Here is a 144,179-nt window from a genome sequence, read left to right on the forward strand (position 1 = left end):
GAAAAACAACCTGAGGGTTTTGAAGGGGTGGGGGGTGGGAGGTTGGGGGAAACAGGTGATGGGTATTAGGGAGGACAGGGATTGCATGGAGCACCTGGTGTGGTGCAAAAACAATGAATACTGTTATGCTGAAAATAAATTAAAAATTTAAAAAAAAGAAGAATAAAGTGTAACTTGTATAGGACAAGTCCATTCAATTTCAAGATAATACATAGCTACAGTCATCAAGAGTGGGTAGAATTGGTTGAGAAATAGGTACACTGAACCATGAACATATTTGAGAACTCAGAAATACACCCATACAAATTTGTCTGCCTGAATTTTGTCAATGAAATTCAATAGATCAATTTTTTTTAAATTATTTAATTTTTTATTTGACAGAGAGAGAAATCACAAGTAGGCAGAGAGGCAGGCAGATAGGAAGGGAGAAGCAGGCTCCCCGCCGAGCAGAGAGCCCGACGCGGGGCTCGATCCCAGGACCCCGGGATCATGACCTGAGCCGAAGGCAGAGGCCCAACCCACTGAGCCACCCAGGCGCCCCCAATAGATCAATTTTTATTTAAGAAGTGGTGCTGGAGGAATTAGACATAAGAAGAAAGAAAGAAACAAACAAACAAACCAACCCCACCACAGCTTAGGTATCACACTTATACAAATATTAATTCATAATAAAATGTAAAAAGTAAAAATATAATACTTGAGGACAAAATAAGAAAAACTTTAAGACCTAGGACTTGGCAAAAAGTTCTTAAATTGGAAACCAAAAGCACAGTTCATAAAAGAAAAGGAGAATAAACTAGACTTCTTCAATATTAAAAAAACAAACAACTTTGCACTATAAAAGTTCATGTTGAGAGATTACATAGACAAGTTAGGGACTTCCACTTTCAACTCAGACATGTAAAGACCTTGGAAGTCATCACTCCCCAGAAAAATGTTGAACAAACTGAAAACCAACAACTCTTCTTAGATCCAATGAAGGTCACAAAGTAAACTGTTATCCCCAAATCAGGAGAGATAGATTAATACAGAGAATTACAGCTTACCAGGGAACGGAAGCTTCTGTAGCCAATAACAGAGCAGAAATTACCTAAATAGGAATTTGAAAATTGTTGGAGTTTGAATGGTGCCTATCTTGAGAGTTAAAAACTCCTAGGGATCCAGTCTTACAGGTGATCCACATTTTCACAAATTTTACCTCTAGGAACCCCACCACATTCTCATGGTGAAGACTGGAGCAAAATACCCTCATGATTCCGCCAGGAGAATAAACTGTTCTAAAATCTGACCAGGGCATTCTGTTCTTGGTCACAATGACTCTCAATGGAAGCTACTTTACCAGAGATTTATCTGAAGTAGGATAAGGTCAATTATACAACTAGAGCTGCCTCTAGCTTTCCTATTTTACCTAAGGGGAGAAAGAAAAAACAACAACTAAGAAACTCTTCTCAAGGTCACAGTCCAGAAACCCAGTCCTACTAAGAAAACTTTGCGATTTAATCTTATGATTTATAGAGAAATTCCCCTCTATAACCTCACCACTTCATCACCAGGTCTCCATTATACTAACAGTTGATTAAAACCAAGAGAGCAAAAGACACAGACTTAAAGAAGTAGTTTTCAGGGAAATCCAAAGAAAATGACAGACAAAAAAGATACTAGAGGAAGCTGAAGACACTGACACCAAAGCTAGGGTAAACATTAAGCAGAGCCTAACTTTTAGCTAAATAAATATAAAACCTCACACTAAAGACTTATTTATTTCAGTTCTCATTACTCCGTACATTGTGATGGGATTTCAACAAGAAAATTTCAAGACATGTTAAGATGCAAGAAAAACTATAATCTGAAGAAATAAAGTAAGGGACAGAAACGAAGGTAGATATAACAGAGATTTTTTAATGATCAAACTAGGAATTTAAAAAAACAATTAATATGCTAAGAACTCTAATGGAAAAAGTAGACAACATGAAAGAAAAGATAAGTAATATAAGCAAAGAGAAATTCTACAAAAGACCCTAAAAGAAATGTGGAAATCAAAAACATTATAATCGAAACAAAGAATGCCTTTGGTGCACTCATCAGTAGAATAGACTTGGCTGAAGAAAGCACAGTGAAACTGAAGATATGTGAATAGAAACTTTACAAACTGAAAAGCAAAAAGAAAACAAATGCAAAAGAAAAGAACAGAATATCCAAGCACTGTGAGGCAATTCTAAAAGATGCAACATTTGTATAATTAGAATATTAAAAGGAGGAGAGATAGTAGCAAAAGAAATATTTGAAGTGATAATGGCTGAATTTCTTTTTTTCAAAGAGTTAATGACAGACACAATACCATAAATCGAGGTAGTTCACATCCAGGAACACCAAACAGGGTAAGTATCAAACAAACTAACCTTAAGCATATAATACTGAAACTGAAGAATATCAGAAACAGAGAGAAAATCTTGATAGAAGTTGGGGTGGTGGGGAGTGTTTGTAGGGGGGCTGGGGGAAGATGTCATACCTGTAGAGAAACAAGGCTAAGAATTATACAGGGCTTCTTTTCAAACATGCAATCAAATAGAGAGTGGCATGAAACACTTCATGTGTTGAAAGAAAAAAAAATGCCAACCTAAAATTCTGTATCTAGTGAAATTATCCATCAGAAATAAGAAGAAACAGGGGCGCCTGGGTGGCTCAGTGGGTTAAAGCCTCTGCCTTCGGCTCAGGTCATGATCCCGGGGTCCTGGGATCGAGCCCCGCATCGGGCTCTCCGCTCCGTGGAGAGCCTGCTTTCTCCTCTCTCTCTGCCTGCCTCTCTGCCTACTTATGATCTCTGTCTGTCAAATAAATAAATAAAATCTTTAAAAAAAATAAAAAAAAAAAAAGAAATAAGAAGAAACAAAGATCTCTCACAGAAACAAAAAGTGAAGGAATTTGTCACCAGTTGACCAGGCTTACAAGAAATGTTTAAGTTTTTCAGTGAGAAAGAAAATGATGTAGGTCGGAAACTCAGACCTACATAAAGAAAGTAGAACATTAGAGAATAAATAAATAAAAATAAAATATAATACTTTATTTTTCTTATTGTTAGTTGATCTAATAGATAATTGTTCAAAATACTGACAGCAACAATGTATTGAGTGATTATAGCTTATGAATAAGTGAAATTAATGACAGCAATATTTTAAAGGACATGAGGGGGGAACTGGGAATATTCTGTACCTGTATTTCTCATGAAGAGATACAGTGTTATCTGAATGTGGATTTAGATTATTTGCAAGTGTATATTGCAAACTCTAAAAATAACTTTTTAAAGTACAATTGATAGACTAATAGAGAACAGAACCATACAAAATGCTCAGTTAAAGCCAGAGAAGACAGAAAAATGAGGGGGGAGGGAAGGAAATAAAGAACAAGTACAACAAACAGAAAACAGTTACAAATACAATAGATAATAATCCAATATTATCAATAACCACTTTCAATGTGAATAGTCTAAATATATAATATTTAAAAAGAGAGACTAACAGTGGATTGAAAAGTAAGATCTATAAATAAGAACTATATGCTGTCTACAAGCAATACATTTTAACTTAATGACACAGATCAATTAGAAATAAAGGGATGGAGAAAGACATACTATGCTAACACGAATCAAAAGAAAGCTGGAATACTTCTATTAACTCCAGACAAAGCAAACTTCAGTACAAAGAATATTATCAGGGAAAAAGAGGAATATTACATAATAATAACATTATCAATTCTCCCAAAAGAGGACAATCTTTAATGTGCATGTGTCTAACAACAAAGCATTAAAATATACAGGGCAAAGCCTAATAGAAGTGCAAGGAAAAATAGACAAATCCAGTATTTTCCAGAAAATATTTTATTTATTTATTTGACAGAGAGAGAGAGAGAGATCACAAGTAGGCAGAGAGGCCGGCGGGGGGAGGGGGACCAGGCTCCCTGTTGAGCAGAGAGCCAGATGCGTGGCTTGATCCCAGGACCCTGAGATCATGACCTGAGCCGAAGGCAGAGGCTTAACCCACTGAGCCACCCAGGTGCCCTCAAATCCAGTATTTTATCTGGAGACTTTAGTGTCCCTCTATCAGTAAGCCACAGACCCAGCCAGCATAAAATCAGTAAGGATATGGTGGAACAGAACAGTACTATCAATCAACAGTGTCTAATTGACATTTATAGACTACTTCATCCAATAACAGCACAACACACATTTTCCTCAAATTCACATGGGACATTCACCCAGATATACCACATTCAAGGCCAAAAAACACAACTTGACAAATTTAAAAGAATAAAAACCATATAAGAATATGTTCTCAGATTAAAGTGTAATTAAATGTTCACCATAGGAAATTGGAGAAATAAGAGCAATGTAGACCAATAGCAAACGAAAGAAAAGAAATAACAATTAGAGCAAAAACTCAATGAAACTGAAAACAGGAAAACAGTAGAGAAAACAAACCAAAACGAAAGATGATTCTTTGAAAAGATAATGGCATTGATAAATCCCCAGCCAGGGTTACCAAGTAAAAAAGAGAGAAGATACAAACTGTTTTTGGGACTTGATCCCAGGATCCTGAGATCATGACCTGAGCCCAAGGCAGCCAATTAACCATCTGAGCCATCCAGGCACCACAACACAAATTCCTAATACCAGAACTGAAATAAGCATCATCACCACTGATACCATGGATATTAAAAAGAATAATGAAAAAATACTATAAATAAATCTATGCCCACAAATTTGATAACTTAGGTGAAATGGACCAATTCCTTGAAAGACATAATCTAACAAAACTCACAAAAGGAGAAATAATCTGAATAAAACTTTATCTATTAAATACATCAAATTAATAACTAATCACCTTCCAAAAAAGGAAAGCACCAGGGCTAGATGGTTTTACTGGTGAACTCTACCAAACATTTAAGCCAGAAATGATGCCAATTCTATACAATCTCTTCCAGAAAACAGAAGCAGAAGGAACCTAATACATTACGGTTACACCAGAGATAAAATGTTATAAGAAAGAGGGGCACCTGGGTGCCTCAGTTGGTTAAGTGCCTGACTTTTGATTTTGGCTTAGGTCATGATCTCAGGGTCATGAGATCAAGCCCCAAGTTGGGCTCTGCACTCAGCAGGGAGTCTGCTTGAGGTTTCTCTGCCTCTTCCTCTGCGCCTTTCCCCTGCATGTGCTCCCTCTCTGTAAAACAAAGAAATCTTTAAAAAAAAAAAAAAACGTTGTAAGAAAGACAACTACAAACCAGTATCTTTCAGGAACACAAAAACAGAAATCCTGAAAAACATTAGCACATCAAACCCAGCAATGTTTAAGAATTATTCAACATGATCAACTGGGGTTTTTTTTCCAGGTATGCAATCATACTTTAACATTCAAATATCAATTAATAAAATTCATCACACTAACAGGCTAAAGAAGAAAATTCTCAAGATCATATCAATAGTTTCAGAAAAAGAATTTGAGAAAATTCAATATCCATTCTTGATTTAAATCTCTCAATAAGACAGGATGAAGGGAATATCCTCAACTTGAGAAAGAACATCTACAAAAATCCTACAACTAACAGCATACTTCACGGTGGGAAACAATGCACTTTCTCCTGAAGATCAGACACAAGGCAAATATGTCACCCCTCATGATTCTTATTCAATATTGTACTGCAAGTCTTAGCTAATGAATAAGATAAGAAAAGGAAATTAAATGTATACAGATTGGGAAGGAAGCAATAAAACTGTTTTTGTTTGCAGATGACATGATTGTTTATATAAGAAAATCCGAAATGGTCAGAAAATAAAAAACCTCCTGGGACAATAAATAATTAAAATAAGGCTGTAAGATACCAAGTTAATAGATATAAATCAGTTGCTTTCTTAGATATCAGAAGTGAAAAATTGAAATTTTATATTACAAAGTCAACACCATTTATATCAGCATCAAAAATAAATACTTAGCTACAATAAAATATGTATAATTCCTATATAAAGAAATTCATAAGCTATAAAAAAAATTTGAAGCTCTAAATAGAGACATAGTCTGTGTTAAAGGACAGGAAGACTTAATACTGTGAATTCAGCTTTTCCCAACCTGATCCGTAGATCCAATATAATCTCACTCAAAATCCCAGCAAGTAATTTTACAGATACTAGGAAACTAATTCTAACGTTTGTTATCAAAGACGAAAGACTCAGAATAGTCAACTCAAAGGGTGCCTGGGTGGCTCAGTCAGTGAAGCGTCTGCCTTCGGCTCAGGTCATGATCCCGGGGTCCTGCGATCTCTTGCTCTTGCATTGGGCTCCTTGTTCCCCGGGGGGACTGCTTCTCCCTCTACCTACCACTCCTTCTTCTTGTGCTCCCTCTCTCTCTCTCTCTCTGTCAAATAAATAAAATCTTTTTAAAAAAATAGCCAACTCATTACTGAGGAAGAATATCAATATACTGCCACTACCCAAATTCAAGACTTTTTACAAAGCCTAGTAATTAAGACAATATGGTATTAGCCAAAAACACACACATAGATAAATGGGGGGAAAAAAGAGAGCCCCAAAACAGACCACAAGCATAGTCCGCAGATCTTTGACAAAAAAGTAAAGGTGATTCAATGGAGAAAGGGCAAACTTTTCAACAAATGGTAGTAGAATAACTGGACATCCATATCCAAAAGAATTAATGAATCTAAATACAGATTTTATATCTTTCACAAAATAACTCAAAATGGATCATAAACCTAAATATAAAATATGTAACTATAAAATTTCTAAAAAAAAAAAAAAAACAGAAAAAATCTAGGTGACCTTGTGTTTGGTGATGACTTCTTAGATGCAACACCAAAAGCATCATCCCTGGAATAAAAAATTGGTAACTTAGATTACATTAAAATTTTCTAAAAGTCTGTTCTACAAAAGACACTGTTAGGAGAATGAAAATACAATTTGTTAACTAGGAGAAAATATTTGCAAAACACATATCTGATAAAGGACTTGTATCCAAAAATATACAAAGCACTCTTAAAACTCCAAAATCAGTGGAAGAACAAACCAATTTTAGAAATTTAATTAAGGACACCTGGGTGGCTCCTTCGGTTGGGTGTCCTGATTGTTGGTCTCAGCTCAGGCGTTGACCTCCAGGTCATAACTTTGGGCCCTGCATTGGGCTCCACGCTGGGCATAGGGCCTACTTTAAAATTTTTTTGAAGTTTAATTAAACTTTGTATAATTGCCAAATTCTAAATGTAAGGAGTCTGGTTGAACAGCAGGTTAGACACAGCTGAATTACTGATCTGGAAATAGAGCTGAAGAAATTATAGAGAATGAGCCATAAAAGAGAAGTAGATGAAAAAACAATGAAGAATAGGTAATAGATAAAACAATCACAAAGACTAACATATGTCTATACATACTGGGAAAACAATGGACACAAACGAAGACACATGGAATGAAATCCACAGACTTTGAAACATTGTAGTCAAACTTCAGAAACTGAAAGGTAAGGAGAGGGCTTTAAAAGCAGCTGAGAGTAAAACGAGGAAGGCCATGGGACTGAACATGGAAGGAGCACATGGGTTGTTGCAAAAATATTGCTAATGATCCAGTAATGAGTTGGACAGTGATTTCATGGCTACGCTTAACAATTTTTACATGTTATCAGTACTCTCTGTACTACCAAAAACCACATAGTAAAAATCATTTGAAACTCTTTCCCATACATCATTTTGTTTGTTTATTATAGCCCTCTGAGGCAAGTTTTCCCCACTTTCAGTAGGGAAATTGAGATACATTGGCTTTTCCAATATCATGTATCAGGTAAATAGAGAAGTGAATCTAGAATCAACTATTCAGACTTCTTATACAGTGCCTTTTCAATTAAACTGCATAGCCTCCCAGAGACATATCATGTGAGAGTAATTCTTTGTCATCTACATCTATATTCAAATCTCTAATAAACACACATTCATAAAATTGACTAAAAGGAAAAATAGTCATTCTGGCTAAACACTGACACTCAAATTCTCCATCCAGAAGCTCTATTACAGCCAAGTAGAAAACCCTATTAAAGTAAATTATGTTAAATGTGCTGACACAGCCATAACTGTAACAACTATCTCTCTGCTTTGAACATTACTCTACTTTGACTAAGAACTAATGGGTTGTGGAGAATCAATTACAACCTAATAAGTGTACCATTGGAAAATCTGAAGAAAAAAATGTAGAATCATTGTTATAAACAACAACCAAAAGAATTCAATTTACAAGGAACTTAATATCCATGTGTATACATTTTTTCATTCTTCATTCACTGCAGTGTTTACTTACACATCTTTCTCCCATTTGTAATCACACATCTAGTGAATGACAGTTAGCTTCAAGGTAACATTGTGGAATCTTGGCAGTCTGACTCCTACTTAGGTAACTTTCTTTTGTGCTTCTCTACTAAGAAAAAATATGTTTTGTTTTACTAGCACTGGTGTTTAGTAGTGATTTTTCATCATAATTAGCTTTGAACACAATACTCCCACTCCCTACCTGATAAAAGTAAAGGCATTTTGAGAAGCTTTGCCCTTTTTACATTTGTGAAAATTCTTAATTCTCCTCCAAAATCCTGGTTTTAAAAGAAGCTGCAATTATATCTATGAACACCAAACAAGTCTGAGTTTAAAAATAAAGCAATTCAAATTATAATTCTAAAAACAATTCATTGAACTGCATTAATCAATTGATAGCCATTTGTTCAAGAAGCCCATATTTTACTTAAAACTAATTAGTGAGTATAGACACAGATAAGTAAATCTGACATTATTAATTATCCCTTGTACTTTATCTCATAAGAGAAAATATCGTGAACACTGAGGTACTCAACAAGCTGAATGGTTCCATGCAACACACACACACACGCACATGCACACACACACACACACACACACGCACACACACACACAGTTATGAGATAGGAGATTGTATCTTTTAAAAATAGTCTAATATGATAAGGAAAAATAGGCTTAGATTTTCAAAAGATTAAAATCACAATTAAATTCATGTTCAGACTTAAAAATTTCAAACTTATCATTTAAGGGATAATTACTTGATTCAAGTTAGAAAAAAGTTTAGTCCATTAGGCAGCTGTGTTCTATTCTCAGGCTTTAAAAACAAGCCACTGTAGAGTTTTGTAAATTAAAGGATGACCCTGGGACAACGTCAATCCAGAAACCGTGCTGCCTCATAAACAATTTTACCTTATAGAAATTGCTAAATAAAAAGCAAAGTATTTACCTATAAGTTAATTTTGTATTCCATGGAGTTACATATTTGCTGTTCAATATATACAGTAAGTTGATATTTTGAGCTGTGCCTTATTTAAGGTGTTGTATTAGAATTTCAAAAAGGGTTTTTGGAGGTATTGTTAATATGGCATTATGTATGGCATCTGTAGTCAGTCGATTGAACAACTTTATTAACATAATATCATGAATAGATAGTAGACATTTACTGCTAACATTTTTTAACCAATATATCTATTGCACTTTACATTTGATTTAATACAGCTGGATAAAGTTGAGACATGGCAATAGCAAGTTTGAGGGCCTATATTCAGATTCTAGATGTGTTTCTTACTTGCTCTTCAGGGCTTGTGAAAGTCTTGTAAAATCTGTACCTCAATTGCCCCATCAGTACAATTGGAATAATACCTACTCTTGTCATCACCAAAGTTTACATACAAAGTCATGAATGTGAAGATGCTTTGATAAAAGAAAAATTCTATTCAAATATAAGATATCATAATTAACTTCAGTATCCAATTGTCCTACCTTTACTTTACTTTGGGGGGATGTATTCATGGGATTTGGAAAAAAACATGAAGAATCTCAAATGCTGGGGCACTTGGGTGGCTCAGTGTGTTTAGTGTCTGACTCTCGATTTCAGGTCAGGTCATGATCTCAGGGTTGTGAGACTGAGCCCCACATTGGGCTCTATACTGGGTGTGGAGCCTGCTTAAGATTCTCTCTCTATTCCTCTCCCCGTATGCCCCTCTCCTTTACCACTCTCTCTCTGAGAGAGAGAGAGAGAGAGAGAATGAATCTCAAATGCCATGGATTTGGGGAAAAAATGACCACTATCACCACTTACCTATAACCACATCCCTTCAATGTGACTTTCCAGATCTTCTAATCAAGGGATGAAATCTAATTCATCCATTTTTCCATTTCTTGAATCTAGGCTGGCCTTGAAACCTGCTTAGGCTAACGGATAGTGGTATGTTGATAAATGGTCAATAATCCACTCTCTTAGGGAAAAGAAGTCTTAATTTGTAGCATATGCTGATTTCTGAAGTATAAAAATATTCCCCTATGACCAATTTGAAGGTATCCACATATCCTTAATGCTCCTGCATCAACATGACCATATGACTTTTTTCTTTAGCTCATTAATATAGTAGATTAAATATCCACTCTCTGTTATGTGTTCATATATATTGGCTCCAGTATACATTGGCTCCAGTACGCCAGTGCAAATAGAACATGGTAGAGATGATAGTGTTCCACTCTGATCCCAAGCCTAAAGAGGTATTATTGCCTATCACTGCTCAATTTTTTTGGATCCCTGCCCCATCGTCATGTGAATAAGCCTGGGGGAAACCTACAGGAAGAAAGACAGCTGACTCAATTATTCCCACTGCCCCAGCCAAGAGCTCACCAGTGTCCAGAGCAGAGACACCTAGCTGGTCTACAGTTGACTACAGATTTATGAGGGAGCTCACATAAGAATAGAAGAACCACTGAGCTGAGAGAATCCCCAAATACCATGAATCCACAGAAACCTATTCCGAATAAATGTATGTTTTCTTAAGCCACTAAATTTTGGTGTGGTTCATTACACATCAGTACACCCACACTATCCTTGAATATTATTGCTTAACAATGAGGATCAGCTTCTTGTGCTCTTTGATTATAGAGATAATCTAAAATATATGTGTATACAGTTTGAGCTCATGGCACATTGAATAGTGATATATATACGTAAACCAGAAGCCAATCTTTCAGCTAGAACACATGGATACTAGAATATTTGCCATTGCTTATTTTTGTTCACTGTTTTTCTGTAAAATATAAATGATTACAAAATAAATCAAATAAAATATGGTAGCCAAGGGTGTCACTTAAAAAGTAGCTCTCCTAATTTTCTGCATCCTCTTTCCAATTCTGAGAGTTGACAACTAAAGAACTGCTCTGCTCAAAGTTATTAATGATTGTATGAAATTTATTAAAAGAATGAATAAATGAAAATGAACTCTATAATCAAAGCATATGTTTCCATTAAGTTTTCCAATAGCAAATGCTTAAAAAAATATTCACTTCTTCTCTGGAAATTATGTCAAAAATTGGGTAAAAGTCTACTTTTGTATTTACTCCTAAGCATACAGAATTTACAAAAATTCTTAGAAAAATTTTGAATTGGGTTGGAAGCCAGTTTTGGAAATTCAGTTTGGTGGATCTTTGTTCCAAAGGAGGAAAACATTATCTGGTATGCAACTTTAATTTCTATTGATATGTTTTTCATCTTTAAGATGAAAACACCTTTTGAGTGAACACTCAGAAAATTACCAGGATACTTTCTTCCCCATATACTAGAAATGTTAAGAGGAAAAGTCACTATTAAGTAAAATGGTAGCAAGTGTGGTTTTTATCAAGTTCATGAAGTTCCCTCTATTCCTATTTTTGTGAAAGTTTTTGTGATGAATGAGTGTTGAATTTTGTCAAATGTTTCTGAACTGGTTGATATGATCATATGATATTTTTTCTTTACCTTGTTAATATGGTGGATTACACTGAATGACTTTCAAATGTTGAACCAGCCTTGCATCCCCAGAGGAAAATTCAGCTGGGTCATAGAGTATAATTCTTTTAATGTATTGCTCAAACCTATTTGCTAATATTTTGTTAAGAATGTTTACATCTAATTCATGAGATATTCACCCTAGTTAGTTTGCCTGTTTTGTACTGTGTTTGGTTTTGGTATCATTGTAATGTAAGTTTCATAAAATGAATTGGGAAATGTTTTCTCTTTTCTCTTTTCTAGAAGAGACTGTAGAAACAGTGTTAATTCTTCAAATAACTGGTAGAATTCTCCACAGAAACCATCTGGGTCTGGAGATTTCTCTTTTTTTAATTAAAAATTCAATTTTCAAATATGTATAAGGATATGTAAATTATGTATTTCATATTGGGTGAGTTGTGGTAGCATGTGTATTCTGGGGAATTCATTCATTCACCGAAGAAGATATACAGATGGCAAATAAGCACGTGAAAAGATGTTCAACGTCACTAGCCATTAGTAAAATACAAATTAAAACCACAATGATGTATCACTTAACACTTATTAAAATGGCTAAAATTTTAAAAACTAATGACAAAACCAAATGCTGGTAAGGATGCAGAGAAACTAATACCTTGCTGGTAGGAATGTAAAGCAGCACTGCCACTCTGGAAAACAATTTCTCAGATTCTTAAAAAACTAAACAATCAACTTTCATATAACAGAGAAATTATATTCCTTGGCATTTATTTCAGGTATGGACACACAAAAACCCAAACACAAATATTTACAGCAGCTTTATTCATAATAGTCTAAAACTGGGAACAGCCCAGTTATGATTCCATGAGTAACTGGTTAAACAATCCATATCATAGAATACTTCTCATCAATATAAAGGAATTAACCATTGATACATGCAACAACTTGGATGAATCTCTAGAGAATTATGATGAATGAAAAAAGCCAACCCCAAAAGGTTAGACACTGTATAATTCCATTTATATAACATTCTTAAAATGACAAAATTATAGAACACATATTAGGGTTTTCAGAGCTTAAGGAATGGGTGAGGACAGGAGGGAATCTGGTGTAGACATGAAAGGGCAACATGAGATTCCTTGTGATGATAAAAATGTTTCATGTCTTGATTGTATCAATGTCAAAATGCTAACTGTGATATATAATTTTGCAAGATTACCACTGGGTAAGGCTGTATTATTTCTTACAACTGTACATAAATCTATAACCACATTAAAATAAGAAATTTCTTTTTTGGGGGGCACCTGGGTGGCTCAGTGGGTTAAGCCGCTGCCTTCGGCTCAGGTCATGATCTCAGGGTCCTGGGATCAAGTCCCGCATCAGGCTCTCTGCTCAGCAGGGAGCTTGCTTCCCTCTCTCTCTCTCTCTCTCTCTCTGTGCACTTGTGATCTCTCTGTCAAATAAATAAATAAAATCTTTAAAAAAAAATAAAAAATAAAAATAAAAAAAAAGAAATTTCTTTTTTTAAGAGAGAGTGGTGGACAGGGGCATAGGCAGAAGGAGAGAGAAACTCTTAAGAAGGCTCCACGTTCAGCACAGAGCCCGACATGGGGCTCGATCTTATGACCCTGAGATCATGACCTGAGCTGAAAACAAGAGTCAGATGCTTAAAAAGCTGAGCTACCCAGGCACTCCAAAATAAGAAATGTTTTTTAAAACAGTAAAACTGGTTCAAACAAAATACATTTTTTATATACATCCAACACATTGTTGGCTACTCTTATGGAAACATGTGAAATGGACAGTTCAACAGAGGCAAGATCTTTGCATTGAATAAACTATTTAGAGTTAAACTGTTTATTATCACCTAATCATTCATCCGTAAAAACTTATATTGACTGAGTGACAAGTGAGTATGCACTGTAAGAAATTCATTGTAATAAAATATGCAATGATTTTATGACTTGGATTAGTGATATTAGATATTGCTAATCATTTGTAGGACCAGATTAAGTTCATCCGACATTAAAGGAACTTAGGATATGCAAGTATTACTTTACTGGATTCCTGGATGAATGAAATGCTTCCTCCAACACATTTCAATATGACTTCTCATATGCTGGGGAAGCTCAAATACTAGGTAGCAAGGGCTCCCAGAGGATGGTTTTAATGAGCTATGGTGAAGATAAATGGGAGAATCAATCGAAATGTCTACAACCAGCTAGAGCAATTTTCAAATGTATTCTGAGTTAACATTTTTGAGTACCTATTGTATGTCCGGCATTGTACAAAATGTCTTCATTTTCAATTCAATTTCATGGCAGTGTGTTGTGTTACAGGTGAGAGAACTGAGTTCAAAGAGTCAGGTGTCCTCTAGCTTAACAGAACACGCATGGATACCTGGATGTGGCCCAATTTCTTGTAGCCTTTTTTCCCCCACTTAGCAACTTTTGGAGGATCCTAATGAAAATAAATATATACATATGCTAGTAATTTTCAGCTTAGAAAACACTACATGCTTAGAAAATAATACAGAAAATCTTTCCTCTATAGAAATCCAGGACTCCCGGGCAATTATTTATATATCTAAAATGCATATACCCCCATTCCATTTTCTCACCATTAGGAAACCACTGAAGCAGAGGAAAATTTTGATTGACATTGATAGCTGCCTGCGGAACAGGTTTTTGTGAAAAATTACAATGTCTTTTTCTTTTTGAAGAAAGCATCTGGGAATTATGAAAGATTGATAGCCTTGATGGCTAAAATTTTTAGCATGTTCACCAAAAATGCAAAAGGGGTTATATATTTCTTAGAGCTCTCCTTAAAAGCAGTTTATTTTGTTCTTCTGTCATCATGTTTCATTAAGAGGTTGACTGATGATTCAATAAGCATGGCATTAATACCACCAATTGTTCCTTAGGCTAGATCTATGTGTTCAAAACAACCAAAAGAATACACTGAAGGCATGCAAAAGGCTCCTCTCATCTGAGGGATCAGTGGGCATCACTGCTGGGCTAATATGTCAATAGATATGGACACTAATTATGAGAACAGCTGCAAAGGCTTCATAGATCTTGTTCTTCCAGTCCATGAGCATGGAATGTTTTTCAATTTCTCCGTGTCTTCCTCAATTTCTTTCATGAGTATTCTATAGTTTTCTGAGTACAGATTCTTTGCCTCTTTGGTTACATTTATTCCTAGGTATCTTATGGTTTTGGGTGCAATTGTAAATGGGATCAACTCCTTAATTTCTCTTTCCTCTGTCTTGCTGTTGGTGTATAGAAATGCAATTGATTTCTGTGTATCGATTTTATATCCTGATATTTTACTGAATTTCTGCATGAGTTCTAGCAGTTTTGGGGTAGACTCTTTTGGTTTTTCCACATAAAGTATCATATCATCTGCAAAGAGTGATAGTTTGACTTCTTTGCCGATTTGAATGCCTTTTATTTCTTTTTGTTGTCTGATTGCTGAGGCTAGGACTTCTGGTACTATGCTGAATAGCAGTGGTGATAGTGGACATCCCTGCCACGTTCCTGACCATAAGAGAAAAACTTTCAGTTTTTCCCCATTCAGAATGATATTTGCTGTGGGTTTTCCATAGATGGCTTTGATGATGTTGAGGTATGTACCCTCTATGCCTATACTGTAAAGAGTTTTGATCAAGAAAGGATGCTGTACTTTGTCAATTGCTTTTTCAGCATCTACTGAGAGTATCATATAGTTCTTGTCCTTTCTTTTATTAATGTATTGTATCACATTGATAGATTTGTGGATGTTGAACCAACCTTGCAGCCCTGGAATAAATTCCACTTGGTCGTGGTGAATAACCCTTTTAATGTACTGTTGGATCCTACTGGCTAGTATTTTGGCGAGAATTTTCACATCCATGTTCATCAAGGATATTGGTCTGTAATTCTCTTTTTTCTTGGGGTCTTTGTCTGGTTTTGGGATCAAGGTAATGCTGGCCTCATCAAATGAGTTTGGAAGCTTTCCTTCCATTTCTATTTTTTGGAACAGTTTCAGGAGAATAGGTATTAATTGTTCTTAAAATGTTTGGTAGAATTCCCCTAGGAAGCCGTCTGGCCCTGGGCTCTTGTTTGTTGGGAGATTTTTTTAAAAATTTTATTTATTTATTTGACAGACAGAGATCATATGTAGGCAGAGAGGCAGGCGGGGGGGGGGGGAAGCAGACTCCCTGCCGAGTGCAAAAAGCCCGATGTGGGGCTCGATCCCAGGACCCCGGGATCATGACCTGAGCTGAAGGCAGAGGCTTTAACCCACTCAGCCACCCAGGTGCCCTGTTGGGAGATTTTTGATGACTGCTTCAATTTCCTTACTGGTTATGGGTCTGTTCAGCTTTTCTATTTCTTCCTGGTTCAGTTTTGTTATTTTGTTAGTTTATAGGTCTCTAGGAATGCATCCATTTCTTCCAGATTGTCAAATTTGCTGGCATATAGTTGCTCATAATATGTTCTTATAATTGTATTTCTTTGGTGTTGGTTGTGATCTCTCCTCTTTCATCCATGATTTTATTAATTTGGGTCCTTTCTCTTTTCTTTTGATGACTCTGGCCAGGAGTTTATCAATCTTATTAATTCTTTCAAAGAGCAAGCTCCTAGTTTCATTGATTTGTTCTACCGTTCTTTGGTTTCTATTTCATTGATTTCTGCTCTGATCTTTATGATTTCTCTTCTCCTGCTGGGTTTAGGCTTTCTTTGCTGTTCTTTCACCAGCTCCTTCAAGTATCGGGTTAGGTTGTGTACTTGAGACCTTTGTTGTTTCTCGAGAAAGGCTTGTATCGCTACATACTTTCCTCTCAGGACCGCCTTTGCTGTGTCCCAAAGATTTTGAACAGTTGTATTTTCATTTTTATTTGTTTCCATGAATTTTTTCAATTCTTCTTTAATTTCCTGGTTGACCCATTCGTTCTTTAGTAGGATGCTCTTTAGCCTCCATGTAGTTGAGCTCTTTCCAACTTTTCTCTTGTGGTTGAGTTCTAGTTTCAAAGCATTGTGGTCTGAATATATGTAGGGAATGATCCCAGTCTTTTGGTACCAGTTGAGACCTGATTTGTGACCCAGGATGTGATCTATTCTGAAGAATGCTCCATGTGCACTAGAGAAGAATGTATATTCAGTTGCTTTGGGATGGACTGTTCTGAATCTATCTGTGATGTCCATCTGGTCCAGTGTGTCATTTAAGGCCTTTATTTCCTCGTTGATCTTTTGCTTTGATGATCTGTCCATTTCAGTGAGGCGGTATTAAAGTCCCCTACTATTATTGTGTTACTGTCTATGTGTTTCTTTGACTTTGTTATTTATTGGTTTATATAGTTGGCTGCTCCCATGTTAGGGGCATAGATATTTAAAATTGGTAGATCTTCATACTCTTTAAGTATGATACAATGTCCTTCCTCACCTCTTATGATAGTCTTTGGTTTAAGATCTAATTTGTCTGATATAGAGATTACCACCCCAGCTTTCTTTTGATGTCCATTAGCATGGTAAATGGTTTTCCACCCCCTCACTTTAAATCTGGAGGTGTCTTTGGGTCTAAAATGAGTTTCTCGTAGATAGCATATCAATGGGTTTTGTTTTTTAATCCAATCTGATACCCTGAGGACAATAGAATTTGAAGATTCTGTCAGAAATAGAAGTCAGCAAGGCAGCCCATTCCTCTGATGTTTTGTTTTTCATTATGTTTTGTTTTGTAAGTGATCTGATACACATAAGAACAGCTTCACTGATTCTGAATAGATCTCAGTGTATTATTGCTGACTTGATCTGACGAAAGAATAGCTGGGTCCCCTTCAGTCAGTGTAGTCAGGAACCTACATATGTCTACTTGAAACACTCAGGTGATTCTCTTCTTAAGAGTAGAATAAATGACACCAGCTATTTTATTATTTATTATTTATTTATTTATTTTAAAGATTTTATTTATTCTATTTGACAGACAGAGATCACAAGGAGGCAGAGACAGGCACACAGAGAGGAAGGGAAGCAGGCTCCCTGCCAAGCAGAGAGTCCTATGTGGGGCTCGATCCCAGGACTCTGGGATCATGACCCGAGCCGAAAGAAAAGGCTTTAACCCACTGAGCCACCCAGGCGCCCTGACACCAACTATTTTATTGGTTATTCTCACAAAAGAAATATCTGACTTTCTGGGGCACCTGGGTGGCTCAGTTGTTCAAATGTCTGCCTTTGGCTCAGGATCTTCGGCAGCAGCTTGCTTCTCCCTCTCCTCCCTGCTCATGCTCTCTTTTATGATCTCTGTCTGTCTCTCAAATAAATAAATAAAATCTTAAAAAGATAAATATCTGACTTTCCATTGCTCTTATAGTAAAATCCAAACTTAAAAAAAATTTATTAATCTCTACATCCAATACAAGGCTCAAAATCATGACCCCAAGATCAAGAGTCAGTGCTCTTCCAATTGAGGTAGCCAGGAGCCTCATAAAATTAAAACTCCTTACCATGACTTATGGCCCTATATTGTCTAGCCTCTGCCCACCTCTTCTGATTCATTTTCTTTCATTCTTCTTGTCCCTCCATCCACTCACATCCATAGAGAGGCCCTTCTTAGAGTCCCCAGAATCCTGACTCATAATGAAATTCACTTACATGATTTTAATCTTCCCCTTTGGTAATATTACTGCATTTGTTTAATGTCTGCCTCCTCCACCAGACTGTAAGTTCCTTAAGGACATAAATGATACCTTAATTATCACTGTGTCTTTAGCAGCTAGCACAGAAACAGGCACATACTAGCCCCTGGGTAAATACTGAAGTCACAAATGGATGAATCCATGAGGAAGTGAGTGAATAAAATTGAGTTCCGTTTTATTTTCAGAGCAAACAGGAATGTAGAGTGACAAACTATCCTGGTTTGCCTGAAATTCAGGGGGATCCGAGAACATTGATCTTTCAGTTTTAAAACTGGGACCGTTCCAGGTATTCTGGGATGAGCTGGTCATCCTACATATGATCCTTGATTTGTGAGGGCAGAAATGTGGAACAAACACTCAGATTTCTGTATATACATTCTTCATGGACATTCCTATTTGCCCACATAAAAACTAAGTGAACCAACCAGACAACCAAAAAAGAAAAATCTAGTTTTTTTTCCTTAACAGCGGATATTTTGAGGCGTTCGTTTTCCACGTAATTACAAATAGAGTAATCACTCATTCTTAACTTCACCTGGGTAACAATAAAAATTTATGAGTATCTACTTCATCCTTCGTTCATCTCTATGCTCTGATTCTGTAGAAATCTGGGGTTGGAGACCCATTCTTATTTGTCTCCAAACTGACCTCCCTTCTATAACACTGGAAATGACAAAAGTCTCCTTCTGTCAATTGGACTAAAAAGTGACTAGGCTTTTTGATCTTAGAAAAAAATAAGCTATATGGATCAATTAATACAAAATCACTTCTTTAAGCCCTCTTTTTTGCAAAAAGAAGGCAAATAACTGGGAATTTTGATTTCAAGGACTATTTCTAACTCTATCAGTTGTCATAGAACAACACTAGTACCCTAAGATATATTTTCTGAAATTAACTAAAGTATTCTTGACCCATAGCATTAATTTATTTTATAACACTCTTACTTAAGGGCACTTGGGTGGTTCAGTCAGTTAAGCATCTGCTTTTGGCTCAGGTCATGATCCCAGTGTCCTTGCTCAGCAGGGAGTCTGCTTCTCCCTCTCCTTCTACCTCTTCCCCAAGCTTATGCTCTTGCTCACTCTCTCTGTCTCTCTCAAATAAATAAATAAAATCTTAAAAAAATAAAGTAAATAAAACACCCTTATTTTAGTAGGAAAATTGTTATTTGGAACTATTGTATAGATTTTAAATTTCCTCCAGTAAATCATGTATGATAGGTTTCAGTAACCAGTTTGGTTTAAGATGAAGTATTAGACTAGTTACATTACTTAAAGTAAGGTAAGTAATTCTGGAACATTTAAAAAATCTGTCATGTGGAGAAGCAAGAGGTACATTTATATAGTGAAAAGACATGAAAGACCTCATTCTTAGCCATCAGTTAAGCCATCAAGGGTAAATTACAATATGCTTCATTCTACATAGTAATTTTAAATAATCATAATTTATAGTTTTTTATGGTACACCTTAGAAAGAAACACAAACAGCTTCTAATTATCCAGCAGTTAATCCCAATACTTGGTACGAAGCAGAATTATGTAAAGAACATGCTGAAAATACATATGCCTAGTTTCACCCTAGAACCCCTGAATTAAAATCCGTGGAGCTACTGCTTATGTGCACCCCTGGTTAAGCAACATTGCTCAATACCACAAAGCCTTGACCTCTGTGGGGAAGGGAAAAAAAAAACCGCAACACCGAAAAGACAAAAGAAAATAAACAAATTTTTGAAAAGTGGGTTAGTAATGCATTTAAACAACCAAGTTACTAGCCCATTCTTCTCTGCTCGGTGGTCTTTGTTGAGCATCCTAAGCAAAGAAGTCTAGGATGATAAGAACAGAGAAACCTTTGTTACATATATAATTAAGAAGCCTTTCGCGACCTTGAAGGAAGCAGCTTTAGAAATTGATGAGGGTTGACTTCCAATTGCAGAGGATAAGGGATTTAATGGGAAGGGAGGAAATAGGCGCAGTGAGAATAAACCTCTGAGAAAAGACAGAAAACAAAGAGAGAAGCTCACACATGTTTCAGGGCAAAGGGAGTTGCTTTTTTAGAAGGATGGCAACCAAACTCAAATATATTTGTCACGAAAAGGAAGGAAAAGAAAGGCAGGCAGGAAAGCAGGCAGGAAAAAGATTTTGAGATTTCGAAATGCACTCTGGAGTGAGGCACTATCACCCACTAGCATTAGCTCTATGATTTTCAATAAATTAACCTGAGCCTCAATTTCCTCACCTAGAATATAAGAATTAAGGCAATACATTTCACATTACGTTGACATGAGAATGAAATAGGGTCACTAACGTAAACTGCATAGTCCAGTGCCTGGCACATAGTAATCACTCCAAAAATGTTTGCCTTTCTTATAATTATTATTCATGTTGTTCTTGTTCTAGTCTCGGTAATTATAAGGACAGATACTTAACTATCTTTGAACAAATATGAGTCGAATCAATAAATGGGAAGAACCAGCCCCATAGAAGTGACTTCCTCCCCTTTTGTAACAAAAGGAGGTAAGAGCCTTTTAACTCAAAGGAATGTGGTGAGACGGAGTAAGAAGATATCTGTAAAGCCTTCGACACAGTTCAGAGATGTAAGTGTTCACTAAATATTATACTATTACTACTATAAATCCATTCTTTCCAATGTTACTATCATAAAGACTGTTTAAAAAGCTGCTCAGAAACCTATTAGTAGCTATATTTGGTCTGCTCTTTTCCTCAGTAATACTAATATATTCAATGATACTAACATATTGATAATACTAAAAGTTATAAGAATAATATGTTGAGTATTCACACATGTATATCCATACACGTAGTACTCCACATAGAAGTAAATAAATGCTATGCATGTATTTCTGAAGGTTGATGGTTCTCAAACACAGACAGGAATGATCTGAAGAATTTATGAAAGTATAGAAAGTCAGGAATGCAGTTTGAAGAACAATGCTTTCAAATCCAAAGAATATTGTGAAAAGCAATATTTAGTTGATTCAGTCTTAAAATACTTATCCCCTCAGTTTACTCAAATTCCTTTCTTTTGTTTTGTTTCCTGAAGGAAAGTGATGTTTACCATGCTGTTTGTCCAAGATATTACTATTATTACATGAGTCCATTGCAAGGATTGCAAATAACCTAGAAAATATTTGAAAACACTGCAGACCACTCTCTGCTGAATGTGTTAGCAGAGGCTCTAAAAACAAAACTGGGCTATCCAGACATTGAAGATTCTGTACGGCCCTTGCTTTGTTTACTGAGGTGCTCTTCTGTGACAGTTAATTCATAATTTGAATGTTAATGAATTTTGGCATAAATTCTTAAACTTGGAGAATAGATGTCAGGTTTCCTTATTTCTATATTCACATGAAAATGCATTCTTGCTTCTTCTGCTCAAATCGTCATGGGAAATGTGCCTTGAAGCACTCAGAAATACATCAGAACTGAGCTCAATTGACAGCTGAATCATAATATAATAAGAAACTCAATGTATCACAAAATGGTCTTATTGGCGGATATTGTTTATCCCTACAAAATGTATTTCAGTGCATCTGTTTAGCTACATTGGTTGCCCCCAAAGACTTCTCAAAATACCTTGTTTAGACCAATTTCCCTTTTTGCAATGTACCTCCTCAAAAATAAGTGAAACAGAAAAATGATTTTGAAATGTTAACTCTTTTTAAAATCTTGTATCCTTCAGTACTTCCTGTTGCCCTCTGATGTGTCTCCCTATACCCATGACCCATAAATTTGGGCAACTTGAATTAAGAAGAGTGCTTACTTCAGGACACAAGGAACAAAGAAGTCAGTTCTTGGGGCGCCTGGGTGGCTCAGTGGTTAAAGCCGCTGCCTTCGGCTCAGGTCATGATCCCAGCGTCCTGGGATCGAGCCCCGCATCGGGCTCTCTGCTCGGCAGGGAGCCTGCTTCCTCCCTTCTCTCTCTGCCTGCCTCTCTGCCTACTTGTGATCTGTCTGTCAAATAAATAAATAAAATCTTAAAAAAAAAAAAAAAAAAAAAAAAAAAAAAAGAAGTCAGTTCTTAGTTTCTATATTCTGAAAGCAAGGTAATGACCTAAACAAGATTTGGGAAGATATGCTTTGGTATGTCCATCCACCTGCCCACCTAGGGAGTGAGTCAAATGGTCAAGTACAAAGAAAGCCGAACTAGAAACCAGGAGGTAGACAGGAAAGTCTCAAGGCCTAGAGAAGTAGCAGGACTCAAGAGGCCATGAAATCAAAATAAAGGAGGATAGAAGCAGGATTGAGGATGTGTCGGTACATGCCACTGTTTAGAGTTCAACAATGAGGAGCAAATGCATACCTCACCCTCCATCTCTCAGCACCACATTAACTCTTCAAAACTCAGATGAAGGAAATGGGGCAAACCCCAATTTAAGCACATTTTTCTGACTTGGCAGAATAGGGGCTCACAATAGAGAGTTCAAGGAAATTAGAGAGAACTCACCTTATTTTGTAGAATTGAGACAAATCATTTGTTAAAATCAAGAGAGGGAAATCTTTTTTAAGTTCTTAGAACGAAAAAGCACGTGAGCATGGTGCCCAAGCATTTCTGAGTCCTCTGTGATGACAGATTTTAAGAATGTTTCAAGTAAGTGTATTTTTTTAAGTTGTACATTTTAAAAAGAAGATTAAAAAAAAGGCCAGTGTCTGTCATATTTCATGTCCCTTTTTAATTTGAATTAATGACTTAGCCATTTGTAAATAATGTGGCAGTCTGGTGGTTGTAAAGAACAAATGCTTATACTTAACTCGAAAGTAGCTTGAGTCAACCACAGAATTAACTCAGGTTTTAAAATCTGTTCTGCAAATCTGTGTAACAGAAGCTTAGACTTCTAGAGGATAAGATGCTTCTGATTCTAAAATCCTTTATTCCCAGTCATTCTGCTTCCCAGTAATATGCATTACGTGCATTGTTTTTTATTACATGCCAGGGGATGGTTTGTGAGTAACAAATTATTCTCCAGTAAATATCACATTTAAATGATAGTTAACAATAAACCTGGGTCAGATGCAAATAATTAAATCCTATTCCTTGTAGTCATCAGTTCCGTAAGTCACCTTCCCTGTCCACTGCCTTAATAGGGCTCAGTGGATCCCCTGGGGCTGTACAGAACACATCTTAAAAAAAATAGTGCTCTAAATTGCACTTTTAAAAAAGAGGACCTTATTTTCAGGGCCATACCATAACTCAAATTAGGCAAACAAAGTGTTGCTCTGTATGGGTCCCTTGGTGAAATTGTAAGATTTTATGTAATATATTCTTTAGGCGGATGACTTTATGTAAAGAGTTACTTTGAGAGTGGCCAAGGATACTGGAAATAGTCTAGTCATTTCAACAACTTAAACGCTGCCCCTCTTCCCTAATTTCTAAGCTAATCTATTCTTCTTAAAGCCAATCCAAACATTTTCCAAAAGTATTGTGTGATTTTATAATCAAAGAGGCAGTGTTCTGCTTTTGTAGCTAGAGGAGGACTTGTATGTAGAACTAGGTTGCATTATTAACTGTACTTAATTCAGCTTAAATGGTCACTCTTTCAAGGGCTTTCAATTAATAGCTAACTCTAAGGTTAGTATATTTATAGTCTAATGATTAGATTCTATTTAGAACTCACTCATATTTTCATGGGTAAAAATAACAGAAACAATGATATGGCTGGTTCTTCTTCAGGCAGAAGGGTGACAGAAATTCCCCTAGAGGCTGGCCACTCTAATGCAAAAGTAGCCCAGGTATGGTCAACTAGAATTACTTGATGAAAAAACCAAGTTAACTAGTGGTTGCTAGTGGCTGGGGGGTTGAGGAAAAAGGACATTGTTGTTCAATACGTATACAAATTCACTTATGCTGAAGGAGTAAGTTCTAGAGATCTGCTGTACAACATAGCACCATAGGGAGCAGTATGGGATTAAGCACTTCAAATTGGAAAGGATATAACTCATGGATTTCTTTTTTTGCCCACAATTTATTTTTTCCAGGTTTATTAAGATGTAACTGACATGTAACACTGTGTGAGTTAAGGTGTACAACATTGTGAAATGATTCCCACACTAGGTGAGTACTCCATCACCTCACATACTTACCATTTTCTTTTTCTTTCTGTGTGTGTGTGTGTGTGTGTGTGTGTGTGTGTGGCATGAGAACATCTAAGATCTGCTGTCTTAACAACTTGCATGTAGATAATACAGTATTGTTAACGGTAGTAACCCATAACTTTATTCAATTTGTAACTGGAAGTTTGTATCCTTTGACCAACAATGCCCCATTTCTCCCATCCACCCTGCATCCCTGGCAACCACCAATTTACTCTTTGTTTCTAAGAGTTCATTTTTTTTTTAAATTTCACAGTGTCATCATATAGTATTTGCCTTTCTCTGGGTGACTCATTTCACTTAGCCCGATGCCTTCAAGTTTCATCCATGTTGGCACAAATGACGGGATTTCCTTCTTTTTTAAGGCTAAATAAAAATCCATTGCATGTATACATTTTCTTTATCCATTCATCTGTCAACTGACAGATTGTTTCTGTGTCTTAGCTATTGTGAATAATGCTATAGAGAAGGGGGGTGACGTGGGAGCAGATATATCTTCGGGATAGTGTTTTAATTTCTTTCAGACAAATACCCAGAAGTGGACTTGCAAAATCATATAGTAGTTCTTTTTTTGATGTAATGAGGGACTTCCATACTGTTTCCCATACTGGCTATCCCAATATACATTCCCACCAGCAGCATAGAAGGGCTCTCCTTTCTTCATATCCTGGCCAGCACTTGTTATCTTTTGTATTTTCAACAACAGCAATTCTATCAAGTATGAGGTGATATCTCCATCTGGTTTTGATTTGTATTTTCCTGATGATTAATGATGCTGAGCACCTTTACGTTTACCTATTGGCCATCTCTAGGTGTTCTTTTGAAAAATGTTTATTGACATCCTTTGCCCATTTTTAAATCAGGTGTGGTTTTTTTGCAATTGAGTGGTATGAGTTCCTTATACGTTTTGAGAGTGTGTCCTACTCTTCAATTTTTTGGAAGAGTTTGAGAAGGATCAGTGTTCATTCTTTAGTTCTTTGGCAGCATTCACCAGTGAAACCATCTGGTCCTAGGAGTTTTTTTAATTACTGATTTGATCTCCTTACTCATTATTGGTCTGTTCATGTTTTCTATTTCTCATGATTCAGTCTTGGTAAGTGGTGTGTTTCTAGTAATGTATCCTTTTCTTCTGGGTTATCTAATTTGTTGGCATACAGTTATTCACAGTAGTGTCTTATGATCCTTTGTATTTCTGTTTTATCAGTTATAATGTCTCCTCTTTCATTCATAACTTTCTTTGAGTTCTCTCTCTTTTTTGCTTGGTTAATCTATAGTCTGTCATTTTTATCTTAAAAAAAGACAACTATTTGTCTTACTGATCTTTTCTATTTTTTTCCCTATTCTCTATTTCATTTCTTTCCACTGTAATCCTAATTTCTTTTCTTCTGCTAACCTCAGGCTTAGTGTGTTCTCCTTTCCTAATTCTTTCATGTGTAAATTTGGATTGCTTATTTGACATCTTTCTTTTTTTTTTTCTTCATGTAGATGTTTACAGCTTTAAATTTCCCTGTTTTTGCTGCATCCCATAAGCTTTGGTATGTTGTATTTCCATTTTCATTTGTCTCAGGATACTTTTTTTGTTTCTCTTTTATTTCTTCTTTGACCCACTGGTTGTTCAGGAATGTGTTGTTTAATTCTATGTGTATGTGAATTTTCCAGTTTTGCTCTTATTATTCATTTCCTGGCATACACCATTGTGGTTGGGAATGACTGTTTATATCATTTGAACCTGTTTTAGTTTGTTAAGACGTGTTTTGTGGCCTAATATACAATCTATCATAAAGAATGTTTCATGTGCACTTGAGAAGGATGTGCATTCTGCTGCTGCTAGATGGAATATTCTGTATTTATCAGTATGGTCCATTTGGTCTATAGTGTTTTCAAATATGCTGTTGTTCAAATCGCATGTTGAGTGTTATTACAACAAAGCAAAAATAAAAACAAGGAGACATAAGAAAATTTTAGGAGGTGTTGCATATGTCTCTTGATTGTGGAGATGGTATTACTGGTGTTTGCCTATGTCTGAACTCATCAAATTGTCCACATTAAATATGTTCTGTTTCCTATATATCAATTATACTTATCTATATAAAGCTGTTAAAAAACAGTAACTATTCCTGATCCCTAGTGAACTGCCAACACAATGAAATATGTCATCCGCTCTGATTCAAAACTGAGAAAATTTCCCCTCTGTACTTGTATGTAATACAAGCTGAGGCCCAATGTTACGATGGCCACAATTTCCTTACCTTTCCTGTTTCTTACTTTGTCCTTCCTAGCACTACCATTTCCTTATATTCTGCCCTCAGAAAAGACCACTTGATTCATGGCCACCCATAGTTCCTCCACAGCAACATGGGCATTTTAAAAAACATGCGCATTTTTATTGTTGCTTTTATTTAAACCAATCTGTCTGCTTCTGTTAAAGTTCACTAGCAATTTATAACTTGATTCGTAGTCACAGCCACATTACTCCTCTCAGGGACTTTGCCCTTTTTCCTCTTCTGAACTTTCAAAGCATAATTTGACTATAGAAAACAAAACACATCCCTTTTGAAACAGATAAAAAGGACAGTGGTTTCTCAAGTTCTCAAATTAGGACAAATCCCAAATCAATGGACGGCAGACTAGGAGGGTATAAAGTTTGCTTGGGAAAACAACAAGGGCACTAGACCAGCCCAGAGCCAGCCACGGAAGCCCAATGGCCGGCAGCACTGGCTGGATTTATCCTAAAGCAGGAAAATGAGTTCAAGAGAACCTGTGAGGTCTTTTATCCATTTCGATTTTATCTTTGTGTACGGTGTAGGAGAATGGTAGAGCTTCATTCTTCTACATATAGCTGTCCAGTTTTCCCAGCACCATTTATTGAAGAGACTGTCTTTTTCACGGGATATTTTTTCCTGCTTTGTCGAAGATTATTTGACCATAGAGTTGAGGGTCCATATCTGGGCTCTCTACTCTGTTCCACTGGTCTATGTATCTGGTTTTATGCCAGTACCATGCTGTCTTGGTGATCACAGCTTTGTAGTAAAGCTTGAAATCACGTAACGTGATGCCGCCAGTTTTATTTTTGTTTTTCAACATTTCCTTAGCAATTCGGGGTCTCTTCTGATTCCATACAAATTTTAGGATTATTTGCTCCAGCTCTTTGAAAAATACCGGTGGAATTTTGATCGGAATGGCATTAAAAGTATAGATTGCTCTAGGCAGTACAGACATTTTCACAATGTTTATTCTTCCGATCCAAGAGCATGCAATGGTCTTCTGTCTTTTTGTGTCTTCTTCAATTTCTTTCATGAGTGTTCTGTAGTTCCTCGAGTACAGATCCTTTACCTCTTTGGTTAGATTTATTCCCAGGTATCTTATGGTTCTTGGTGCTATAGTAAATGGAATCGATTCTCTAATTTCCCTTTCTGTATTTTCATTGTTAGTGTATAAGAAAGCCACTGATTTCTGTACATCGACTTTGTATCCTGCCACGTTACTGAATAGCTGTATGAGTTCTAGTAGTTTGGGGGTGGAGTCTTTTGGATTTTCCATATAAAGAATCATGTCATCTGCGAAGACAGAGAGTTTGACTTCTTCCTCGCCAATTTGGATACGTTTTATTTCTCTTTGTTGTCTGATTGCTATTGCTAGGACTTCTAATACTATGTTGAACAAGAGTGGTGAGAGTGGGCATCCTTGTCGTGTTCCTGATCTCAACAGGAAGGCTGGGAGCTTTTTCCCATTGAGGATGATATTTGCTGTGGGTCTTTCGTAGATAGATTTTATGAAGTTCAGGAATGTTCCCTCTATCCCTATACTTTGAAGTGTTTTAATCAGGATGCTGGATTTTGTCAAATGCTTTTTCTGCATCAATTGAGAGGACCATGTGGTTCTTCTCTCTTCTCTTATTGATTTGTTCTAAAAGACCTCAACGTGAGACAGGAATCCATCAGAATCCTAGAGGAGAACATAGGCAGTAACCTCTTTGATATCACCCACAGCAACTTCTTTCAAGATATGTCTCCAAAGGCAAAGGAAACAAAAGCGAAAATGAACTTTTGGGACTTCGTCAAGATCAAAAGCTTCTGCACAGCCAAGGAAACAGTCAACAAAACAAAGAGGCAACCCACGGAATGGGAGAAGATATTTGCAAATGAGAGTACCAACAAAAGATTGATATCCAGGATCTATAAAGAACTTCTCAAACTCAACACACACAAAACAGAAAATCATACCAAAAAATGGGCAGAAGATATGAACAGACACTTCTCCAATGAAGACATACAAATGACTATCAGACACATGAAAAAATGTTCATCACCACTAGCCATCAGGGAGATTCAAATCAAAACCACATTGAGATACCATCTTACACCAGTTAGAAAGGCCAAAATTAGCAAGACAGGAAACAACGTGTGTTGGAGAGGATGTGGAGAAAGGGGAACCCTCTTACACTGTTGGTGGGAATGCAAGTTGGTGCAGCCACTTTGGAGAACAGTGTAGAGATTCCTCAAGAAATTAAAAATAGAGCTTCCCTATGACCCTGCAATTGCACTACTGGGTATTTACCCCAAAGATACAGATGGAGTGAAAAGAAGGGCCATCTGTACCCCAATGTTTGTAGCAGCAATGGCCACGGTCGCCAAACTGTGGAAAGAACCAAGATGCCCTTCAACGGACGAATGGATAAGGAAGATGTGGTCCATATATACTATGGAGTATTATGCCTCCATCAGAGAGGATGAATACCCAACTTTTGTAGCAACATGGACGGGACTGGAAGAGATTATGCTGAGCGAAATAAGTCAAGCAGAGAGAGTCAAGTATCATATGGTTTCGCTTATTTGTGGAGCATAACAAATAACATGGAGGACATAGGGAGATGGAGAGGAGAAGGGAGTTGAGGGAAATTGGAAGGGGAGGTGAACCATGAGAGACTATGGATTCTGTAAAACAATCTGAGGGTTTTGAAGGGTGGGGGGTCGGAGGTTGGGGGAGCCAGGTGGAGGGTATTAAGGAGGGCACATATTGCATGGAGCAATGGGTGTGGTGCAAAAACAATGAATTCTGTTATGCTGAAAAGAAATTTAAAAAAAAAGAGAGAGAGAAAGAGAACCTGTGAGAAGAAATGTTGCCTCTCCAGAAAGCTTGAAAGGCAGAGGGAGCTTAACTCCTGATTAATGCAGAACAGTCAGAGTTGCAATTTGTAGAACCTGAATGCAAGTGTTCTTCAGTTGTCTCCCATTTGTTTTTCCAAAAACAAACCCCTTCCAGTCTCTGCCAAACCATTTCTTTGAATTCAAGGCAATGTCATAGCTATAGAGTGATAACTGCCAAGTGTCATCTTTGCTAGCAAGTACAATTTCACACATACCACTTAATCCGACTTCTTTGTGGTTCATTAATTCTTTAGTGATTATAGAAAACACACACTTCTGATATTAAAAGAAATTAGTTTTCTCGTATTGGTTCATCATTGATTGCCAATATTTCAGTCTTGGAGCCTCAGTTATTCTAAACCATGTGGTTTTCTAGATAACTAAAGGCTTATTACTTTAAGCTCAAATACTTGGTTTTAATCATTTACTATATAAATATTCTAAAACAGAGTGGACTCTTAGGGCCTTTGTAAAATAAGAAATCTAAATGGAAGTTAACCATTTCCCACTGCCTTAGGGTACTGACTATGAATACCAGTTATACTTCAATGCCATATAATTTGGGCTCCTGCAGGCCATCGATACGTATATAGGGTTATTTGCCCTAGATAGCTTAGAGGTATGTTTTAACAGTTTTCCTACATTGTATTCGCTAACAACTATCACTACTTACTTCAGTCAACAACCCAACCTTTAGAAACTCTTCTCACTTATAATTTTGTGCCTCTAATGTCGGCTGGATTCAGAAATGAGATAACCCACATTTATTACTATTGTAGTTGAAATAAGATAAAGAGGTACTGAATACAGACAAAAGAAATTGTACTATTACTGAGACTCATTAACTTTATCAGACATCACAACCTCTCTTTGGCCACTTTCAAGTCCTTTTGATTTAATGATGGGTTTCTGACTGTATTCTCCATAAGTGAAATTTCTAGTTCTGTGAAGTGTTACTGTATTTTCATTCATCTTGGTATATTTCAAAGATTAGATTCTTTATTATTTTGTTTTTGTCATTCCAGGTAATCCTCTGATCTATTAATGAAAAAATACCAAGAAATTTGATTTTTGTCTATATTGGCATAATTGCTTCTATTTTAAAGCAAAATAATTCTTAACAGATATTATATAGAAAATGACTTATGCAAAGGCCTTTTTCCTTCAATTTCACTTGATCTAATCAAGAGCCATTGATCTGAATTAAGAAAGTACATTTTGGGAAGGGTCAGGCTGACAACACCTGAACCTATTGATCAATCATTAAAAGTATGTCAGGTAAAAAAAAAAAAAAAAGTACATTTCATGCTAGAGAAATAAGTCATACTGAGAAAGAAAAATACCATAGAGTTTCACTCATATGTGGAATCTAAAAAACACATGAGTACACAAACAAAAAGCAGACTCAGACCTATAAATACAGAGAACAAACTGATGGTTGCCAGAAGGAAGGATGATGGGGGGATGGGCAAAATAGGTAAAGGAGAGTAGGAGATCTGGGCTTCCAGTTATGGAATGAATGTCATGGGAATAAAATGCACGGCATAAGGGAATACAGTCAATGGTATTGTAATAGCACTGTATGGTGACAGATGGCAGCTACAGTTGTAAGCACAGCATAATGTATAATGTATATAGAGATGTTGAATTACTACGTTGTACACCTGAAACTAATGTAACATTGTGTGTCAACTATACTGAAATCATTTTTTTTAAAGAAAAGAAAGTGCATTTTGCTGGCAACTGCTTTTGCTATTTCTGAATTATATACATATATATATATCCTTCATTCATTTTATTCTCATTGGAAAATATTGCACAAATCTAGTATTTTATTTTCCCTTTCTTATCCACAATATTATCTTACAGAACTTGTTATATCAATATTTTCACATGATTTTTCTTAAACCACAAGACTGTGCACCTAAATGATATAAAACAGAATTAACATTTCATAACTTTTTCTTTCTTTAAATAACCTTTAAATGGAAAGATACTAAAATGAAAATGTAATGAATTTTTTTCTATACTTACTTGCTCAACTAGAATAATGATGATACTGGGTTTTATTTCATGAAAGCAGATTATAAACTTTTCCTTTTTAAAATAATGGCCACTACTCTTCTATCCATAAATGTGTGTGGGTATGGGTATGTGTTGTGTGGGAGGTATGTGTGAGGTTAGGGTCTGGATAGGATTTTTGCTAACACCAGTTACTATATAGCTGTATTTAGAGGTAGAGTATTATGGGAAAGGGTGGGAAAGAGTAGGTTTTGGGGACAGACAAATCTAGATTCACATATCCACTATCAATATATTAGGTGTGTGACTTTGGACAGGTTCCATGATCTAAGCTTCACTTTTGGATCATCTATGAAAGGCAGAAAATAATACATGCCTTGAAAGATTTGGCAGAAGATTAGAATTGATATGTCACACAGAAAGCACTAAGTACATAGTAATTATTATGGTCCTCATCATTATTGTATCTGACTGGGAAATCAGCTAAAACTCAACTCAAACCTCAGCTGTTCTACTTACTAGCTGTGTGATCTGGGTCATGTTAAATTGAACATTTATGAGCCTAAGTTTTATCACATGTAAAAAGATTATACTTACTTCTTAGTGTCATTATGGAGATTAAATGAGATAATGTATAGAAAGCACCCCTTATGGTGCATGGCTCTGGTTCAGCTATCTCAAAGGATTATTTTCGTTTCTACTCTCTTGTGACTATCAGATGAAGGAGGGATTAAGACTGGATCTAACTAAGGCTTTATTATCATTGCATGTTTTGCAGTGAACATTCGTGGAGTCTTTGTTTTCCGTCATTTTAGGAAAATGAAGACATACGGAGAGAGAGAATGAGGATGGAAAAACACAGATTTAGGGGCTTATTAACTCCAATGCCCCAAAAACATTTGATGACATCTACCATGTACAAAGCCTTTTTCATGTTTTTGAGCTGCAACGTTCAATTCAAAAATTGTTATTTCAACTTATGGTGGATTTTAAGAATGTATGCAGATCATGTTTCTGCCATTATATCCTTAGCCCCAGGTGCCTCTTTATTTGATACACAAAAGAATTTGGTCACAAACCAGAAGACAGAACAGTACCCAGCATGGGTTTAAGTTTTTTCAATCCCAATAGTCCTATCTTTCAGCCACCAAGGTATTTTATATGGCAAAAAGTTTAAATTTATCTTATTAAGTGGTGGAGTATGAACAGGACATCCATTTAATGGTTATCAATCCAATGGGTAGAAAAACATACTAAAAACTCCTCCTCTCAGCCCACTGCTCCCTAGCAAACACTATTAAATTCTCCTATGTAGCCTTGGAGGGAACTTTGAAAAGCTGATCTTCACTCCTCCTGTTTCTCTCTTTTCTCTATTATTTCCTGAAATAAGTAAGCACGTGATGAGCAGTCAGAAAGACGTGTGCATCTTGCCCAAGGTGAAGAGTCAGAGAGATGGTAGATGCTATTTCATCAATGTATTTACCATTATTACATTTATATCAAATGATAAAATCAACTAAGTACCTTTTTAGTGTTACAGTTCTTGAACGCATCAGAGATTCCCCAGTGAAAAGCCTAAAGAAATTAAAATGAACGCTGTAGCTGTGTTATGTGGTGTTCTAGGACAGCTCAAAAGAAACAAGTCACAGTAGCAAATACGCCTCAGAAAACAGACATTCTCCCAGAGAAGACATTCATCCCGACCTCTCACTCTTGGGTTCATTAGTTTAAAGATAGTTCACTTTTGTCTTCTAAAATTCATTTGAAGGTACTTGGTTAATGGCTATTTGCCCTCAATTTTGGTATTACTCATACTTTTAAAAAAAATTAGACATTATCCAAGAGAATTGTAGGAAATGATCTCCTGCAATCATTTTTCCTTTCTGATGCTATTTCATTGCTATAAGCTGTGTACCGTAATTAAGGTTTTAGTGGCTTAAGGAGTTGAAGATGACACGCTTTGGAGCCAGATAAAACTGAACTCATTTTTGGGCTCCTTCATTAGTGTGCTGAACCCCAGTAAGTCTCAGTATTCTGTGTGTAAAACTGAGATAATGATACTTGTACGCAGTGCAGTGGTGAGGATTTCAAGGAGCCGTGTAACAGCAGAGGGCACTTCAGAAATAAATAATACCAGCAAGCACCCAAACGAGAATATTATTATTGTGGTAGTGGTGGTGTTATTATTGTATGAAGCAAATGAGCCCGAGGCAAACAAGCACTTGCTTTGAGCACATTTCAGGAATCAGAATTGAGGACGTGCTGCATTTATGACAAGGCACTGTGATGATTCCAAACTCGGAACCAACTAACTGGTGATAGTCAGCTACAAATTAAGCCACCTAAAGGCTGAAGAGGAGTTTTGATGTGGAATGAGCAGTAGTGGGATATGCAAAAACGCGCATTATCCCACTGGGTTGGCAAGGGTCTGGGCAAAGGTAATACCGAGTAAGGCGGAAGGAATACTAGACTTTAAGAGAAACCTTTTTGTTTTAGTGCCCGGCCATATCACTTCATGTATGACTTCGGCAATCATGCTCCAATGAGATTGCCAACACCATCATGATAAGCTCCAAGAACCCCTCTCTATTCCTGCTGTTTTATGAGTTTCTGGCAGCAGAGCTTTTCAGAAACGGGTAGGGCAGCTGGTCAGCCCCACAACACCACCATGCAAGTGAGCGTACAACATGCAGAGCAGGGAGAGCCTGTTCTCCTACAAGCTCAACCTACTGCCCGCAGGCCACATTCTCCCTTGCTAGCCCAGAGATCTGCAGTACACCACCTATGAAAAGGTCAGATGCAAGCTTCAAAATGTGTATTCTCTTCATTAGCAAAATGTGTGAAGCAGAGTCAAAGTCCAAGGCGAGCATTTTTGTTCCATGTGACATGAGAAGTCGCTTAGCATACTCTCGTTTCGCGTCACCTCAAGTGAAGCAGGACCCGATCACAATGGCTTCATTTTCCCGCTGACCTTTTCCCATTTTGAAAAGGCAACATAACAACAGTATGTTACTTAGTCTGTGAAGTAGCTTTTCCACAGATAGCACTTTAAAAAGAACTGTTCCTCTTTATTTTGCTCCTTTGAAAGATCTTGAACTGTGAATTGCATAATATAATAGGTTCCTTTTGCCTTTAAATGTAACAGCTATAGTTAAATTGCAATATTTTACATTGACCGTAGAAGTCATCTTTGCTGATCACATATATATTGTGTGATGTTTCTGTTTCCTGAAAAACAGGGGGGCTTAAATACATATGCAGTGGCATGCTGAAGCCAGCTCTTATGGTTTCGTGAGACTCGGCTGTTACTATTTCCGCCACGTCTACGTTCAATGTCATATTGGTAGCTTGAAATTGGTTATGTTGACGATATTTACACCATGAAAATCAGCAAATGCTACACATTTCCCAGCACATCATCCGTCATTTCCTTTACAAATCTGTGATAAAATGGCATATTGAAATCTACTGGACAATGATTATTTACCAATTTTTTTTAAGATTTTATTTATTTATTTGACAGATCTACATGGGAGATCTACATGGGGAAGGAAGTTAATCTCCAGTCTTCTATAGCACTCAAACTGCTATTTTTGTCTACAATGTAATATACTCTGATATCGCTCTTGTGAAAATATTTGGCTGATGTAGATGTGATCTGAGTGGTAACATTCTTTATTTGGTATTGCCCAGAGCAAAGCATATCACGATAATGAGTGACATGCAAGTTTCCACATTATTTATGCTCAAATTCCATAACTGTGTATAGCAAAGCTGCAACCAACAGTCTCTGAGCAGGAGGAAAAAGTACAAAAAGAACACAGAAGACTTGTGAATGAATGAATGAACCAATCTTTCCTAAACTGTTAATTGGTTGTCTGAGATAGGAAGGCAGGGTAGGAACTTAGGCAGGGCATGGGAAATATATCAAACAACCCTTTAGCCTTTAGAAAAATCTGAACTCGTGAGTCATTGAAATATTAAAGGAATTTACTAAAGAAGACAGTGATGATTTAAATGGTTTCAACAGGGAATAATTTCCAAAGCTCCTAGTCAATTATTGTTTGGCATAGATGATTAAGGCCCATGAAGTGATTTTCAACAAGGCAAAGATTAAAAGGTTGATCAAATCTGAGGATAAAAACACAGGAAAGAAGAAAAAACAATAAAGAAAATTTGCACAGAGTATGAGAGTTCTTAAGTCCTGTGAGTACTAACAACTGCATCTGAAGTCATTTTCTCCCAGAAAATCAAAACCAAAAAAAATTGCATCTGTATTTTGAGAGTTTGTTAAAACAGACTGTTAGGGAGGTAAATCATCAGTAATTCAACAAGATGATACCATTCCTCAACTTTACTTAAGAGCATAGAAAAGTCACTTACAACAATAAAATATATTAGAAGCAAGAGATAGTGGAAAAATTCAATCCATTACATGGTCAGATTGAATAAAATAGTCACATTTTAAAAACTGAGCTTTAAAAAATTGAAATGATGTTAAAGTGATTTGTGAACATGCATATATGATGTCAGTGACTTACATTTACTGTATGGGGACAGTACTATCTTTTCTCAAGTTGGATGCCAAGCACTATGTACTTAGCACACATTCATTATCTCATGTGCTCTTCATAATATATATAGCACAGGAAGCATTATCTGCATTTTACAGATAGGGAAATTGAGGCCCAGAGACATTAAGGAACTTATTCAAGATCACACAGCTGGCAAAGATATAAAAGCTTAGTTTTGTCTGACTGTTAATTATAGCTTTTTCAAGTTTACCAACTCCTGAGCACTTTTAAATGTATCCCACTTTTTGTTAAGACATTCACATAAACAGAAGAAAAATCACAAATTAAGATAGCTCCTTTTAGAGCTAAAAAAACTGCATAGTAAAATCAAAATATGACTTGTTTCTGTAAGAATAGAGTCACAGTTTTATGTAAGACTGAATAGGATTGATTACTACTATCAACCTGTGTGTAGTGAATATTAGATCTTTTTTTTAATCTATCTAGCCCCTTACCCCACCCCACCCCCCCTTTTTTTTTTAAATCCTCCATTTTTTTTAAAGATTTTATTCATTTATTTGACAGACAGAGGTCACAAGTAGGCAGAGAGGCAGGCACGGGGTGGGGGTGGGGGGAGGCAGGCTCCCCGCTGAGCAGAGAGCCTGATGCGGGGCTCGATCCCAGGACCCGGAGATCATGACCTGAGCCGAAGGCAGAGGCTTAACCCACTGAGCCACCCAGGCGCCCCCACCCCTTTTTTTTTAAGTAGACTCCATGCCCAGCATGGAGCCCAAGGTAAGGCTTGAACTCACAACTCAGAGATCAAGACCTGAGCTGAGATCGAGAGTCGGATTCTTAACTGACTGAGCCGCCCCAGTGTCCCTAGGTCCCTTTCATTTAGGGGTAAATCCCCCTGATACATGTAATCTTATGTGATTCTGTGTTTTCCCTGCCCTCTAAATTAAGAATCAAAGTGGGGCAGTTTTGCTCTTTTAGTTTTCTGGCAGTAGCTTTGGGTACACAGTATGGGAGGGCTAATAGGACATTTCCATCTAAAACTCTGAATCTGGAAAAAGTGACACAAAGATGAAAGTTCAGTTCAGATCCTTTCCTGATGAATGTTGTGGTATCCCATTGGGAATAGCAATAATGACCAAGAGTAGGAGAGATTTACATAACATGGGATTGGGGGGGGGGCGGCGACAGGAGATGTGCTTTCCTCTCACTGGCTTTTCCATAAAAGCCTTCCTGCCTACCATTTCCCAAGTTTGGTCCTCTTACATTTTTTTTTATTATTATTTATTCTATGAGCCCCTGAGATCCTCTCAATGACTGACTTTCTCTCTCTCTCTCTCTCTTTATTTAGAACACATTCTTATAGCTGATGTTTGTACCTCGTTTCCCCCTCTCTATTTATATTCCATATATAAGCGATACTGTGTAGTATGTGTGTCTCTCTGTTTTATTTCACTTAGTGTAATGCCCTCAAGTTTCATGCATGTTGCCACAAATGGCAGGATTTCCTTCTTTTTCTGGCTGAGTAAAATATGATCAGATAGATAGCTAGCTAGATAGATAGATATCTCACATTTTCTTTATCCATTCATCTGTCAAAGACCTTTAGGTTGTTCTCCTATCTTGGCTATTGTGAATAAAGCTGCAGTGAATATGAGTATGCAGATATCTCTTCGAGAGAGTGATTTCCATTCCTTCAGATATATACCTAGGAGTAGGATTGTTGAATTACAAGGTAGACTGGGTATCAAACTATTTCCTCCACAAAGGTTTCTGTTTTTCGACTCATATAGCGTTAATTTGTGGGTTTTGTCAGCACTGATGGCTTTGGGCTACAGTCTCAGAAAAAGAGTCATTTATACTTTGCAAACTTGGGAGCCTCGTTTATGGACAATATTTTATTAATTTTAATTTTTTTTAAGATCTGTTTGTTTTAGAGAGAGAGAGAGAGAGCAAGCAGAGGGAGGGGCAAAGGGGGAGAGAGAAAAAGACTCCCAAGCCGACCCCACGCTGACTGCAGACCTCAATGCTGACTCTTGCTAAATAAATAATTGTCAATTATTCCTCAATAAAGTTTTAAAAAGTCATAGAATTTGTTTTTAAGTAGGCCCCATGCCCAGTGTGGAGCCCAATGCAAGGCTTGAACTCAGGACCCTGAGATCAAGACCTGAGCTGAGATCAAGGGTTGGATGCTTAACTGACTGAGCCACCTAGGTGCCCCCAAATTTAGAGAATTTTAAAAAATATGTAATTTGTGATTAATAGTAAGAGAACTCATATTATCTGGGGATTGTATGCTTTAATTTTTTTTTTAAACAAAAATCTATTAACCAGTAGGGAAAAAGGAAGGAAGGAAGGAAAAAGAAGAGGGAGGAAGAGGGAAACACACCTAAGGAAAATAAAGTATTCTCAATATGCTCTATATTTGAGCCACTAAATTATCTAACTTCATAATCAGGAAACTTTGAATCTTGGTACAATAACAAGGAAGTTCCATTCAAGTGTTCAATGTCATTCATATAATAACTATAAGTAAAAACAGGGCATAGTTTATAAAATGACAGTACTTACTGAATGCAAAAGCCCGTGGCTGACAGCCAACAGATGGTCTGTCAGAGTGAAAGTGATGAAAATGTCCCCAACTATATTACTTGAAAACAACTTTGCCTGAGAAATCAGTTTCTTAATAGCAGAAGGCACATTTCCTAATTGGTCTAACTCTGGATCGTATTTCACAATCTTTGTTTAAAAAAAGAAATTAATTTATAATTTTCCTGATTCATTTTTGTTTAGGAAAGATCACTCCATTCAAAGGTTAATGGTTTATCAGATGCACAAAAAACAGGTACATGGCAGGCAGCTTCCAAGATTAAGACAAATGTGTCAGGCAAAGTCAGAAAAAGTTCAAGTTTCACCCATTCCAAATAGGGAACTATGTCTGAGTCTCTTCCTACTCTTCTTTCTGGATCTTACCACCAGACTAAGGGAGGCAGCCTGGAAAAGCAAAGCTTGGGAAATCAAGGACCCTCTTCTTAAAGGCCTACAGTAGAGTTGGTATATGCCACTAGTCAAGGGCTCCTGGCTCTAGGCCCCCCACCCTGGTCCTACTAGACTGTTCCAGGTTGGCGGATATAAGATATTAGTATTAGGAGGGCCCAGAGACATGCATACCGACATGAATAGATAATCAAACAGTGCTAAGCAATATAGACAAAATAAAGGATTCCAACAAAAGAAGAAAACAAATTGAAGCTAAGCTACCAGATACTACAGGAATTAAGAGTACAAACTCATGAATCAGTAGATGTAGATTTCCATAATTTTCTCATCTGCAAAACAGAGATACTAGCATCTATCTCATAGAGCTGTTGTTAAGATTGAATAATAGACGTAAGTCACTTAGAACAGTGCTTGGCACATACTACAAACTCAATAAGTATATTCTGTTTAAGCCTCCATTTCCCCATCTCTAAAGCAGTATGAACTAACAGCGGCTACTTCTTAGGGCTGTTATTGAGTTTTAATTGAGATAATGTGGGTAAAGCACTGAGCACTCTGCCTAGCCAATAGTACATATTCAGTAAGTACTTACTGTTGGTATTGTTGTTTATAATCCCTTTCCTTCTCCCACTAGATGTCCTACTGCCAAGCACACTGCCTGCTCTTCCCAAACCTGATTTAGAACTCCTCTCCCCATCACTGGCCCACCCTTGGTAGAGGTTTGAGGCTAAGAAAATCTTGAGGTTTCCTTGGAGGCTAGGGTGCTGGCCAACTCTGGCTAACACGTTGTCTTCATATCCTGTTTCTCAAATGCCATTATAAGAACTGGACTTCCTCATATAGACAGAGAGAACAAAGCAGGGAACAAACCAGAAGGGCTGTCAATACGGGATTATGCTTGTTCCTAATGCAACTATGCATCCATACCCTTAAAAGCTACAATAGTCTCACAACTGAGACTTCCCCATGTTCTAACAAATAAACCCCTTCAATCTGAAAATCATTCACAAGCCAAGGTAGCAGAGTTGTCAGCACTGCATAAAGGAGAAAATGTTCTATAGACTAGTGGGTAAATTAAGAACTATACAGTGGTGACTGAAACGTTTCATGCTTTTGATGTCTGGCAAGCAAGCAAAGATTGGGTTCTGAAGCTGTCCCTGTAAAATGTATATTATTGATATTTGATCCTAAAGGTAAAATTAATCGGTTCCACTATCTTTTAAGAGTAGCTTCATCATTTTTTCCCTAAAATTTCCCTTCCAAGTAGGAAAAGAATAAGGGGCCAGGAAACACAGGGCATATTCATACGAAGGAAATCAATCCTAGTTGGCGGGAGGAAACAGTACAGATAGGACCGAGCAAAAAATATGGCAGGAAAGGAAGGCTGGAGTTAGACTGTGAGGGCCTTGAACACCATGCTAACTTTGTAAACATGTCTAAAGAGAAAGAAAAGGAGATACAGGACACTGTCTAGATTTATTGTATAGGTTGGTGGTCATTATAAAGGACTGTAAAGCTCTATTTTTCTCCAATAAGTCAAGCATTCCATTCCACTTTATATCTTAAAACTGGCAGATATTTGATCTGAGAAAGGCGCCACATATGTACATTCCTAACTGATTCACCCATTTTACCCAAAAGCGTCTCACATTATCCCCTCAGGCAGGTTGTTAATTCTGCCTCTTAGAGTTCTATATTCTAGATCTGTTTTTGTGTATTGTTTTCAGGCTATTATTTCAAAGCCAAGTGCATTGTCAGAGTATTCCTTAGAATTCCCTTGGAAACAATTTGAAAATCTAAAGTTGCATATTTAGAACAAAAGCTAGAAATGCTTAAGTTTAAATAAATCACTTAATATGTGCACTTTTGCTAAACTTAAAAATCAGGTCTTAATGTTTAGAATTCTTAACCATAAAACATAAAACAACATAAGCACCCATATCTAATAGCCCAGGAGACTAATTAGTCTAGAAAACAAATGTTCTCAAGTCCCTCTCTCCATTCCCCACCCCAACCCAGGGTCATTTTTATTTACCACGTTTTAAACTGAAGAGAATATATAAGGCTAAATTGGAAAAGCTTTAAAGTAGCCTTTTAAAATATGGACAGACTCTTAATTATGGCAACAGTATAAATAGAAAAGTGCCCTTAGGCTATGCATTACTTTTACAAATGCTTATAATGAACTCCTTTATAGAACCATGCCAGTGTAGAGCTAATTTAACTCAGTTTTCAATTAAAACTGAAGAGAACTGTAATCTATTGCCTACAATCCCTTTCTCAAATACAATGCAACCAACTTTCATTTTAATTATCCAGGAGTTCATTCAGAAGAATAGCACTAACTTTAGGAAAGAATTAAATAATCTGCAACTTCATGTTATGAACAATCTCATGTAAGATTCAGGTTATAATAGCTATTAACAAAAGGTATCACAGTAATAGTTCACTTCCATTAAAAACAGTGTGGTGTGTGTTTGCGTGTGTGTGCGTGTACACATGTGTGTGGTATGTAAATGTACACCCTATCAGATCATGGTATAAAGCAAAATTGGACAAGCTCTAGTTCTTTGGCCTAATCCAGATCGCCACCTGTATTTATAAGGAAAGACTTATTGGAACACAACCATGCGCATTCATGTATGTACTGTCCATGACCACTTTTGTAATACAACAGTGAAGTTGAGGAGTTGCTACAGACACTGCATTGCCCCAAAACCCTCAAATATTTACTGTTTGGCCTTTGACTGAACGTGTCTCCAAAGCCCTTGTTTAAAGGGTCAGACTTAGATACCACTTAGTAAAAAACTGTACTTGGTATCAAAAATACACAAAGACAAGCAAAATGAAGATATTAGGCAAGTAATCCCTCTGGCAACAGATTACAGTTAACATAATCCCCAACAATTACAAAGATTTGCAGGCACATGAGTGAGAGACAACATACAAAGACTCCATGGAGCACCTTCTGTGTCTCTGTTAGATACTGAGATATAGGAGAATTCATGAGTCACTTTTGTCATTTTGCATAAGTGTTCTCTGGATCTATACACACAAGGGCTGAATCTGCACCATCTAGATATATGTTCTAAAGGAAAATTCAGTCCACTGGTTATTTTTCATATAAGCTAGGTAAACCTAGTTTTTATTGCACTTCTAGAATAGTTCGGCACGTTTTGACAGACTACAATGTGCCCTTGAACAAAAGGTCAGTAGTCAGTTGATTCAAGCTTTATATACAGTTTGCATGACTCAGAATCAGCTTTATGTAGTAGATAAAACACACAGATTTACTCAGAGACCAAACCTCAACTCCTGATTATACTCCTTAGCAGTTGTGTAACCTTGAGCAAGTGGTTTGTCTTCTTTTTTTTTTCATCTGCTGATACGTACTTCAGAAGGTTGATGTAAGTATTAGATGAGACACCATATACATAATACATTCTACAGGACCGGGCACTTAGTCAAAAATCATTAAAACAGAACATCCTTTCCTTTACAAATAATGTCTATTTCTTCAAACGTTATTCAGCTACATAAAGAATTACACTGAAATTAAAATTTTAAAACTTACATTAGTGTCAAATCACTATGTTGTATACCTTAAACTAATGTAATATTGTGTATCAACTATACTTCCATAAAAAACAAAATTGTATTAATCAGTTAAAAAATGAACTATTGAAACCTAAGTGAGGGCATTTTAACAACTACGATGACTCAAAAAGATAGACAAGATTGGTGGAGTCAATCTGAAATAAATCTAAGTCCAGGGAAGGGAGGGCAAGGAACAAACACTGCTGTTGGAAAGGGCTGTTCAAATAGAATCTGAATTAGAATTCAAATAGAATTTTCACAGTATCAACTGCTTGTCTTATCAATGATACCTAATGGGTGGCTCTTCCTCCTCTTTTTTGTTTTTTGCTTGAAATAGGCTATAAGTCCATACATGTCATTGAAACAACCATCTTGCTCAAAGCTGGAGATATCACAATCCCAGATTTCAAGATATACTGCAAAGCTTATAGTAATCAAAACACTATGGTACTGGCACAAAAACAGACATATAGACCAATGAAACAAAATAGAAAGTCTGGAAATAAGCTCACACTTTTATGGTCAATTAACCTATGACAAAGGAGGCAAGAACATGAAATGGGAAAAAGTCTCTTCAACAAATGATATTGGGGAAACTGGACAGCTACATGCAAAAGATTGAAATTAGACCTCTTTCTTACATCATATACAAGAATAAACTCAAAATGGCTTGAAGACCCAACTGTGATATAGCTCAATAGAACACAATAGAGAGCCCAGAAATGGACCCTCACTCTGTGGTCAACTAATCTTGAACAAAGCAGGAAAGAATGTCCTATGGAAAAAAGACAGTCTCTTCAATAAATGGTCCTGGGAAAATTGGACAGCCACATGCAGAAGAATGGAACTTGGCCATTCTCTCATACCATACACAAAGATAAACTCTAAATGGATAGAAGGCCTCAATGTGAGACAGGAATCCATCAAAATCCTAGAGGAGAACACAGGCAATAACCTCTTCGACCTTGGCAACAGAAACTTCTTTTAAGACACGTCTCTAAAGGCAAGGGAAACAAAACCAAAAATGAACTATTGGGACTTCATCAAAATAAAAAGCTTCTGCACAGCAAAGGAAACAGTCAACAAAAGTAAAAGGCAACCTATGGAATGGGAAAAGATATTTGCAAATGACATAACAGATAAAGGGCTGATATCCAAGATCTATAAAGAACTTCTCAAACTCAACACCCAAGAAACAAATAATCCAGTGAAGAAATGGGCAGAAGACACGAACAGATACTTCTCCAAAGAAGACATCCAAATGGCTAACAGACACATGAAAAAATGTTCCATATCACTTGCCATCAGGGAAGTACAAATCAAAGCCACAATGAGATACCACCTGACACCAGTTAGAATGGCCAAAATTAACAAGACAGGAAACAACAAGTGTTGGCAAGGATGTGGAGAGAGGGGAACGTTTTGACACTGTTGGTGGGAATGCAAGTTGGTGCAGCCACTCTAGAAAACAGTGTGGACATTCCTTAAGAAATTAAAAACAGAGCTTCCCTATGACCCTGCAATTGCACTACTGGGTATTTACCCCAAAGATAGAGATGTAGTGAAAAGAAGGGCCATCTGTACCCCAACATTCATAGCAGCAATGGCCACGGTCACCAAACTGTGGAAAGAACCAAGATGCCCTTTAACAGATGAATGGATAAAGAAGATGTGGTCCATATATACAATGGAATATTACTCAGCCATCAGAAAGGATGAATACCTACTATTTGCACTGACATAGATGGAACTGGAGGCGATTATGCTAAGTGAAATAAGTCAACAGGAGAAAGACTATTATCATATGGTTTCACTCATACTTGGAACATAAGGAATAGTCCAGAGGACCATAGCGGAAGGGAGGGAAAACTGAATGGGAAGAAATCAGAGAAGGAGACAAACCATGAGAAATTCTGGAATCCAGGAAACAAACTGAGCATTGCAGAAGGGAGGGGAGAGATGGGGTCACTGGGTAATGGACATTAAGGAGGGCACGTGTGGTGATGAGCACTGGGTGTTATATACAACTAATGAATCACTGAACACTATATCCAAAACTAATGATGTACTATATACTGGTTAATTGCACTTAATAAAAAAAAAAGACCTAAGTGTAAGACCTGAAACCCTAAAATTCCTAGAAGAAAATATAGGCAGTAATTTCTTAACCACAGAAATGACGATAGAAACATTTTTCTAGGTATGTCTCCTATGGCAAGGGAAACAAAAATAAAATTAAAGAACTGGGACTACACCAATAAGAAAAGCTTTTGCACAGTGAAGGAAACCATCAACAAAACAAAAAGACGGCCTACTGATTGGGAGAAGATGTTTGCAAATGTTATATCCACAAAGTGTTAATACCCAAAATATATAAAGAACTTATATAACTCAACACCAAATAAACAAATAATCTAACTAAAAATCAGAAGATCCGAATAGACATTTTCCCAAAGAAGACATCACGATGGCCAACAGACAAAAATGAAAAGATGCTCAACATCACTCATCATCAGGGAAATACAAATCAAAACCACAACAAGATATCACTTTACATCCATCAGCATGGCTACAATAAAAAACACAAGAAATAACAAGTGTCTGAGAAGATGTAGAAAAAAAGGAACCCTCATGCATTGTTAGTGGAAATTGGTGCAGCTACTGTGGAAAACAGTATGGAAATTCCTCAAAAAATTAAAAATAGAATTACCATATGATCCAGTAATTCCATTACTAGGTATTTACCCAAAGAAGATAAAAGTACTAACTCCAAAATATACAGCACCCTATGTTTGTTGCAGAATAATTTACAATAGCCGAACTATGGAAACAGCCCAAGTGTCCATTGATAGATGAATAAAGAAAAGGAGGCATATATATATATATATATATACACACACACACACACACACACACACACACACAAATATATATAGGTGTGTGTGTATATATATGACATAAAAAAGAGAGGTATATATATGTAACAGGATATTGCTCAGGCATAAAAAAGAATGGGATCTTGCCATTTGCAATAACATAGATGGAGCTAGAGGGTATAATGCTAAGTGAAGTCAGTCAGTCAGAAAAAGACAAATACTGGACGATTTCACTCATGAATAAAAAAATAAATAAAACAAAGGAAAAAAGGGACAAACAAAAAAACAGATTCTTAAACACAGAGAACAAACTGGTGGTTGCCAGAGGGAAGGTGGGTGGGGGGATGGGTAAAACAGATAAAGGGGATTAAGAGTACACTTATCTTGATAAGCAATTAGAAATATATAGAATGGTTGAACCACGATATTAATTTTCTAAAATTAAGAAAATACCGTAGTTAATTATATTTGAAGAAAAAAACTACCATCTTGCCCTGTGATTGGCAGAAACCCAATCAAAATTACTTTTTAGAATGGAGTCTGGTTTAAAGGGCGAGAAGAGCTAGCAAAATGATGGAGGTAGTTCTAGAAATAATTTGGTTAATGATGGATTTTTAAAATTTGACATGTACTTTAATAATGTATAATAGCAGAATTGCAAAATTTTAAAAATACTGCGTGGAGTCAGAAAGAACACAACACTCATGTCATTATTTTGAACTTTAAAAATACCACTATAGGCCTAAAATTATTTTGAATGAATAGAAAAATCAAAAGAACAAGGAGAAAAGAATCCCCAATGGTATATATTTATGTTCAACATCTCTTGAAAGAATTCTTTCTACTTCCACTACAAGATAGAGATTAATGTATTCTTTGATTGGTGAATTAGAAATGCAAGAGAAGGGGAGTTTTCATTCACTTCATTCAATTATTTGAGGGTAACAAAAATAACATCTTTGGGCACTGAATAATTTGATGATTATAAAGGCAATTTCAATTGCCTGTTTGCAATCCATATTTATTTCATATCCATTAAGGACAAATTATACCACCCTATTTAGTAGAAAAATAAAAGAATGAGGATGCTTTCAGAAAAATTACAGCTCTTACGTGTGGCCCCTTTTATTCAAGTACAATCAAGTGCATCTGTGTGTGGAAGAAACAGCAAATTCATGAATTAATTTTTAAAAAGGCATGAACAATGAAGGTTAAGATACAAAACACAAACTCTTTTCTGTTGGACATGGGTATCTAACACTCCATTATCAAAGGAAGATTTCACCTGGGGCAACATTTTTGAGGTCTTGTTTAGAAAAGAAGTTTAAATGTGTCTATACAATTGATGTTTTCACAAATTTGTACTTGCAGCCGTAACTTTATTTTTATATCAGTATGAGAAAGATGAAATGTCTGTCCCAAATTAAAATCCTACTTGTGATACTATTATTCATCATTTGGAGTACTTTCCCTTCCCTTCCTTCTTGTTTAAAACATCCCTATGCACAGAACATTTTAATGAAGCAATTTACTTACTCGTCTGTCTCACATTGCATAAAGAGGCAGGTAGAGCACAAGTGCTTAGAGCACAGACGTTGCAGTCAGATGTGCCTATGTATAAATCCTTTTTAACCCTCCTCTTAGCTGTGTGACCACGGTCAAGTTCTTTTTACCTCTCTAAACCATGATTTCTTCCTCCGCAAAGTAGGGATAGTAACAGCACCTATGTCACGGGTGGCTATAAAAATACATTATACTACTATTAACATATGATATATTATTTACAAATATAAAAACTATATGTGGAATTAACTAAAATGTGATGTTTATGTCTATATAAACAACAAATGTATACTGTATATAGGAGACATATATATAACATGTTTGCTTGTTAACGTGCAAATGATGTTTGACTAGGATTTAGCAAATCCTAGATTTTACAAATAAAAAGTACATGATGCCCAGATAAATGGAATTTCAGGTAAACGACGTATTGGTCATCCTGTATTTTATCTGGCAACTGTAAATAGGTTACTTTATTGAGCTGCAGCGCTTTCAAATATCCCCACAGGTAATAGCTGTCAACAAATTTACCTTCGTTTTATAAGTTAAATTAGGGTAATAGCCCATTTATTAAATGGCCTGGAATGGTCCTATGCCAATTCTGATGAATCTGCTTCTTCATCTCTGATCGTATAGCTCTCTAGTCACTTATAAAAACTATATAATTTTCAGATGTTGGGTTCTATTTAAGATGGCTTATGTCTAACTACCTCTAAAACATCGCCTGACCAAACTAAAACTCACACATTAGTGCCATGCCAAGATGCTGGGCAAGTTAGCTGCCCCTACTGCTATTGTAGGATGCTCCATGTCAAAACTATTACCAGAGCCAAATCCAGGAACACTGGTCATGCTGTTCCAATCATTTTTTCACCATCTGACACACTGGGTAGTGCACTGTGAAGAGCCTACTGTTTCCACAATCCTACCAGTCTTCAGATGAGGACAGGGAGTTGACCTTCTTGTAGGCACCTCTGACCTCAGGAACCATTTTACGTGGTTCAGGGGGAGGAGGAAAAAAAAAAAAAAAAACAAAGCCACATCAATTTCTACAAATGCCCTTCAAATGATTCCTTTTAAAATTTCTTATCTTCTCTGAAACAAGTTAGAGGTGGATGGTGATGGTTGGACTTACTTTTTCTTTTAGCAAATCCTACACGGATGTGTCTAGCACCTTTCTTTAGAATGTAAGGACACTACTGTACATTGTTGTCAGCTTTGGGGCTTCAGCCAAAATCAGAGACAATAGAAGAAAATTCATTTAACATCCAGATACATTATTTAATTCACATTGACTAATAGAACTAATTTAATTACAAAATGCCAGCATTTTCAATTTCATTTAAGCATCATACATGATATTTATTGACAACTTAAAACCTGTATTCAAGATAAATATAGACTGTAATCATTTGATCTCAGTGAAACCATCATTTAAAAATTATCAACTCTGGCAGCACCTGGGTAGTTCAGTCAGTTAAGCATCTGACACTTGATATCAGCTCAGGTCTTGATCTCAGGGTCATGAGTTCAGGCCCTACGTTGGGCTCTAAGCTGGGCATGGAGCCTACTTAAAAAAAATGATCAACTCTATTTTAATATTACGTGATCTATGATATTCTGATTTGGAACTCTGCAGGATGACTTTTAATCACTTTGGGGTCCATATATTATTTCCTTTCTTGACATTTAGCTTAATTAATCTCTAAATTCCTTCTCTGGAAAGTCTTTAATTTAGGGTTGACACAGACCTATCTTGACTAGTTTCATGCTTCTTACCATATTTATTGCTCAGTAGTTCTGTCATTTTCATTCCTTTATTCATGGATTTTTTTTATGCTTATAGTTAACAATTCCACTTAAAACTCTTAAAATGCTTCAATCATTCCAATATTGAATACCTATCCCAAGAAAATATGCTTAAATAAAAAACACAAGTTTTATGCACAAAGATAGCCACTATGAAATTATTTGAAATACAAAAATAACCTTTAAAATTGTCTATGCATAGAAAATTAGGAAGCAATCTTTATATATATATATATAAAATGTACTGAATATATTGTATGTTTATTTTAAGTGACATTTATAAAGAATTTGAGAACATAGGGAAATACATTTTATTTTGTATTAAGTGAAAAATTAAATATTAATCTATATGCTCTATAAGAATTAGATTTAAAATACTTAAAATAATAATAATAACAACAACAACAACTTTCTTACTAAGAAATATACCATGTAAGCCAAGGTTGACATTGGGTGGTAGATTATGGGAGGTATTTTTTCCTTTTCAACATCCTAATTTTCCACTTCCCCGATTTTTCTGTAATGACTATATACTCCTATAGGATAGGAAAAAAAAATTTATCTTAAAACAACTTTTTGGGGTGCCTGGATGGCTCAGTCAGTTGAGCAGCTAACTCTTGATCTCAGCTCCATTCTTGATCTCAGGGTTGTGGGTTCAAACCCCATGTTGGGCTTGGCATGGAGCCTACTTAAAAAAAATGGTAAAAACAACTTTTCATTAAGCCTTTGGAAAACTGCCTTCTTTCTCCTCTACAAATCAAATAGATGAAACAACGTCCTCTTCTTTCTCTTCCTCCACTTCCCGCTCTTTCTTTTCTTCTTTCTTTTGGTTTGACCTTAAATTCATTTTGCCTTCAATTAAAAGCCACAAATGGTTGAATAAATATATTCAAATGGCTGAACCAATGTATTCTATTGTGTTATTTTTTTGTCTGACGACTAAAATTTAAACTCTTCTACCAGCTATTTTGGTACCATGCAGAGATAGCTATAATGCACCCCGAGATGAGGGAGCTGCTTTGTACTACCATACGGTCTTCATTCTAAGAAAAATTAATTCTTAATATTTTATATACCATTTTTAAATTGTCTTTCTTCCTTTATAAGAGATAATGAACTGCAGTCAATATATTACAAGCATCGATTATTACCGTGCTAACCATCACCACCACCTACTATTGATGGAGCAGTTTCTCGGCTAGACCACTGAAATCGCCGGCTAACTGGCCTCCTGCTTCTACCTTGGCCACCTAACAGTCCATTCTCAATGGGTATCCAAAATGCAATTCTGTGACGTGTTAAAATATGGCAGAACATGTCATTCTTCTCCAGAACCGCTCAGTGGCTTCCTACCTCTGAGTAAAAGCTGAAGTTTTTACAGGGAACTGCAAGCCCTTTCGGATCAGATTCCATCCTCCTCTCCGGCCTCACCTCCTATCTTCTTCCCTCCACCGAGGTCAGTTGGCTTTACCTAGGGCCACGGGCCTCCCTGAACCTCCCGAAAATTGTGAACACGCTCTTGCCTCGGGGTCTTCACATTTGCTCGTTCCTCTGCCTGGTCGGCTCTACCCAGTGCACGCGGCTTGCTCCTTTGTTTCTTGAAGGTCTCCGGGAATTGGTCTCCACGTGAAGTAGGGCGCTTCCCCCTCAGACCCTCTACTTTTGAGCTGTACCTCCTCCTTGATTTACCGGTCTAACAGAACGCGTCGTCCTCTGACACACTACATATTTTACTCGACTGTTTATTGTTACTTTCCCACTAAAGCATAAGCTTAATGAAGCTAGAAATTTGGTTTTGTTCACTGCTGTGTCCCCAGTATGCAGAACCTGGTACAGAGTAGGTGCCGGGTCAATTCTTGACAAAGGAAGGAATGCAGGGAGGGAGGAGGAAGGGGAGAGGAAGGAAGGAATACTTTACACAGATTTTCTCGTCGAACTCTCCCAGCACCTCTGTAAGGTGTTACCATTTTGTTTTTTTTTTTAATTAATTTATTTGACAGACAGAGATCACAAGCAGGCAGAGAGGCAGGCAGAGAGAGGAGGTAGCAGGCTTCCCGCTGAGCAGAGAGCCCGATGCGGGGCTCGATCCCACGACCCTGGGACCATGACCTGCGCCGAAGGCAGAGGCTTTAACCCACTGAGCCACCCAGGCGCCCCCGTAAGGTGTTACTATTATTATTTCTATACCACTCATGAGAAAACTGAAGTCTAGCGAGTTCACTTAGTCAAGATCACACAAACTGCAAATGACAGAACTGAGACTAAAACCAAGTTCGTCTGTCAGGACAGTCCATTCTCTTAACCTCCGTGCTTTACAGATGACATTAACAAACACCAAAAGGATGCCGGTGTTATATATTCTCCTCAGCCGGGGTTGTGCTGTTGGGCTGAAACAGCCCTCGAAACACTCTTGGGAAAATTTTCATGAGGCCAGATCCAGAAAAAAACACTATCTGGGTGTCTTGGAAAACATGTCTGAGCCTCATCCTCCTCGTCTGTAAAATGTGGCGTATGGAAATCAGTCTCTCAGTTCTCTTGTCGCGCCAGCATTTTTAGGAACCTGTTCAGCTGTGTGGTGAAATGCTTATCTTCTCCACTCAAGAAACACCAAAAGGAAATTTCTTCTACTAGTCTGTGAGGTATAGGGTAAACTCTGGCCTCTACTCCAGTTTAAAATAATATAATAAACCGACAACAAATGATAATTGTGTGCGATCTACACGGGACCCTCCCACTTCAAGAGGGAAGCTGTTTTACTCTTCTCGGGAGTGTCAAAAGGAAGCTATCAAACTGGGTAAGTACACAGAGAATATGAAGTCGGTGTTTACCTCTGAATCTTCCCTCGAGTGAACAGTATTGCGCACTCACCGTGCAGGGGCCTGGGAGAGGATGTCAAAGACGACACGGTCCTTGCCTCTGAATCACTCACAACAAGGTAAGGCGGGAGCACCTCGTGTACATGGCCTGCTTCTGTGGAGATATTGTGTAGCTGTGGGTAACATGTGTGCACACTACATAACACACACGGTGTATACATACGTGCGCATATACCTTTGTACATATGGCATGCGTATATGTACTTACTGTGTGTACAGTTAACCTTTGAACAACACACATTTGGACTACGCAGGTCCATTTATACATGGATTGTTTTTGATAAATGCGGCACAGTATTGTAACGCATCGTCTCTTCTTTATGACTTTTTTTTGCTTTTAAATAGGCTCCATGCCCAGCGTGGAGCCCAACACGGGGCTCGAACTCACAACCCCGAGATCAAGACTGAGCTGAGATCAAGAGTCAGATGCCTAATTGGCTGAGCCACCCAAGTGCCCCCTTATGACTTTCTTAATGACAGTTTTTTTTTCTCTAGCTCACCTTAGTCTACGAACACAGTATATAATACATGTAACATCAAACTATGTATTAACTGTTTATGTTATCAGTAAGGCTTCTGGTCAACAGTAGGCTATTAGTTAAGTTTTGGGGGAGTCAAAAGTTACATACAGATTTTTGACTATATGGGTATGGATGCACATCATATTATTTATGTTATATATTATTTATATCACTAAATCTAAGGGGAAATGATGAAACCTATCTAAGGAACTTAAGGTAAATGCCTGTATACTAAAATGTCTCTCCCAAATCTGTTACAGGGAAGAATATTCTCTTGCATTCTTAATTTTACACTTTCAAGTATAAAATGGTCTCAGGTACACTATTCATCCTATAGAATTCATTTGTCTTTGGTTTTTGAGGAGAACCACTCCTACTATTGGCTGTCAGAGACAGTCAGTATAAAGACCTTCTGCTTAGCGTCAAGTAACAACAGAATTCCCCTTTACTCTTTCTTCCCTCAAATTCAATCTGAACGGAAGCCCAACCTTTGCCAAGTTGCTGCAGTTTCTCCTTACTCCCTCATCTCATCTTTAAAGTCTACGTAAAGATGCCTGGGCCTGCCTGTTGCTGTTACCATGGCAACACCCCCTTAAGTTCATCTGTGAAAATATTCCAGATTTCAGTTAAGTCTATGATGGTGTTACCTGGGTCAGTTAGCTCTGTGGGATCTTCAATTAGGCAAGCTCATTAATAGTAAACCATTAGCTTTGAACAATCAACTGCTTAATTATGTCCCTAAAATAAATCCTATCACTCATTGTTCAGACCAAGTAAATAGATGTCAATGTTGACAAAGTTCATTTAACTTTTTGAAATTACAAAGCAAAAAGTTGTGAGTATGCATTATTTATAAATTGCTTTAAAACTGTGCTTGGTGAATAGACAGTTACATTTAGTGGTATTCTGAAACTGTCAAGAAAAACTTAGAACCTAGACACGCTGGCTCTTTCCAAATGGGCTGGCTGATAGATGAGAAAAACAAACATTTGGATGACTGAATTTTCCTACTTCTCTTCTTGGTATGTGGCAGTGTGTAAACTGATCACTTTAATAGATGCTCACAAATTCTGGAACTCAACCAATCAAGTTCCAGCAAGAGTATTTTTCATTTCTCCTTTTAAAAATACTGACTTTGCTGTCCTAATTATCAAATAACTAGAGTCCACTAAAACATTGCTAGCTCAAATGTCATTACAATTTTCAAATGCTAATCAAATGCCTTTTTTTGATATTCACTGTGGATATGTTTGTACTTAAACACTTCCAATTTTATAAGAATTGGTCAACTACAACAGTTGGTTGAATTAAACATAACGGAGAAGACTTCTGTGTTTTTACAACAGCAAAACAGACCAAATGGACTCTTTTAAAGTTGTGTGTTCACAAGCAGGTAGGTGGGTCATTTGGACTGTGACCAGTTAAGTCATTGGGTATGATACCTCTTAATCACCACCATCCAAATTTTCAATAATGTCTGAAAGCCTTAGAAAATGGGATTTTTCCCCAGCATGTGATTTCTATAGTCTGATACTGTGTTTAAGTCAAGATGTTAGGATCTCGCTTTAGAATGGTTACATTCCAAGAAAATTCCCATGAACATTTCATATTGTTCACATCCGGCCAGTGCCATGTAGTTCGATATTGGAGCCTGAGGCAAAAGGAAAAAAAAAATCAGTAATACTGATCCTGTCTTTATTTAAAATTTTGATGTTTTGTTCAGAGTGGAATTTTTACATTAATTTTGATTTTTAAAAACACTACATAAAAATATTATTTATCTTGATGACTTAAGTTTTTGGTACTCCCTTAAATTTTTTCCCAGAAGCAACTGCCTCATTCACCTGACCCTAGTCCTGGCCCTGCACCAGTCAATATAAATTTGAATCCCTAACTTGAGGCTGTCTGAACTCCAGAATACCTTTGGGGTATATGAACGTAGTTTGATTTGCAACCACTAGATGGAGACCTTTTCATTAGGTAACATGGACCCCCTCCCTCAATCTATAGAAGGTTGCAGCTGTCAAAGAACATTCAGATTAAACAGAAATAAATTCTTGGCTAATTTTTAAAACGTGTTAGGAAAAAAAAAATTAGCAAGTAAGAAAGAAAGCTGGTATTGTCACTGGCAGAGTGTGAGTTGAAGAGTCTTCAGTTTGACTCCCAATCTCCTGCGTTTAATACCAGCTGTGCAGCCTCGCTGAGCCTCAGTTGACTTATCTGTAAAATACAAATAAGGTCCCAACCTCATAAGGTCGCTTTACATGCAATATGAAATCTCCTAAAAATGGCTACTCATCAATAAATATGCTCCTTTTCTTCTTTGCTTCTCTTACAGAAGATTTGATATAGAAGAACAGTCTACTAGCACCCAAGGAACTGTACTGTACTCAACATCATGCCCCTTTCCAGTTGCTGCTGTTTTAAACCAGGTTTAGAGGGACACAGCTTCAGAAATCCCATCAATGCTTAAATTCTGTGTAACCTCAGTCCCGAGACCAGCTCCTATTCTTTTTCTAAGTCAACCAACTTGCTATGAAAATTGACAAGTTCATTTCCATCCAACAAATCTTTACGGAGTACCATCTACGTGCCAAGAACTCTGCCAGGTGCCGGGGGTACGAAAATAAGACAAAACACTGTTAACAGGAGCTCACAGTATCTAAGTTAGGTGCGAGGTTAAATAATGTAGGCATTACAAATTATGAATCAATTTTACAAATAAATGTTGAATTCGTACAATATGCAAGTGCTGTACTGGGTGCTGACATGCACGCCTATACCTAGCAAGTCAGAAAGACACAGCCCTGGTAGAGGCAGAGAGACTAACGATCAAATCTACTTCTTCCTGGTTATGTGAATATTAGAAGTTCCCGACTCTTCTGGGGTTCATTTACTTTTGCCAGTCAGTTCAAGTCAATGATAGTGACAACCTCATGTGATCGTTGTGAGGATAACATCATATACTGCATACTGCATAGGACAAGCTATGGTCCATGATAAGAACTCAAACAGTGCCATTCATTATTATTAGTACTAATAGAAATGTTGGAATATGCGAATAAACTGTGTACTGTGAGGCTTCCAGTGTAGAGGAATTACTTTTATCTCATTTTCTCTTCTCCTGGCAGTTGGGGGAATGAGATGAGATTGCTTTTTCTGATACGCTTGTAGAAGATCCTCTAATGAGGAAGACTCCCAGGACAATTTTCTTCACAACTGAGTATGCGGAAAGAAGTGGCATATGAGGAAAAAGGTTGAAGGTGTGTAGGTGGTGGTGACGTGGCGCGATTTTGTAGCCTTTGTGGATTTCTTTGCTGGATATAAGTACTACCATCATAGCAGATTTCAAGCTACCAGAGGTTTAATAAGCAGTCTGCAAAATTTTTGAAAAGTCATAATCTGTTCTCCTGCTCTACTTTGAGCAAGTTCCAGCACACCACTGACGGAAAGCTATGGACACCAATGGACTTGTTTAAGGCACTGAGGACTTCAGAAACAGAAGCCTGAGAGCGTTTTTCAGATTTATTATAATTTTTTTATTACTGATTTTATTTTTAAGTAATCTCTATACCTGATTATGGAGTTCAAACCCACAACCCCGAGATCAAGAATCACACACTCTACTGACTGAGCCAGCCAGGTGCTCCTATTTTTAATTTTTAAATAAAGATTCTGAATCTTATTATAGGACTTCCTGATACAAGGACCTCTGTCCCTTGTAATACTGGTATTAACACTACACCATTTTCTCAGCTGATTGCATTTTGAATAACGGATCCTGAACCCTTCACTTGGAATAGTGTTTACCTTCTCCATAAATCTAGCTTGATTGTGTAGTGAAAATGGTCTGCATTCTTACTAACCCACCGTCTGTTAAAAAAAAAAAAAAAAAGGCAGGGATGGCACCATGTTGTTTTCCAGACTCTCCTAATCTCTCCATTTCAGAAGGAAGCTCAAATCTGGATGGTCCCTGCACTTAAAGCCTGGGGAGGGGGCGGCAGAGGTAGCTGGGGAGGCTGCGGTGGGGGTAGCTACACTTTCAGAAGCAGGCAAGTGCAGCGTCTGAATTTCTTTTTTTTTTTTTTTTTAAGATTTTATTTATTTGACAGCGATCACAAGTAGTCAGAGAGGCAGGCAGAGAGAGAGAGGAAGGGAAGCAGGCTCCCTGCTGAGCAGAGAGCCCAACGCGGGACTCGATCCCAGGACCCTGAGATCATGACCTGAGCCGAAGGCAAAGGCTTAACCGACTGAGCCACCCAGGCGCCCCCAGCATCTGAATTTCTAATGCTGCTTCCCAAGTGCAAAGGGGACCTGGAGTTAAATTTCATACAATATGATTGAACAATTCTCCATAATTGAAGTATAAACACATGGGAAATTAATCTGATGACTGTTACATTTACCATCATGCTGGCTTTTGCCATAAATAGTTAAAGGTAGAAAACAGTCCATTATGAACCTAATGAATGCTACCATTTAGTCAAAGCCATATAGTGACTATTATTAGGTGCTATACATATATGTAGTCATTTCATTTAACCCTGACACAACTCCGCATGCTTTATAGAAATTCGTATCACCACTTTACACATAAGGAAGTAGAGGTGCAAAGGAACAAAATTACCGACAAAGATCTTGCCACTAGGAAATAGAAATCAGGATGCAAACCCAGTCCATGTTCTCAGAAGTCTGGGCACTCTGCAAGTCTTTGAGTATATAAAGATGAAAAAGAAAAGATCCTGGCCTTAAGCAGCTTACAGTCCAGCAGATCTTTATAAACACCTTTTATATGCCCAGGACAACCAGGCATCTGTCATCCAAACCGCTAGCAACACCGTCTAGAGAAATGGCCCCACCTGCACATGATCAGTGCATCCGCCTTCCTCACAGATGCCAAAGGTTCCAGTTTCTTCAGCTCAGATGAGACAGTGCATGGGGACAAGAGAAGGGTGGCTAGGAAATCAAGTGAACACTTTGGGGACTAGTCCTCATAAACTGAGCCATTCAAACATGCACTTTTTGCAAATCAATGAGAAATTAAGCGAAGAATCCATACTGGCCATGACACCAGGATGCTCAAACTAATAAATGTCTAGAAACGTAAGTGAACCAGACCGAAATGCCTCATACAGGGCTCTCGCATTAAATACAGGACACCCAGTAAAATCTGACATTATAATAAACTGAGTATTTTAGCGTGAATATATCTCAAATATTGCATGAGATACATTTAATGTTGAATATACTTATTTATATTTAGTACTTATGCTAAAAAATTATCCATTTCTCTGAAATTTAAATTTAACCAGGCATCCTATATTTTTAATTAGATAAATCTGGCAACCCTAGACTCAAGGGAAAATGGGTTTATAATTATATAACGCTATATTGCTCCCATTTTAATCTTTGCTCTTTGAGTACCCTGACCTACTGTATATGGAGCTACTGAGACACACATAAAAGCTAGCCACCGGTGTCTCCCAGGCAGAAAAAAATTAACATTTTCCCAGGATACCTTTTCACTTTCCATTGACTTTACTCCCACCCCTTTCAACCAGACCACTTTAATACCTGGTATGCCCCAGGCATGCTTTTTAGTTGCATCTCATAGTATACAAAACATTTTTAAATGTATCTGCACTAATATCTTTGTCTCTATGCATAGGAGTTGAGTTCACTTGCACATGACTAGCTGACCCAATGTTAAGTAGTCATTTAATTAAGCATTTATTCATTTCAATTTAAAATTTTTTTTCTAAGCTGGAACCTATATTTTTTCCAAGTCTCAACCATTTTCATAGTCACGTGCAAAACTCCCAAGTCCTAGGTCCCATACATTGCGTACCAAGTGGATAAAATGGGGACTTCCTTATTTCCCTCCATCTACAAGGGATGGTAAGGGCTCAGGCAATTCAGCAGTACTTGATTTTATGCCTGTAAGTACTCCTGGAAAACACAGTAGGCTTTATACATTTTTTCAACTGAATCCATGCCAAACGCACTGGCCACGGAAGCATGACCCTTAACTAGGAGTAAAGTGATGACATCCACCCCCCACTTGTCGTGGCTTAGTCATTTATGAAACCAAAGACCCGATACACATAGAAAAAAAGAGGATAGATCTCACCCTACTTCGTCACACAACTCCTATAAGGATCAAAGGAGATCAGGTTGGAAAAAGTGTTTGGGAACCTCCAGAGTGCCTATAGGTAGTTGGTAACCACCCTCCGGATTCTTATCAACCGTCTTCTGGGGTGATTTGTGCAAAGGGTCCTTTTGTAATAAAAAATATTCAAAACACAGACACCACATTTTGCTGAGTTGTGAATCTGAATTTTTACACCAGATTTCCTTTAAGCAAGATTTCTCTGTTTTCAGCTACAGTAACATAGAAAGTAAGGCTCTCTTAATCAGAAAAAATGTCATCGTGACTATGTGAGTATCTAAGTCAATTACTAGGGCTCTTTGGTAGATTAGACTCATTTTGAAAGTTGATTGTGAAATGTATTTAATTGGTTTGTCTGTTTTGATTTTGAGTGTGAGTCTCTGTAGCTGTCCATGTAATTATGGCAGTTTTGCAATACACCACAGAAAAAAACCAGTTGTTCAGTCTGAAGGCAAGACAGAGATTCTGTGTGTACATTGTATATAAAGCCTTCTGGCTGTGAGTATGAAACTCTGGTATAATGAAGACCTTGTATTTCTTGTATATGAGGCCAGAACTCCTCTCATAATGCCAGGGATCCAGCATCCTCTAAAGACTGGGAGTAGCGGCTGCCAAAAATGACTGAGTATCATGAAAGCCCTTGTACTGTACAGTATGACTGTGGAGAGGGTCCATGGGAAAGACCTGAATTTGTAAATAAAATATTTATAGTCTGAGTTAACTGAGTAGCTCCTAACAGCTGGATGTGTGTGTGTGTGTGTGTGTGTGTGTGTGTGCTAATTTTGATACTGTGTAGATTCCAAATACAACTGAAATGCAGTAGTTGTACAATTTACACTGATCAATTCCATGAGAAAACTGGGATGAGTAAAAGCTTTGAAGGCCTTGCTATCTGAAAATGGTGTATACTATTTTTTAAGGACACCGTTTTATTTCAAATACACATCATTTGGCTGTTCATTTTCTGCTTTTTTGTGTCTTTAGGTTTTCCGGTTAAACTACTTAGAAAACATTCATGGCTTTAAATCTCCCCCCTCACTGAATGTAATTTTTCTTTGACTTTTTTTTTTCTCCATAAGGATTCACATGCCATCTTGATTTTGCCAAATGAGATATCAAAAAAGGTATACTAAGGTTTCCAGCTTTGGAATGACTAGTCACAGGGATGAAAAGTGTAACACGGTCAATATAGTCAATGGCATTGAATAGTGTCACATGGCAACAGATGGTAGCTACACTGTACAGTTGTCAAATCACTATGTTGTACACCTGAAACTAACGTAGCATCATGTATCACCTAGACTCCAAAAAAAAATATACTAACATACTGAATATTTACCACATTCTAAGTAATTATATCCTAAGTGCCTTTTATGTACACTAGTTAAATCCATCCAGGAGCATGGGAGGTAAAGACAATCAGTACTCTCCATTTACAGGTGACAAACTGAGACTCTGGTGACAAAACAGGTGAATAGACATTCTCCATTACCAACAGTAATTCATTTTTTAATTTTTGCTTTTTTAGAAAAATTACCCTTTTCCTCTCTTCTTACACCAGATGATGTTCTTATCCTTAAAAGCCATTATATTTTTGGAGGCATTATTAAAAGAAACTTTGAAAAAATACCTTCTCTTGCTGTCTCCCAAATCAGCATACAGGCTCTTCATTTAGTACAGATTTCAGTATGGCCCAAGCAAAGACCAGAGAATGGATAAAGTGTCATCCCTGGCAGACTTACAGCCCCCTTCTCCAGACCACTGAGCCACCTGCATTCTTGAGGTCTAAATATTTGCTGAGCTTGTTGTCTACGGAATTACTCTGAAAACACGAAGGAGAGAAGGTAAAGAGCGGACAGGCCCGCTTTCCTCGTCTGTAAATGAGGCTCCTGCTGTTGCCCACTTCCAAGGTAGTTGTAATATCTAAATTAGGAAACATATCTGAAACTCATTAGTCTTAGGAGTGTTGAAAAAACAAGAAAGGAAAGCCCCTCATTTCAACCAGGCAGCCATTTATTCAAAATGACCTATCTAAAGGCCTCATCTTGACACACCTTACACATCTTTTTTTTTTTTTTTAAATGCCTCTATGTCTTTTAAACAAATCTAAGAGCCGGCTGACTCCTTATGATAAATGTTGAAAATATATCTTCATAAGGAAGCAAAAGCAGATTTTACTCAGTTAAGCAGTTATTTACATTAATAGAGTACTTACTGTGTGCCAGGTACTATTCTAAGAACTCTCTATTCATTATTTCACTTAATCCTCAAAACAACTTGCTAGGCACTGATTATTATCCTCATTTTCCAGATGAAAAGAAGGAGGTTTAGAGTAAGGTATTTTAGCCAGAAGTCACTCAACCAATAAGTAGCAAGTGGACTGAAATCTTAAAGATTCCAGAACCTATCAGTTAACTATTAAACCTCACTATTTTAGACTCACTTAGAACTTATGAGTAGCCTCACCCACAATTTATAGCCCTGAAGTATCAAGTCCCTCATCTCCAACCTCTTTGTTTTTGTCTATAAATTGAAGTATAAGGTTTGCTAAAAATCAGATAAAATAACTTCTTTCCAGGTATTTGTGGAGGAAATAAACTAAAGAGGGATGAATCCTTAATCAAGGCAGTATGGAGTAGATGTAACCATGGGAGAGCTGCAGCTGAGGGAAATATGGGGTCTGTGGGAAGACATGGCCCAAAAGAGAATATGTGGCCCAAGTACCAAGAGCCAATCCAATCCCATGTCCATGGCTAACATTCTACGGCAATCGTGAAAATTTTCCCACTGAATCTGGACTTAACTTCAAAATCCTCCTTAACACAGTGCCCCAAGTCAAAGCTACTGCTCATTTATTTACATATTACACACAGGACTACCAAGTATAGAGGTCTCTTCTCAGAGTTAGCATGTGAGATGAAACTATTTGTCCATCCCATACCAAAAAAATGAAGTGGACATAAGCAGGGTACCCATTTCTCAGTTACAATGTTTTATTCCAGAATTCTAAGTAAACTTTTACTTGATTTATGGAGATAGAACTGAATCATCTTATATATATATATATATTTTTTTTTTAAAAAGATTTTATTTATTTGATAGAGATCACAAATAGGCAGAGAGGCAGGCGGGGGGGGGGGAGGGTAAGGGGGGGAAGGGTAAGTAAGCAGGCTCCCCGCTGAGCAAAGAGCCTGATGCGGGGCTCGATCCCAGGACCCCGGGATCATGACCTGAGCCAAAGGCAGAGGCTTTAACCCACTGAGCCACCCAGGCACCCCCTGAAACATCTTTTAAAGGAGAAAGTGAATTTGATCCTTTCTTTTAAGCAATACTTGTTCTTAAGTTCTTGTTATCTTGCACAAAGCATAGGATACATTTGTTCGGTCACTTTGGTCTCTCTCTAGATTTTGTCCCTTTTGGACATTGAAAACCCGCTTGTCATCGGTAAGTACATGTCTCTCCTTTTGTACAGGGATTTGTGAGGTTTAAGAGGTACCTTTCTGGATAAAAGCTAAACCCGTAACAGTTCTACAGATGATATTAGAGATGTGGCCCATAAATGTTCCAAAATTACGTTAAAATTCTAAGGAGAGGACCGATAGCTTCAAAAGACCCATGCAATGTTTCTGGTTCAATCCTACATGATGAAGCCCAAAAATATTTGCTGAGTAGATATCGAATAATAGGCATCACGGCCAAATCTAGGTACAAAGATAACTACAAAACAACAGCCAGCATGCTGGAGTTCACAGATGTCCAACTCTCTGCACTGCAGAATCTAATGTCCCAGAAGCCATCCGTTGTTGAATTCCATGAGGTAAGAGTACCCTGGAGTCATGTGGAGTCCCTTAGCCCAACTCCCTAGCCAGGCCACCAGAGACATTGTGCTGAGAGCCACTCTACTGCATCTCTTTTGAAACACACAGCCCTAGCTGCTTCCCTCGGGAAATGGAAAAATGACTTCCATCTCTTCCTGATAGGTTGCAGAAGAGGAAAACAAAGTACTATGTAATTTCTCAATAGGTCACCCTACCACATGAAATTCTCAATAAATCATGCTGTTACATTTTTAAAAATCACAGTTTAAAAAATAGTTTGGTCCTCCATGTTATTCCTTATGCTCCACAAGTAAGTGAAACCATATGATAATTGACTCTCTCTGCTTGACTTATTTCACTCAGCATAACACGGAGGACATTGGAAAAAGGAGAGGAGAAGTGAGTTGGGGGAAATCGGAGGGGGAGACAAACCATGAGAGGCTGTGGACTCTGAAAAAACAAACTGAGGGTTTTGGAGAGGAGGCGGGTGGGGAGTTGGGTGAGCGTGGCGGTGGGTATGAAGGAGGGCACATTTTGCATGGAGCTCTGGGTGTGGTGCATAAACAGTGAATCTTGGAACACTGAAAAAATAAAATAAAGTTTAAAAAAAAGAAAAATAGTTTGGAACAAGGAGAGATTTGAAGCACAGAGACCGGTTAAGAGGCTATTGTAGTAATCCAGGGCAGAGATTATGAGGGCCTGAAATAGGGGAGTGGCACCAGGGACAGAGACAAATAGAGGGATTCTGAGAGCTATTTTCAAAGGTAGAACTGACAGAGCTGTGAGAAATGAAGCTCAAGATGTAGGCCTGAAAGAGCATATAAAGGACTTTGGATATCACATTAAGGGAATCAGATATGATCCTAGAGGATAGAAGTTGCAAAATGGTGATCCACAATCCCACTAACCTGCAGACCTATGTTGTTTTCTCCACCCTCAAAGGATTAAGAAAATGAATTAGTTGCCAACATTCAAAAATCGAGAGATGTAACATAAAAGTCTGGATTTATTAATTTCTCTTGAGGAGAAAAACAAAGGAGATCAGGCAAAAGGGGCCCACAGTTCTGCATGACAACACCAGGCTGGAGCTAATCAGCTAATAGGCTCTGGACTTCTCCTTGGGCCAGCTTCACTCATTTCTGTTGCTTAAAACAACTGATATTATTCCTTTTGTTGGAGGTAGTGAAAAGTTCCCTGAAATGTTTAAACTGGAAAGCTTCGTGAGCATTTTTAAGGTAGAGCACACCGGTGACACCACTGAGTATGAACTGGAAAGAGACAAGATCAAAGACAGTGGAAGGGTTCAGGACAGCGCCCCACCCCCAGAAAGTGCCAGCCCCTTTGGTATTCAGATTATTTGGAGTTGACACCTGAGACCTGACCCTGGGGGCTCAAGAGAAACTTTTGTTCCTCCCTTAACCACACAGAAGAACCTGAATTAGGGGTCTAGAATAAGGGTTATTAGCAGAGATAAATTGTATCGGAGTGACCCATCTGTATGGTAGGGCAAACATCTCATTACCAAACATCTACTCTTCTTATTGTCCTGTGAAATAGATTCCTTTTCTCTTAAATCCCAGCCCTACACCCCCTTCTCCTTAATTCAGAATGACTTATACACCTTATTTTGCCTGACTGTCTTTGGAATTTCCACATCTATGTGGATTTCCCATACATGTGCCCTATTAAATTTGATTTTCTCCTGTTCATCTGTCTTATGTCAATTTGATTCTTAGTCCAGCTAGACGGACCTCTAAGGGTGCAGGAGTTCTTGCTCCCAACAACAGGAAGACCAGTTCAGAGACTGTGGCAGTATTACACGCAGGAGAGGAGGAGACCCGAGCTAAGACTACCAGCGGGTAAGCCCAATGGCAAGGAAAGGTCAGCTTGCAGATCTATTCAAGGAGCTGAATCAACAGGGCTCAGCGATGGATGGACTGGGAGTGGGAGTAGTATGCAGAGGATGGAGTACAATCAAGGATGACTGACTCTCAGAGTTTCTGGCTATGAGTATCTGGGTTTAGGTTAAAACTACAGAAGAAAAAGCTAATTGCAAAAGGCAAATTCCTATCCTAAATTTCAACACATTCGTTATTTTCTCAGGAAAAACGAAGAGCTGCTCAGTGAGTCATGGACTATATGGAAAACTAACCCAAGATGATACTTGCCACCCCAGAAAATAAATGTCAGAAGACAAAAACTGACTTCAGGTACAACTGGATTCATAGTCAATCCCTTCTCCTTATATGGCCATAAAATCTGCCCTACTGTGGGCAAGAACATATGGACTTCAAAAGCAAAGTGAAGGAGAACAAGATGAACGAGCATAAAGTGAGAACACAAACCCACCCCATTACTCCCATTACTCATAGTTCAGTAAGGAAGTAGCTCTACACTATCTAGATGATGCCTATGGATGCTTATTAGAAGATTATTACAAAGACTTGACACATAAACTTAATTCCATTTTCTTCTATATTAGCTAAGGCTGCCAGTAATAATAAATGTTGTCCTGAGGGGAAGAGGAGAGATTAAGGCAAATGAAATAACCATTATGCCATTTCTTCTTTTCATACACACAATAATATGTAGTTCACTGAAAATGAGCGTTTACAATGATTACAGAAGTGTAAATATTTACCAATATAGTGATTTAAATGTTCTGAATTACATGTAAATAAAGAGCCTTCAATTCTCTATCAAAAGAAGATGAATCCTGATTTGCATTTTCATCGTTATTTACTATCAATTGTAAAGCTACTGTCAGGGGGGAAAGCATCTACCTAAAACTGGGAGATTTTGCAAAGCTGACTTAAAGTAAAATAAAATACCCTCTTTATCATGACCTATTTTTCCCTTTCGTTCACCTCTCAGAGGAGGAGATGAATGGAGGTAGACTTGAAATAAATTAAACAGATGAAGACAACTTGTAGGCAAGTTGCAGACATCAACCCTTGATCATTTATATTAAAAACTAACACTTATCAAATTCTCTTTCCAAGTCAAATAAGCAACCAGAAAGAGGCATTGCTAATTTGTCAAGGATACTTCAGACTGAATTATGGTATGTAGCATGAACTGAGAATCTTATTATGGTAAATTTGCAACTCATGTCTCCAAATCAAATTTGCCTCTTTTCTACTAGAAATGATGTATTTTTATCTAATAGCTCTTTTTCCATATTATCTACGTCTAGATGCTATTCTCCCATTTATATTTTGTGTTGTATGTCAACGGCTTACATTCCCAGAAATCTAGCCCTTAATATCACCACCACGATCAACATGATTATACTAATTATATTGCTGTTAGACTCCATGGCATCAGACTGAGGTGATGTAATTATGGCTTCCAAGCAATGACTTTTATAGTTTCCTTCTTCCTATATAGTGTGTTTCGAAACAATATGCTCAAGAAAATTAGATCTCACTACTAACCCTAATTTCAGAGAGGGTTATTTAACTCCAACAAGTTAAATATTCTCTGTGAATGTGTTGTGACTGATTACACTATCTTCCGAAGTTAACTGACTTTGATCCACTTGTATGTGCTTGGAGCCCCCATGCTATCCTGTAGTCCTCTTAACTAGAATGTTATCAACCCACTCTAAGTGCACTTTCATCTTTTGACAGTGCCACAAACCAACCTGCTAACATTCTTGGAATCATAATGGAAGTGCACTGATGCCCTCATAGTTTTTCTGAATTTTCGGATCTAACCCTAACCACAAAGAAGATAGAATCAGTGTATGAAGCTACGTGAACACAAATACACATGAAAATTTTGTTAGTTTTTTTTTTTCTTTAGTTGCATTTGATTCCACCCATCAACCCATCACCAAAGTCTAAATAAATGTGATTTGAGACATCTGGGGAAGCTGTTCTATTGATGGTTCTCATTTTATCTGAAACAAACGTATTTATCTTCTCCCAGGATGAGAAGAATCTGCTGGATGTCATTTAAAAGTTCAGCAACTTGGATTATTTCTCTCTGACCAACACTTGTCCCTTGTTTCTAATTTACGAAGAACATTCCAAGGAGCTTTTCTCCATAAAGAGAACAGTTATATATAGATAGACTCAATGAATGCTTTTTTTTTCCCTTGGCGTTCCATTTACTAAAGACAACAGATGGACATTCTAAACCGTTAATAAATGCAGACGAAAGATGATATGCTGGCTGGCTGGCTGGCTGGCTGGTATGTTAGCAGAGTTTCCCAAGAAAAAACAATGACTTAAGCTAAGATGAATGCTCCCCAGTTGTTTAAATAGATGGTTCAACACTTGTTTTACTAGGTAGTAAACACACGCAGTGTTAACCGGCAATTTACAAGCATTTAATAATCATATAAATGTATCATACACTGATTTGAACGTTGGACAGTTTATTGTTATCCTCAATAAAGGGCTTTGGAGGCAGAACACATAATTATTTTGTAATTCCATTTAAAAGGGTAGAGAGCTAATCAAGCATGTCGCTAATAAGAAACAATCAGATGAAAAGACCACACAGCTGCTAATTTCCATAATCCATACTGCATATTCCTGCTCGGATCCTCGACCACAACTCTATTCCGAAATCCTGTATCACAGTGGCTTCGCACAGTCTTCCATTTTGGTCACCACTTTCCCAAAATATTGTTAAGGTAAAAATAGAATATACATACAGACATAGCCTTGGACCAATATGGATCACATAAAAAGAATGACTGTCTAATCAAAGTCTATACAAGGTTAACAAATTTAGGCATGCCTACAGTCACTGGGTACTTGAATGCCAAATTAGTGTAGCCATTTTCAAATAAACTTGAGAATTAGAATCTGAAGTGTTTGACAGTGCCTAATGAGCCATCATCATAAGCAATAGAGTGTTAAAAGGGAAAGAGGAAAATACTGTTTGAGATGCAGTTTTCCTGATTATTTTTAGATTTTCCACAGTCTTATTTCCCTAATGCAAATGGCATGGGAATGACTATTTCTTCCTAATTTAGATCTAAAACTGATGCACTGTGACCAAATAACCAGACATCAATTTTATCCAAATTCCTTGATCCCAGATACACATAAGAATTGTAATACTTGCCTATATTTAGTAGGACTGATCATCTGGCATGCATAAATGCCATCCCAAGAAGCCCTGTGTCCCTCTTATTCTATACATGTAGGTAAACGCTGAAAGTTATGTGAAAGAGGGCTTTTCATGGAAGCTGATGGCAGTTATGAAGAATGTCACTGACACTTTTGTGTGCAAAGACTCCAGAAAAGTCTTTGCGGTCAAGAGCAGGATCTGGGGAGGGGGCTCAGCCTGGGCAAGGCTGCTGCAGTTGGAATTAGAACTTGCATCCGATGCCAAGGGCCCCACCCCAGAGCCGCGGTGACTGATTGCCTCCCTGCTGGAGGAGACACACCTCAGAGGCCTCCAAGGAAGTCAGAAGTTGAGACTGCAGCAGGCCAGCCCGGTCCGGCAGAGCAGCCAGTCCCCAGTGAGGCAGGGTTATGGTCTCGGTTTGGCTTCGTGTTTTGGCAATAAGCTATGTTTTGATGTTCTCCTCTTTTGCTCCTTGTTCCTAGAAACAGCCACTTCTCTGTCAGACTGGATTTCAAGATATCTTTTTTTTGTTTGTTTGTTTTAAGCCATTTTCTTAGTCCCTAAAGACCACCAGTGCAAAAGACTATCTGACAGAGATATCCCAACATTAACTATACAAGGGATAATGCTGTCAGGTTCAGTAGCCTCAGACCGCTGACTCCTGCTCTTCTACTGTTTGGCCATCATACTTTTGCTCTCCTTCCTCCCCAGGACCAGCAGAGTTTACCCTTCCTGTATAAGACACTGCTCTTCCCAGAGTTCTTAAGATGTCCACTTGATACTTTATTTTCTCTTTCCCTAGAACTCTGACAACATCTGCTTTGGCTCAAAATCACAATGGACTGGTTAGTAGGGTATGCTAAACCGAAAGGCTTCAGTTAGGTGAATATCCCATAGATAAACAAAATGTATTTTCCATGTTAATCCTCTCTGAATCCAACAAGAGAGTGCCCTGCAGAAGCATGTCAATCAATTAAAAAGGCAAATATCAGAGAACTACAGAATGTCAGAGCTGGACAGGACAGTTGGAGGTCACCTAAAACAACCCCCTCATTTTTTCATGTGAGGAAACCAAGGCCCAGTAAGGGTGAGTTGCCACAGGTTTCACGGAATTAAGAACAGAGCTGTACGTGAACTATGTAGCAGAAAGTATAATGATGTCTCTAACTTTGTATGAAATGCACTCCAAAATAAGATGGATTGAGAAACAGAGGGAGAGATATGATAAGTCAAGTGCAATAAAATATTAATGACAGGATCTAGGTGGAAGGTTCATGATTGTTTGCTGTAAATACTTTCACCTCTTCTGTATATGCTTGAAAACTTTCATAATAAAATACTGGGCATTTGAGCATTGCAAAAGCCTTATGCAGCTAATAAGTCACCAAGATTGGGTATAGATGTTTCCTGACAGGTTTGATGTATGCGTGAGGGAATGCTGGGTCCACAGTCATGGTAGATAACCGAATGTAGACTCTAACTTAGAGAATACACTTCTTTAAGATGCATTAGAGGGATTCCAAGAGTTAAAATAGTTTTGATTTAGGCAGGACTCCTGCAATTTCAGGTGAAAGAAAATCGCCTCAGACTGACTTAGCAAATAAAGGGACCATACTGGTTTCCATAAATGAAAAACCTAGGGGTAAACCTGGCTTGACCCTCTGTCTCCTGGCTCTGCTTCCTTTCGCACCGGCTCCATACTCATTCAGGCTTTCCCCACCTAGTTACGAAAGTCTGTATGCTCCCTGTTGATATCCTCACAGGCCCAAACTCAGAAAAAATGAGAGCATGCCTCTTCCAACATAGAAGCAAAGGTCTAAAGAGTGTATTTCATTTGCTCTGCCTGAATTATGTGCCCGTCCCTAAACCAAAAACTATTTGCCAGGACACTGCAATATTCTGACTGGACATGTCTAAACTGCCATGTGCATTGGGACTGTGAGGAGGGGAGGGTGAGGTCCCAAAGGAAGCTCCAATTTGTGTTCCCAAAAGCCTAGGGATGGATAACAAACCACTGCAATGAAATGTTATACCATATGTTTGCTGTCAGAATTATCTCTTAGATTGCTGAGGAAATCATCTTAAGGTCTGTGATGGGAGCAAGGAGTAAAGGTCCTAGATATGATCCAACTTCCAGTAGATTCCATAGTATGTTTCTGATCTGAGGAATGTCTCCCCAAAGGATCACAAATGCAAAGGGTGTGAGTGGCCCATTTCAAGAATGCACACCATGGGGGGTGCCTGGCTACGCAGTCAGAAGAGCATGAGACTCTCGATCTCAGGGTTGTAGTTCTGGCCCCACGTTGGGTATAGAGATTACTCAAAAAAAAAAAAAAAAGAATGCACACAACTTCCTTTGGGACCATAAGAATTCCTTGGAGAACAATCTAGGAGTTGGTGAAAAAGGAGCTTGAACTTTTGGTACACATGGATTCCAGACACATGGGAGAAATGATAAATTTCAAGACCCTCAAATGCAGAGATACTCTTGAAGCCACAGTCTCAGGAATCTCAGCTTTTTTGTAAGTCAAATTAGAAGGAAATCCAGCGACAGTTCTTATCTCTAATTTAAGTGAATTTCCAAATAAACTTAAGAGTAGATGTGAAATCTTTCATCAAATTAGGTTACATTAACTGGGCTAGTTATTCTGATTTGGTGATTATATCATCAAATATACTGTTCAATCAAGACCATTTTTATCTTTATAATCATGAATTAAATTAAGCATAATTATAAATGCTCTAAAGTTAACTAGTCTTCCCAGCTTACCCCCGCCCCCCAGGGGAATATGTCTCTAATGGGTCATGAGAAGGAGCAAGGCTGAAAGCCCAAGTCAGAACCACAGTATGGAGCCAAAAGTTTTAGATAACCCAAGAAGATTAAAGCAAGAGACTGTGAGTCATGACCAGCAAAGGAAGATGCCCTGGACAAATCCTAGAGATAAGACTGCTGGCAACAGACTGAGTACGCTGGTTAAGGTATCCAGGGTGGGGGAATATTCTGACCAGTTTCCAATAATGTCTGGCAGCGTGCTCACAAATCTAATTTGATCCAAATAAAAATAGCCTTCCAGTGCCAGGCTGACCTAAGCAGTTCTTTCTAAATGCAGGGTGCTACCTAGAAAATGTCTTGAAGAAATATTTAGCATGCGAAATTGGGACTCTAAAAGGGGTCTTGATCCAGGTATTTTCACCTGTATAATATCTTTGTATAAATTGTGCAATTTTCTTTTTTCTACATTTTTTTCTCAGTTATCAGGAAGGCAGGGCCCATCTTTCATTCCAACATGACCACCAGGTTGACAGACACAGTAAATGCATAAATTATTAAAAAAATTATTTTCATTCATTCAAGAATTTTTTTTTACAGATTATCTACTACATGCTAAGCTTCATGCCATGCAGTGGGAATGCAATGGTAAGTAAAAATAGACACAGTAATGAGAAGTGTCTGGAGGTGGTGCTGACAGGTTAGCAGGGGCCAGAGCATCTAGAGCTTCATGGGTTACATTAAAGAGTTTGGCCTTTATTCTAAGAGCAATAGAAAGCCTTTGGAAGATCTGGAATTGGGAAGGGAGTTGTTGTGATGACACCAAAGATCACTGTGGCTGCTGTGTGCAGGGTAACTGGAGGGGACAGGTGGGGACGCAGGAAGATCAGCTAGAAAGGAGGTCACCGCAGTAGTCCAGGGAAGATAGGATGACAGTTTAAACAAAGGTGGTGATTGTGGAAAATGAAATAAGATTTTAGGGACAGAATCTGCAGGATTTCCTGATTAATTAGACATCAGGAGTGTTGGTGAGGAAGAATAAAGTGATAAGGATAGCATGCATGGAATAATCTAGAACCTGACTTAACAGCAAAGTCACTCCCTCTATAGGGGTTCCTGTATCAGACAGAGCAGCCCAATATCAGTTTCCCCCACCTCTTACAGACTGGTGGTATATATATGTTCACAACACTTTAGAGAACATTCAGCTTTAAAAGAAGGCCTTTTCATTTCGCAAAGACCAGAAAGGACGTTCTGTGCCAACCTAAGAGAAATAACAAATATGATATTGAAGAAGGTGTAGTACTTTCTTGTTGTCATATTCAAAGATTCTAATTAAAATGCAGGAAGCCGTAAGTTCTCCTTCATTAACCATTATGGATTAATTATCCATGGCTAAATCTCAATTCCTGTCAAACCTATTTCAGAAACCACAAAGCAGGGAATGAGAAACACAGGATATTGGAACCCATGCAACATCTTCCAAGAGAGAAGTATTTCATTTTAGTTATCCAGGCATGGGGAAGGCAGCATGGAGTAGAACAGCAATGTTAGAGTCTGGTAAAGCTAAGTGAAAATCTTGGTTCTGCCACCTAGTGGGTGTGTGACCTTGAAGCACATTATTTCTCCAAGTATTTTCTTTTGTTTAAAATTCATTTAGCGGCGGGGGGGCGGGGGGCGCCTGGGTGGCTCAGTGGGTTAAAGCTCTGCCTTCGGCTCAGGTCACGGTCTCAGGCTCCTGGGATCGAGCCCCGCATGGGGCTCTCTGCTCAGCGGGGAACCTGCTTCCCCCTCTCCCTCTGCCTACTTCTGATCTCTCTCTGTCAAATAAATAAATAAAATCTTTAAAATAAAATAAAATAAAATTCATTTAGCAATCTTTGACTCACACATTGGTCTATGGATGAATTAGAGAACTAAGCATAGTTTTTTCAAACACCCCTAATGAGTAAAGCAGTACACAAGTCAGGATCATTGCTGGGTTGAAAGATAAAGTAAAAGATGTAAAATGTACGGCACGCAGAAGACAGGAAATAAATGAGAGCTATTAGGAGGAAGGGATACCCTGGGCCCGTTCCACACAACGTAATAGGAAAAATATCATTGAGAAAAATTATTTATCTCATTATTACTTCTCACTATTTAAATAAAGCTGGTATGAAACTACTTACAGCCCCTTTGATGAAATTCTACTTCTTTTCAAACCAATATTGTATGCAGCTTTAAAAATAACTTACTTTTAAAATACATTTTAATTTAGGGGCACCTGGGTGGCTCAGTGGGTTAAAGCCTCTGCCTTCGGCTCCCGTCATGATCCCACGGTCCTGGGATCGAGCCCCACATCGGGCTCTCTGCTCTCTGCTCAGCAGGGAGCCTGCTTCCTCCCCTCTCTCTCTGCCTACTTGTGATCTCTATCTGTCAAATTAAAAAAAAAAAAGTGCCCCAGCTACACTACTGTTTAAAATACACTTTAATTTATAATGCAGTCACTTGAAAAAAAAACATTATTCTGGAGTATATTAATGCCATGATGTGAAATTCTCAGATTTACCTTACTTCAAATGGTACCTTATCAGAGAGATCTTCTCAGATTGTCCTACATAAACTAGTACCCTTTCCTCTATCCAACTCACAGACAATTCCATTACTGTGGTTCTTCTCACCCCCCTCTATCCTTTACTGCTCTCCGCGAGCACCGATCACCATCATCTGCCATACTGGGTAATTACAGACAGTCCCCAACTTACAATGGTTCCACTTAGGATTTTTTGACTTTATGACCGTGCGGAAGTGGTATGCGTTCAAGAGAAACAGTACTTGGAATTTTGGATTTTGATCCTTTCCTGGCCAGTGATATGTGGTCGGCTCCTCTCTCGTGAGGCTGGCCATCAGCGGTGAGCGGCAGCTCCCAATCAGCCGCGTGGTCACAAGGGCAAACAACTATTCTGTACCTATATAGCCATTCTGCTTTTCACTTGCACGACAGTATTCAATGATGTGAGATAGCCAACATGTTATTATAAAGCATGCTTTGTGCTAGCTGATTCTGCCCAAGAGTAGGCTCATGTAAGTGTTCTGAGCACCTTTAAAGTAGGCTAGGCGTGTTAAGCGCCTTTTCGATTCACAATCATTTCAGCTTACAGTGGGTTTACTGGAACATAACCCCATCATAAGGTAAGGACGATCTGCCCTTCACTTATTTATGTTCTATCTTTCTCCACTAGAATGCAAGCTGGAGGAGAATTGGACTGTTTTGTTGTGTTTCTTTCACTCATTTATCCTTGGCACCTAGATCTACACCTGGCACATAGTGGGCACCAATAAATATGTGTTTTATGTGAATAATAATGTTTCCACACACTTATCAAATCAAGATACAGCTACTAATATCAAATACTATAATAACGAAGCTTTTATGCAATCTATCGGTACTTTACAGTTTAACTTTTTTTCAGCTCATATTTCCTATAAGGAGGTTAGGGAAGGCTTTAACACTACTTTGCGGCCTGGCACCACATTGCTAATGCATGATTCCATCAGTGAAGCCCAATTCTAGAAAAAGCAAGTACAGTTGCAGTGTCACAAACGCAGAAGTCACTTTGAATATGCAAAATAACAGTGTTCAGTTCCTATCTGTCATTTAATGAATTGCTTACTTTCTAGTTGAATTTCAAGTTTCTTGTATTAATGAAAGTATGCAAATAGTGACTTTTTCCTCACCCTGAATTACAAAGGTTAAGGGCAAAGAATGAACACCTGCTGTGTGATATTGCTTTTGTACACATAAAGCAAAGATTTGAAGCTCGATTTATAAACACCTGCATAATAACAATGCATGATCAACAACAATAAAAAAAAAAGAAAAAAAGCCTGGCTTCCTTCTGGCAGAGAGTAAAAGCGGCATACTATGTTTGATCCAGATCTGTATTTTTCCCTTCGACACAAAAAAATGTGCTTTGCTAATATAATGATTTGAGATGATTTCTGGCCAACAGGGTCTGCTTAAGCCCCATCCTAGAAAAACTGGGGAGTAGGCAGACCTTGGCTTTTGTGTGTTGCCAGTCCTTGCAGGCTACCACCAGCACTGTGATCACTCCCAGACAACAATGAGCTTCTTAAAATAGTCCCTTTCATCTCCTCATGACCTCTTCCTCTGCCAAATGTCCAGTGTAGACCCATCCTTCCACTAAAAAAAAAAAAAAAAAAAATAGGTTGAAAGGCTAATTTAGGCTAAATGTTAAGCTCTTAATAATTCCAGAATAGGGGCGGCTGGGTGGCTCAGTCAGTTAAGCACCCACCTTCGGGTCAGGTCATGATCCCAGCGTCCTGGGGTCAAACCCCCACGTGGGGCTCTGCGTTCATTGGGGAGTCTGCTTCTCTCTCCCTCTGTCTCTGTCCCTCCCCGCCTCCGCTCATGCATGCTCGAGTACACTCTCCCTCTCTCAAATAAATAAAATCTTTAAAAAATAATAACTTCATAATAATTTTGGATTCAGATCTTAGTGAGACATCAGGCATCACCACTTACTACCTGGCTTTGGACAAGTCATGTAATTTCTCTTTGCTTCATTTTTCTCATCTACAGAATGGAGATAATAATAGTACTCACCTCACAGGCTTGAGTGAAAATTAAGAGTGTGTGTGTGTGTGTGTGTGCGCGCGTGCGTGTGTGTCAAAGTGCCTGGAACTTAGTGTTATTTAAGTACTTGCTAAAATAAAGAAGCTATGCAATATAGTAAAATTAGTGCCAGATTCAAATTTGGATCTGATGAATTTGATTGATTTGATTTGATCTGATTTTTTCCGTGACCTGGGCAAGTTACCTAATTTCTCTGAATCTCAGACTCCTCAGTAAAATGGGAATACTCCCTACTTTACAAAGTCACATAAAGGATTACTAATATCTTATATAAATCATCTAGAATATTGTCTGATACAGAGAAGATGCCTGGTATAGTATTAAAATTGTTCTTTGCAACTTGAAAGGGGATTGTGGGATGCATCCATGTTATTCTAAACTAATGAATGGGATAGTGGCCTCAAGGGAATGGTTTCACTGAAGCATGAGGCCTTTAAGGTATTTTTTACATCAGACCAGTATTAATGATAGAAAACGTTGGTTTTAATACTACACGGCAGATTGTACTTTCCAAAGATTATCACAGCAATCTCTCCGATGCCACATGCTCTTCGTCCTATGCAACTCTGAAAAGTCTAAAATATGCCCCCTCCCCTTGAACTTGGGCCTCGTTGACTGCCTTTACCACGAGAGATGTTATATGACTTCCAAAGCTAAGTCCTGAAAATGCCATGCAGTTTTGCATAATTTGTCGGGGATACTCCTTCTGGGGGATGCCAGCCACCACGTAACAGTGGACCTGCCCTGAGACTGCCATGCTGTGAGGAAGCCCAAACTAGCCTGCGTGGAGAGAGCAAATATATGGGGAGGCCCTAAGACTACATGATGAATGCTACGTCAGAATGGCCCAGGCAAGCCCTTCCCAAATTCTGGAAGCTCAAAAACAGTGAGAAAGAGTAAAATGGCTGTTCTTTTAAGCCACCGAGTTTTAGAGTAATTTGTTACACAATTTTAGGTAACAGATCCACTATGCCATAGTTTTATTGTGATTTATGATATGGAAAGATCTTTTATTGTATCTTATTATATCTTATTTGACACAACTGTCTCATGAAAACAGATATTGTCATCTCTTTTATGGCTAAGGAAATGGAAGATCTGAGAAGTTAAGTCATCTTCCAGAGGTCACACAGCGCAGAGCACTGGCAGAGCAGATATGCAAACACAGACCCTCCAATTTCAAGCTAAAAAGTTGTTCTCTCCATATTGTCCATCTGAGAGTAAAGGACTTTGAGAACAATAATATCAAAACTGCTGATGATGCAGCTTTTTCTTGGGTTCACCAAACTCTTTATAAATAGGGATTGTATAGGCAGATGTGATTTACTTCAAATTTCACTAGTAGTTTGGCTGATAGATTTCCATAGTTTGTACCATAATTATGAGCTAGTGTTGTTTTTAACTACTTGAAATGAAAAACTGAAGCATGTTCAATATTTACATTTCATTTTAGTAGATCTTAGTCATTTTATCGTTATTCAATTTCACATTGTAGTTTTATGATTTCTCACTTGCATGAATATTAATCGGAATGGGGAATGTACTCTGTGATTTAAACCCATGTTTTTTAAAGTATTTGGGGAAAAAAATCTAATTAGGGCAATATGTCCTGAAAATATAATCTTTCTACAATGGTGAAAATTACTGCCATGTCATTGTGTTCTCTGAAAATGCACAGTGAACAAAGATAGCCAATTAAAAAAGCATGATAACTGCTCTCTTGAAATTCCTACAGGTAATTAAAAATGTCATGTTTTTATTTCATTGCATATATTTTCAACATACAAATGCCTCTCTCTTCCCCCTGATAATCCTGACTACTTTTGTTTCTGATTGTTCATGGTGACTGAAGACTGTCTAGAGAGCACTGTGAAGTGAGCATCAAGAATCATCTCTCTTCCATACATTATAATGTCACGGGCATTCTCTGTGGTTCCAGACTGCAGTGCTCCAATGTGAATGGAGCATGGAACCAGGGACTTCAATTGATTTTCTCTCTTAAAAGATCCCCAGTTCAGAATTCTAGTACTTTGGTATTCCGCCTTTCTCTCCTTCAGCGATCATTGACAAAGAAATGTTTCTGAAGATAATATCAGCTGAGATTTTGATTTTATGGCTATTTTTAGAAATCTTTGACACGTCGCTTCCTGAAACTCAGATCGACATCACCAGCTTGCCAAGGATTATAGAATATCAGAGCCAGTGGAGCCCCATGAGTTCATCTGGTGCAAACTCCTTGACAAACAGGCCAACTGAGGATCCAAGACAGGAAGGACCTTGTCCACAGTCATACAGTAAACTGGTGGCTGTCTTCTCCTCTATCCGGAGCCCTCTTCTGCTAGATTTCCTTTGCTCAGTTGGTCCCCTTTGTCAATTTTTGCCACTGGGAAAGTTTTGCCCGTTATCCCACCTCACTAGATCACATGTCAACATGACAAGGACGAAGTATATGACCCCCATTTCTTCTCCATGCAGCCCACGGCCCTTCAAACCCTTCACCAGCCATTGCAACAAGCGTCCTAAGACCGTGAAATGTACAGATTGAACTCCTGGGTGATGAACTCAAAGATGCGCTAGTCCTGCCTTATGCAAACACCTATTCACTCTCTGAAAACTCCTTGAACACACTGTGACAAGGTTGTGAGTACTATCATATACCATTTTCTTCTAAGACTGAATGCTGAAGAATGTCCCCAGACTCTGCCACACCCCAGACAGCCACACTCTCAAGCACATTCCTTTCCTATTTGCCCCTCAGGCTGTTCTCAGTTGAAAACCTAGAATGGTTAGTATTTCCTTTGATCTTTCTCTTTCGTTCTTGACCAGCTTCTTTTGTTTCTAGAACATCTAAATGGGAGAACTTCCTCGGCTCACCACATACTGTTGTGAGTGACCAGACTCACTCAAAAATGAATGAGAGTCCCAGGGTCCTACTTGCTAGGGAAGGAAGTTTGGACATTTCTAAACAGAAAGAAAAAAGAATCAGTGTGTTGTTTTTAATTAAAGCTATTGGCTTGATTTTTTTAAATATTTTAACATTAAAAGTATAAATGAGTCATTTTCATACAAGTCAGCCTCACCTTTAGTATGATCTATATGGGACAGATGAATTTCGAAAAATAAAATTAACTAGGTAATTCAGGAACCACCACTTTGATCTGGAAAGAAACAAACTTCTGTGGAGGCTTGAATTAGCCATATTTTCCCTCTGTCTAAACCAAATTTAGTAAATAGTGCCTCATTTCTTCAATGTGCTTCAGAATCATTATCCCAGGCCAAAGGGAGTTTGCTCCATTCAGCAACAGCATTAATGTGGCTCCAAGTGAGGTGTCAAGTTTCCCACCATGAACTCTAACACTGAGATAAACTGTCACAGCTGCAAGGGTAAGCAATGGTCCCAGGCCAGTCATCAGTATAGACAAGGCCGCAAAGTGGGTATAAAGTGCCCTTGTAAAATGGAAAACACTTAATTAAGCAAACAATGAACCCCAGAGCTTTTCCCACAATATAGAGAAGTCCTCCAATGCAAAAACAACCCTATTATAAGTTTCTCCATGTGCCCCCCACATAATAGACACATATATTTACATTGTGTTAAAAGCAAGGGGAAAAGAAACGATTTCTCAAATTTGGCAATTAATATTATTTCAGTTTTAATGAATACTACATATTTAAGATGTGCACAGCAATTTTATAAATGGATGTTCTCAAACTTTAAGGTATGCATGCAGGAATCACCTGGGAAGCTTGTAAAAAGGCAGACTCAGATTTAGTGGGCCTGGGATTCCGCAGTAGAAAACAAGCCCCCCCCCCCCGCGGATGCCTATGCTTTTAGTCTACATACAATACTTTCAAGTAGCGAGGCTCTAGGCTAGAACTTACCAACCAGTGTGAAGCAGTACTGCACTGACAACTGATATCCACATCCCTTGGGGCAGCTGGGCAGGATCTGAACTGGAGCCTCGGGCAGTGAAATTTATCCTAGGGTGTTGTGCAAATATTATCATTTTCTATGTGTACCATGATAGAGGAAAGGTTTGGAGACACATCTCTAAGTAATAATGGAGGTTTACCGTAATTCCCACCAGCCGTAACTTATTCATTTTATTTAAAGATTTTATTTATTTATTTGACAGAGATAGCGAGAGAGGGGACACAGGTAGGGGGAGAGGGAGAGAGAGAAGCAGGCTTCCTGCTGAGCAGGGAGCCTGAGGACACTGGGATCATGACCAGATCTGAAGGCAGACGCTTAACGACAGCCACCCAGGCACCCCGGCCATAACTTATTCTTAAGAATAATCATAACAGTAATAAAAATTGGCATTTATTGCACCTTTACTATGTGCCAGGAACTGTGCCAAATCTACGTGGCTTACTCATATAATTCTTATCACAATCCTAAAAGATGCCTGCTGTTATTAGCCCCTAGGTGACTTCAACTATTCCCATGGCTTTGCACTTTAAATAGTATCTATATATTGGTGATTCTCAAATTTATATCTGCAGCTCTGACTTGTCCCCTGAACCCTAGGGCTGTTACCCAACTGCTTACCTGATTTCTCCGCTTGCTCCTCTCCCAAGCTGCTTCTATCTAATTGCTCCAGCTAAAAAGTGAAGGGTCATTATTATTATTATTTTTTTTTTTTTACTTCTCTTTCTCTCTCCCTACATACACACGTAATCCATCCGGAAATACCTTCAGCTCAACTTTCAAATGAAAATCTGAGTCAGTCTACTTCTCCCTATCTCCTCTGGCACCATCAGCTCTGCCTCGGATCACTGCAACACCCCCTGGCTCTCTCCTGTCTCTCTGCCCTTCTCTGTGAGCACCTTCGGTTGTCTGGGGGAAGGTGCCCTGTTCACCAGTGGCAGCTGGTGAGGCCAGACTAGGGGAGCGGAGTCAGATAATAGCAAACACGTAGGGACGCCTGGGTGGCTCAGTTGGTTAAGCGGCTGCCTTCGGCTCAGGTCATGATCCCAGCGTCCTGGGATCGAGTCCCACATCGGGCTCCTTGCTCTGCAGGGAGCCTGCTTCTCCCTCTGCCACTCTGTCTGCCTGTGCTCACTCTCTCTCTCTCTCTGACAAATAAATAAATAAAATCTTTAAAAAAAAAAAAAAAATAGCAAACACGTATACTGTCCTCACTATATTCTAGACAAACTTTCAAAGTACCCTGCCCAGAATAGCATATTTAATATTCACAATAACTCCACGAGTCACGTTCTATTATTTTCCCCACTTTACAGATGAGGACACTAATGGATCATCGGGAAGCCAAGGAATTTGCCCCAGGTCACCCAGCTAGCGAACAATGGAACCAGGATTCAAACCAGGGCAGGCTGACTTTAAAGCAAGTGATCTGAACGACTCTGCTCTGTTTCCTCTACGAAAGGTTTTGTGTGTCCCACTAAGGACTGTGCATTGTGACCCGAAGGCCAGGAGAAGGAGTATTGAAATTGGCAAATCCAGGGCACCTGGGTAGCTCAGTGGTTAAGGGTCCAACTCTGGATTTCAGCTCAGGTCTTGATGTCAGGGTCATGAGATTGAGCCCTGCGTTGCGCTCCAGGCTGAGAGCAGAGTCTGCTTGACATTGTCTCTCCCTCTCCCTCCCCCGCTGCCCCTCCCCCAGCTCATATGTGCTTGTTCTCTCTAATAAATAAATAAATCTTTTTAAAGAACTGGCAAATCCACTAAGTCAATTACGTGGTTTATTTGTCTACAGCCAAGTAAACAAACAAAGTCAAACACATGATTACTTTTTAACTGAATTGATAATGTGAATGAACTAAATCAAAACAGTCAGGTTGCTTAAGCGAACGGGCATTTTCCCTTGGAAGCTGTGTATATTGCTCATTCTACCAGTCTACTATGGCCTTGTGAAGGTGTCCTTAAGGAACCCCAATTGCTTTAGATAAAGAACATTTGTCTGATGCCTCCATATATTTAGACCAGTATATATTTTTATACTTTTTCTCAATGTGTAATTCTAGTTTGAATAAGAAGTAGAAGGGTATGAATACCAATCTCTTTCATGACTGTAACAATACCTTGCCTATTCGGAAAAGTATCTCTCAAGAGACCTGGCTTATACTTAACTTACCTCTTAGAAAATAAAACCTGGAATGTCATTCAGTACATCTCTGGCAGCAATCAGGCAATGCACTGTGCTAATAAAAAAAGATCTATTCGTGTCTATGACTTGTCTCTCTGGGTTTGAGAGGAAAGCCACATAGTAGAGTAGGCACATATTCCCATGGTATCCTGTGCATGTGACTCTTTAAGCACTGACCACCACCGTATCAGCGCGGTCTGCTTACTTGGTCATCTCCCCCACCGGACTAGAAGCTCCTCCAGGACAAAAACCATATTTTGTTCAGCTTTGGATCCCAAGCACGTAGCTTAGAAAAGAGTGAACCCCAGGTAAGTGATTATTGGATAAACGAGGTGACATTTCACATAGCTGATCACTCCTTCCTTCTTAAATACTTTTTTAAATTGGTATCTGGATACTCTGGTCTTCTGTCTTCTTGCCTACACTTACTGGCTATTCCTTTTTAGTCTTCCTAGGTTCTACACTCACTCCTTTGTCGAATATCCTCTCATGACTTTAAACGCCATCTGTAAGTTGGCAATTCAAAAATCTTTATCTTTACCCAGATCATTCACCTAAACTCCAAATTCATGTAGTCAACTGTCTACTCCACATTTCCACTGAGGTGTCTAAACACAAGCCTAATATATTCAATGTCTAACACTCGATTTCTATTTCTTAACCTTCCACACTTACAGTCTTCCCAATCTTAGTAAGCGGCAACATCATTTTTTTAATAGCTCAAGGCAAGAAATTAAGAGTTTTATAGCAATGTCCAATCTGTCAAGCAAGTCCCGTTGTCTCTCCTTTCATACTCTATCCCCACTTCCATCATCTTTCACCAGCTCCATTACAACCATCCTAGTTCAAGACTGAAATATTGTGATTTATAGGAAATATGTATTTGGCCATTCAGAAGACCAAAATACATCTCTCATATATATTCGGTCTGTTCCACAGTTCCTGGCTCACAGCTTATCAAACCCATGGAATTTCCTGAGCAATGAGAGCAGTGAGAGCATCTTCTGTTGTGTTTGTTGTCTTGTTTTTTGTTTCTTGTTTTTTGTTCCCCAAAAAACCACTTCAGAGCCATAAACGTGAAATGGCTGTAACCCAACTAGTTTTATGTTAATGAGATCACTTTTAGAAAACACCTAAGGATGGGGGCTGGTTGCCAGGGACACCGACCATGATTAGAGGGTTGGAGTTTTCAGTTCTACCCCCTGATTTCCAGGGAGGAGTGTAGGGCTGGAGGTTGAATCAATCACCTATGGCCAATGATTTTGATGAGGGAGCAGGAGGCTGGCTGAGGACAAAGCAAAAGCTGGCACCTTGCACCCCCTCTCCACCTGCTCCCCTGGGTAATATGTGTGACATTCCTCAGGCACCCCTGACTGCCATAAACGAGAAACAAATAGTTAACTTGCAGAGATCACAATCCTGCAGGACAGGAGTCTCCCTTGGTTTACCAATGTCCTAGAGATCTATAAACAAAGAAGTTACCTTATCAATAGCACAATTTCCAGAGGCAAATAACTCAGTTCCTCAAGCCCTAAATAAAGTTCAATTTCTTCTAAACCCAAATCTCACTAACAAGGACACTTGATAGGAGAGATGTGAAACTTTATCTCTGGATCTCCAAGATAGTGTCGAAAATCATTCCCAAGCATATGGCCCACCGATATACATCTAAAGGGTCTCATAAGAAGATTTTTACTACTAGTAATAAATAACCTTTCTCCCAACAATAGCTAGCCCCTCAAAGTCCTGGAGACCTTGCTTCCAAAATTCCTTAGAGACTAACATCATCCCCTTTGTTCTCACCTACCCAACTCCTGTGTATATAACCAGCCACTCCTCACATCCCCGGGGCACCAGCTCTTCCTGCCCACGGGTCCTGTCCCCGTGCTTTCATAAACCACCATTTTGCACCGAAGATGTCTCAAGAATTCTTTCTTGGTCATCGGCTGCGGACCTCAGCCCACCGAACCTCACTTAGGTTCTAGAACTTCATCGATTTAATCAAGTATGTCTATGTAATGAAGCCTCTACAAAAACTTAGAAGGAGCAATTTTGAGAGCATCCAGGTTAGAGAACCAGAATATTTCCATGTGCTGCAGTGTCATGTTCCAAATTCCACAAGGACAAAAGTGTCTTTGCTCAAGACCTAACCCCATGTGTCTTCATCCAGCCGTTTGGTTCATATCCTCTAATATCCTTTGTAATGAACTGGCAATTCAGTGAGTAAATGGGTTTCCTAAATTATGTGACACACTCTAAAAAATTAATTGAACCCAAGGAAGGGGTTGTGGAACTCTAATTTATAACCAGTCATTCAGAAGCACAGTTAACAACCTGGGCTCGGTATTGGCATCTGAACTGGGGTGGGGGGCAGTCTTGTGGGGCTGAGCACTTAATTTGTGGAATACGGTGCAGTCTCCAGGTAGTGTCAGATTTGAGTTGAATCACAGGACACACAGCTGGTGTCTGGAGCATTGGTCTTTGGCAGGGAAGGAAATCCCCATTCTACAAGTTGGACTTGGGTCCAAAACCCAAACAAGCCACCATCGATCTCTTGCCTCAGTTACTGCAAAGACCTCCCAACCGGTGCCTCTGTTTCCATCCTTGCCCTACTATAAGCACTCTAACAGAATATCCAGGGAAATCCCTTGAGAACCTAAAGCAGATCATATGACTTCTCTGCTCAAAACCATCCAGTGGTTTCCAAAGCATACTTTTGGAATAAAATCCAATTTCTATACAATCCCTTACAGGCCCTCATGGCCTGCCTGTTTCCACCCTTCAGACTTCCTCTCCGAAAACCACTCACTCTGCTCCTTCTTCTCCCTGTTGCGCCTGCACTGGCCTCCCTGCTGCTTGGTGGAACACACCAACCACATTTTTGTTGCTTGGAATGTTCTTATTTCATCTCACCTTCCTGCAGGTCTCTTCTTAAAGGCTTCTTTTTAAGGACGTTTTCCCTGAGCACCCAATATAAAGTAGCCCACATCTCATTCCCATCAATTCCTATCCCTGTTTACTCTAAATTATTGTATTTTCATAGTACTTATCACTCTCTGACATGTGTATATATATGTGCTTTTTCTTACTGTCCTGCCTCTAGGCTGTAAGCACCATGAGGGCAGGAACTACCTGTATTTTCAGTACGCTAGAACAGAGTGGGAACCCAATGAATTTTTCTTGGAAAAAATGAGATTCTAGAGAGCAAAAAGACAAATTGTAATTATACTGGAGCCGGTGAAACCAATTCCAAATCCCCAGAATCTGTGAGTTCAAATTATACTCCTCATCTACCTGTATCAGCTAGACCATTGACTCTGTCTTCCATAATTTTGTATTTCTAATGCCTAGCAGAGACCATGGGACACGGAAGGTACTCTGTAAAAGCTGAATGAAGGAACATATTTTGCCATTAGAAAGAAAGCGTAGCTATATTTCAGCTTGTGCCCCCTAGGTTGATATGAGACAGACTTATTAAAGATGATTGTAAAATACTTTATAATTGTCAGGCACCAGGAGCATGCATGATAGCAGTTGGAATTTTATTTGAATGGGGAAGCCATTAGCACTGTGGTTAATTCAGTGATCTGATTTGTCCACAAGGGCCCCTTCATGTGGCTCTAACAGCCCTTCTCTTATGAGGGAATTAACCTGCTTGCCTTTGCAGAGTAGGAAGATAGGGGCATTACAGATGAAATCACAGCATTGCTTAAGAGTTAAGTCCTGTAAAGCTTTGTATTTACACCCACCTAGAATCATCTGGGAATGACCCAGAATCATGAAGCCTATTCTAAAAAAGGTGAAATTATGCCCGAGTATCAGGGAAATTCAGTTAACATACAAAAATGCTTATTTCTAAAAATTATTCATCAACATTAAAAAGTCTATGCTTTTAAATAGTACTCATTAGATTTGTTTATTGTAATTTAAAAAATTTCCTTGAATATTATTTTCCTAAACTTCAACATTTCCTCTATTCAATGGCGACTACAACATGTGATATTCAAAACAGAACACTTTGAGAGTAAAAGAGGGCCCTAATAATCATTTTCATTTACCATACAATCAAAATGAGACTGCCTTGGGCCACCTGTGACATGGGGTCTCTCTGTCCAAAAGTATGTGGATAAGCTTTTCTGTAGATAAATTTCATTTAAAAAAATCCAGATTTCTGGTTGTGTGCCTTATGTTCAGGTTGTTAAAAAAAAAAAAGGTACATACTGATACAATTAATCCGATAACCATTATCATATATATTTAAGTTTCTTTTTCTCCATGTCATTTCATTTATGACTCAGGAACACTTGCTTATCATTTTCAACAGAGGAGGAAGCAGAGACTATGCAACCAACTCAAGGCGCCTGCTGCTCAGTCAAGAGAACTCAGTTTCAAACCCAAGGGTCTGGACTCTCACAGTTAAGACTAAAATACAGATATGTCTTCAGAGTCTGTGCTCTTTTCAACCCAGCAGATAGCAACTTTTACTAATCCTTCTTTTTTTTTTTTCTTAAAGATTTTATTTATTTATTTGACAGAGATCACAAGTAGACAGAGAGGCAGGCAGAGAGAGAGGGAAGCAGGCTCCCTGCTGAGCAGAGAGCCTGATGCGGGACTCGATCCCGGGACCCTGAGATCATGACCTGAGCCAGAGGCTTAACCCACTGAGCCACCCAGGCGCCCTTACTAATCCTTCTTAACTAGGTAGGGTATAGATAAAATAATATTGTTCCTGAGTTGACTGATGAATACTGAAGCTGGACAAAGGGTAAGTGGAGGTTCATTATACCATTCTCTATAAGTTTTGTTTTTGTCTTTTCCATAATAAAAAGTATGTTTTAAATCCCTTTTCTTTCTTGCATTCCACTAACTTCAACTTTCCTTGAATGCTAGGTTTAAGAATTATACTACATACATTGCTGTTTCTTTCTTTAGCTTTTTATGATTACAAAATTAACACATGTTCATTTGAAAGATTCCTGGGATGCCTGGGTGGCTCAGTGGGTTAAGCCTCTGCCTTCGGCTCAGGTCATGATCTCAGGGTCCTGGGATGGAGTCCTGCATCGGGCTCTCTGTTCAGCAGGGAGCCTGCTTCCTCCTCTCTCTCCCTGTCTGCCTCTCTGCCTACTTGTGATCTCTCTCTCTCTCTCTGTCAAATAAATAATCAAAAAAATTTAAAAAATAAAATATTCCTAAAGTAAAAAAGTATAAACTAGAAAATAAATTTCTTTATAATATACTCACTTCAAAATGAGTATTTTAATATACCGATGGCTCACTTTCTACTGTATCAGTGAGAACTAAATAAGCTAACTGGATACAAAGTGCTTAGACTCATGCTTGTACTCAATAAACACTAAAAATTATTGTTTAGATCCGGAAAGGTATTGTTGCCTCTGATATTGGACTATCAAGTCAGTTCAGTCAATATTGAAAGAAACATAATTTCTGACTGAACTGACTGGATGTTTTCCCATCAGCCAGTCAGTCACGCTCTCACTTTGTCAGCTGTGTAAATACTTTAAACATCCTAAATTACTCTAGTGAATATAAGACATCTGCTTTAAAATGGAAAACACTTCAGACAATCATCAGTCTGTTTTTCCTAAGTTTCCTAACTTAGTTGCCTAAGTTCTTAGGGACCTAACACTTGAAGGTCCTTATATGAATTTACCTAATGCATAAGCTTGCAGAAGTTGAGAACCTCAGTCCTAGGCCTCTCCATCAACCCAACCACCCTGCCTTGAGAAAGATGGAGAGTTTTCATCTAGTTTCACAAAATAATGGTGAAGTCCCAAACTGTTCTGAAAATACCCAAAACAAAGTTTCATAATTGCTCCTGGAAGTGTCTTCTTGTGAAAGCAACACACCACCAACCATACTTAAAATACACCTGGCTGGTTCAGTTGAAAGAGCATGCGAGTCCTGATCCTAGGGCTGTGAGTTCGAGCCCCATGCTGGGTATAGAGATTACTTAAACTTTTAAAAAATAAAATATAATGATCATATTCAAAAGTGGCAACGCAAATGCATCCATACTCTGGTGATGGCAATGTAAAGTTGTGGCATGATCTTTAGGAAAATAAACTGCAGTTTCTGTAAGCATCATCAAAGGCTTTATTAAATGAGGGTTTACTGACCACTCCCTTTTTATCTCACCTCATAATGGGCACACATATCCTCTGAATACAAAAGATATTTATGATTGGCTTATATATAACAGGAAATGATCATCTTTGCTCTCCAACAGAAAAAGAGTTAAATAATTTATCGACTTAAGGGACTAGTATAAAACAATGAAAAATGCTATCTATGGAGCCTTTCACAGCATGGAAAAATGACTGTGGTATAATGGTAGGTGGCAAAAGTACTCTGAAAAGTATCTAAGCAATATTTTAACTATATCACAACTAGTGATGGGTACAGAAGATGGAAACAACTGATCTAGGTGATACGAATGTAGATGTATTTATTGCCATTGATTCTCATCCGTAATTGCTGTGACACAGAAGCAGAATATATCATGCAAGCATATATCATATGTCATGCAAGCAAGCATATCACACAAGAGATTTCTACTTGTCAGCTTTTTTGCCTAAGCATATTTGTGTCTCCTACTTCTAATCTACAATGCCATCATTGGGTTTCAGAGACACTGGGTAAAATTAAAACTGAGTTAAAAAAAGACCTGGCTACTTTGTCCCTCTACCAGCAGAGTTCTCCCCATGCATGCTAAGGCTACATACTGATGCAGAGCTTCAGTTCCCCTCTCTGGCCCACTGGGTTACGACTACAGAGCTTCTCTAACCTAGCAAAGGAGGACTTCATCCATATTCAAGAATACCAGAACATTCCATAACATTCTCTCCTGACCTATCAGCCTCCTTGCACACATCTCAACTATCTCAACGTTACCATCACCCTGTGACAGATGGAGGAATGCATTCAACCATGCTAGAGCATCCATTTCTCTAAGCTTTTCTTTCTCCCAAGGCTGTTTGTCAAAAGCCTTCAACTCTGCTCTGCCTTCCGTTCACATTTCCTTTATTCTTCCAAATTCCCAAATCACTTTTCTATGGTTCCCTCTACACATCCTCGTAAGCCACCTTACCTCCGCAATGAACTCTAAGGGAACTGTTTCTCAGTGATGTGCTTTGCTTGTCCTGAAAGGCTTGAGACATTGTCAGCCCCCATGTCAGGTGCTCCAGACGTTTGATAAGATGCACAATTACAAGTTCTCACCGAACTACTGCTCTGAGAAGGGCAATGTTATTGCTTATCCTGCTACAGGAAAAAAGAAAGAAAAGATGCAACGACCTCTCCTCTGCTGTCCTGCCTGCTACTCCCTTGTGGTATATTCAAAAAACTTCTACCCCCTTTAAGGAAAAAAAAACAACAACAAATCAGGGGTGCCTGGATGGCTCAGTCGGTTAAGCATCTGATTTGATTTTGGTTCCGGTCATGCCCTCAGGGCTGTGAGCTCAAGCTCTGCATGGGATTCTGTGCCCAGTGCAGTGTCTGCACGTCCCTTCCCTCTGCTCCTCCTCCTGCTCATGCTCTCTCTCTCTCTCAAATAAATAACATCTTAAAAAAACACACTTCACATCAATGCTACTAGATGTTTTTCCAATGAATGCAATTTCCTAAACAACTTCGGAAAAGTAGCAAAGGTGCCCAAACACGAGAAAAGCAATGACACATCTCATACAATTGAGATATGTATCAAGATGAAATGGCAGCGCTATTTTCCCCCTGCAACAGCACCTCATACAACAAAGTCCTTGGCCATTATACAAATTCAAGTTTTCTTATTCCTTCCATAGTATAGTGGTAAAAGGTGAAAGTTCGAATTCAAGCTGAGTTGAAATAGCTTCATCAGGACAAGTTACTGCCCTTTTGTCAACTTTAGCTTCCTCATCTGTAAAATGGGAAGAGTAATAGTGTGTAACTCAGGGTTCTTATGAAGATTAAATTAGATAATGTGAAGTGATTAGCATAATGCCTAGACTGTAGTAGATGTCCAGTAAAGGCTGGTATTGTTAATATTAGTCCACACCTTTGCTGAAATACATCCAAGAAACTATTCAATCATCATGACAGATATCACTGCTTAGTTGTAAATGGATAGAATGTGGCTTCCAAGATTCAACATGCAGAAAATAGGTCAATTAAACACTCAAACTGTTTTAAAAAAGAGAATACAAACTTATGAGAGAATAAAGAATTGATGATACAACAAACCCGAAATAATATAATTACAACAAGTAAATATTGATGTTAGCTTTAGTTTTGGATTTTTTGTTTTGTTTTGTTTTGCCAAGGGAAGTATAAATATCATTACCTTGGTTTTCATGGTCTCTGTTGTCTGAGTGAACATCACACTCTTAAACCTTTAGAAGCTAAATTTTACGGGGCCACCTGGGTGGTTCACTCAGTTAAGTGTCCGACTCTTGGTTTCAGCTCAGGTCATGATCTCACAGTTGTCAGATTAAGCCCCATGTTGGGCTCTGTGTTCAGTGCTCAGTGTGGAGTCTACTTGAGACCCCTTCTCCCTCACTCCCCTCCCCCTCCCCCCAGCTCATGTGTACATGCACATACTCTCATTCTCAAATAAATAAATAAATAAACAAATAAAATCTTCTTTTTTAAAAAGAAGCTAAATTTTATAGAACCAACCTCAATGAAGAATGTATGGTATCAATATTTATAGAATGTCTTCAATGTGACACTTGCAACAGACATGTATATGCTGTCTGATAGACAAGTTTTATGGCCAGGCCATCTGGAGTTCAGAACCAACAGTTCAGTAAAGACATTTTAGGCACTCTTCTTCCCGGTGATCTTACTTTCAAGAAAGCATTAAGGAGAGAATCCCAACTTTCTGCATAGTTACAATTAAATCAGTAATTTTAAAAGTCATAATAAATAAAAGGGGAAATATTTTTCCTCAGAATGTAGGATTTTCATTTCCAGGGCAACTATTAAAAAAAAAAGAAGAAGAAGAAAGGATATAGGACAGTTACCAGAACAAGACTCTAGAAAGATAAACATGTTAACCCCTTATCCCAGGAGTTCCAATCTCAAACTGTATTTTTCTAGAAGTGAGTATTTGACCAAATATATTCCTCTGAAAACTGAAAGAATGAGTGTATAGCAAAAAGGAAGCATGACTGACTCTGTTTTTCAAAAATGGCCAAACCAATGCATCTATTTCATCTCACATGCCCTACTTACCAGTGTAAATGGCCCCCCTCCCACTGAGGCAGGCTCAGTCCTCTCTCCCGTTGTATCTGAGTGGAGACTTGTGACTGCCCAAACAATAGCATGGCGCAAGCGATGCCGTAACTGCTGACACTAGGCTTCACATGCATGAAGCTTCTCCTCCACTCTCTCTCTCTCTGGGAACACGCACCCTCGGAACACAGCCCCAGCGTTACAAGTAACCCTGGGCTACGCGAAGAAACCACATGTAGGTGTTCTGGCAACCATTCCTGCCAAGATCTAAGCCGACGTGCTGCATCCACGGCCAGACCCAGATGGTTCCCGTCTCTGTGAGCCTTCCAGCTGAGTGAGGCTCCAGACACACGGCAGAGACAAGATGTCCGCGCTGTGCCCTGTGTGGATACCCGAACTGCGGTCGCTGCGCATATAATGGCTGCTTTCCACCGCCGCGTTTGGGCCTAGTTTGTTACGGAGCCATAGTAACTGCGAACGGGAAGATACAGTAGGTTGCACTGAAAAACTTGCCAACTCCTTGACATCCTCCTTTAAGTATATACCATTTACTGAAAGGTGCTCTTTTTTAAAAGATTTTTTAAAAAATTTTATTTACTTGAGAAAGGGAGAGAAAGAGCGCGAGTTGGGGGAAGCGGAGGAGAGAGAGGGAGAAGCGGGCTCTCCGCTGAGCCCGAGGAGACAAGGGGCTCGATCCCAGGACACTGGGATCATGACCTGAGCCAAAGGCAGCTGCTTAACAACTGAGCCATCCAAGCACCCTGAAAGGTGCTCTTTTTAACAGCATATAAGCTGGATGAAGGTTGGCTGAGAAAACCGACAAGTGGCCTTCCTGATTCAGGAAGAGTTTTCCAGAAGGGTCAACGTGAAACTAATAGGCAAGGGAAGCACAACAAATATAAAAGGAGGTTCTGATTCTCCTACAAACAACACTCTCAGAGTCCACTACCATGATCATTCCCAAAGCACTACTACACAGATTTTGTTCGGGACAAAATAGTTGAAAACAGATTCGGAGAACATCGCTACCTCATGTTATCTGGCAACGTTCATCTTCTCCTCAACATACTTAATCTCTCTTCAGAACCCTCCATTCCACTCCTGGGCCCTTGATGGCTTGCTGAATTTCCCTGCATCCATAATGAGGTTAAAATCACTCATACTGATGTATAAATTTGGCTGATAACTGAAGTCGGTGTTTCCCTGCAGCCACCCAGATCCCCCTTTCAAAACCAACACATTGTTCCCCCATTGCCACCGTGCTGGCAGCTGACAGTTAGTTCAGAACTGAGTCAATCCATAAAAATTACTTTTCCAAGTCCAAGGTCACAACTCTTGCCTGTAGGCAGCCCAAGTACAGTGACTGTTTTCATGTGGGATACAAAGTCTTTGCCTCATTTCAGGGAGGTATCAGCTCAGCTCCAGAGCTCACTCTGGGCTCAGCTGCAACCTCTGTGGCAGCTGTGTCCCAGTTCAACTTCTCCTTCTGTCCATGCTGCTTCCTCCCCACCTCCCCCCCTCCCCCCCTCCCCCACCCCATAGATGTCATTCCTGATAACACTCCCCATAAGACCTCCCGCACACAAATATGTCTTAGTCTGTTTTCTGGAAACCCAACCCGCAACCCATCCCCAGTGGAATTTTTTTTCCTAAGATTTTATTTATTTATTTGACAGAGAGAGAGAGCTAGAGAGGGAACCCAAGCAAGGAGAGTGTAAGAGGGAGAAGCAGGCTCTCGGCTGAGCAGGGAGCCCAATGTGGGGCTCGATCTCAGGCCTCTGGGATAATGACCTGAGCCAAATGTAGATGCTTAACAGCCAAGCCACCCAGGCACCCCTCCAGTGGAATTTTTTACAAAGGTCAAAGACCGAAGCAAAAAGAGTAAAGCTTTAATCATGGAGTGTCAGGTATTAGCTACCAGGTAAAGTGGGATTGAGGGTGAACATTGGGAAAGGCTATCCTAGGAGAATGAGGTTTTTTCTTTTTCTTTCTTCTTTTTTTTTTGATAGTGACTTTCTGGAGTACTGCACTGAGAAGGATTTGAGGCAGTGTTTGGGGAAGGAAATATCCTGTGATTGGCCAATTATTATGTACCTTGGACAAGAGATGGGGTAAGACATCACACATGGCAGTCAATTACTAATTTAGCGGTTAATATTCAATAAATAATATTTTTAAATACATAATTTTGTTGCATCTCTTTTTTATTCTTAGGGTAAAATTCACATAACATAAAATTACTAACCTTTTAAAAGTATACAATTTGGTATAATGAAGTACATTTAGAATGTTTAACTATAACTTCTATCTAGTTCTAAGACATTTTGCCACCCTAAAAGGTAACTTCAAAGGCATTAAAAACAGTCACTCTCTATCCCTTCCCGGGCCAGCCCCTGGCAAGCACTAATCTGTTTTCTATTTCTATGGATTTGCTATGTCTTCTTGGATAATTGACCCTGTTATCATTAATACCCTCTTTATCACTGATGATTACTTTTGTTCTAAAGTCTGCTTTGTCTGAAATTAACTTAGCTACTCCCAACTTTCTTTAAACCCGTGTTAGCGTGGTATACGTTTCTTCAGCCCTTCAGTTTTAATCTATATGTTGCTATATTTATAGTGAGTTCCTGGTCAACAACATATAACTTATTTTTGATCCACTCCGGCAGTCCTCGTCTCTTGGTGTATTTAGACAATGAAGTTTTAAATGGTTATTGACAAGGCTGGACTAATATCTACCATATTTGTTCCTATTTTCTATTCACTGCACTTGTTTCTATTTTTGTTCTTCCACTATATTTATGCCTTCTGGGGTTTAGACTGAGCATTTTATGCGATGCCATTTAGCTTGTCAATTATACTTTGTGGAAACTTTTTTTAGGGGTGCCTGGGTGGAGCAGTGAGGCATCCAACTCTTGATTTTAGCTCAGGTCGTGATCTTGGAGTCCTGGGACGGAGCCCCACCCAGGGCTCCTCACTCAGCAGGGAGTCTGCTAAAGATTCTCTCTCCCACTTCGCTCTTCCTGATGTCTCTCTCTCAAATAAATAAAGAAAAAAAAAAACCCTTATTAGCAGTTGCCATAAGCTTTGCAATATACATTCATAGCTAACCCAAGCCCATTTTCAAATAACTCTACACTGCTTTGTGAGTAGAGCACTTACTTTAAAGTATTCCTAAAAAAAAATAATAAAGTATTCCTAATTCATCCCTCCTGCTCCTCGTATATCTGCTGTCATTCACTTCGCTTATCAGTAAACTGTAACCCTCAAATCCATTGTTGCTACCATTATTTTAAACGAACTGCTATTAGATCAATTAAGATTACAAATAAAATTTCTTTTGCCTTCACTTTCTCTTTCTTTATAATCTTCTTTCTGTCTCATGTAGGTCTGAGGTTCTGACGTGTGTTCTTTTCCTGCTCTTTGAAGTATTTCTTTCAACTCGTCTCACACAGTAGGTCTATTAGCAGCAAATTCACTCAATTTTTGCTTATCTAAGAAAGTATTTGTCCACTTTTGAAGGATAATTTCACTGGATGCAGACATCTAGACTGTTGGGGTTTTTTTTTTATCAACACTAAATACTTCACTTTACTCTCTTCTTTGCATGGTTTCTCAGGAGAACTCAAATATGATTCTTATCTCTTCCATAAGTCAGCTGGTTTTTTCCCTCTGGCTTCTTTCAAGGTTTTTTCTGTACTTGTGATTTTCAGCAGCTTTAATAGGATATGCCTAGATGTAGTCTTTGTTTGGGTTTTTTGTTTTGTTTTTGTTTGTTTTGTTTTGTTCTTTTGGCTTTCATCTTCTTTGGTGTTCCCTGGGCTCCCTGGATCTGTGGTTCGGTGTGTCTGACATAAATTCAAGGAAATTCTCAGTCATCACTGCTCTAAATATTTCTTCTGCTCCTTTCTCCCTTTAACTTCTGACATTCCCATTATCCATATGGTACACCTTTTGTAGTTGCCCCATAGTTCTCGGATATTCTCTTTGTTTTTCACTTGTGGAACTTTCGGTTGACATATCCTCAAACTCACTGATTCTTTCCTCAGCTACATCCAGTCTGCTAGTCAGCCCATCAAAGGCATTTTTCATTTCTGTTAGTGTTTTTGACTTCTAGCATTTCTTCTTTATTCTTTCTTAGAATTTCTATCTCCCTGATTACATTACCCATCTGTTCTTGCATGCTATTTTCCCACTGGAACTCTAAGCATATTTAGTGATTTTAAATCCCTAGTCTAATAACTCCAGCATTGCCGCCATATATGCGTCTGGTTCTGATGTTTGCTCTGCCTCTTCAAATCGTGTTTTTAAATTTCCCTTCAGTAATGCCTTGTAATTTTTTTTGTTAAAAGCTGGACATGATGTGTGGGGATAAAAGGAACTGTGGGGGAGGGTAAGCATTCTACCGCTCTGTGATTAGGTCTCAGTCTTTAAGCCTGACTCCTTAGGCCGTGCCCTTTACAAGTACTTCTCACTCTCACACCCTTGAGGAGAGCGAAAAAAGGCTGAAGGGGAATGGAGATGGGTATTTCCCAACTCCCGGGGCCAGTTACACTTTCATAGAACTCCAGTATCTTAGATGCAGGTAAAATAATCTTTTGAGGGCAGGCCTCATTGACAAGAACAGAGTGCTCAGAGCATATTTCGAAATTGCTACTCCTCCATCTCCTCCCCACCCTACAGCCCAAAGCTGAAGAATTTTCTCCAGTCTTCCCTCTGAGAATCTCGTAGGGCTCCTGGAGGTTGGAAAAAAAAAAAAAAAGCCCCTTTCAAGACTATGCATGGCTGGAGTCTTTTTTACTCTTAACTATAGTTTAGGCTTTCCTACCTTGGGGAAGGGAGGCATATTTTTATGGGCATTTCTTTTTCTTCTTCTTTTTTTAAGATGTCAGAGAGAGAGAGAGAGAGCGTGCGTGAGCACGCACGCACGCACGCACAAGCGGGGGAGTGACAGGCAGAGGGAGAGGGAGAAGCAGGCTCCCTGTGGCGCAGGGAGCCCAGTGTGGGGCTTGATCCCAGGACACCAGATCATGACCTGAGCCGAAGGCAGACGCTTCGCCGACTGAGCCACCCAGGCGTCCCTATGGGCACTTATTCTTGCCCTTTGGTTTTGTGGGTGGGTAACTGTGGCTGATATGAAATTCTTTATTGTCAGGAAAGTTCACTAGGGAGAGGTGGCTCTCCTCTCTAGCCATGAGTACTTTGGGCGGAAAGGTCTTTAAATCTGTAGCAAATGGCCCTGATTCCCTCAGTTGTGATTTTTTTTTTTTTAAAGATTTATTTATTTATTTATTTGACAGACAGAGATCACAAGTAGGCAGAGAGGCAGGCAGAGAGAGAGAGGAAGGGAAGCAGGCTCCCCACTGAGAAGAGAGCCCGATGCGGGGCTCGATCCCAGGACCCCGAGATCATGACCCGAGCCGAAGGCAGAGGCTCAACCCACTGAGCCACCCAGGCGCCCCTCAGTTGTGATTTTTAAAGTGTCCTTTGCCCACAATGATTGTTAATAGGACCCTGAACAACTTCCATTCTTCTCTGCAAAACTGACATGAAAGAAAGAACCTTCTAGGGACACTTGGCTGACCAGTCAGTGGAAGGTGGGACTCTTAATCTTGGGGTTGTGGGTTTGAGACCCATGTTGGCATAGTTTATTTAAAAAAATAAAGAACCTCCTAGCCATTCCTGGGATACCAGTTGTCCCACATTAATCTAGGAGACTGACATATTCTCACTTAATCCTTGGGGAAGCAGAGACAATTAAGTAGTAAGCCCATTTTACACGTAAGAACACCATGTCTCAGAGAGGTGAAATTATTTGCCCCAAGTCATGACCCCAGGTGTGCCAGGCTCCAAAACTTTAGTTGGCAAATACAGTACTATTCTATATGTAATATACAATGCAAAAAAATTATACTTCCTAAAGAGAATATTGTGGGATAAAAGAAACTTAAAGAAAGAAACATTCTATAATTTTTCAGCATACTTTCCTGTATGGGTCTGAAATCCAAAGGTTAGATACTTCCTCTGTGTCTAATTAGGTCTGCCTTGTGTTTTCTATTAACTTTATATAGTGGTAATACATTTGGGCCCTAAAATGTTATCACAGGTCATTAAAAATAAATAATGAAATTTTACTATGATTATTATCATCATAAATTAAGAAATAACTGATTTAGGGCTGCCTTGGAGGCTCAGCTGGTTAAGCGTCTGCCTTCAGCTCAGGTCACGATCCCAGGGTACTCAGACTGAGCCCCAGGTTGGGCTCCCTGCTCAGCGGGGAGCCTGCTTCTCCCTTTCCACCCCTGCTCATGCTCTCTCTCACCATCTATCTCTCAAATAAATAAAGTCTTTTAAAAAATCTGATATAATACTAGTCCTTCAAATGTTAAGAGTGCTGACTGAATTCACTATTTTGCTCTCCTTCTACTAGGTGGTTATTAAGATTGTGGAAGGCAAAAGAAAAAGAGTATGATATATAGCAAAGGCCTAATGGAAAGTGGGTCCTACAAAACTGCACAATTTCAAAGGGCATAGGACAAGTATGAGATTCCTTAAAAGAAGAATCCCTTTTTCAGAGCAACAGTCAGGAAGAGAGGAGTCCACATTTGAGACAACAAAGGCTGGAAGACAGGCCTTGTGACGAATTAAGCACCTTGTAGGCTGTCATAAATTAGACAGCATGCCACACGCTCACCCAGGTACACACTGTAGGTTGACAGAGCTCGTGCTAAACTAGTTTAAAGTTACCTCCGTTAGCTCATGACAATTGTTCTAATTTAACCCAGCTGCTGTGTTCTGTGAAAGAATTTTCCAAATGCATATGTGTTTTTCTTTTTTCTTTTTAAGGTTTTATTCATTTATTTGGGGGGGGGCAGAGAGAGCATGAGCAGGGGGAGGGGCAGAGAGAAGCAGACTCCCCGCTGAGCAGGAGTCTTACCCATGGCTCAATCCCAGGAACCTGAGATCATGACCTGAGCAGAAGTCAGGCGCTCAATTGACTGAGCTACCCAGGTGCCCCATGTATGTTTTTTCTAAGTGATATCTGAAATGCATGAACTCAAGTATGTTTAGATGTCAGTGCCATAAAAGGGAAAATTCTGTAATGCAATCTCCAAAACTAAGTATGCAATCATAATATCTAAGCATGCAATGCATGAATAATATGCATATTTTGCCCTTATGTATCTGATGAAAAATCAAGTGATGATAATATTTATAATGAGTAGAGAAAGAGTTCAGACTCTTAAGACTCTTATCTTAAGATTTCCCAACGACAGTGACAGCAATAGTGCTAGGCTCATAAGTTGGTTGTAAGGGTTAAATTACATTATGCATATGAAGTGCTTGATATTTAGTAAGAGTTAAGCAATGCTGGACCTACAGATATAATTATTTGGAAATGTTAGATGTTATTAGTATAAGTGTTCTTCACTGTTAGTGAAGTATTTCAATCCAAAGGAATTATTCTTAGTTTAAATTTGCATTGATTTGCAGTTTACTAAAACGAAATAATTATTTGGGGTTGTTTTAATATTAAGATCACTTAATATAAGAACAATAACCTAAAATAAAATAAGTATATATATTGTCTGTATCTAGAACTTTTTTGGGGGTACAGATCAGCCTCTGCGTTCTACTGAAACCTAAGTTGGAGACCCAATCTATTATCTTGAATATTTCTGAAGCCACATTAATAAGCCACATAGTAGGAGCTAAAGACCCTAACTTTTACTGACTAAAACTATATCCAAAGAATTCTATTTCCAGAAACCACTTTCAAAGGGAACTTATATAACTTATATAACATATATATATAACTTATATAACTTATATAACTAGTCCAAGATTGTATATTGAGTTTATAGCTAGAGCTGGGACTAGAACCACATATCATACAAGGCACTATCTGAAGTCTTTCTCTGTATTACTCTGCTACCCTCACTTTCCACATCTGTACCATCATTCCACCGTTATTTACTGGTTGTCTCCTGTGTCGGGCTCCATGCTAGGTCCTGACGATGGCACAGCAAACAAGACTGAGGAAACTGGTGGTCCAGCCACCCCACATCCTTGCTACTGTTCAGGTGTCTACATTTAGTAACTCTTCTTTTTCAAGGCATACCAAGTTTAAAAACACAACTTTATGATTTCTGCCAGGGGAAATACAGTTGCAGTTGGAGACTTTGGTGTAGAAAATGATTGGCACGGTAAGACATCCTAGCCCATAAGAAAGAGCAAAATGTCCCTAAATTACAATCGAATATTTTGTAAATAGCTTCCCAGGGTGAACTCATCCAGATTAACTGCCTGCGGGAGTGTACGTGACTCCCCTGTCAGTTTCTTACCGTGGTCATCGCTCTGATGACACGCAGCAAGTCCAAGTCCAGTCATGACCCCACGTCAGAGAGCTGAAAGAAGATACTGTTGGCTTCTCTGAGTCCAGTGTTCCATTTGCATCACCAGATCGATTTTCCACTCTTCTCTGCCCTGCCCTGTTGAACCACAGACTACATTAATGGGGTCTCTTACTCTCCTGACTTCTACTTATTTTTGATCAATGGGAAACCCCTGAAGATGACTGGAGGGGAAGGAGGAGAATGAAGTCAGAGCACTTCCTCCCCTGGCTCCTTTTGTGCAGGGTTTTCCTAATCTTGTTTCATCCTGTTACCTAGACCATCACGTTTGTTTCCAAGAGTTTTTTCCCCAGAGCTCTCTCATTCTCCAGGTTCCAGTAAGTTTCTCCTCCTCCTCCCTTCTGACCCAGGGTTAGAAGCACTCCTGTTTCTAGCTCCAGGTTATGTGGCTCCTTCTTGTGGTTTCCCTACTCTTCCCTTCCTTGTAATCAATGCTTCGTGAAACTCCTCTCTCATTATCTTATTTGAATTTGAGTTTAATCTGTTTTCCACAAGGACCCCGCTGGCTACAGTTCCTTTCATTATTTGTCCTTCAAACAATTTCCAATCCCAACAGCATCTGCCTTGCTTTCACTGTAGTTACTATTTAATTTGCCTCTATTCTTCTTAAAAGTATCAGGCCCACAGATGGAAATAGTTCTCAAAGTGTGGTCTTATCAACATGGGAGAATGTCACCTCGTGCTTTAGGTGCTACATTTCCGTGGAACTTACTCAAAGTTACCAGTTGCATTTTGGCAGCCTTTTCACACCCTTGGCTCAGATGATACTATTGTCAATTGAAATCTTTAGGCTGACTTTTTTTTTTTTTTTTGACACAGAGAGAGGGATCACAAGTAGGCAGGGCAGCACACAGAGAGAGAGCTCTGAGAGAGCGAGGGGGAAGCAGGCTCCCTGCTGAGCAGAGATCCCGATGTGGGGCTCGATCCCAGGACTCTGGGATCATGACCTGAGCTGAAAGCAGAGGCTTAACGCACTGAGCCACCCAGGCGCCCCAGGCTGACTTTTTAATACTACCATTAAATGAAATGTTTCCTATCCTGTTCACAAGATATTATGTTCCGGACACCAAGATGTGAACATGCCATTTTTCCCCAGTAAATTTTTCTTGTTTGATTAAAGCCATCATTCTAGTGGTCCTGAGTCTAGCCTCCTGAAAGCCGTATTGGATTTAGATTTTGTTATGAAACAAATCTTCCAATCCTTGTGTTATTTCCAGACTTGATCCGTATATTGTCTATGTCCTTGCTCTAAGCCATCATCATGCACATGTCCAAAAAAAGAGGGCTGAGACTATACGGACAGCAATTAAGCACATGAAAAGATCTCTAACCTCATTAGCTGTCAGGGACAAGGAAATTAAGACCACAATAAGATATCACTATACACCTATCAGAGAGGCTGAAATAAAAAAAAAAAAATACTGATGAAACCAAATGCTAGTGAGGATGTAGAAAAACTGCTGGTTGGAATGTGAAATAATACAGCCATGCTAGAAAACTGTGACATTTTCTTATATAAAACTAAATACGGAACTACCACACCACTCAGCAATTACACTCCTGGGTATTTATTCCAGAGAATTTAAACTTTATGTTCACACAAAATCTTGTCTGTAAATGGTTATAGCAGCTTCTTAATAGCCAGACCCTGGAAATACCCCAGACGTCCTTCAACAGGCAGAATGGCGAAACAGACTGTTACATCTTATCTACGCCACGGAATACTATGCTGGGGATAAAAGGAAGGAATTATTGTTACATGCAGCAACCTGGTGAATCCCCAGAGACTTACATTGAGTAAAAAGAAGCTAATCCTGAAAGGCTACATAGTAGATGATTCTATTTATATAATACTCTTAAAATGGCAAGATTATAAAGGTAGAGAACAGTGGTTGCCAGGAGTTATGAACTTCGGGGTTGGGGGATTAAAGGGCAGCATGAGGGGCTGCTGTGCTGGTGAAAGTGTTCTGCATCTTTACTGTGGGGATTGTCACAGTAATCTCTACATGCAATAAAACTGCATAAATACACATACACATGCAGATGAGTAGGTATAAAACCACTGAAGTTGTACATGGATTACATCAATGTTGATCTTCTAGTTGTGCTACTGTACAATTATATCAAAATGACAAGTTTAATTTAAAAAATCAATCGTAATTCTATATAGTAACAAAGAATATGTGGAAACCAAAATTAAGCGTACAATATTATTTACAAGTCACTCCAAAGAAAATGAAACGCTGAGGTATAAATCAAACAAAACATGTACCAAGGAGTAGATGCAAATATAAAAAATCCAAATATCTTTCTAACATTTATAAAGAATTTCTGACATATGCATTTACAAGGGAGCCACAGACTGACATACTTGTAGGAACGTGGATGATCTGAAAAACAGGGCTCAGTGAAACATCAATACACAATGATATGTAATATAAAAAAACCCAACAGATATGTAAATTAAAAGCAAATGCCCCAGGAACCATAATACACATTTCATTAGCACTAAAGGAAAATATATACGTCAAGGGGTACGTGGGTGGCACAGCTGGTTAGGCAACCAGCTCTTGGTTTCGGCTCAGGTCACCATCTCAGGGTACTGAAGCTGAGTCCCTGTGGGGCCCCGCGCTCCGTGGGGAATCTGCTGGACACTCACCCTCCCTCTTCCTCTGCTCACCCCCTCAAGGTGCGCTAGCTCTCTCTCAAAAAAATCTTAAAAAAAAAAAGAGAGAGAAAAGTATACATATCAAACGCATTCAAACAGCTGCTTATTAAAAAGGAAATAGGGCTGGATAGTAGCAATAAGGGAACGAATGAGTAAATAAACAGGAGAGGGTCCTGGACAAGTCACTCAAGGAATGTAGTTAATTCAACCCTTTACATTAGATACCAAAACCACTCCATTATTACACACATACACACACAGATTTTTCTTTTCAGGGGAAGAATACTTAATTACTGACATTAGACATACTGAAGCATGCTGGTGATAACATAAAGATCAGCTTTTACCAAATTTTATTCTTGTATTAAAATTTTCCATAGACAATGCTCCCCTTCATTGCCTGTGGGAATGGGGATAACCGCTCCCACGGTCCCACCCTTGGTAGGCCACTGCTCTACCCCCAAGCTTCTTAACAAAGAAAGCATACTAATTAGTGTTGATATTGTGGTTTCCAAATATCATTATTTTAGTGCATGGGGTGCTGTCAATGACTTTGTGAAGGGTAAGTTTTTGGACCTGAGAGCTTCAGGTCCTTATAGCTTAGGATGGGTTACAATGCACACCACTATGAAGTAGGTGGCCTGAAGGCGATTTTGTTGTCTGCCTTTTTGGGGGAGGGCCAGTCACTCCACACCCGTTACAACTCTCCCCATCTATCACCCCGCCACACACACACCGGAAGAAATACCAAGTCCTTTTCCTCCTCACCTGTGAGACAAAAGTCAAGACGTAAATCTGCCTTCAGTTCTCAGTGCTGACTCAGCCTTTATTCCCAACATCTGGCTGACTTGACATTCTGGTCTCCCAACCCTCCGGGGCCTTCCTCACCTCCTCTCTTCTCCAACACCTGCCTCTTCCCTTCCTTCCCTCCCCACCATCACAAGAGTCACAGAGACACACATCTCTTGTTAATAACTTGATTTTATTGTCATCATCACCACCGTTTTTCCAATATGGTCTCTGCGTAGTTGGCTATTTTTCCACTGCGTACTCATGAGACACAGGAGATAGGCCAAGATCTCCGGCCCCTGCCAGTCACAGGCCATTACTTGGATCGTCAGAGCTCTCTGGGTTCCCTGGTTTATATTCCAGGTGATTCTGAGCTATTTTCTTATTTGTCCTGCAGTAACAGACTATTATTGTTGGCTTTTTTGCTTCCTCCTTTTTGTTTTTCAAATTCTGTTGATGGCCTAATGTTACCCTCATGATGGCCTTTTGCACCTGGTGGAAAAAGAGGATGAAGAAGACACAAGGACATCAGTTTGGAGGAAGAGAATGGAGGGTGGATGGCAGGGAGGCGTTCTAAGAAGGCGTGCAAGATGGGAAAGGGGTTTTTGCTAGACAAGGGCAGTGTAGGGGTTGTGGAATGGGAATCTAAAAAGAAGAATCCTGAATAAAGACATGTTACCTTGTTATTTTTTTTTGTTGTTGCTGGAGTGACAAATGTTCTTCTTCTTCCTTCCTTTGGTGCGTGGGCTTAGCCGTTTCATTCTCATACTTGGTTGTTCTACATTTATGCTAGGCTCTTCTGGTATGCAGATCCTACCACCATGTTTAAGCTTCCCAGTGATCCATCCCAGGGCTCCTGACCTCTGCTGTGTACATATACATACCCTCCCTTAGGCAATGAGGAGCCACACCCTTTGGCTTTGGTCCTCAAGGCACTGTTCCAGCCAATGATAGCCCGGGGTGGCTTCAACATCACAAAGTACTACTTCTGATATCTCTCTGGGTGGGGGGATATAGGTTTGATGCTGTGGTTGTTTCTTTCACACCTCTAAAGGTAGGTCCCAAAGTGACCTGTCATGCTTCTTTATCTACCATGTACATTTCTGATGGCAAACACAACATAAAGGAGGAGTTTCTTCCATCCATGCTCCATGGACGCCCCTATTCTGTGGTTTATTCTGTTCTTTTCCACTCTTGACCATTGCCTAGGATTTTGAATTTCTTACCTAAAATTTCTCCAAACTGATGAGGCCATATTGAAGTCTATGAAGAGATTTTTGTGGATTTTTTTTTTTTTTTGGTCATTGCTGTTGTTTATTTTAATTACCCAGTGCTCATCACAACAAGTGCACTCCTAAATCCCCAACACCTGTTTCACCCATCTCCCCACCCACCTCCCTTCTGGTAACCACAAGTTTGTTCTCTATAGTTAAACTCTGGTTCTTGGTTTACCCGTCTGTCTGTCTCTCTTTTTCCCTTTCCAGTCTCTGAGGAGATCTGAATCATCCCAATTCCCCCGTACAAATCCCTCCTATGTACTTTGAAGACCAGTTACTTCTTGTCTACTGCCAAGAAACTTTTCCTTTTCTAAGATTTTATTTATTTATTTGTGAGAGAGAGAGAGAGAGACTGAACAAGCAGGAGGAGGAGCAGAGGGGGAGGGAAACTGAGGAGAAAGAATCTCAAGCACATTCCACGCCAGACACAGAGCCTGATGCAGGGTTCCATCCTACAACCCCGAGATCATGACCTGAACCAAAACCAAGAGTCAGACCTTAACCAACTGAGCTATCCAGGCACCCCAGTCCAGGCAACTTTTCTATCTACCTCCTTTTCCCCAGTATACATGTACATTTCTTCATGTTTTGGTTTCCAGTCTGAAATCACCGCCTTTCAGCTGTCAAGACTTCAGTGACTAACTTTCTTTACTGGGTAGCCTCATCTTGTTTTAAACCTGGAATGCAATAAAATCTTAAAAAAAAAAAAAAAGCAGGGGTGTGCCTGGGTGGTTCAGTTGTTCAGCATCTGCTTTCAGCTCAGGTCATGATCCCAGGGTCCTGGGATCGAGCCCCGCATTGGGCTCCCTGCTCGGTGGGAAGCCTGCTTCTCCCTCTCCCACTCTCCTTGCTTGTATTCCCTCTCTCACTGTCTCTCTCTGTCAAATAAATAAATTAAATAAACATGGAATGCATATTCATGTTAGTAGATACAGTATCCTGACATGGGTTTTATCTGTATAGAGGGAATAGGGAAGTTATTCAAATTTTTTATAAGATTTTATTTATGTATTTGAGAGAAAGAGAGAGAGCATGAGTGGCGGAGGGAGAAGCAGACTCCACACTGAGCAGAGAGCCCAATGTGAGGCTCGATCCCCCGACACCAGGATCACGACATAAGCCAAAGGCAGATGCTTAACTGACTGAGCCACCCAGGCACCCAAGGGGCAGGTACTCATAGGACAAAAGTTGTTCTGAGTGTTTAAATGCAAAACCCTATAAGCTAAAACTGACTTGTGCACCTAGAGTTGGGGTTATTCAACTTTATACTAGACGTTCCATACATTGCATCAGGAGAAGATATTCACATTGGGAAAGGAGAAATAAAAATGTCCTTCAAAGACTATGACAGTTTATGTACTAAATTCCATCAATGTGAAAAAAAGCTTCCACAGCTAATAAGTAAATTTATTGAGGTTGTAGGATAGACGATCAATACACAAAAATCAACTGTATGTTTAAATATTAATAATAAATATTTGAATTGTTAGTTAATAAGCAATTATAATTTTATTAATTAAAATTTTTAAAACTGTAACTTAAAATATCACTAGAAAATATGAAATACTCAGGGATAAATTTGACAAAAGGTATAAAAGACATATACACTAAATGGTAGAAAACATTTGTGGAGATGACTGACATAATGAAATAAATGGAGATGCATACTTTATGGGTAGGAAAACACAATATCATAAGATGTCAATTCTTTCCCAATTCGTCAACCCAATACCAATCAAAATCCCAGAAAGACTTTTTTTTAAAAAGATGTATTTATTTAGAGAGAGAAAGTAGGTTGTGGGGGGAGGACAGAGGGAGAGGAGAGAGTCCCAATCAGACTCCATGCTGAGCACAGAGCCTAACGTGGGGCTCGATCCCACACCCTGAGACCATGACCTGAGCTGAAACCAAGAGTCGGACGCTTAACCAACTCTACCTCCTAGACAGCCCCGGAAAAACTTTTTAACAGAAACTGAGAGTTATTCCAATATTCACATAAAAATGCAAAAGACCTAGAATAGCCAAAACAACTTTTAAAATGTGATGAATTCTGAATAAACTCTATGGATTAAATCAATGTTAATATTCTAATTTTAAAAATGTACTGTGATTATGCAAGATTTTATCACTGAAGGAGGCGAGGTTATACACAGGACTCCTTTGTATGTAATGCTGAAACTTCTTTTGAATCTATAATTATTTCAAAATTAAACATTAAAAAATTAAAAGAAAGGGAACAAGAGAGAGCCAAGGGTAGAAACAGGAATCCACACAACTTCATAATGAGAAAATAATTGGACTAAAGCCTTGATTCTTGATTCAGTTTTCATCCAGCGCATATATCTTCATGTCATACACCAGAACATGAAGAAAGACCGAGCAAAATGCCCTGCTGACTTCCAGACACAACAAATTTATAGCATTCCCATGACTACAGACTAAATACTACTAAACAAAGAGAATGCTGTTCCTAACGTATACCATTTTCTTAGTGAACTCCAGATGATGTCTAGTGATTTTACCACTTCCATTTATTAAATGCGCACAAGCCAATTTTTAAGGTTTTTCTTTAACTCTAGTCTGTAATTAGAATTGAGAATACCACCTTGTCATGTGATTTTATATATATATGCATGTATATATAGATGTATATAATATGTATATATATCAAATAGAGGTCAAAATGATTAAAATTATTGAAAATAACATCCTTCCATTTTCTTAAGTAACTGTTTTTTAAATTTGCTTACCAACTATCTCGAAGGGTATACTGCTACCCAATGAAAACTCATCAAATCATTAGGAACATATTCAGTCCACACTTTGTGCTGAAATATTGTGATTGACCTTATAAGATAATCCCTATTGGGCTCTTTAGTGGTTGGTTCTCTTTTAAATTTTTCACCTAAATGAATGAGAAAAAAAGTTAAAGGCCATCCATGTACACCAAGTTCCTTTTTTTAAAAGATTTTATTTATTTGTTTGACAGAGAGAGAGAGAGAGCAAGCACAAGCAGGGGGAGCGGCAGGGAGTGGGAGAGGGAGAAGCAGGCTTCCTGCCGAGCAGGGAGCCCGATGCCAGGCTCGATTTCAGGACCCTGGGATCATGACCTGAGCCGAAGGCAGATGCTTAACGACTGAGCCACCCAGGCACTCCCACAACAAACTTTTAATAGCACATTTTTTACTTTTCTCCCTCACAATACCTGAATATCTAGCGTTGTTTCCCGGAAAAGCTTCCCGCATAGCTTTTATGGAGTCAAAGGATGTCCTTTCAAGTTGTCAGGCCATGGGGTAAAAAGAAAAAAAATGACCATACTTTTTTTCTCTCTCCTTGATGTGTACGATTGCAGGTATTCCTTATTGCAAACGAGTATTTCCATATCATGTGGCATTGAAGCCTTTTTCGTATTTGGCATAGATAAAGGATCCCACTCCTCAGCCTCAGGCATCTGAGAGGAATAAAAGCTGAAAATGTTGAGCATCGTAGAAAATGTCTGGAAGTTCAGAATGCCTGATTGTAGGGGTTGAGGTTTATCTTCCAATAGGATGGACGTGACTTGTCACTCTGCCAGGTATGGAAGTCTGCCCTGGGAAGGCCGGGGGCGGACAGAGTTTCAGAACGGGTGTGGCAGGGGCCCTGTCCTCTCCGTGTGGCCCTCCGGGGGCTAGCGCGGCCGTGCACACTCACCGCGGCCGTGCACACTCACCGCGGCCGTCCGCACACACCGCGGCCGTCCGCACACACCGCGGCCGTGCGCACTCACCGCGGCCGTGCGCACTCACCGCGGCCGTGCGCACTCACCGCGGCCGTGCGCACACACCGCGGCCGTGCGCACTCACCGCGGCCGTCCGCACTCACCGCGGCCGTCCGCACTCACCGCGGCCGTCCGCACTCACCGCGGCCGTCCGCACTCACCCGCGCCTCCTCGGCCGCCTGACTCAGTGAATGGGCTTCGCTCCGCCGCGGCCTCCTGTCGCAAGCGCCCCGTCGTTGCGCTCCTCCTCCAGGCTGAACCAAGGGCTTTGCTCTTAGGTGCCACCAGGGTCCGGCGCCCTTCCAGGGAGGGCTGAATCAGAACGAGCCGGAGCGTCCTTCGAGCCACGGGAGCCCCACACAGAGTTTCATACGTTGCGGTTGCAAGCGGGTTGGCCGGAATCCTAATAGGATCTGAAGCTGCAAGGAATTCTAATAGTACCAAAAGGGGGAATTACGGGAGGATAGCCTACTTTCAAAAGTTACATCAGGGACTCCAATTTCCTCATTTTGTAGAGGAGAGATTGAAGACGAGGGGGGACGTACCGTGTACCCAGAGTCCCAGAAAGCCCGCGCGACTTGGGGCCTGAAGGGCGGGAGTTCGACCTCGTGTTCCACGGTCTTGTACGGATGATTCTCGGGGCCGGCGCGCCCTCACCTGCCCTCTGAGCGAGAATGGGGGCGCCTCCTAGCAATACCACGTATCTTGCCGCGCGGCTCCCGCGGGCTCTTTGCCCCTCCAGATCCTCTCCTCACTCTTCCGACCCTGCTCTCGTCCGGGGAAGCGGTTTCCTATGGACTAGATCATTCCTGGACCCTCAGGAGTCCGCTGGGCTCGGCTACCGGGACGCCCCCCAAAGAGCACTGAGTTAGGGAGGACAGTGAAGGCAATGTGCTTAATCTCTTGTCTTCCTCTCTGCTAGTCACCTTGGGCTGGCTAAGTCTCTTAATAGAGGTCCCTGCTCTTTTCACGATGGCTTTTTTCCTGTGACTATTGACTTTTCCACATTCGAGGAACCACTCCTCCTTATTTTTTCAGGGCCGAGGTAATAGCAGTGCAGCTGCTGTGATTGCCGTCTCCTGACGGTCTCCCTGTGCCCTCCTCGTCGTCACAGTGCTTCACCTTGTGTGCACTGTTTTCTCTTTGGGGTCTGACTGATACTATACGCTAAGAACAGAGCTTGGCATGCAGTAGGTTCTTGGTGCCTGGAATCTGTTGCCATTAGTAGCAGTAATAGTGTGGTAAGTGACAGGAGGGGTTGTGGTGCAGGTGGCGATATTGATACTTTCCAAAGCAAATCACGTGCACAGCTTGTGGGAAGTACCCCACCCCCCTCCACTGTCCTCAACTCTTCCCTGTCTATTACTCTTTAACTTCCCATGTTGGGGAGGAAAATGGATGGTTGGCTTCTGACACCTTGCCCTTTGTGGCCAGAGTGAAGCAGACTCGCAAGCAGTTTCCATTCCGTCTCTGGTGCTCTGTGCAGTTCCTTAACCTGCCTTCTGCAGTTAAGGAATACAACAGGGTAAAGAAAGTCATTGCAAATGTAGTTGACGGTTATTCTTATAGGGAAATCAGTGTCAGTCTATAACACCACTTGTGTAAAAGCCCAGAAAACAAGAAGCAAAAAGGGAAACAGGAGTCCCTGGTTTTGGGCCTAGATCTGTCTCTGACTTGCGGTGTGACACTGGAGAGTCACTTTGAATGTGTCCCTCATCCCAGTATGATGAAGAATATTCTTGAAAACTGAACATGTCAGAAATGGAAAGTTTCAATAGAAATGAACTTAGTGGGGCGCCTGGGTGGCTCAGGGGGTTAAGCCTCTGCCTTCAGCTCAGATCATGATCCCAGGGTCCTGGGATCAAGCCCCACATCGGGCTCTCTGCTCAGCAGGGAGCCTGCTTCTCCCTCTCCCTGCCGCTCCCCCTGCTTGTCGTTGCTCACTCTCTCTCTAAGAGAGAGACACAGCGAGAAGGTCAGTTCTGAGCCAGAGAAACTGAGGCACACCGTCCTCACTTTCTGTCCAGGTGAACTCCTGTGGTATCTTTCCCTTGCACTGATGATGTGTATCCAACCAGACAGGTTGTTTTTTTTTTTTTTTTAAACTCTGAAGATTAAACTGTTTGACATTTAAAAAGTCATTCTATCAATTTCTATAGCCTTAATTAAATTGTGAATTTCAGGAAATTATGATACCAACCAGAAATGTCATAAAGCCAGCAGCGCCCAGGCTGGCATAAAAGATGACCCACCTCCGCCCACAGCACTACGGCGCTGCCCACGTTCAGCCTGAAACAAAGCTCCATGGACCGACCACGGTTTACTTGCCTCTTCCCAGCGAACGGCTCTTTTGAATACGCGCCCTTTGCAGATCCCAACACATCTGTCAGGCATACTTCCCGTGGTTAAAGACTGTTGAGTTCACTACCTCGGGAACATTTGAAGAAGCATCAAAACTTTGCTTTAGAACTGCCTTTCCATCATTACACAATACGCAATGTTCTCCTGTGATTTGCTGTCCTTGACGGTTTTGTTTTGCACAGTTTTTTTTCTATGTAGAGGCCATTTGCACTTGATAAAACGTACCTTCCTAACACAGCCCCATATAGGGACAGGAAGAAAGGAGGTGGCGGTCTGTCCCCCACGGACATCCAGCACACCAGCGAGCTGCACCGTGCGGCGGGGTGAACATATGCAGACCTCCATCTCCAACGGAGCCGTTTCGTTCCTCCCACGGACGACACGGTCCATCTTTCCTGTGGGACTCACACACTCCCGCTGAAGCCCCTCCAGTTCAATCACTACCGAGAGCTATGGCTGGCGAAAGCTGCCAGGATGTCATACGGTGGGACACGGACACCACGTGCTCTGCCGGGGGGACTCCAGGAGAAGGAGGCAGGTCAAGGCAGAGAGTTCCAGATTTCCAAAAACTGGGCTTACAATCAGCAAAGTTCTCACCTGGCCCAGCTTGGCTCTGGGATGAGTGATAACTAAGCACGGGCAATGACAGAGGAAGATATGATTTTCACTAATACTGACTTGTTGGAACAAAAGCCTGCAGTTAATTTATTCTGTCCTTATATGCTACGGTGAGTGCTGTGAAGTGTGTAAGCCTGACAATTCATAGACCTGTGCCCCTGGGGCTAATAATACATTATATGTTAATAAAAAAATTAAAAAACAATTTATTCTGTCCTTCCGTGAGAAGATGCTTACATTTTGCCAAGAGCAACAGGATCACTAGAAAAGTTGCGGGTGAGGGGCGACTGGGTGGCTAGTAGGTTAAGCGTTCAACTCTGGGTTTCAGCTCAGGTCTTGATCTCAGGGTTGTGAGATCAAACCCCACATCGGGCTCCACACGCAGTGCAGAGTCTGCTTGACAGTCTCCTTCACTCTCTCTGTCCCTCCACCTTAGGTGTTTGCATGCTCTCTCTCTCTTGAATAAATAAATAAATATTTTAAAAAGTATTTAGAAAATAAAAATTAAAAAAATAAAAAAGTATTTAGAAAAATCGTGGGTGCATTTCCAAGCAAGAACTAGGATTACAAATGGCAGCAGCATCCCATGAGGTCAACACTAGACACAAGTTGCTCGCGTCATGGAGACATCTGTTATCTCATTACTGGAGGTTCAGGTGCACTGGCAACAAGGACTCACTCTAGCCCTAGCCAGCCCGGCACAGAATGCCCTCACCAGAGAAACTTATGGCAACGGCAGAGTCCATTTCACAACATGTTCACAGTAGAAATCCCTGACTGTCTACTGAGCACCTATCTCCCCGGCCAGGCCCTGAGCTGCGAGAGACACACCAATGAACCAGACATGGCACCTCCATGGAGAACATGGTATACGACGGCATGAGCGAGAAAGAGCCCTGAGAGACAGGGAGAGGGTGTCATGGAGGCTCAAAGAGAACAGATCCCAGGGGCACCTGGGTGGCTCAGCCGGTTGAGCCTCTGACTCTTGATCTCTGCTCAGGTCTGGATCTCAGGGTCATGAGTTCAAGCCCCATGCTGGCCTCCACGCTGGGCATGGAGCCTACTTAAAAAGAAAAAAGAAAACGAACAGATCACAGGACATAGACAGGGTCTGTGAAGGAGACAGGAATTGGAGAGGGCTTTTTAAAAAATTATTTGTTTATTTGACAGAGGGTGGAGGGAGGGAATGTGGCCGATGGGGAGGGAGAGGGACAAGCAGACTCCAAGCTCAGCACAGAACTGCACCTCGTGACCCTGAGATCATGATCTGAACAGAAAGCAGGAGTCGGAGGAGCTGCCCAGGCGCCCCACTGGAAAGGACTTGCAGGGGTGCAGGAGAAACGCTGCGGTGGGGAAGTATGAACACAGTCAAGAAGGGGCAGCTTCGGGTAAGGACAGGGGTCCATGTGACTCTCTCCCACAGCCTCACAGCACTGCACGTCTTTGCATGTTTTCACACCCCCGTACCTTCCTCCACGTGCTCGTCCGTCTCCCTCCCAGGGCCGGGAAGCCATGAGAACAGGGACCACCACGGGTTCTTCCCCCGATCTCCACCTCCAGCCTAAAGCAGCCTATGGCAACGCTACCAAGATGTTCATCACCCATAGCTACACGGGTCAGGCAGGGAAACTCCAAGAGATCAAGGGAGATACGAGATAAAGGTTGCACACACACTTAGGAGGGCTAGAGCTGGGAGGCAAACACAAGTTCCACTGACTCCAGATGGGCAGATGGAAACCACTGGGTCAAGCTAGACCGTGATGACCACAGCAGAGGGGGGTGGGGGGCAAAGGACTGCCTCTCTGTGTGTCACAGGAATCTCAAACGTCCCACCACGTCAACGTTCACCGTTTCCTTATTATGGGGCAGGAGACAGGGCCTGTGGTAACGGTGGCGGCTGTGGGGGCCGGGGAGGCATCCCGACCCAGCCAAGTCCATCAGTTCCTGTGCTGTCCTTCGGACATGACGATGCTACCGTGGGAAAAGATGGTTGCAACCTGACGACGCGCGTGACATCGGGGCTGGGCTCTGAAGTCCACAGACCTAGGCTCAAATTCCAGCAAGGCCCCTTGTCGCCCGTGCCTGGGGACACACGCACTAAGCTCTCGGCCACTGCTTCCACGGGGGCCAAGGTCTCCGATGCCCGCGTCTGGCGCGGACACCCGCTGGGACGCGCTTCACGGGGCCAGTCGGGGAGCGTGGCTGGGACCGAGGCGCACGGCCTTCCTGGGCCGCGACTCAGGTGGGGAAGGACGACGGCGACGGAGTTCCCCAGGCAGGAGCGGCCGAGGTGAGCCAACTCTCCGGGTCTGCAGGGCCCTTCATCAGACGTGCCGCGGGGACGGATCACGTCCGGAGCCGATCTGAGGTTCACAGGTGCGGGGACCTGCCGCCGGGGGCGCGAGGCCTCGAGCGGAAGCCCGGAAGCGGCAGGCGCGTGTCAGAGCCGGGGTGGCCGCAGGCTTGTCCGTGGCGGGGCTCGGTCAGGCAGGCCGCTGTTCCGGGGGGCGAGCCCACCTGGCCCGACCTGGAGCGGCAGCCAGGGCCATTGTCACTGACGAAGGCCCAGCCGTCCCATGTGTCTGGTATCGGTCCATTCGCTCCAGGTTCTACAACCTGCCCCTGTGCTCGGACAGGCAAAGGGCCTGGAGGGCCACCAGAGGGGCAGCGAGGGTCCCACAGCACCCCACAGATGCACAAGCTGGGGGCAGGGGTGCTGCTTCAGGGAGCTGATCACAAGAGCCTCCGAGTCTCCGATGAAACCTGACCTCGGGGTCCTTACCCTGGGCGGACCCGTGCTCTGGGGCTTTCCCAAAAGGTCAGCGGCCCAGCAGAGACTGGGTTCTTCTAACCACAACGATGGCAACTCTGGTGTCCTTATGGAGCCTTCCTTTGTGCGGGCGCTTTCAAGGCATGGAACTCCTTTGGTGTCCCCCATAATGCCTTGGAGGTGGCCCTGCCGGCCTCCCGTATTACAGATGAGGACACACGCTCAGAAGGTAGACAGCGACGCCTACCAAAAGGACAGTGACACATCCCGTCACCCCTGCCAGCATGGCTGGTAGGAGAAAATTCAAGAAACAACAAGTGTTGACACGGCTGTGGAGGAAAGGGAAGGCCTGGGCAGCGCGGGGGGGATGCACACTGCTACAGCCGCTGTGAACACAGGAAGGAGGTTCTTCAAAACATTCCAAAAGGCGGCGGGCAGGTCTACTTTATATTTTGTACCGAGGGCAGAAGTGCATAAACCCTTTATATGTGGGGGGACAAGTTCAAGCAGAGCCAGTGCTCCAGCACGTGCACATCTGGTATTTATCCAGAGGAAATGAAAACACTAGCTCAAAAATATACCCCCGCACCCCCTTATTCGCTGCAGCATCATTTACAGCAGCCGAGGCGGGAAACAACCCAAGTGTCCGCCCACAGATGAATGGATTAATAAAAGAAAACAGGGACGATGACCAGCCATCAAAAACAATGAGATCTTGCCATCCGCACCAACACGATGGACCTTGAGGGCATTATGCCAAGTGCAGTAAGTCCGAGCAAGACAGAGACCCTATGATCTCCCTCAGAGGTGGCATCTTAACAACCACCGCCAAAACCCGAGGAGCTCACAGACACACAGAACCGATGGTGGGTGCCGGCGCGGAAGGGGGGCAAAACGGTGAAGGGGCCAAAAGGTGCAAACTTGCAGTTATAAGATAAAGACGTCCCGGAGATGTCCTGCCCAGCCCGGCGACGACAGCCAATGACACTGTGTTCTAGATCTGAAAGCTGCCAAGGCCATCCATCTTCGCAGGGCTCATCCCCAGAAAACAAAGTGGCGGCTGCGAGCGGTGACAGAGACTTAGGGAGACCCACGGCAGTGACCACGGATTTTGCGTCGTGTACGAATCGCGTGTCCTTGTGTTGCACCCCGGTCGCAAACATAACGCTACACACCAGGGAGAGCTCAGTACAACCTGTAACCCTTCCAGAAGCCCTTCTGTCATGTGGCGGCCCGCACGGGGGACGCGGGAAGCGCTGGGGGAACCGCCCGCAGCTGGAGGCGCGGCTCTTGGCGGGACCCCGGCTCCCCGCCCTCCGACGCCGGGTCCCTAAGCAGCCGGGAGATGCGGCCCCTGCGGCCGCCAGGGGGGCTGTGCAGTGCTGGGAGCCTTCGCGTCCTCCCTGCTCCAGCGGCCTGGTCCCAGGCTCTCACCGCTCACGTCTCCCCCCACCCCCCACGCCCTCCGGGGGCACCCGGGACACCACGAGACCCGAAACCCCCCCACCCCCGCACGACCCTCGAAGGGGCTCCGCGCTGGAGCTCCGAGCGCTTTCTGGGGCGACTCCTCAGCCCGCCCCCCCCCCCCCCCCCCGCCGGGGCCGGGCTCCGGCCACAGGAGCCCGCCGCTGCCTTTCTCGCAGACCTCCCGGGACCTCCTCGCTCCCTGCTTCTGCGCGCGCTTCCTCCAGCCTGAACAGCCTCTGCCCCTCCTCGACCCCGTCTTCTCCCGCCAAAGCCCATCAAAGCCTCCTCCGCCAACGGAGACCTTCTCTGACCCCCGGGAAGGGATTCCTCAGTTCCTCCTCCAAACTCCCAGAACGCTTTCATTTCGTTTTTTCCTCCTGACATTAGGAGGTGGCATACCGTGGGAGAAAAGGGGGAGTCACGCAGGTTTTGTTGAAAATCCTACATCGATTTAAGAGTCTGACTTCGGGCATGTCCTCTAACGTCTCCATGCCTTAATTTCCTTATAACAAAAGGCACTGGGGTGATGGGACTGCTTCAAGCTCACCTCCCTTGTTCCTTCCCGGCATGTTCCCGTGCCGCTGTGCACACACGTGCTCTCTCCACACACTCCTTGATGCATATGTATAATATATACATGCACAGTACAGGTACTCAATAAATATTTGTGGAATGAACAGAAAATTAGTATACTCTTAATGAAGACTTCTTACTCGAACTGATGAATTCCATTAAACAGTCTGTACTCTGAGCTCAGGAGGGAGCAAAGAAAGAAATGTAAGCAGCTCCCACTTCTAGTCCAGCATTCACCGACTTGATCACTGTCATCGTGGCCATCGTTTTCTCCTTACTGCACTCTCCTTCCTATGCAATCCTGACTCCAAAGAGATGAAAGCACCTAATTACCCTTACAATCATTCCATCTTATAATTAATCAAAACCAGCTGGGAAAGCAAGTGGAAAATTCCAATTTTTTCAGTCAAATTCCTTTCCTAAAATTGTCTGTGGAACGACTTCAGAAGAGGAGCTATCATACTGAAGATGCAGATCCCTGACTCTGGAGATCCAAGCTGCCTGACGGAGGGGCTGATGGCCATGGACACTCAGAGATGAGCCCCACACTCTGGAAATGCTCAAAATTATGAGGAAGAGTAAACAAATATACAAGAGCCCATAGCTGATTCAATTCTGATGTTCATCATCCAACACATGTGTCAAATAATAAGTAGCCAGACATCTTTACCTTTGCAAAATAATTACATATTTCTTAGATAATGTAAATATAACACGAAATAAAAACCAGAGGAGCACTTAATGAGTCACTGAAAAACGCATACCCTTTTTCTAATATGAATTCTCAGAACTGATTCTCACAAAATCATTTCAAAACAAACAGCCAATATGAACAGAAATATTTACTGAAGTTTTTTTTTTAATTATAGCAAACATAGAGGAACAATTCAAATGTCCAACAACAGGGAAATTTTTAAAGGGTAAATTATGTTACCTCTCTAGATCTCAGTTTACTTATCAATAAATTGGAAACAATATTTTCTTAATTGTTTTAGGGGGTTAAGTTAATTAATATAGGTGAAGTATTTCCATCCTAAATTGGGTTCCATGAGATTCCCCTTACTAATAAATCCCCTTTCCACTTCAGTTCTTTTGAACGTTTTCTATTTCTTGTTCCTTGCAATCAAGTGATCCCCAATTCAAATAGGGAGGAATAGAAGAGTGGGAGAGAGAATGACACAGAGAAACCCCGCCCTCTCCCTACTCTCTCTGTAGTGTATGGAAAAATACGATGAATGTTTAATTACAGGTGACATAATTTACGAGATATAACACCTATAAAAATTTCATTCTAATATTTTTTACACAGAGAGGCATGCTGAAAATGGGCCACCCACTGTTAAGCACCATATGCCCAAGATCTCATTAAATACTTCTTTCAGAGCTGCTGAGCCACCATACCCGGAAGGCTGAAGTCCTTACAAATCATTCTCTTCTCTCTGGCTCCCCCACTGATTAAAATCTAGTCCAGAATCACACACATCTGCCAGACCCCAGAATACTTAACCACAAAGGTGACCTCCCAGTAGACTTTATAGGGGCAATAATATCTGCTTTTAAATCTCACATTATTTAAGTATTGTGCAGTTTATAAAGAAATTTCTGATCCGTGATCTTATTTAAGTGTGACCCAACTTGTCAAGAAACAACACTCCTATTTTAATGGGACAGACTTAAAGATACCTTAACGTAACACAGAAATCCCAGACCTCACCAACCTGAAATGTTACTTTTATTTTTCCTGACCAAAGCATGGAGCTTAAGCCTCCACCAGCCTGCTTGCTGGAAATCCAACCTCTATTTCAAGAATGTTCCCTCTGTATATCTTGGGGTACTTTCCAAGGCCCCTCACAAGGCTTTCCATTGCAGCCATCACATAGAGTCTGCTCAATAATTCTCTGCTTTATCTCTCCCAGGTGGCTCCCTCCAAGCCAGTGGGAAAAGAATTCACCATTATCACCGCCCATCTCGCAAGGTCCAAGGTCTACACCAAGGCTACTATATGTAGGTGCTTTTTCCAAATTCCCACTAGAGCACTGCTTTAAGAAAAACCTCCAAGAACTTCAGTTCAGGGTCTCAGCATGAGTTTTAAGGACTCGGGCTGGAATCTCACCCCTTGGCTTGCCCAGAATCTTGTCGATTATCTCATAAAAATGCAATTCTATAGATTTCTGGTGCCCAAACTCTTTTAACCAGAGGAGCTCAAACCCATCTGAAGGGCCAGATGGCAGACTGTCTTTGTCTGGAAACAGATTCTGAGATGGAGAGTTGCTTACTGGAGGCTGACTGGTGAAAGTTCTTGAAAGTGCAGTGTTGAACTTTACCTGAGTCCTGGGTTCCCAGGAGGCAATGGCAGTAATGAACCTGATCACTACAGCTACCATTGTTTTTTGCTCTGAAAATAGTTAACTGCAAAGGACCACCTCGGCCTGGCCTATTTGTATATAGGCAGATAAAGCCATCTCTACACTTCCATTCAGCCTCTATATAAAGCAAGTGACTCCCTTGTCTTCTGCTTTTATAAAACTCCAGTCGTTTTGTTTCTCATTAATGAATATTGTACCTATTGCAACAGCCAGAATAAAGGCATCTCCTTAAGTGCCATGTATATTCTTTTCTCTTTGTGTGTTTGTGTGATTCCATTTATGTGAAATATCCGCAACAAGCAAATCCACAGAGACCTAAAGAGGAGTGAGTGGTTACCCGGGGCTGGGGAGGGGGCTGGAAAATGACTATAATGGGGACAGGGAGTCTTTCTGGAGTGATGGAATGTTCTGGAATTAGATGGCGGCGATGGCCGCGCAACAAATGTACTTCATGGCACGGAGTTGGAAACCTTAAAATAGTTAAAATGGTCAAGGTTTAGGTTACGTGCGTGTTGCCACAACAGAAAAAAGGAAATCTGACCACAAGAAGACAAAGAGAATGGCTGGCACTTACAGCGGCTGAACTCGGGCGCTGTGCATCAGGCTAGGAGCCACGGTCCGGAAGCTTGGGCTGTTCAGCAGGCTGGTGGTGTCAAAGCCGCCAACACCTGCCGTCGGACTCGCTCTAAGCTTCAGCCTCCACCATCCAGAAGTTGAACTTGTAGGTCGCGTCGTGGGGCTCCTGCTCCAAAGCCTACGGGTTGTAGGGGCTCGGCCGCGCTCCCGCTCCCGTGAATTGGAGAGCACTATAGGCCCACTCCGCGTGGGGCTTTGCGGTAGGACAGGTCTATGCAGTCGCCCGCTCACGGTCCTGCCCCGCCCCCGCGCAGCTCCTGAGATTGCCGGAGGCCATGGCTGCTACAGAAACAGGTGGCAGGGGTCGGGGTCAGGTTCAGCTCGACGGCTTTCCAGCAGAAGTGCACGGCAGCCTCCAAGTTTTCGACATTTCCTTCGGTTTGGGGGCACAGCTTCGCGCTCGTTCCGGGGCTCTGCACGTCCTGCAGCATCTCCTTGCCTGTGGCGGCTGCTTCAGACACTTCTGGAAGAGTCCGAGGGAGCGCGAGGCCGGGGCCTCACGCCCTCAGCCCAGAAGGAGTCTCGAGGCGCTGGACTGCAGCTTCCAAACTCTCCAGGGCACCGATGGGAGTCGGTGGACCGTAGAGAGGGCTGGGTCAAGGGCTTCCTGTTACTTTGAGACAGGAAAGGGCGACGCCTAGGAGTTTTCGAGATCTTCCTGGGGGTTGAAGCTGACCCACCCTGATGGGCTGCGCCTGCGCGCTGCGGTGTGGCTGCCCCGCCCTCCCCTCGCGGCACGACGCCTGCATCGAGGGAGCCTCAGGTCCTGTCTCTGATGGGTGGTTGGCCTGGGAGGAGATGACGGAGGCAGAGCTGAGCAGCAGAGGATGCCAACCTGCAGCGTGGTTGCAAATGGAGCCTCGGGTGATTCTGTGAGGGCTCCGGAATCGGGGTGGCCCTTCCGAGCCGTCCCGAATTCAGGCAAGGCTGCCGAGCCTTCGTAGCTTTGAATTACTCAGGTATTCGGTCCCCAGGAGCGGTGCGACCCAGGGCAATGTCCAATGAGAAGAAGCAACTGGGAGCTTCCAGCAGCCTAACTCCCGGGAGCTGAAGATGGTGCCTGCACGGGGGGGAGCTGAGCCAAGGTGTCCTCTGCATTGATGGGAAACTAGGAATTGATCCTCCACTCCCAGACCTCAAGGAGAATGCCTCCCTCCTCAACTAAAAAACCAAAAGCTGCCACGAATATCAGTAAACGCAAAGGCTACAAACAAATCAGGAGCTAAGATAGCAACGATATTCATGAACGACCCCAGAAAGGGGAGGAGCGCGCCCTCTGCATACATTTTCGAGCTCCCGAAGAGTGTTTCTCAAGCTGTGGTTCACAGATTTTCCTGGGCTAGTACCTTAATGCATTAAACTTGTGTTAAGAAACAAAATTCAGCTGAGTAATTTGAAGATCTAATTGGCTTTACTCCACGACTGAGGAACCGGGCAGCATCTCATCTAGCGAGCATAAAGGAGTTCCAAGGAGCTGTACAAAATGGAAGGATTTTATAGACAGATAAGGGGTGGGCCGGGGGAGAGGGGATTATTAGCAAAAGAAAAGAAGGAATTGTTTGGGGCAAGGTCACCTTCCCTGAAGGGGGAAGGGCATGGGGGGGGCGGTCTTACCTTGTCGGTTACTTCACTAGCACTGATCAGGAAATTCCAGACTGATTGGTTTGAAATTCCACTCTTGGGAGAGGCTGATATTGCAATTACGTTAGGTAATAGGCCTTGGCGGGGCTTCCAAAGGCGGCTTGGGTTTTGGGCCTTTTGCTCTTTTTAACACTTGATAAGCCAGTCTATAGTTTTGTTTCTGAAATGAATTACCAATATACTCATGAATATTGAATGAAAATAAAACTGAAAAATCAAGTGACACCATTTGTTGCTACTTAGTCACTGTCGGGCCCAGGTTTCTCCATTCTTTCCAAGGAGAGGTTTTTCTTACTGAATTGTGTATGCATTTGTACCAGCTTGGGCTCAAGACAGAAATATTGTCAGTAACTCTTTTGTCATCGTGAGCCCAATCCTTTGTACCTCTTTTTTCCTTCTTCCCAGAAGCATTTACTGAACTCTGTTCTGTGTCAGGTATTACTCTATCCCCTGTGGAGGAGACAGAATTTTTTCTGTCTCTTTCTACCCTTGATTACTGCCGCCATAAGGCATGAATTTGCTAGGGCAATGTCAGTGGTGAGGGAGAAGCAAAATACAGTACACAGTTAACTGAGGAGTTGGTCCTAAGGAAGACAACTTTGTGCAAACTGCTCTTTCTAAATTCTGCAAATCTGGAACCTAGAAGCATTGCTGTACTACGCTGGTAGCTCATTGGAGATACAGGGTGGTGGGAACCTGTGTTTTGTTCTCTTGTTTTGCATTTTGTTCTATAGTGGGAGAAAAGGAGCATGTTTAAATGCTGATGAGAAGGCACAAGGAAGCCAGTGCACTAGATTGAAGATAGAGGAGATAGGATCATTTACCTAAAGAGGAGTAAGATATGGGATTTGCCTCCTACTCCAGGAAGAGTAGCTCTTCAACTGTGACTGGGGAAGGGAGAGGTTAAGAGCACGAGGCCAGCAAATTAAAGACATCTGGACTGATGCAGGGTTATGGTTTTTCCAGATACACAGGACAGTGAAGAATCAAAGGAGTTCAAGGATTTGGCCAGTGACTAATTGAGGAGATAGATCTAGCATCAAGGTTAAAATAGAAGAGGGGGTGAAAACCGAAGAAAACTGGGAGAAAACGGAAGGGTCTGAAATTGGGAGATATCAAATAGGTTTTATTTTTTCAGATTTTATTTATTTATTTGAGAAAGAGAGAGAGAGAGAGAGAGCACGGGCATAAGTGGGGGAGGTGAGGCAGAGGGAGAGGAAGAAGCAGAATCCCCACTGAACAGGGAGCCCAATGCCGACTTGATTCCAGGATCCTGGGATCATGACCTGAGCCAAAGGCAGACACTTAACCCACTGAGCCACCTAGACACCCTCAAATAGGTTTTGGAAAGCAATTGTTTAAGGAGAAAGAAAAAAAATTGTAGCCAGAGCTAGAACTTACTATATGCCCGCCATCATTCTAACCATTCAATTCAAAAATAACCGCAAGAGGCACATTCTATTACTTTCCATGTTTTGTATAAGAATAAAGTGAGGCAGGGGCGCCTGGGTGGCTCAGTGGGTTAAGCCTCTGCCTTTGGCTCAGGTCATGATCTCAGGGTCCTGCGATCGAGCCCCACATAGGGCCCTCTGCTCAGCAGGGAGCCTGATTCCCCCTCTCTCTCTCTGACTGTCTCTCTGCCTACTTGTGATCTTTCTCTCTGTTAAATAAATTTAAAAAAAAAAACTAAAAAAAAAAAAAGAATAAAGTGAGGCAGTAAGTGGTTAAATCACGTGTGCAAGGTCACATAACTCAGAAGTGGTACAGCTCTGGTCATTCTAGTTTTTGGTTTTGGTCTGTGCTGTCCTCTGCTTCCCAACCGGAGATGAGAGTTTGACTTTATGATTTCAAGTTGTCTTTTGGGTCATGATGAGCTCTAGGATGTGGCCTAGGGTGTGGCCTAGTAATGCGCTACAGAACTAGAACAGATGTTGGACCTAGACCCCGGCAGCCCTTCTGCCCTTTCCTCCTGCTATGCGGACGGGACTGCAGCATCCCAAGGACCTTCTGCTCATCGTTGTAATTGCAGCCTCACTGGCCCCTGTGACCAGCTGGGCTGTCACTGGGTACCCAACAGAGAGGGTGACTATAAAGCCAACCCAAGAGGAACAGCATTGAGGAAGTTCAAATGGAAAGATCCATCCAAAATCTCAGAGAGCATGCCAAAATACACAGGTAAGGAAAGGACAGCTCTGACCTAAGCCACATTTGCAAAATCTTCACTGTGCGTTTTCTTTTGCTAGGTGTTCCCTGTGATTCCAGCTAAATGTTTGGCATTGCTCCAAGAATGTCAGTTTGGGGCACACAAGTAAAACAGCCCTGCATTACAGCTGCATCATTAGTGGAAGCCTAGAAAGTCTTAGCCGCCCCAGCAAATGTATAGTGCCCTGGGTTCAAAGCCCCAGACTTGCAATACAGCTTATTTGAGTTAGAAGGTTACTTTATTATCTGTTTTATCTTCAGAGCCCTAGTGCTAAGAAAACTAAGTACACAGTATCTCCTCATCTGCAGAAGCTGTTAAAGGAATGCCTTAGAGCTTTCTAGCATTTCATTACGCTAGCATGGGGGTATGAAAAGAAATTGCAGTTTGCATCACAGTTATGCCTCCTACTAACTGTAACCCTGCCCGTGTTCCTCAAGCCTCTGGAGCCTCACCTTTCTTATCTGTGAGATGGAGAGAGTAACCATGTAAATGAGATCATCCCGGAGGAGTGCTTAATTGAGCCCAGCTCATAGCAGCACCACATCCACGGCGGTGGTGGTCGGTGGTAGTTGTTAAGCATATATGCGAGGGATGGATGGATGAATTTTTGAAAAATCTCAGCAACATCCTTATGAGATAGATATTTTGATTCTATCGTTCTCTACATTTACATGGAGGAACTGAGGCTCAGAGAGATTATTTACAAGGTCACCCTTAGCAAATGACAGAGTCGTGACTTGAACCCAAGCCTATCTAATTCTAAAGCAACAGCTCTTTCAGTTTTAGCATTCATTCTGCAAACAAAATAAACTCCGGCCTCAGCTCTCTGAACATCAGGTTACCCAGTCATCTACTTCCTTCGGAAGGGGTGAGGAATGGGCCCTGCTCATCTCCACTGCGGCCATAACTGTACCTACAACCCCCATATATCAACCGAGGCGGGAGGTAGGAACATGCAAGGGAATTTGGCAGTGATTGCCCCTGTCATAAGTAATATCTACCATTTTATGATTCAGCATTTCTCTCTGCATGATTCTTCTAAAGAGTATAAATAATTCACACTAAATTATAGTTACTAGAAGGATATTTTAAGCCTAAAGTTGAAATTTATACAATTAGTGTCTAAAACCACCTTGAAGGGAGAAAAGCAAACATTTTGACTATCTAAATAACACTTTGTAAGGCTTTTAGGTAGCTTACTTAACATTCCTTAAATTAATAGTGATTTCTACATGAAAGTGAAATATGTATAATTTTTACATTAAAATGAAATATTATAAAATATAATTAAGAGGCTTATCAGCATTCTCACATTTTTGGGGTGGAATGCAAAGGTATGAATTCAGAAGCTTATTAAACTGGATGACTGATTGCTCTATCTGTTTCTTAATTATGAAATATTTATACCCCTGATGTCATAGACCATGCACTATTTATGCCAGATGTGCAATGAAATCTATATTCAATATTTGGGCAACTTGACAGGGGAAAGAACCCATGCCCTAAATTGATTCTAAAATTATCTTCAATTTAAGGCATTATCTCAGAATTGCACATAAAGCTCTAAATTCAAGAGAAAGTAAGATTATTTTTACTTGAATTACCATAGAATTTGCTTCAGGTCTTTAGTCACTTTGCCAATAGAGATAGCCAGGGTTTTATTAAGCACTTCTCCATCTGAATGATAATGTTGCTCTAGACCCTTTCCCATCCCTACCCCCACGTGCCTATTTTTAGAAAGAAACCCACGTGTCTTTAAACATTAAAATACAACTGACTCTTTCATCACCAAGGCCAGGTTTGGAGGTCTTCCAACAGAGAACAGATTATAAACACGTGAAAAGGCAGCTTTCTGTAAGGATCTTTGTTTCCTTTTAAGCATATAGGTGAAAATCAAGTGAAGTCCTAAGGCGGAGAGTTCTCAAAGTATATCCTGCCTAGAATGATCCGCCAACTCCTTGACTCGAGCTCCAGGTGCTAAATCAGGGAGTAGGTGCAGGCTGGGGCCAGGGAATCTGCATTTGAATGAGCACCTTCCAGTGTTTCTGATGTAAATCGTCCCAGGATTTCACTCTTCCCTAAGGATTCTTCCCCTGACACTCAGGGATTATATATCCCTATGACCCACAGACCATGTATAAAAGAGTTTGGGTACTGGAGCAGATGGCCTGGGCTTGACTGTAGATTCTGCCATTTACTGGCTCTGTGGCTTTGAGCAAGTCACATCATCTCTCAGAGCCTGTTCTCTCATCTCTAAACAGAGACTATTGATCATCACGTATTTCCCAGAGTTCTTAGGAGGATCAAATTAGATAATGGCCATGTGTGACAAAGATGATATTACGGGTTCACTAAATGAGCTTGTCCTAGCCTCCTGGCTGCAGTTACTGGGGCCCTAGAGCTGTTTTCTGGCCAGTGGAAGATGACGTATGTTACTTTGCTCCGGACGCCTCACCACTACCACCATCTTTTCCTTTTACCATGTAGATGTCAATTCTCAGAATAATCTTGAGAGCCATGTGTGGAACATGGTTGCTCTTGGACTTGAAAGACTGCTTGGAGCTGAGCCTCCTCTCTGTCTACCTGCATCGTACTGAAAGGTGCACAAGAAATGTCCACTGGACATTTTTGAGTCATTTGTTACTGCGGCTCATCTACTCTGTGAGACGTAGTCGTATATAGATAGCAGAAGTTAAGTCAAAGGACAAGAACTGGAGCAGTGAAAAGGGGAACTGAGAGGCCAGGCTGGCTTTTTGGAGTAGGCATTGGATCTGAGGAAGACCTTCTGGCCACAGATGGCCTCTTCACTACATGTTCACCCACTCCATTTGACCTTTTGCTGACAGTGGATCAGAGAGAGAGAGAATAGGAAGCAGGATGGGTGCACAAAGACATTGGAAGCACTGGAAAGTAGAGACCGGCTATGCGGGCATAGGTGCCTAGAGGGAGGGTGGCAGTCTAGGCTAGCACAGAAGCCGGAGGTCTTCAAAGACCACATTGGACTTGGGAGTCAGGCGAACATCCAGGTGTCAGGGAGCACACAGGTAACGAGTGTCAGGAAAGGCAGCAAAGCAGAAATTAGGTACTTTGTCCTAAGCCAACGCATGCGCAGAAGTGAGTGGTCTAGATAAGCTATGGGGATTGGAGAGGACAGGTTCAAAGACTAAGAAGACTGTTCTTCCACACCACTTGAAATTCTAGCCATTCTTCAGAACCCACTTCAAATGCCATTTCTTTTATATAGACGTTTTATTTTTTACCACCTTTTTAAATAAAGCCTCCAACTAAATCAGGAGTCCTTAATCTGGAGTCCATAGACCCAAGGAGTATAAGAACGAACTTCCAAAGGGTTCTTGAATCTTCTGAACTTGAATGCAAATTTATGTGCTCCTATTTTAGGGGACAGAATGCTTACTTTGAAAGCTTATGAAGCAAAAACTAAGAATCACTTCACTGGTTTTGTGAACACATGAAATGCAGGCATTTGTTTTAATCCATCGCTTTACCCTCGGGCTGAGCACAAAGGAGGTGCTCAGTAAATGATCATTGAAGGGATACATGTGATACAAATTGCTCTTGGTCGTTGTGTTTCCTAAACCACTTGGTTTGTAATTCCCTTGTAGCATTCTCCACAGACTGTGTTGCATCTAAGTTCATTGTTTACTCGCTGTTTTTCCCCACCTATAATCACTTTAAGGGTAAGCAGAGTAAGATTCATCTTTATGTTCTCAAACATTGTCTAAGACAACAAATAACATAATTAAAGATACCATTACATCATTTGATTTTTATAACAATCACAAACGTATGTAGTATCATAGTCCCCATTTTACAGATAGAAAACTAAAGCTTACAAAGGTGAGTGAGTTTATTTACGGTCATATAAGATAGTGAATTGAGAGTCTAGAGTCAAATTCTTGTCTATCTGATACTAAAGCCTTATACTAGGTTCTACTTTACTATATTACAATATGCTGCTGTAGCTGTCCCTCAAGATGTTTGGATTGAACTGACTTGAACTGAAATAAATTTTATGGACATGAAATAGGGACGAACTATGAGACAATCCGAAACTCTCAATTTGGTCCAATCATCTCATTTTATAGGTGGAAAAATGGAAATTTAGAGTAAGAGAGGGGCTTGCCCAAGATCAGGCAGCAAATATGTGGTCAAGCTGAGTATCTTGCCTAGTGAATCGATGCTCTTTCTTCCATTCTGTTCTGTTCCTCCCTTGTTTCCTTGGTTCCTGCTGCCCTGGAATGAGATCAAAGGGTCAAATCTAGGTAAATTTCTATAAAAAGGTATGGCATGTCTTTGTAGCTTAATTTAGTTCATTAAATATTTTAAGATATCCTTTGACAGCTGGTAATGATCATGGTTCTTGATTAGACAATGCATTCTCATGCATCTAATTTTCTCCATTTTTTCTTTCAAATATTCTTTTTAAAAGGGAAGCAGAAATGTGCCAGATCTTATGATAAATGCAGTCTACTTAATTCATAGCAATTGCAGTCCCTCATTAGTAATAAATTAAATATTGAAAAGACCAGATCATTTCAATGTGTCAAAAAGAGCCTTGTCACTTGGCATGATTTAAGAGGTCAAAGTGGGCATTTTATAATAATCATCTATATCCAGTATTTCTGATTCAACTCACTCAGCTTCTATGACTCATGGGACTTACCCAAGACACTTGTTGAGTTACAAACAGAGCCAAATATGAGGAGCAAAAGAGAATCATAACTTGTGTCTAAGAATTGTTAGATATTCAGAATTGATGGACATCATTGAAGTGGGAGCTTCACCAGGAGAAACTGCATTTAATTGTTTCTATATGACTTCAACATATCAGTTAATATTAGACAATTTTTAAAAAAATCAAATTATTTTGGTACTGATTTTACCAAAAACAATTCCATTGAAAAGCAAAGAAACATCTTCAAATCTCAAAAATGCCAATTCAAAGTATTAGCTTATTTTTCATTTATTTTTTACCTAAATGCTTGATAACAGTACCGTTTTTCTCTCCCTTAACTGACTAAGGTCAACCAACTGCTAAGCTAGTTCAACCAGTAGTAAAATCAGTCATGACAGGTGAGTTTTGATAAAGAGAAACAGAAAAAAACAGTGAATTAGGGATCAAACACATATTGCTTTAGTGTAAACATTCCTCACATAATAAAAGACTCTGGCTCTCTGTGAGAAACTTACTAAATGCTTTTTTGATAATTTTGTTACCAAATTTAGAAAAGTAGGGAGTACTAAGCAGATTTTTAGCAGAAAAGCTGATAAGCTTAAATATTATAATAGCATCTTTAAACAATGAAGCCATATCATCAAAAGGAAAGGGTGCGATAGAAATACAATATATGTAAAAATATCCATCCATAAAATTCTTTCATTCCACCAGCATTGCTTGAATGCCTTGCCACTGAGTGCAAGCTAACAGGCCCAGTGGTGCATAGGTTGGAGAGTGGACTAAGACAAGAGTCCTGCCCTCCAGGACTTCTCACCTAGTAGCGATGCAGTGTAGAACTAACCGTAATAAAAGGTGCCTAAGGCAAGACATAGATGAAACATGGTAGGAGTTCAGGGAAGGACGAGAGCAGTTTTAGCAGGGGAGGTATTTGAAATCAACGAGTAAGCATCTAGAGCTGACACTCCAGTGAAAAGCCAGCTCATCTCCTGGACAAACTATTCTCTCTAATGCAGTATGATCATGTTATGCTGGTGGCCTAACTGGAGTATTTACAGGAGCGCAAGGAGATCTGGGAAAGATCTCAAAGAAAGTTGCACGTGAGCTAGGCTTAAAGAACAACAGAATGGGGTGCCAGGATGGCTCAGTCAGTTAAGCATCCGACTTTTGAATTTGGCTCAGGTCATGAGCTCAGGGTTATGGGATGGAGCCCCAAGTTCAGCCCTGCGGTGGTCAGCTCTGCTTCGAGCCCCATGTTGAGCCCCATGATGGGCTCTGTGCTGGTGCTAGGCATGGAGCCTGCTTAAGATTCTCTCAGTCTCTTCCTCTGTAGCCTCCACCCCCACCCCCAAGAAAAAAAAGAATAGAACATAAAGATGGAGATGTCAGTGAGCACTTGATCATTAAAGGCCTTAAGGACCATATTAAGGTATTTGAATTTTGTCCTGTGGCCAATGGAGAGCCATCAAAGGATTTTTTAAGAAAGATTTTATTTATTTGTTAGAGAGAACACGAACACAAGCAGGGGGAGCTGCAGGCAGAGGGAGAAGCAGGCTTCCCGCTGAGCGAGAATTTCCATGGACCAAGTTCCCAGGACCCTGAGATCAAGACCTGAGCCAATGGGAGATGCTTAACAGACTGAGCCACCCAGGCATCCCCCATGAGAGATGTTAAGCATTGGAGGGATGTGGTCATATTTGCACTTGAGAAAGGTCACTCTGGCTACAATGTAGAAAATAGATTGGAGGGGAAGTGAGCAGGTGAGAATGCAGGAAAATCCATTGAATTGGTTTTTTAGTTAAAGATGATGAAGACCTAAGAAGGTAGTGGTGAGGCTGGGGGAAGTGAAAATTATTTGACTATAAAAATGGAACAGAGGGGTGCCTGGGTGACTCAGTGGGTTAAAGCCTCTGCCTTCGGCTCAGGACATGATCCCAGGGTCCTGGGATCAAGCCCCGCATCGGGCTCTCTGCTCAGCGGGGAACCTGCTTCCCCCTCTCTCTACTTGCCTCTTTGCCTACTTGTGATCTCTCTCTCTGTCAAATAAATAAATAAAATCTTTCAAAAAAAATGGAACAGAAATGGTAAATCTTAAAGATACTTAGGTAGAATTGATTGAACCTGGCAAAGTTATTGGGTTTGGGGATATAGGAAACAAAGAAGAATCAAAACTACCCCTCAGTTTTTACCTTGGCTGACTAGATAGTAAATAATAACATTTTATTAAGATACAGATCACAGAAGTAACACATTTCAATGGGAGTGGTGGCAGAAGTGGAAAACCGGGAAAAAGAAAGAAACTGATCAAACTCCATGAGAGCATGAATCACTTTATTTTTCATCATTGTGGCCCCAGGATCTGCCTCAACAAATACTAGAATGAATGAATGAATGAATGAATGAAATGAATTATTTCATTTGAAGTACCACTGAAGGTATTTGAATCTGTAGAGTAAAAAGAAAGCTCATTTCACTCCTTGACCTAATAGTTACTGAGCACCTACTATATACCAGCTAGTTCTGTTTTTGTTTAGTTTTTTTTTTATTTTTGTCTATTTTTTGAAGGTAAAACTGGTAGGATTTACTAGAGTGAAAAAGGAGGCAAAGCAGATTCCAAAGCATTTAGTTGAGACAACTGAGCAACAACAATATTGTTGATATTGTTGTATTGCACGTGTTAAATTTGAAATGCCTGTTAGTGCAGAGGTATGGTTGGCAGTTATGCATACAAATCTGTAGTTCAGGTAAGAATTCTGGGCAGGAGATGAAAAACCTGGGAGTCATCAGTATATAGATGGTATTTATAGCTACAGGACAGGATTGAATTGGACCACCTAGGAAATGAGTATAAATAGAGGAAAACATAAATCCAAGACTAATCCTTGAGACATTTCGGTGTTTAGTTGGCAGCAGGATGGGAAAGACCTAAGCAAAGAGCAAAAGAGATCAGTAAGGTAAGAAAAAAAAATGAGAAACAGTGGTGTCCTAGAATCAGATGAGTTAGTATTTTACAAAGGAGAGGGAAGTCAACTTGTGGACAGACCTGTGGACAGACCATATAAGGGGAGTCCTGAACATTGATCTTTACATTTGGCTACTAGGAAGTCAGTTGTGACCTTGACAACAGCTGTTCAGTGGAGTAGTGTGGTTTGGGACATAAACATAATTATAGTGAGTTCAAGAGAAAATGGGAAGAGAAAAAGTAGAGACAATAAGTGGGAATTAATATTTCAAGGAATATTGATCTAAAAGGAGGATAGAAATGGGCCACCTGGTCAGAAGGGACGTGGGGGTGGTAATCATGTAGGGTCTTGTAGGCCAAAATTACTACCTGGGGTTTTACTCTTTGATGGGGAGCCATCACCCTAGAACAGAATGCTGAGGAATCCAAATATTTAGAGGTCTCGGAGAGAAAAAGGAAACCACATAGGAGACTGAGAAGCTGTTAATGAAGTAAGAAGGAAAACTAAGAAAGTATTTATGGAGAAGCCAAGACAGGAGAAGACAGAGTGGTCTACTATGTCAAATGCTGCTTTGCAGGCAAGTAGGATGAAGTCAGTCCATTGGGCTTGGAAAGATGAAAACAGTTGGTTTTCTTCCAGAAGTGTTTCCATTGCCTTGGGGGAATAGGAGGGGATGATACGATTTTATAGTGGGTTGAGGAAAGTTGAGAAGACCCAAGAATCACAGTAATCAGGCACATTGATCTAGGAAAAAGGAGATCTGCTCCAATGACATATACAGAAGGGATAAATGTGTATGTGTGTGTGTACCATAAAATGCGTAATAGTTCTTTAAAAAATTGCCACCAGGAATTGCATACTTAAAGACTTAACACTGGAGGGCGCCTCACTGGCTCAGTGCACTAAGCATCAGACTCCTGATTTCAGCTCAGGTCTGATCTCAGGGTCATAAGATTGAGCCCCTCCTCAGCCCAACTCTGTGCTCAGTGGAGAGAGTCTGTTGGGATTCTCTCTCTCCCTCTCCCATTCCCTCTGCCCCACCCACCACCCCCCTCTCGCAAATAAATAAATAAATAAATATTTAAAGTCTTAAGCACTGGGCTTTAGAGAACTAAGAATGTTAACCATTAAAAAGATTTGAATGAATGGCCAGTACAATTCTAACTCTTATAAAGGTATGATTTTATTGGTGATTAAAACCAGGAATGAAGTGACTGAATTTGAAAAGTAAGTGGAATTCAGATTTTAATGACTTCAAAGCTAAAATTAGTGCATAATTAAAATAATTATATCTTCCTCTTTTCCTGGTACAATTATCTCCCCCATCTCTCTTTGGTTTTGAATTCTTCCTGATATTTATTTAAGTCACCCTTTGTGAATGTACTTTTACTATGAGTTTCTTTATAGTAATCTCTTTTGGAAATACATAACTACAAATAATACATACTTTAGGAACTAGTGCTGAGGTAGAAATCTTGACGAGGAAGTAATTCTAACCTGTGTCTCTCCTACGTAAGAATGTTTCTCGGAAAGTCTTTCAGAGAACTATTTGTAAATGTGGAGCTGGCCAGAAGGTAAATTAGTGCTGAAGAATTGTAACAGTATACTTGAACTTTGACAGACTAATGTGTTAGGGGCTGATCTGTTAAGGAGAGAGTCTTTGTGGACACTGATCAAAGCAACCATCTACAAGGTAACTAGATAAATATAGAACATCCCAGCTTTCAATTCTCCCCCTACTCCCCCCAACCCGCCCCACTGAATTTCCTACAGACTCTAGCCCTACTGTTAACATGTTTACTTCTGATTAAAATGTAACTACTGCTTATTGAGCAATTACTCTGACTTAGGTATTGGCTAGGCTGAAATAATAGCTTATGTTTAGTGGAATGCTCACTGGAAGTACTTCAAGTCCATATGATGCTCACAGCAAACCTCTTTGGTAGGTACTGTTACCCTTTCATTTTACAAATGAGAAAACAGAGGAGAAGTATGTTGAAATAATTCGCTCAACGTCATACACATAGGTAGCAGAGGAGCCATGATTCAAACCCAGGTGATGTGGTTCCAGCATCTGTGCCCTTAACCACCAAACTCTTGTGCCTTCCTGGGGCTAGCATACCTTACTTCACTCAACATTTGAATCTCCATTTTTACCGAAGAGAAAATTGAGGCTTAGAGCAAAGAAGCAATAAGGTGCTCAAAGTAATACAAGTAGAAAACAGAATTTCCATGTAAATCCTGTTACTCTTTCCATACTTTTTCCTTAACTCAGTAATTGCCAAAATGAGTTCCATGGTCTATTTCAATGGGCATTGTCCAAAAAAAAAAAAACCCCAAAAAACAAAAACCAAAAGCTCCATTGACGAATACTTTGGAGAATGCTGGGTTAAGAAAACTAAAGAGGTATTTCTTTCTACAGGTCTTTTCGATACCTTTGATATGGTAATGCACCTCTTGAAGCTTTGGGGGGCTGGGTAGTTAGCAACTTAACCATGTAATTTTTTTTCTCAGAGCATCTTACTAGCAAGTGCACAGAACATACTTAGTCTAACTGCATAACTACATTCCTGAGCACACATATCTCTGATGACCTTAATTAGATTGAAAGGCAATCTGGTTTCTGGTTTCTGTATTCAATTAAGAGACACTGATCTTCATGGCTGAAATGCAGGATGTAGCCTTTTCTCAACAATACCAAATTTACATGCCATTCATTACAGTAAGTTATTTTGAAGATGTCCAATCATGTCCAATCAATATTTGTTGTTTTAGAGAGTGATATTTTCAGATTTGGTCCCAAAGTTCTAGCGGGGGAAGTCTTTGCAGGCATTCCATGCCCTACATACTGACAACCATCTTTGAGGGTGCTGACAACAATTTGTGATAGAATTTTGTGGTTTCTGTTTATGTAAAGCTAAATGAATACAGTTCATTGACTTCTTTCATAAGTGTCTCTGTGTTGTATGAGTTACTTAAGTAGTAACCAAGACAAGAAATAAAAATACTTAAAACATGAGAGGTAAGAATCTGATATATCTATTTACTGATTTTCATCACATTGTAGCTCCAGTAAAGTGAGACCTAAAATGATGTCTTCTTCAGTGATGACACAGAAGTGATGTTAGTGATGAGGAGGTCTCAAGCCAGAGATTTTTCCACATCTCTATTACGATGTCAAATGGAGAAGTTGTATTTTGGGATAGCACTGACCTTGGAGAATCTACAGGAAGGTACAACCCCCCGGATTATAAATAAATGTAAAAATGTATTCTGTGCCAGAATAGACAAAGCTGAAATGCAAATGCTTTTTTTCCTTAACGAAGTCATTAGGAATAAAAGCCAATAGTCAGGTCATTGTGACATGTTGCCAAATTTCATAGCTATTTGGGAAGGAAGCAGAACCTCTGTTTCCTTAAAAAGACCAATTGAGGGCGCCTGGGTGGCTCAGTGGGTGGCACCTCTGCCTTCGGCTCAGGTCATGGTCCCAGGGTTCTGGGATTGAGCCCTACATCGGGCTCTCTGCTCAGCGGGGAGCCTGCTTCCTCCTCTCTCTTCCTACCTCTCTGCCTACTTGTGATCTCTCTCTGTCAAATAAATAAATAAAATCTTAAAAAAAAAAAGACCAATAGAGATGGGGTTGAACAAGGTCCATATAAAGTAGATATGTCTTAGGCCTAGAAAGGAAGAGAAGGGAGAATACACACACACACACACACACACACACACACACACACACACACAGATGTATGCACGTGCACTAGTTTTAGGCTTGGGTTCTTACAGCTTGTCACAGAATCAGGCAATCATGGACTACCAGCACTGGAAGAGACCATCAAGCTATCTGACTTATCAATCCCATCTATAATAGTTCCCACAAGGGATTATTAAATATTTGCATGAATGAACTAATGAGATACTCTTTTTTGTTGCTATAGAACTTATACTGGCCATCTGGGAGGGCTTGTATTACAAAACAGAACAGATCTTAGAAGTAGAATAGACCAGGTTCAGCTCTGACTCTTCTACTTGTAGCTATATCAGCCAGGATGGGCTAAGCTATGTTACAGTAATAAATAACTCCAAAGTCCCAGTGACAAAAAAGGAATTTATACAATAGAACACCTACAACTTAGACCAAGAACATAGAATAAGTGTGTGTGTATGTGTATATGTGTGTGTGTGTGTGTGTGTGTGTGTGTATATCTCAACCCTATATATATAGATAGATCGATTGATCAATTGATCGATCTCAACCCTCTCTTGGGTCTTCATGGCCAATCTCTCCCCTCTGACCTTTTTCCAGTTTGTCTCTGCTTCCTCTTAGAGTGATGGTCATATCTGAGCACAGTATCCTACCCAGTTCTCATTTCAACAACATAGCACCAAGTTGAGATTATTAACAGGCCTCATCCTGGACACCATGTTTCTCTTCATGTAGTAAGGACATGTCACACTCATAAAATCAAAGGCTATCATTACTGGTTAGAAGTCATTTAAAGCAGTGGTCCCGAAGGACAGCAATATTAGATTAATTTGTAAAGTATTTCATAAGGAGACGTTCACAAGCACCATTTCTTGGGTTTCCAAGGTTTTGGGTAAAACTCTTGAAACTGGTACATGGCCAAGTTTGATAACTTCTCTGTGGAATCCCCATAGCCTCTCTTCACTCTACATCTTAGGCTCTTTCTAAATGTTCACCATGGACCAAACATATAGTTCAGAACAACTTGTTAAAAATGGTTTCTAGAGCCTTCCCCCAAAATATAGAATCAGAATTTCTGGGAATTAGGTCCAGAAATTTACATTTATAACAAATACCATAGTTGAGTCTGATGTGCAGTTAGATTTGGGAACCTGTGATCCAGTTCAAACTTCTACCTAATGTTTGAACTACCTATAATCCTGCCAAAAATTTTATAGAAAATACCACCTTGAGCTCAGTGAAGAACTTATACAGTAGAACACTTAAAGATTAATTAAGCCAAAAACATAGGATAAGGATGCATATACATAGCAGCCTTCCCTGGGTCTTCATGGCCACTAACAGAATCATGAAATCATACATATATTTAGAGTTAAGAAGGGACTTGAGATTCCAATTAGTCAAGATTCCCCAAAGTGTGTTCCAAGGCACATGAGATCTTTAAAAAGGGAATTCCAAGTTAAATTAGACTGGGAAACACAGAATATTCCATCACATGTCTTAGAGTTTTAAAATGCACATTAGCACAATAAACACTCTGAGAAGTACTGCAGCAAAAAAACCTGTTTAATTAAATCAACATTTTCCAAAATTATTTGAGCATAGAATCTATTTTTTTAAAATCACCCTTTAGCTTGAAGAATCAGTGTTCTGTGGAACGATTTTTGAAAAATAGTGATGTAGGGCATTATCTGATGCATGAATGTTCTATCCAACGCTCTAGCAGGAACTCACTAAAATTGGAGGCTAATAATTCCATTTCTGACATCTCTAATTGTTCACACGTGGATCAGCGATTGTCTTCTATCTGTCTTATAACCTTAACTTCAGGCCATATGGTTTGTATCTGGAGACAACATAACACACGTAGAACACGTGTGAAGTTTACTGTCAGAAGTCCTGGGCTTCAATCTTGGCTCTACCAATGACTAATTATTTGACTTCTGGCACTCTTTAGACTTCTTAAACATAATTTTTTTCATATACAGAATGATACTCATCTCACAAAGCATTATGAGAATTAAATGAGATAATGCCTGTGGAAAGCTCAGCACAGTGCCTGAAACACGATAAGCACTCCAATAATAGGATTCCTTATATTTACAGATGAGAATGCAAAGTGCTTAACTTCAATACTGAAGGAAGGAAATTCTGTCTTGTTCTCACCCCTACGCACCTTGTCCCATATACAAATCTCCTTTCCTTAGTGCTTTCCCTCCAGGTTTGCCTGACCTGTACAGATTCATGTCGGTCTGAAATTAACATCCCAATAAATATTGTTTTAATAAAAACAATTCCTCTGACCTTATTATTCCCTAATGTGTTATTATCAGAACACCAAGAAATGAAATATAATGTAAGCATTTTAATCTCTCAAGAAGACACGATAGATGAAGAAACAATGACATAAAATAAACTTTGTGGGACTTGTGGGAAGGTGCTGGAGGTGCTATTTCAACCAGTGTGTTCTGTGAAAAGACTTTTCTTGGAAACATTTAGTGGTGATTGCAGTGGGATTACTTACTCATCGACACTACACGTTTATAGGAAAGCCAAGTCAAAAGGACATTCCACATACTGAAGCATACTGTTGCCTTACAGTGAAGCAAAGAGTGTGGTAGGGAGACAATTATGGTTGTACCTATATATTAGCAAAGCAAAGATGAAAAGTGGTATTATTTAAAAAGCAGTGCTCCGAATTGCTAAGGAAATGTTGAAAAACAAAAATAAAACTGGTGGCATCACGTTACCTGATTTCAAGCTTTACTACAAAGCTGTGATCACCAAGACAGCATGGTACTGGCATAAAAACAGACACATGGACCAGTGGAACAGAGTAGAGAGCCCAGATATGGACCCTCAACTCTATGGTCAAATAATCTTTGACAAAACAGGAAAAAATATCCAGTGGAAAAAAGACAGTCTCTTCAATAAATGGTGCTGGGAAAACTGGACAGCTATATGTAGAAGAATGAAACTTGACCATTCTCTTACACCGTACACAAAGATAAACTCGAAATGGATAAAAGACCTCAACGTGAGACAGGAATCCATCAGAATCCTCGAGGAGAACATAGGGAGTAACCTCTTTGATATCAGCCATAGCAACTTCTTTCAAGATATGTCTCCAAAGGTGAAGGAAATAAAGGCAAAGATGAACTTCTGGGACTTCATCAAGATAAAAAGCTTCTGCACAGCAAAAGAAACAGTCATCAAAACAAAGAGGCAACCCACAGAATGGGAGAAGATATTTGCAAATGAAAGTACAGATAAAAGGTTGATATCCAGGATCTATAAAGAACTCCTCAAACTCAACACACACAAAACAGATAATCATATTAAAAAATGGGCAGAAGATATGAACAGACACTTCTCCAATGAAGACATACAAATGGCTACCAGACACATGAAAAAATGTTCATCATCACTAGCCATCAGGGAGATTCAAATCAAAACCACATTGAGATACCACCTTACACCAGTTAGAATGGCCAAAATTAGCAAGACAGGAAACAACGTGTGTTGGAGAGGATGTGGAGAAAGGGGAACCCTCTTACACTGTTGGTGGGAATGCAAACTGGTGCAGCCACTTTGGAGAACAGTGTGGAGATTCCTCAGGAAATTAAAAATAGAGCTTCCCTATGACCCTGCAATTGCACTGCTGGGTATTTACCCCAAAGATACAGATGTAGTGAAAAGAAGGGCCATCTGTACCCCAATGTTTATAGCAGCAATGGCCACGGTCGCCAAACTGTGGAAAGAACCAAGATGCCCTTCAACGGATGAATGGATAAGGAAGATGTGGTCCATATACACTATGGAGTATTATGCCTCCATCAGAAAGGACGAATACCCAACTTTTGTAGCAACATGGACAGGACTGGAAGAGATTATGCTGAGTGAAATAAGTCAAACAGAGAAAGTCAAGTATCATATGGTTTCACTTATTGGTGGAGCATATCAAATAATATAGAGGACAAGGGTAGATGGAGAGGAGAAGGGAGTTGAGGGAAATTGGAAGGGGAGGTGAACCATGAGAGACTATGGACTCTGAAAAACAACCTGAGGGTTTTGAAGGGGCGGGGTGGGAGGGTGGGGGAACCAGGTGGTGGGTATTAGGGAGGGCACAGATTGCATGGAGCACTGGGTGTGGTGAAAAAACAATGAATACTGTTACGCTGAAAATAAATAAAAAATTAAAAAAAAAAAAACAAACAAAAAAAAAAATAAATATAAAAGATGACAAATAAAATAAATATTTTATCTGGGAAAAAAAAAAAAAAAAAAAAAAAAAAGCAGTGCTCCAGTTAGAATGGCCAAAATTAACAAGAGAGTAAGCAATATGTGTTGTTAACAAGACAGTTAACAACAAGTGTTGGAGAGGATGTGGAGAAAGGGGAACCTCTTACACTGTTGGTGGGAATGCAAATAGGTGCAGCCACTCTGGAAAACAGTGTGGAAATTCCTCAAAAAATTAAATATAGAGCTTCCCTACAACCCTGCAATTGCACTACTGGGTATTTACCCCAAAAATACAGATGTAGTAAAAAGAAGGGCAATCTGTGCCCCAATGTTCATAGCAGCAATGGCCACGGTCGCCAAATTGTGGAAAGAGCCAAGATGCCCTTCAACAGACGAATGGATAAAGAAGACGTGGTCCATATGTACAGTGGAGTATTATGCCTCCATCAGAAAGGATGAATACCCAACTTTTGTATCAACAGGGACAGGACTGGAGGCGATTATGCTGAGTGAAATAAGTCAAGCAGAGAGAGTCAAGTATCATATGGTTTCACTTACTTGTGGAGCATAAGGAATAACACAGAGGACATGGGGAGATGGAGAGGAGAAGTGAGTTGGGGGAAATTGGAAAGGGAGACAAAGCATGAGAGACTGGGGACTCTGAGAAACAAACTGAGGGTTTGGGAGGAGAGAGGAGTGGAGGGTTGGGTGAGCCTGGTGGTGGGTATTATGGAGGGCATGTATTGCATGGAGCACTGGGTGTGGTGCATAGACAATGAATTCTGGAACACTGAAAAGAAACAAAAATGAAGAAAAAAACAAAAATAAAAAGCAGTGCTGCTGCTCCCATTAGAAAAAGAAAAAGAAAGAAAAAAGGGAGGTGTTAAAATTCCAGCTGTCATTACCTAGCTCCAATACTATGTGAATAATTTAAATTCTTTGAGACTTGTTTTTCTCCTCTGTAAAATGGGTGAGGCAGGAGGGTTTTTTTTTTAAGTTTCACATAAAAATTCTAGAAACTTCCATACAATAGGATTGATTTAAGTTAATTTTTAAAATGATAATCAGCATTAAAAACCACTCAATTGTCAAGAACACAAACAGGCAGTTAATATGCGGGAAGTATAAATAGCTTATAAACATAGGAAAAGATGCTTAATCATAATTAAAGACATGCAAATTAAAACAGTAATGAGATACTATTTTTCACATATTGGTATGGTAAATATATGAGACAAAAGTAATAGTTCATAAAGTTTTTGTTGGTGTGGGGAAACACTCTCATATGATGTTGATCTGTAATGCCTAATAAATTTTAAGTGTATATCCACTTAAACCTAGCAATTCCTCTTCTCAAAAATTATCCTAACGATACATTCACATGTGTGTGCAAATGTAGTATGTGCGAAGAATTTCCCTGCAGTAATGTTTTTAACAGCAAAAACCTGGAAACTACCTCAAAGTTCATCAACAGATGACTGGTTATATAAATTTTGGTTCAAATAATGTTAAGGGCATGAAAAAGAATGGTGGTAGATAAGGAAGCTGTTGATGGCACAAGATGCTCTATACACATTAGACGCAAAGAAATAAATAAGGGGTAGACTAACTCCCATTTAATGATTACTTACTGAGTGACTGGAACTGGCCCTTAGACGCAAAGAAATAAATAAGGGGTAGACTAACTCCCATTTAATGATTACTTACTGAGTGACTGGAACTGGCCCTTTATTTATTGATTCACTTAGTTTTTACATCAAACACTATGAGGTAGGCTCTCGTATTATCCCAATAGTATAGATGAGGAACTGGAGATACACAGAAGGTTGAGTGGCATGGCCATGTTCAAACAGCTGGTATGTGATAGAACCCTGCTGTAAACTTATGCTTTTCTGCCTCTTGTTATGTGGATGCCTCTGTGTTCTTCCACTGGAAGAAAACATTCAAGAAAATATGTACATATGCCTGGATATGACTAAAAAAAGCCCAGGAAAGATATCCAAGAAACTGTTAGCAGCAGTTGACTGTGGGTGGGTGTGGGCGATGAGTCTCTGAATAGAAGAGTTGCTCTGGGTCCTAGACATCTCTTTGGTTTTGTTTGCTTTGTTTTGTTTTGTTTTGTCTTTATCTGTTGCCTGGATTACTTTTCATTGATTGATAACTATAAAAGCAACTAGCTTTTTAGAGTAAAATTAAAGAAACTAATACCCTCATTCAATAGATTAGGAGGTTGAGAATGAAAGAGGGGACAGAACTCACTGAGTTCAGGGAGGTAATTAATAGAGGAGTAAGAACCACAGTTGTCATCCGTTTCTTTCCGCTTTCTTAGACTTCTTATCCCTGACCCTCAGAGAGTCTGTGGGTCAGAGATAAGAGACCTCATTTTCATTGTTAATATTTTGAAATTTTTATTTATTTTTTATTTTTTAAAAGATTATTTATTTATTTATTTGAGAGAGACAGAGAGGAGAAAGAAAGAAGAGTGAGAACATGAGCTGGGGAGAGAAAGGCAGAGGGAGAGGGAGAAACAGGCTCCCCGCTGAGCAGGGAGCCTGATGCAGGGTTCGATCCCAGGACCCTGGGATCATGATCTGAGCTGAAGGCAGACACTTAACCAAGTAAGCCACCTAGACATCCCTAATCCCTCTCGATTTTTAAAGATTTATTTATTTATTTGAGAGAGAGAGAATGTATGTGCATGCTCGAGTGGGGGAGGGACAGAGGGAGAGGAAGAGAGAGAATCTCCAGCAGATTTCCCACGGAGTGCTGAGCCCAATGATGTGGGGCTGGATCCCACGACCCTAAGATCATGACCTGAGCTGAAACCAAGAGTCAGACACCCAACTGACTGAGTCACCCAGGCGCCGCTCATTGTTAATCTTTTTAAATTTTTAAAATATTGTATATATTTTTAAATTAAACACTTTGCTTAAAATTCCTTTGTAATACTATCAAACTGAATTCAACAGCATGTTAAAAGGTCATATACACTGTGACCATGTGGGATTTATCCCAAGGATACAAGATGGCTCAACACATGAAAATCAATTAATGTGATAAACCACATTAACAAGGATGAAGGATAAAAATCACATGATCATCTCAACAGATGTAGAAAAAGCACCTGATTAAATTTAACAAACTTCCATGACAAAAACTCTCAATGAAGTAGGAATAGAAGGAAATCACTTCAACACAATAAAGCCATATATGACAGGTCCACAGCTAATATCATATTCAATAGTGAAAAGCTGGGAGTTTTTTGACGAAGCTCCGGAACAAGGAAAGTATGCCCTCTCGTACTATGGCCACTTCCATTCGACATAGTACTGGAAGTCCTAGCCAGAACAACTAAAAAGAAATAAAAGGCATCCAAATAGGAAAGGAAGAAGGAATGGTGTCTCTGTTTGCAGATCGCATGATCTTATTTATAGAAAACCCTAAAGAGTCCACCACAAAAAATTGTTAGAACTAATCAACATATTCAGTAAAGTTGCAGGATACAAAATCAACATACAAAAATCCACATTTCTATATATTCATGATGAACTATTTGAAAAGGCAATTAGGAAAAAAAATCCCATCCATAATAGCATCAAAAGGAATAAAATATTCAGGAGTAAATTTAGTCAAGAAGATAAAAAGACTTGTATGCTGGAAATGACAAAACACTGATGAAAGAAATTTCAAAAGACGCAAGTAGATGGAGAGCTATCTTGTGTTCAATCGGAAGAATTAATATTTTAAAATTGTCCATACTACTCAAAGCAATCTATGAATTTCATGCAATCCCTGTCAAAATCTCAGCGGTATTTTCTACAGAAATAGAACAACCAATCCTAAAATTCATCTAAAATTCATACAGCACAAAGGACCCCAAATGCCAAAACAACCTCGAGAAAGGAGAACAAAGCTGGAAGCATCACAATTCCTTATTTCAAAATATATTTCAAAGCTACAACAATTAAAACAGTATCTATATTTATGCCAGTGCCATACTGTTTTAATTGTTGTAGTTTCTAGAATCCTTGGTGCCAGAGACTTTGCTACGTTCGGTGATATTTTTTTCCACCTTGAACCGCCAGTGCTGATAAAATTGTTTAAGTTGCTCAGGCATGGGAACTTGCCAAGAACTTATTAGCCTCTTTGAAATGCCAGAATTCCCTTGAACTGGACAGTTTAGTGAACTTAATCACTTGTTCTTTCAGCAGCACTCCTATGGAGAGACAGCAAGAAGAAAAAACCAAAGAACGGATACATCACCAGATGGAGAAAAGCATGAGCCGCTCTTGACCTTTCGAGTGTTCTATCGTTGTCTTCTAGGCCCACATTCGGGGAGATCTCTGTTGGGCAGATGACTGGAGCCAGACTGTACGTGTTCAGTAGTGATACCTAAAAGAAAACTGAAACAAACAAGCAACGTGTCTGAGCATATTAGGTCACAAAGAAAAGCCTGAAGCACTGTTTAGTGAATTTATATGGAAGTTGAGGGCAGAAGGGTGGAAGGTGAGAGGAGAAAAAGTCCAGTTCCATTTTTTGAATGAAAACACAACCCAGGAAAGGTCCTCTTTTAAAATTTTTATTCACCTTTTCTAGGATGAAGAGTCCTTTGACTCTGTTTAATTCAATTCATTTATAGGCAGTCTCTTTCCAAATTAATTTTGCTCCTCTTTTCTGACGTTTCCTCTGTGAGGAAAAACTAAATTCAGTGCCCTGCGAAATGTCTCAATTTTTGCTATGCAAGTGGGTAATGATGTTCAAGGCTGGAAAATGCTATTGGATTTCATCTCTCTACCTGCTATGAAAGGTCTGTGGCCCTACCCTGGGCTGCTACGTAGGAGATCATCATTACTATAAAATAATCTTGAGTGTTGCCATTAGTGGCAGGAAAGTGTACATCTACAAGGAAGTTAAGAAGGGAGGACAGGCATGGCTGACCATAACATGACAAATGATGGGACACTTTTTCACATTGAAGCAACTCTTTTCAAAGTCACATGATAAAGAATACAGCAATTATTTCTCCTTCCTCCAACATAGAGAGAGAAAGAAAGAGAGAGAGAAAAAAAAAGAGAGGAAGAAAAAGAGAGAATAAATGAAAGAAAGAAAGAAAAAAGAGAGGGAGGGAGGGAGGGAGGAAGGGAGGAAGGAAGGAACGAAGGAAGGAAAGAAGGAAGAAAGACCTAGAACTTCAGAAGACTGAAATCATGGAGCTTCAACAAATGTATCCAAAGCCTCCTCCCCTATATGTCATTATAGCCTGAGATCCTAAACTAGGCTGCCTCCTTTCCATTCTGCGTTCAAGACTGGGGTTCCTGCCTTTCTTTGCCGCATCCTCATGGAGTAGGGAATCGTCTGTAGAGACGCCTCCTCCCTAAATCCACTTCCCATGGGACACAATCAACCTTAGGAACAGAAGCACCATGGGAAGAATGGTGGGGTAGATAGTGAGTTTCCTTAATAAGGATGGTTTGGGCCTTTTTTTTTTTCTTTTTGACCAGTTTTATTTTGGTACCATAGAGGCCAAAATGGAAAGTCAGTTTCAAGTTTGAGTGAATAGGCTCCTTCTCTTCACTCTGTTAATATTTCATCCACAGGGCTCTAATTATTGAGACCCAAGTGCAACTGACTAGACCATCCAGCCTGTTGCTTTATTTCTAAGATGAACAGAGCCACACTCCAAGTATGAGCTCTGTTCACAGAAAGGTAGCAGCTCACCAAGACCCTCCTTCCTCAAATGCAGAGCAGACACACCCACAAAAGAAAAAGGAAATGGACTCTTCCTTATAGAGAAAGAGAAAAAACAGGAAAGGGAGGCAAAGAGAGAAAAGAAATGACACCTTCCCTATCACCTAAAAGCAGCTGCGAGGGCGAACCGGAAAACATAAAGACCTCATGTGGAAATTGCTAGAAGGGTGCAGAGACTTTGCCTGGACTGGACTAGTTGAGAGCTGTTTTTCCACATCTGCAGTACTCAATTCTTTCATCCCTGAGATGCCTGAAAAGAATTAGAACAACACAAGCCCCAGCAGCAAAAGCTTCGTTTGAGCTCAGCAGCGTACGCCCACCAATACAAGTAGGAGTAACACAACTGCCTGCCCAGCTTTCAAGGTCTCAAAAACAATAACTCCAGACTCCCTCGAGGGCTTTGCTGAGCTAGAAAAAGCACACACTCTTGCACCTGATTGAGAAAACCCCTTGGCTTCAGCCCTTTCTAATTCAGATTGGAGATAAACAGCCAGAAACACAGGCCAGTGCATGGTGGAATGATTCTGTAGTGTCACTACAGAGTGAGAGCTTTGCCTAAACGAGGCCAGAATTCTGTGTTAAGGGAAACATTCCTGGAATGATCTGAGTGGCAAGATCCTTGAAGGAGGGGTCTTGTTCTCCCTCGTCTTTCCAAGCAGATACCTCAGCACGTGGCCTGCGGGAATTGCTCATTCTTATGTTCGTTTACTGGAGAATTGGGGGCAAACAATTATGGCATGTGGGGGGAAAGAGGTAACTGCGGTAAAGACAGCGGAGCCTTTGCAAGAGAGAGAAGGCAAAGAGTAAACAATGCTAGAAGGAACTAGGTATGCGGAAGCGGTCAGAGCAAGGGTGGCAGGCAAGCAGATAGAGATGACCCTCGGGAACCATCCAGCACCTTGAGAACACCAGGCTCTCCTGTCC

This window comes from Martes martes, assembly GCF_963455335.1.
Source record: "Martes martes genome assembly, chromosome: X".
Lineage (NCBI taxonomy): Eukaryota > Metazoa > Chordata > Mammalia > Carnivora > Mustelidae > Martes > Martes martes.